Below are 144,179 nucleotides of genomic sequence, written 5' to 3'. Positions count from 1 at the left end.
TAGGCTAATGGGGTCTGAACTTTCTGAGACTGGGTAGTTCAATGAGCATGTCAATCCAGTGTACTGCAGCGGAATATTAGGAAAGAGACTGAGAATTAAACAGCGTGCATTGTAATACCCCTGTTTAGGTCTCTGGTGTGGCCTCATTTGGAATACTAAAGTAAAGAGGATCCATGGGGGTTGGATCATCTTCTCTATAAGGAAAGGCTGAAATGTCTTGGACAAGTAAAATAAAATGGTCAGTAATAGGCATGAGTAGGTCATGAACAGAGGAACACCAAATTAATGGCAGGGTGATTGCCACTGGCAAACAAGAAGTGAGCCAAACCAACAGAAGATCACACTCTTGAAAGCAGCTACATACTGGATGTACGAAACAGATCTAGATGGCCAGAGACATTCATGCATTCATGATGTCCACGTTTATCATCCAAACAGTGGAAAGATTATGTACAAAGGTCGCTACTAATCTTTCATACAACTGTTCTGCCTGTATAATTTCAAAATGGCTGGAACACTTGCCAGGCAAATTTGAGAATCTGGTTGCACAAAACCTTGGTTTCCATAAAGGCTTTATGCTAATGTGGTTGGCTGAACATTCAGAAGCCAACATAACATAGCACCCCAGCATTATCACTGATGCTTTGCTTCGGGGTGGAAGAGGTGCCCCTCTATTCTGCCAAGTCATTTGTTTTAGACTTGCTTGCTACATATATGTTGGCAAGTCCTTGAACATACGCAATCAAAGGAATGAATGGGGAAATAGTTTAATAATCAAGCTTGTCCCTAAGCAAATATTGAAAGCACAAAAGAATGGAAGTGTCATAGTTGGCTCTGTCACTTTCAATAAAGAAATGAAGCTGTGGCTATATTAGGGAGCAGACAGAAAACAGTTATTGCAATATATATATAGTGTCCATTGTGCAGACCAAACATCAGACCACAAGACAAAATCTGTTTGCTTCTATGCTTGGTCTCATTCTTTGTGTGAATGTTAGCCAAAATTGCTCAGGCATTACCACTGATGAATCTATATGGATGTTTAATGGTGGGAAGCATATGTGACTTGGCTCATGTTGCTAATGTCCTGCTGTGAAGGAGAGACTACTGACTCACCAGTAGAGAAAAAGTACCACTTTAAGTTGGGTCCCCCCACCCTCTACTCCAGCAGCTTGATAACATTTGCTTTGAAAGTTACTGTTTCAGTCAAATAAAAATGGATTTTAAACATAAATGTTTCCTGAATGAAAGACATTGATAATTTAGTTCAGCTGCCTCCAACAGATGATGATGATGATGATGTGCAAGGGCAGAGCAAGGTCCAACCAACTTGATTAAGCTTTAATTGAATGCTCAGGCCCTGACCTCATTAATGGCAGCAAAGAGACAAGATTCCAATTCAGACAGGTCCCCCTTCTAACAACCATGTAGACGAGAAGGCTGCCAAGGAAAACAAATTTATTTGGCTGCTGCCCTCCTTACCTAAGAGGAAAGAGGTCCTCCCAGTTACTACATTACTAGGAAAGAAAGGCATTTCTATAACTCTTAACAGAGGGTGAAAGGCCAAAATGATATAGTAAAAACTCTTAATCTCTGGTGATTTTGGCAAGAACTGCTCCCAGTCTGCTGAAAGACAATGATACTCCTTCATCCCTCCTTGGCTTAGTCAAATGCCTAAGTATCTAAAATACCTAAAAGATAACTATGGTCGTTTTTAAAAGTTTTATGAAGGAAGCTGAGGGGAAATAATCAGTTTTGACATTACTAATGCACACACAAATCTATTATCCTCAGTCTGAGAGAACCCCATGTTAAGTCCCATTACTCTGAACTAAAGCACGCAGTTAGGTTTAGGTGAGTAGCCATGTCAGTCTGAAGCAAGTGCTGTTGGTGCTAGCTGGACTAATCTCTCCTCACTGGAGGCAATGTAGCATCCAGTCATGCTTCACTATTTACCTTTAAGATTGCCAGTTGCACTGCCTCTTACTAGCTATCAATATTAAAACAAGAGAAGAGCTGTTTTTTTGAAGCCCACTTTTTACTACCAGAAGGAGTTTCAGTGCAGTTTACAATCACCTACCCTTTTCTCCTCATTACAGATACCCTGTGAGGTAAGTAGGGCTGAGACAGCTCTGAGAGAACTGTGACTGTCACAAGGTCACTCAGCTGATGGCATGTGGAAGAGGAGTGGGGAATCAAGCCAGTTCTCCAGATTAGAGGCTACCGCTCTTAACCACTACACCAAACTGGCTGTATAGTATCCAATGAATCGTTGACATGGCTGAACTGCCCAGTACCGCTGCTCCTGATCCATCTGGGAAAGCAGAAGATTAAAGTCCTTTGCCTGTTTCTCAAATAGTGCTGCTGGGTCTCCCCAGGGCACTGTCAGGGGATGGAAAGTGGGGGCAAGATTGCTAGCTCCAAGTTGATACGCTCCTGGAGATTTAGGGTTGGAATCTAGGAGGGCAGGGATCTCAGTGGTGTACAATGCTGTAGAATCCCTCCTTCAAAGAAGCCATTTTCTCCAGGATAATTGATCTCTGTAGTCTGAAGATGAGCTGGAATTTCAGAGAATCACCAGGTTCCCTTGTCTCCCTAGTCTCAAACCTGTCATCCCTAATCTCAAACCTAAACTGCACATTGAATGGCATTCTGTGGAATTTATTCCTTAATATTTTTAGAAAGACACAGTACATCCTGCGCAAGCTATGGACTGGAACAGAGGAAGAGCAGATATCTATGTAGGCCTAGATGGCAAATGCTGTGCTTAATCAGGTGCAACAATTAGCACCCTAGCTGCTCTAGAAACTTCAAAGGGTCCAGAATACATGGGTCTTCATGGGGCTCCAGTGGAGAACCTATATACAACTTGTGCTCTCCCAGCTGCACTGACTTCAGACTGAAGACTGGAAGAAATTCAAGGGTTTGGTCATCACCTTCAAAACCCTGAGTGGTTTGGAACTGATGTACCTACTGGACCGCCTCTCCCTGTATGGCCCCCAAAGAGGCTGAAGATCCTGTGAGCAAAATTTGCTCAGGATCCCCAGCCCCAAGGAGATTAAACTGGCTTCAAGAAGGGCCAGAGCTTTTTCTACCCTAGCTACCATATGGTAGAAAACTGCTAAATGAAACCAGAGACTTGCAAGTTGTTCCTCAGGACTTGTAAGATGGAGCTGTTCTGCCAGGCCTATGGGTGAGGCCTGAAACAGAAATCCACCATACTATCAAAGGGTTTTGTATGACCATACAATCAAAAGGTTTTGTATGACCATACTCCTTCCTTTTCCCCGTATGACAGAGAGAGCTGGGTAAATTTATTTTACTTTAAAAAATGTTTTAAACTTATTTAACATTGTTTAATTTTTGTATTCTATTTTTATATATGTAATTTTATCTTTGTTGTAATCTGCCCTGAGTCCCCAGAGAGAGGGCAAAAAATCCTTATCCATTGTTGTTCTTCTATATATTTCTGAAACAGCCTAGGGGGTGGGACATGTCCAGCTGTCCAAGTTGGAATAGGGCCTATCAGGGTGCAGCCAGCTTTGTCCTGATTGGCCCTGCCCCTGCGGCTCCTACCCTCTGACCCTGGACTCTAGCCTCTTTGCTCTCGAGATGCCTCAGTGCCTGGAGTAAGGTGACCAAATTGTCCCACTTTTGGAGGGACATCTGGGAGCACCTGGAGAATTATACTAATGTTGAAATTAAAAAAATATATATTACAATACTATTTTTACATTCTATGCATTCTATGAAACTTTTTGTTGCTCCATATAGACCACATGTTTAATCAAGAACACCCCCGGTCAATGGTGTCCCGTTTTACCAATGGTAAAATCTGGTAACCTTAGCCTGGAACCAGCAGCAGGTGAGAGGGCTCTGGGCAAAGGGTCATGGTGGAGGGCTTGCTAACGAGGGCCTCCTGGCCTGCTAGGCTGGACCTACTGATGAGGGCCTCCCGGCCCTGCTAACAAGCTGCCCACCCCCCACCTGCCCCACTTGATTTGGCTGCAAGCTGCAGCCCAAAGCCACCTTAAGCTACCTGGCCAGGAGCCAGAGGAGGGGACCCTTTCAGGGCCCATTCTTAGGAACGGGCTTTGAAGCTAGTAAAGTAATAATACTTGTTTCCTTTCTCATTTGGGTTGATTGTTAGCTGAACTCTCTCTCCCCAACTAGGGTAGTTCTGATTGTTGTTGTTCAGTATTACTGGTTCTCATAAAGTTGTTGGCTATTGGAGATGAATGTTTGTATCTTACTGAACCCATGGATTTAATATGGAGTTGGAGTAGGCAGGATACGGGGTGTAGAGGGACCTCAGAAGAGTATAATGCTATGGAGTCCACTCTCTGAAGGAGCCATTTTCTTCAGGGGAACTGATATCTGTCACCTGGAGATGAGTTATAATAACAGGGGATCCCCAGGTCCTAGAAGACGAAGGCGAAGGCGAAGGCGAAGACGACGAAGAAGAAGAAGAAGAAGAAGAAGAGTTGGTTCTTATATGCCGCTTTTCCCTACCTGAAGGAGGCTCAAAGTGGCTTACAGTTGCCTTCCCATTCCTCTCCCCATAACAGACACCCTGTGGGGTGGGTGAGGCTGAGAGAGCCCTGATATCACTGCTCGGTCAGAACAGTTTTATCAGTGCCGTGGCGAGCCCAAGGTCACTCAGCTGGTTGCATGTGGGGGAGTGCAGAATCGAACCTGGCATGCCAGATTAGAAGTCTGTACTCCTAACCACTACACCAAACTTTTCCATGCACAGATAGAATTGTTTGAAGTCCGCATATCTCCTGCATCTCTTTCCTACCTACCTCCGATGGAAACAGACTGAAGAAGGTTGCTTTGAGTGGGAAAATATCACGGAGAAAGATTAGAGTCCAGAAGCATCTTTAAGACCTTTAAGTCTTAAAGGTGCTACTGGACTCTGATTTTATTGTGCTACTTCAGATCAACATGGCTACTCATTTGAATCTATACTTAGAGATTAAACAGTTTATCTGTTTCCAGGAGAGGCTATTGGAGCTTTGAGGGAAGGAAAAGAGCAAAAGGTAGGGGAGGGTAAATCCAGAAAATCCTCAGGACTCCCTACTTGTATTATTTAAATATCATGTTATGCCTCAGAAGATTTGCCCCACAACTGTTGAATGCTGACAACTTGACAGCCCCTCTTACAGTCTTACCTTGTTAGAAAGGTCAGAATCGACATGACTAAATGTACTACCAAGCCCCAGACTACTGACTGGAGATTAGTGTGGTCCCTGAGTGAATATAAATTGGCCATTCCTACCCTAGATTGTTCCATATCATCAATTTGTTTAAAGGAGCAGGTTTACCAGAACATTATGAAATGAAGCATCAAATTGCTTAATTTCTCTTCTAGAGTTACAGAGGAAGAACAAACTATTTCTTCTCCACCCTTGAGTAATTCCCCCCTAGAACTGTGGTCACACTAATTGCTCTCAGTTGATACATCTGGCATTGTAAAAGAAATATTTCTGAAGTAATTCTTCTAGGTGATTGTTTAATCACCCTCTGAAGCAATCCACATAGACTTAATGACTGTTGCAGAGAAGACAATCAATCTGATTTCAATAGGAACCTGTATAATGGCTTACTGTGATTCACCATAGTTTTGCTTTACACTCTGCATGTGTATGTACATCACTCTGATATTTTGATGTCTGACAACAGTGTGGGAACTCAGTCCATTAAAAACCTATGTTTGCTTTTTAGACATTCAGTTGGTTTGCAATGAACGTGTATAATGGAGATGGGAGATCACAATGGCAAATTCTGTCACCAGCCCACTATGAGCACTGAATGGTCTAAGAGCATGTGGCTCCCACCACAGTCTTGGGAACTCTGCTTTTTTCAAGACTCCCATGCTCACAGAGAGATATCTACATATGGGCCTTCTATTGAAGGCTGGGGTGGACCTTGCAGCCATAATCCTTCTCACTGTTTATACTTATTCAGCTTGTCATGGGGCCTGAAAAGAGAGACACAACCAAATTCTGCCCAGCTTTGACTTTGGTCTTTTCATCAAGAGTCATTCCACTGGTTCTGGACCATTTTTTTTTGTAGTAAAAAGGAGAAAACCCTATGTACAATGCCAATTTTTGTTGGTCCTTGCAGCTGCCCTAGTCTCATGCTTAAAACTTAACCAAGCCAAAAAATATTTATAGATGCAAATTCCATGAACAGGATATCACCCAAGTTTCAAAGAAGTGTGTTCTGTCCTTATTGCCCACATTCATTCCCACACAACCAAAGGTCAGTTGCTACTTAGGGTTTTCCTCATCAGTTTTTAAAGTTGCTTAAGTTTGTTAAACTGGATTTATCTTGTGAGTAATACTATCTTTGTGTTCTATGCGTTCTATGAACATTTTTGTTGCTCCATATAGACCAAATTTTTAATCAAGAACCTCCCCCCCCCAGTCAATGGTGTCCCGCTTTACCAATGTTAAAATCTGGTCACCTTACCCAGGAGGTCCCTTCCAACTTTATGATTCTATGATTCTATGAGACAGAATTTGCTGTGGAAAGAGCCTCCTGTATGGAGTGACACAGAATGCCAAATATGAAGAGGTGCAGAACAGCCTCTTTAGCACTAGCATGCAGTACCACCTTGGTCCTTTTAAGCACTACAAATCTTCAGACACATGTTTTGTATTAAACTCATGTGATTGCCATCACTGCCAAATTTTGTAAAAATCCACACCCTATTATTTTAACCAGCGAAGTCCTCCCCCTCCCCAATTATTATGTCAGCGGCAAATCTCAGTGGTAAAGAAATTTCTTGCCATAGGGCTTAGACAAACAAAACAGAATATAAAATTAAATACATTGTAAGATTTTTTATGGATTACAGTTTTAATTTTAAAATAATAAAATTTTAAAAAGAAAGATCTGAACCAGTCAGGCATCAGAAGTCCTTCTTTGAGCTGAAGCCCCTAAATTCATTAGGATGTATCCCATTCAGTCATTAGCTGCAAATCAATCAGTTCAGGGCTCTTTCTTGCATAAGGAAGCCAACAGACATTTTCCAAGGAAACATTAGCAATGAAATTTGTTTTTCTTAGTAACTGATTTCCCTCCAAAAAGTCACCACAGGGGGAATTTCCTTTAGTCCTCTTTTGCTGATCAGATCAGCTTGTTTGAGTTTAAAAGGAGAAGCTTAAATACAGTTTGTTGTTGTTTTAAGAGCTGAATTTCAAATTCAAGAACAGATGCCTGCTTGGATGTTGACATTACAGCTCCCCCTGAAGGTGATTTAGTGAAGACTCGGTTGAAGCAAAATGTTATTCTGAAAACACGGTCCTGCTTTTCCTTCTGAGAAAAAAAAAACATAATTTTAATCTCAGTAATGTGCTAAACAGTTTAATACTTTATTTCAGGAGAATCTGCACAATCAGGGAATTATTAGGGACTAGGGACCAAGCCCATTGTAAATACAACGGGCACTAGGTGTGCTTTTGGGGCCGGGGGGACGGTTGGACAGGGCAATTCACATGGGGGGGGGGATTATTAGCCATTTTAGCTAAAACTGTTGGGAAATGCAAGATTTTATGTGCATAAATGCAGACAGACAACTGGAAAATCCTGCATGGGGACAGCTAGCTAGATTAGCAAGGTTAGGAACTCCAATATTTCAAATTGTTTCCTTCTTGTCTCTGATTGGTTTATTGAGGTTTTTTGTTCTTCTTCTGAGAAGAACAGTTATTTCTCTCCCTCTCTCCCAGCTAGTATAGATAGGCGTCTAGCTCTTCTCTTTCCTATAAAGTATGTTCTTTATAAATCTATGTTGTTCTTAAGCAGCATGTGTTCAGCTTTTCCGCATATTTACTCTGCCATATTTACACCCTTTCCCCAAAAAACACCTTCCTACCTCAGAAACTTTTCTTTTTCTACAATTCCAGACCTATCTTTGCAAGTTAAACATTGATTAGAACTATTGGTGGGTTCAGAAGTATATGTGAGACAATTTGAGCCAGGACTTACCGCAGTTCTCCATTGCTGCTGCAGAGGAGCGAGCCCGGCAGTGAAGAAACAGACGTGTCTCTGCTGACGCACCTGTAGGTGCAAGTGCCTCTGTTTGAGGCTTCGTTGAGGCGCGTCGCATCTCTTGGGCAGGGGGAGGAGTGGGTGTCCCCGACGCCTATTTAAGGGGCCAGGTGTGCATGCTCGGCCTCTTTCCTTCCTGTGTGGCTTTCACAGTGGCGTGTTGGCATGGGGAGAATCCTTTTGGGGGAAGCAGGTTTGCACATCGGTTTCCATCCGTCTTTGGGGGTCTCATTAAGAGATAGGTGCGTATGCGAGCGAAATGCCAACCCAGCTGTTGGAAGCTTCCCACCCACCCTCCCTCTCTTCCTCCCTCTTTTTTGGGTTTGTTGTGGTTGTGGTTGTATTAGAGGTTATTGTTAGGGTTTTTATTCTATTGTTGTCACAGTGGCGGGGTAGCATGGAGAGAATCCTTTTGGGGGAAACAGGTTTGCACATCTGTTTCCATCCGTCTTTGGGGGTCTCATTAAGAGATCGATGCGTATGCAAGCGAAATGCCAACCCAGCTGGGTAGGCAGGCTCGCATTGCCAGGTGGTTTGGGGAGACAGACAGAGGCTTATGCCCATTGGATCCCAGTAAAGCCACCTTCCCGGGGTGTTGTTTCAGATGGCAAGGAGTTTTTATGCTACAGGCTTACGCCTAGGCTGGTTCTCCAGGGTGCCATCTGAGACCTTGATTGTTCACGGCCTGCTGACCAGTTCTCTGATGGATTATTCCTCATGCCACGCCAACTTTCCTTGCTAGGAGATAATAAAGCTGTGGCCTTATTTTTCCAAAATATCTGGTGTGGTGTCTTCTTCCTGCGGGATACTTATCTGCTCTCTTGCTAAGCAAAGTTCAGGCTGCTCTTGATAAATATGCTCTTCTAAAGAAGAAGAAGAGTTGGTTCTTATAGGCCACTCTACCTGAAGGAGTTTCAAATTGGCTTACAATCGCCTCCCCTTTCCTCTCCCCACAACAGACACCCTGTGAGGTAGGTGAGGCTGAGAGAGCCCTGATATTACTGCTTGGTCGGAACAGCTTTATCAGTGCTGTGAAGAGCCCAAAGTCACTCAGCTGGTTGCATGTTGGGGAGCGCAGAATCAAACCCGGTTTACCAGATTAGAAGTCAGCACTCCTAACCACTACACCAAGTTAGCTCTCTCTCTTGTTCCCTCTTGAGCCAGCTTGGTGTAGTGGTTAGGAGTGTGGACTTCTAATCTGGCAAGCCGGGTTTGATGGCGCAGGTTCAAATCCCTGAGTTACCTTGATGGAAAGTTATTATAAAATCATCTCATATTAATATTTGACCTTCTGATTTATCCAGACAATGTATCAAATAATTGGTTTTCAGGATATATTAAATCAAATCTAATTTATATTTGAGAAAAATACAGCTAGGTGCATAATTACTGACATCAAATATTAAACATGTTCTAAAAATTACATTAATTATTATTCTTTTAGATCTTGTAGCTGTGATTTGGAAATACATAAAAGATTTAGCAATACAGAAGGAAGCTGAATTTGTATTTAATTAGAGCAGCAAAAAATCTGACAAGCACAATACTAGGATTAAGAAGTGTTTGTCAAGGAGTAAAAAGCAAAAAGTTGGTCTATCCTAACATGTATAAGGCTAATTTATATCTTATGAATTAAATTATAAAAGAACAATGCAATTTAAAGAAAATAAAATGACTTCAATAAATTCTTTCAGTCTTGAAATAAAAGTGAAATCAAATAAACTATTGGGAGACCCTTAAGGGGCTGTGTGGATGCAGAGCCTGATTGAAGGCTAGCATTTCTGGGGGGCAAGAGAACCCAACAGAGGCTGATGCCCAGAAGGGTCACTCCATGTTGCCTCCCCCTTTTTCAGCCTGCCATTATGTCCGGGATTCTGGGCTGGATAGCCAATGCACCCCATTGAGGGGCAGGCTGTGGTGGGCTGCATTGTGGTTGGCTGACCACAAGAGGGCCAGATCCCCTTCCCATGCTTGCCATGCTCAATGTTGAATAAAGGCTCTGGCCAAATATTTTATGTCAAATTATAGCTGTCAGTGTCCTCATTAGATGGTCAATATCCCTCTGCAAGGCAATAAAATATTATAGTCATGTCTTAATAACTTACATGTACTTCAATAATCATTATATCTAATTCTCCATACGCCAATCTCTGAATAAGAGCCATGGGGACAGAACAGGTTTTCCTGACAGCTGAGGGGATATAGGTTTAAATCCTTTGTCCAATAAGAATGTTGTTTGTGCAAGTGAAGACAACTTACCAAAGCTACTCTGTTGGCTTTTGGCACTACAAGTGGGTGGGGAAAAGGAGACAATAAGGGCCATTCCACACAAGGACCAACGTTGCCAATTGGTTTCACAAAGCGGAAACACTATTTTAAATAGTGGAATCTCGGCGTTCTGCATTCCTTCATTTGTAGTGGAATCCAGTAGCATTTCATTTGTTCCCCACAGGTTTCCGGTCTCGCAGGAATCTCAAGAAAGGATACGATTTTTTCCCGTGCTTGTTCCCACCCCTGGCTGTCAATCAAATGGAACAGCCAATGGGCGGTTGTTATCATGCTCCCAAAAGCCCCTTTCCCTTTAAGCACAGTTTAAAACACACACACACACACGTTTCAACGAATATGCCTTGATTCTTCGCAATGTAGACCCATCTAGCTGGCGTGTGAGCTGGCAAGTCATCGTTACCATGCTCTCCCGAGTGAAAAAAAAATCCCCCCTCCGCACGGGCACGATTTTTGGCCGAAATTAAAGGGAACTGGCAAACAGGGGGCTGTGTTGTTCTTGGGAAGCTTTAAAGCACTTCTGTGGAGGGACTGTAGCCGGAGAAGCCTCGCTGGGTGAATGAAGCCTCGCTGGTTCATTGCTTTCCCCACTCCGAGGGGGGAAAAATGGCAATCGCTTCGCCGGAAGTTTGGAGGAGAGAGCCAGGGGGAGGGACTTTGTTGCAACCACTACATTGAGAACACACAGGTCTTTTTCGCAAGTGTTGCATGTTGTTGGCAAGAGTGTAGCGATTTTCTGAGGGTGAATCCACTTTTCTGGATTCCCCGGAAATCGCTATAACGAAGCGATTTTGGCGCTAGTGTTACAGGAGTGTTGCAGATTGCTCACGACGTCATGCGGAATGTAGTTTTAGTGGAGAAAATAAAACGTAATACGTGCTATATTAAAGTTGTGTGGAATGGACCTAAGAATTGCCAATATTCTCCATATTGCAGAGTGGAGGAGGTGGAGGTGAAAGACAATATCTGCCAGTTCCCTCCTACTGCAATATTAACAGTGCCGTCCTAAGCACAGATATACATTTCTAATAGTGCAATTCTGAACAGTGTTACACTATTCTAAACCTGCTGACTTCAATGGATTTAGAAGGTATAAAGATTGCATGGTGCACCATTGAAGAAACTGTACATTCTGATGTCTATAGATTTTTATTAAAGATTACAGTCATATCTGTTTATTTAGCTAAGGAAAAATTACACTGACTTAAAGAACAGCTAAAAGTACTTTCTTTACATATTTTGTGCTGTAAAGCAGTGGTCCCCAACCTTCGGTCCTGAGACTGGTACCGGGCCGTAGATCAGTCGGTACTGGGCCGCGGCTCCTCCTTGTCCTCCTCCCTGGCTGCTGCCTCGGGGGCTGCCCTGAACTCCGCCGCCAGCTCATATTTGGTGCTCTTCAGTGGCCACCATGTCTGAGGCTCCCCCTTGGCGTGGCACTGTACAGCAGCTGCTGGCAGAGCCCCCCAGCAGGTGGCAGGAAGTCAGGATTGCCGGCGGGAAAGCAAGTGGAACAGGGGCTCAGGCAGCAGCGATGTTCCTCAGCGAAAGACTACACCACCCCCCGGGCCTCAGTAAAAGTGTCAAGCATTGACTGGCCCCCGGTGATGAAAAGGTTGGGGACCGCTGCTGTAAAGCAATCTGGACCAATTGTGAAAGGTCTCCTACATGTGTCTTTAAAACTATTGTGGTAGTTTACAGAGTGGAAAACCAGTTAAAATAAGAATCACAGAATATTTTTAAAACTTAAATGGTGGATGAGGGTCTCATCCTTACAATCCTTACAATGAGGGTCTCATCCTACCAGCACTTTCTTATTCATATTCCTAGTGCCTGGAGGAGGGGGAGTGTAGCTATGTTGGTCAGGTGAAGAACACATACTCAAAGGTGCTTTGTAGGCCGAATAAGAAGTTAACGTGATCAAAGAAATTATATGTTGTCACTTGCCCCTTTTAACTCTAATTGAACCAAGGGCAAATCCTGCTGAATATGCTAAATGAGCACATTAATTTTACTTTAGTTCATCTAATTTGGAATAATGGGAGGGGAATTAAAATTAATTTTATGGGCTTTGCTTGAGTGTTTAACTAATGAGCAAATCAGGGTGAGAATGCTTTATTCGCATACTTTATTTCTCCACATCTTTGTAGCTAATATATTTCAAAACTTTTCCTGCCCCCCCCCCCAGTATAATTCTCAAGGCAGGCAGGGAAAAGAAATACCTTGTAAGCACTTTTTGACTTTTTTGGTTGATTTTGCTAATATCACAGTCTGTAACAATATGTATTATAAATTAAAGAAAGTGACTATTTTGCAAGAGAATGTGGAAGAGAGCAATGTTACAGAACTGGAAAGGAGGTAAAATATGTTTTTATGTAAAATCTACTACTACATTGAGCATCTTGCAGATAAACAATGTGGAGCTATCAAAACTATCAAAATAGAAACGTTGCTAATCCAAACATAAAGAATAACCACTAATAGGCTAGTAAGTAGTTATGGTGCTCTAGCACGAACATTGTTGAATGTACACTTATGGTATTTGAAATACAGGTGAAACTGGAAATGTAACTAGGGCAAACTAAATATTCAAGCTATGGACAATACTTTCTTTTCCACATGCACTTGCCAACATTATGCCAGCCCTTGAAAATACAGCCAAAAGAAGGTCAACAAATTGGAATAACTGAAAACAACTCTACACACAGTTGCCAACTGCTAGACTAGAATACCGCAATAGCTCAGTATTTTAGTCATGTTCTGTCTATTTTGTGTTCACTTGCTGTTATGAAGATTGCGTATCATTAACAAGCTCTTTTCACTATCTTTTATATCTAAATGTCAGGTGATATCTGAGCCTGGCAGTGAGAGAAATGTGGCCTGTTTCCAGAGAGTATTTTACAATATGATTTGTACATGACTGAATTAAAAAACAAGCTTTATTCATATAATGAAATTCCAAGCAATAAATTATTCTAATTAAACTATTGGACTGGAAAAATACTGGGATCAGACATCTTAAAGATGACAGAGTCCAGATTTAGTCTTCATTTACCTCATTGTATGTGATAGCCCAAAGGGGAAATCAAACTTCCTTAGAAAACTGTATGAACTGGCAATGTGCCATCCACTCTACCCTCTTATTTGCCAATACCCAAGTGTCTGCCCTTGGCATTAAAGCAACTTGGAAATGAATACATCTCAAGACATTTAGAAGAACCCTCAAGTCAACTTTGCCTTGGAGTCTTATAAAAGTATGCTTGAATAAACAAGAGCTGGTTTTGCTTCAGAGAGATCACTGCAAACAAGGAAGGAGGCTCTCTGCTCATTAATATTTAACTCCAAAGTTCTTTGATATCTCCAATCATGCTATTAATTAGCAAATTCCTTTTAAGAGATGGAGGCAAAATATATGTATTCCAGCTTCTGACAGCATAAATTTATCACATATATAAACAGCCTTTCAGAGAGAAATACATAGGACATTTATAGAACTATAAGAGCAACACTTTTTCATGACTAGTCAAAATGGTAGGGAAGAGTAGGCACTGTGGCTCCATCATACTGGGATAAAGGGAGACGCATCTATTTTGTTTAAGGTAATAGACATACAAGTCAAATAAAAGTCAGTAAGTTCATAAAGAAAATGAAAATGAGCAACGCAAAATAGCAACATTAAGTGCTAATTTGTAATAGGGGAAAAAGCAACAAAAAAGCACTCCCCCCTGCCTGTGAAGTTTTGATGGCATGCAGTACAGTTAAGCAGAAGAAAACAATGGACAGTAAAATAAGAAAGAATATCAAGAGCTAGGTCAGCTGGGCTGCAGACTGGTCATTGCTCATTATGCTCTTAAGCTTCCACAGCAGTCCCTGTTAAAATAAAAAGCTTGCCTAATACGTTAAGAAGGAACTCCTGAAACAAGGCAATTTTGAATTGTTTGCACCTCAAAGTTTGCACCTTCCTGTGAGAGTTGTGATGCTTAACAAATTTAGAGTCCAGTGGCAAATTGAAGACCAACGAAGTTTTATTCAAGGTACAAGCTTTTGTGTGGATACACTAAAGTGATCAGATTGTTGGGGAGCTAAAGCGGGACACCGAGGGTGGTGGGGGGTGGGGTGGGGAGGCTCCTGCTCAGTGGTGGTGACGGCAGGGGGCGGCGGCTATTGCTCGGTGGCAGCAGTGGGGGGGGAAGTGGCCCCTTCTTGGTGACGGTGGTGGTGGCAGGAGCGGTGGCAGCTCCTGCTTGTGGCTCACCTTACCTGGGGTGCTGTTAACTAGCAGGCCGCAAGGCAAATGGTGCGGAGAGCCAAGAGAGCGATGCGCAGAGCCTTATATAGGCTGGCGCCCCACCCCCTCAGAGGGACGGCCGGCCGCAGTGGAGCGCCCCAGCCGAGCCGCCATTGCTCTCATCAGCCCCGCTGCCGCTTCATCAACGGTGGCCATGTTAAATCGCAGCCACTAATTGTTTTTGCTCCACAGTGGGAAAAGCACCTGCGGGTCCTGCTTGCTGCCGCCATCCAAAGCCGGGCTGTGAGGCTGCTCGTGGCATCCAGGCCAGATGGGACTTTTTAAAAAAGTCCCGGGATGCCGGACATTTCTTCTGAACCCACGATTCTCCCACGAGATGCGGGGTGGATGGGCATCATAGGATACACACTTCCTCAGATACAAAGTCACGGAATGGAAGTAATCAGTTCAAACTTATAGGTAGAGTGTGAGAGTAAATTAACATACAGCATAATGAAAATGGCTAACAGAAAAAAACAGCTATTTGGATTTGTTTGTGTTCACTTGTGATTGAATTGCATGGGAAACTTTTGGCATACAACACATATGTCCACATTAAGAGAATAATGGGCAAATGGGCAATTGCTGACAGCAGTTTGCTGAGACCTTGCCCTTTTGCCCCCTGTCTGTCCTCCAATAGTGAGAGTTTTGACCCATTTGCAAAACTAAAAGGCTAAGCTCTCCAAGCAGCACATTGGTAAGGAACATAAGATCTGTGAGTACAGAACAAATGACCAAAAGATCTCTGCTAGCTTTTGACAAAGAGAGCTCATCTGCACAAGAGGCATTCTTTCTCCCAATTGGCACTCCTTAATGCCAGTTTGGAAGGGGATTCTGATGAAAGCAAGTGTATTTTCTTCCTAAGACACCTTCATATTGATAGTGGAAATCTATTTAGTGGAGAATTGAGGGCCATCATTAATTCCATGATAATAAACATCAGCCATGTAGATTTATAACAAAGGGATTTAAGTGATCTGCAGATGAAACAGTCTGACTTGCATCCAAAGTTGCTTTTACACATGTTGACAACAATGACTACTTATATCTGACATACTATCTATACTCAGTCTCTTCCAAGAAAGATGGCTGGACTTCTAAAAAATACATTCCAATTGTTATATAGACATTTCCTAAAAATGATTGCTCCTATTTTGGGAATGCTTTATTGAAATTTCAGCCCTTCCCTGGATCTCTTTAAATCACTGAGTCAAAGAATGCACATGTCTTTTTCTGGTGCACATCTGCATGAATATTAAAGCACAATGCAGTGTACAACTGGGCATTTTGCACATGACAGCTGCTGAAATATATTTGAACATTTGATAACATATTGTAAGGCGATTATGATGTTATAGAATATCTTTTCCCTCCCTCTTGGCTCTTAAATGAATGGAAGACAGGGTGATGCATAATAAACTAATACAGCAGGACTTCCACAATGTCAAACTCTGGAGGAATGGGGATCATGAATTGATTCTTGGAAAGAAAATCAGAATGCTATAAGCATTTTTATGTTTTCATCCGGACAACATTAGAGGATACCTATTAAATTGCTTAAATTAAAGAGCCTCTTGTGGCGCAGAGTGGTAAGGCAGCCGTCTGAAAGCTTTGCCCATGAGGCTGGGAGTTCTATCCCAGCAGCCGGCTCAAGGTTGACTCAGCCTTCCATCCTTCCGAGGTCGGTAAAATGAGTACCCAGCTTGCTGGGGGGTAAACGGTAATGACTGGGGAAGGCACTGGCAAACCACCCCGTATTGAGTCTGCCATGAAAACGCTGGAGGGCGTCACCCCAAGGGTCAGACATGACTCGGTGCTTGCACAGGGGATACCTTTACCTTTATTAAATTGCTGCAAAATATACAAGGTCCCTAGTCCCGCAAGGGAGATCACTTGCTACATTGAAAGCTAGATGTGGAGACCCAGTAGATATAGAACCCAGTCCTAAAGGGAAACAATGAGTTCTCATGAGCAAATCAAGGCTCATGTGTATGCTCACACAACGGCATACACGGCAGAGACAACAGGGTCAGCTTTCTGTCTTTGTAGTACTCCTTCATTGCCATTAGAGGGAGATCTAAAGGCATTAGGAAGTTAAGAATGAATTTCTCAACTTGCTGCGCTGCATGAAAAAGGGAATCAAATATTAGTAAAGAAGCAATATATTTGACTGCAAAGACATATTACTATTATGCTGGAATAAAGGCCTTTCAAGTACCAATTGATTTGTCTAATTTTGGAGAGATGCAGCTGTTCATGACACACATTACGTTTGCTAGACTACTCATCCCACCATGATGTGGAACAGAATGAGGAGACAACGGGGACAGCAGAAACAGTGAAACATTTCAACATGTTTTATTATGTACTTGATTGAAATAGTCTTAATGCATATGTCGATTGCAATCCACCTTGAGCTCACTTGAGGAGAGGGGCAGACCAGAAATTATAAACAAACAAATGTTACTTTGGCATTTTACATCAAAAGGCTTGTGTGTTTTTTTTTTTTTTAATCAAGAGGCAAACAGATCTGCAGTGACTTCTCACTTCATATGCTTTTGAAATGGCACTTAAGAAATGATGCACTGAAGGGTAAAACCCAACATTTCAAACACTGGCTGCAGATTGTATTAGTATTAGCCACACTAGTTCAGTGAGGACAGTTGAGTCTGGAAATTGTCAGATGCTAGGAAACAATCAGCAGATGAGGAGCTGTCTGCTCTCCTAGCTTGTGGACTCCTAGCCTGTGGCACTGGACTAGCCAGTACTGGTGCTGCTTTAGATGGACTGTGAGCCCAATCCAGCATGGCTGCGCTTGCCCTATGTTCTTAGGAATAAGTCAGTGAAATAATTCACTCAACACATATGCACTAATAAGCAATAGATCTGCCACACTCCTAATTAATTCTTTCTGGGTGCTTATGGATTTGCCATCTATTAAGGGTTTGTTCACATGGATTTTCTTTACTGTTGGCCATTTGTAGGTTGGTTCTGCACTGGAGCAAATCAAAAGTGGTTGGAAGGGAACTATGTCATCAGAGGTACCAGCTGCATTTCTGCTAGTCCCTGGCCTGCTGTGTTTGCCTCCTTGCCAACTGTCCAGCTTTCCTGGCACGGGCCACAGAGCTGATTTATGGAAAGCGTATGCTTTATTTAATAAATCTTATTGACCAAATCTCTATTCTGTGTCAGGTGAACCTGACCTGGGCTGATTCTGCACTTACTTTGTTTATTCCATTGTGGATCTTGCTGAATTCAGATCGATTTGAACTCGGGTCTCCCTCTATTCCCCTCCCCACTGAAACAGAAAGTGTTCTGCATGTGATTAGAGAAGCTCAAAGTGGGGGGGGGGGGGGAGCCAAGTACAGCAGAAGCCTCTTTCTTTCTATTCTTGGGGGGGAGGGGGGAGAGGATTGTAGATAGCAGAGGGGGGGAATAAATCCAAAACTCTCTGCCAAGACAAGTTAGGGCTTCCCCTTTAAGGGAAGCCTTGCAACCTGGGAATGAGGAAGCCTTTGAACTGATGTCCTGGCCAATCAGGGCTTTTCTACAGTGTTGGAGGCTTGAGGCAGCAAGTTAGTTTGGGACAAGCAGAGAGTTGCACCTTTACTCATGCTGATTTTTCAAATATTGAGGGTTATATCCACTCCAAGATATCGCAGATAAAAAATTTAAATCACCAAAAATCAAAATGGAAATTGCATTCAGTATAGACGGCAAAGACTGAATTGACCTGGGATTGGAATAAAAGCTCAGTGCAGATTCAGCACCAGACTCAAAATTAAATGTATATGTCTTCTGCTTTCTGTAGGTCATGTCTGCAATTAATCAGAAAAATAGGGAAGCATAAATTGAAAGACATTTTGATGTTGCTTAGAGTGTCAGATTAGTATCTGAAAGACCTAGGTTCAAATTCTCCCTCTGCTGAGGAAGCTTGCTGGGTGATCTTAGGCCAGTCACACACTTTTCAGGCAAATCTACCTCTTGGGGTTGTTGTGAAAATAACATGGAATAGAAAGGTATGATGTAAGCTGCTCTGGGTTTCCAATAGAGAGAAAGGCATTGTATAGGTGAATTAAGTAAATAAGTATTATTGGAGTCATTAGCACTATGGTTGGCATATCTTTCTTATGACTACTGCTTGTGTTATCAGAACTCTTGGTCCTCTGGAAGTAGCCCTACTGTATGGCTTGTAAATTATGAAGAAATGTTACTACGGTTGCCAATTTCAAGTTGGAAAATTCATGGAAATCTGGGGGAAGGACTTGGGGAGGGGAGGGTTTGAGGAAGGGAGTAACCTTAGTGTGGTACAATGTGGTACAATGTGGTACAATGCATGGGGTCCTCCAAAATAACTATCCTCCTTGTAATTTCAGGAGATCTCCAAATGCCACCTGGATGTTGGCAACCCTAGATGTTTGATTTTGTTGCTGTCAGCCATTCAGTCATGTTCAGCTCTTGGCAGTCCTATGGCACAGCCACTGCCACAATCCCGCACTGCCTCCCACCGCCTCCCTCAGACATCCTTCAGATGCTTGACATTAAGAAGCAAAAGAAAAACTGAGGATGATTTCAAAGGATAAAATGTGGCTTTATTGGTCATTGTGAACTTTGTAGTTTCCTGGAGAATACGTTGAAAATGTTGAACATATTCAGAAAAAGCTGTTGTGTTTTTTAAACACCCAATTCAAAAGATTTTATCAAACACATGTGTATGAATGCACATAGGACATAACTATCCTTACCCAACAATTGCTTCTGTGTTGTGAAACAAATTAGGGACACCAAGGTGGAGCTGATGCCACATTTCTTGATTCTGATTATCAGTAGGGGAATTCATTGAGAGTGCATTTTATAGATAGATTTGAAGATGAGAAAATTCAACAGCCACCTATAACAGAATTGTTTTTTTATTGATCATGTCCATATATCATGAAACTGGAACCAGTGGTGCTTCTCCAGCATTACAAATTATCCTATGATCCCAGACAGGTGCTGATGTTACAATATGGTGAGCTATACATGCTCCTTTTTTCCAGTACTTAAGCCCACATCAGACCGTTTATGCACTGGAGATTTCATGCCGGGCTGCAGGCTGGAGTTTTACTCATGGCAGCTTGCCCCACTTCTTCCTGCATCCACATGGGGGAGCATTTGGCCTGGTGTGCCTCATCCACCCCCGATTTGTGCTCCTGCACAGGAGCTGGGGCAGTGAAGTTCCCAGTGCATAAACGGTCTATGTGAGTAAAACGCTGCCTCTTTCTCATGATTCCCCCGTGACCAAGCGACTGGCAATCTTCCAGAAGTTTAACTTTGTCAGCCTTTCAAATATGATTCAGCACAAGCTTCCACATCTTACCTGAATTGCTGGTTTGTATACAAGGCTTTAGTAGTCTCCAGGAAAAGGCATGGCCTTGAGAACAGCCATTTCTTATATTTTCCACTGTTCAGTCCAGTTCAGCAGCTGACTCTTGCAACTGCACATCTGGACAGTTTGGCAGCAACTCAATATAAGGGTATTCAGCACAGAAGGGCTTGATAAGCCAAGACCTTCAAAAAAGGTGCATTGTTCATATGAAGAACAATGCAGGACTTTGCTTTACTAGATTGCTATTATTTATTTATTTACAGCATGTCTATGCTGCCTCTTGAGTCCTAATCATTAGCCTTATTTGGCAATGTAGCCAACTTCCTAAAAACTTTAACTAGCCCCCCCCCCCACACACACACCAATCCAACTGGAAACAAAGGGATTCAACTGGAAGCACCTAAGGATCTGTCAGACTACACTCTAGCCAGCATCAGCATCAGACTTAAACAGAAATTTCTCCAGTATACAGCTAGAATATCAGCTCCCTCTCAGCTGCTGCTGGCCAGTCAGAGTGCTCAGAGTAGCCTGTTGCTCTGGCTGTCTCTCCCTAGTGAAGTTTTTTAACCTTTCCCTGACGTTACTATTACATCAATCCTTGGAACCATATTTTTAATAATGCTGTCCACCGCCGGTACAATGCCATAGAGTCCACTCTCTAAATCATCCACTTTCCTCAAGGGAACATCTCTGTAGCCTGGAGATGAGCTGTAATTCCATCTCTTATGTTCCACCTGGAGCTGCCATCCCTAATAGAGTTAGTCCTGACCCTACTTTGAAAGTAAGAACTAGCTTTTAAAGCTGATATATGATTTCAAAGCAGAACACAATACACCAGAATTTCAGAATTCAGTTTTTGATTTCAAGTATACTAAAATTTTACTTTTGAGGCTTGATTTTGAAGGACACTTTAAAAACCTTTGATTTAATTAACAGGAAGCAACAAGCAGTGGCCAGTGACATTTAAGAATTTGCTTGATTATGCGCCCCTTAATGCTCTGCTACTTGTTCTACCACTATAAAGCCACAAATGCACTGAGTGTTCCTTAAAAAGCTGCACATCCAAAATTAACCAATAACCATGTTAGCTGTTTGATCAGCAGCCCAGAATTTCACTCCATCTGCATCCTGAAGTCTCTTTGATACTTTATGCAGCTTCATAAGAACTATCAAGCTCTGTGAGGCACAAGTTTCATTATTGGGCAGCCTTGTATAACCTACCAGCAAGTGATGGTCAGTGAGGTAACCGGAAATTTGTGCCTGGTTGGACCTTGGAGGAAGACAGAATTGTTTTAGGTTTGTGTCTAAAAGCCAGAAATATGCGGAGGTCAAGAAGTCAAAGAACTTGTAGAAAAATCACTGTTTGTTTCAGTTCTTCCGTCAACAGAGAGCTGGAAGTGTTTAACAAGTAAGATTTATTATCATTCAGAAAATATTAAAATGTCTGGACCCCAGCAGCTGGAGATTTTAAACATTTTACATACTAAAGATGTTTAGCAGTGTCCCTGCGCTTTCTTCTTGACTCTGTTTCTTGGGCATTTCCTGTAGGTATGTGCTTGCTTCTCTGGTGGACATTTGGGAATATTTGTTTTCTTTTAAAAATGCTATCTATGCAAAGATACCATGTGACATATTTCTAATGTTGAGTAGTGAAGTAGAAAATAAAATAAATATAATAATGTACCTTTGCACATTTTGGCTAATACTAAAATACAATGTCAGGGACAGCCCTAATTCCTCATAGAAATTATTAGAAGTAGAACAAGACATTATGGACGGCAGATTATGACAAGAAGGGAAAAGAGATAAGCATGGTCAAGACGCCAAGAAGCATTTCTTGCTTATATTCACTGTTCAGCCTAAGCAAAGAATGCCTGGGGTAGTAACATTCACACAGACACACACAGAAAATTGGGGTACCACCCAGGAGAAATAGCCTGATAAAATATATTTGTGACATTTCCAGGCTTAAGCAAAAAATTCACCATTTTGGATAGTTTCTAAGAAAAAAGTCTTCAGCATTCCTGAGTCATATGGGCACAGACAGTTGCCTTTCTTTTAAAGAATGAGAAAAACAGAACAATGACATCCTGTGCTGATCCAGCCTCTATTACACTAGACAAGGATTTTACATTTTACAGAATGCATCATTAGAGAATTGTCATTCAAACAGTTTCACATCCCTATGATAAACTAAAAGGTAGAAACTATCTGAGAGCCAATTAGTGCTGCTCAAGCCAGTGATTTTCTATGGTCCCTGTGAGTGTTGCCACACTTAAGACTGACAATCCTGGGAGGGCAGGAAATGGTGAGGCATAGAAAACATTGACAAGAGATGCCACTTGGTAAAGGGTCAGGGCGGTGCACACCAATAAAAATATAGAAGAAGAATTGGTTCTTATATGCCACTTTTCTCTACCAGGAATCTCAAAGCAGCTTACAATCACCTTCCCTTTCCTCTCCCCACAACAGACAGCCTGTGGGGTGGGTGAGGCTGAGAGAGCCCTGATATTACTGCTCAGTCAGAACTGCCTTATCAGTGTTGTGGTGAGCCCAAGGTCACCCAGCAGGCTGCATGTGGACATGGAATCAAACCTGGATCACCAGATTGAAAGCTTCTGCTCTTAACTACTACACTAACATGGCTCCTCCATCAAGCTGCAATTCAGTTAAAAGCAAAATTGGGGAAGGTGAGCAAAGAATACTTATCTTTTTCTTATACACAAAGTAATCACAAGAAAGAGCTGGTTAAATGATTTGGCCTGTGTGATTCATCTGGGTCTTCTCTCACTACCAGCTTCCAGGACTGGCAGTTCCATGCTACTTCTAGCTCACTTGTATTGACAATCAGGTGAGCAGCCATGTTAGGTACCTTCAGGAGTCTGCTGTCCATTGTAGATAGAGTACTAGACATGACTCTTTCCCTAATGACCGTTCAGCCTTGAACTTATCTGCAGACAGTGAACTGCAGGCAATGATGTGGTCTGTTGAGTCAGTCGCCCCAACACACTAATGCGCAGTAATAAGACCAGGTGAGAAACTCCCATAAGCTGGATGTGGCTACAGTTCGTAGTTTGTCCAAGGTGTTCAAAAATGACCTGGAGGATTTTCTGATGCTTGGTATAATGATGATGATGATGATAGTAATAGTAATAACAGTACTATGTAGAAGAAGAAGAAGAGTTGGCTCTTATATGCCGCTTTTCTCTACCCGGAGGATTCTCAAAGCGGCTTACAGTTGCCTTCCCTTTCCTCTCCCCACAACAGACACCCTGTGAGGCTGAGAGAGCCCTGATATAAGAGCATACAACCAATTTATGGCTGAGAGTTAAACCACTCACTTCCCAGGTCACATTCTAAGCCACTATGTCCGCCCCCGGTCTTCCAATGCAGGCAGAGAACAAAAAGGTTTGCAAAGGGCCATTCCCCCCACTGTTGGCTGTACAACAGAGTGTGATTTTTTTTGTCATAGCTGGCATTGTAAGTAGCCAGCAAGTTCATTCCTCGTATTCAAAAGGCTGGAAGCATAAGGAAAACCTTTGAATGTCTCAGTGTCTTTGCAACAATCTGTTCTTTCATGCAGGTACAGTTAAGCACACACGACAGGGTAGCAAAGCAAGCACACAGGCAGGCTTTGCTAATCCTGAAGGGAAAAAAACACTGTGTTTGTGTTTGTGAGTCCTGCTTCAATTGCTGATCTTGTAGAATGAACCATAATTCTGTGAATCAATCAGAGAAATGTCTCTGACAAATCACCCCAGTTCCCTTTCCACAGGCAATTGTTCTACCAGTTGTTGTTATCATAGGTCCTAAGTAGATGATACACAAAAGCCATCACATCACAATCATACAATTTGCAATGCCAGTGAATTATTGATCAGGGTGTTGAACACCAATCATCATGCCAGCTTGGTCACTTAATTGCACATTGTCCAGAAACCATGGGATTTCTCTGACACTGAGAAAAATTCTTTGTAGAAGAACCATTTATTCAAATGCTTCATATAAAGTTCCCCTTTCCTACCACAGTGCAACCAGGCATTCATATCACCAGGCTCCTGTTTTTGTTTCAGGAGCTTAATTTTTGTATTGTAGTATTTTAAGATTGTTTCTGGCTACAGTGGTGCTGTCTGATATGATTCATACATAAGGCTTCAGGCAGTATGAAAATAAACACAGCATTAAAATTAAGGGTCACTCGTTTTTCCAGTTCCTGCACAAAATTCCACAGTCTGACTTCTGCTCCTCAGGCTAAGTCTCTCCTTTTGAACCTGCCTCCTAAAACTTCAAATGGAAAGGAAGTTTTGTGTGCCCTGAAGGTTATGCCCTGCAGGTTAGCACTTAGATAGAAATTCTAGATGTTACTGATCTGTCATACCCGACTTACTGGAAATATTATCCAATTGGGCAACCCAGGTGACTGCTTCTTCACAAGACACAAAGAACTAATTTTACAACGATCCTCAGATTGAGTATACAAGATGGAATGCTATACTGCTTTGCGGCTCTAATCCATTATTGGCTTTTGCCAATGCTGGGGATTTGTAATGTTGAAATTCACTAGTGCACTTCAATATTATCAGCACATGTTAGAATGTGGGGTGTTAGACCCACCAGACAGGAAGTCTTGCCTTCGCCTGAACATGATTTGTCTCCGTTTCAAATGTGCTCTTTGGAAATTTGAGGGATTTATCTGGCCTAGAGGCACATGGCATTTGGAACGCTTTTTACAATGACAGCTCTGTGCTTTTAAGTACGGGAAGGAGCTGTGATCATAAATAACTCTCCAAAGCAGCCAATAAATACAGAAATTCTGTTAATGTACATTTTAATAATTCTGTAAAAATCAGAGAAAATTTATTTCACACCATTCACTGCCAGCTTTTCATAAGAAGACCATCCAAATGAGCCAAAATAAATTGTATTATATAAACTGGACAGTAGCTCTTTTTTTTCTTGCATGGTTAGTAATCATTTAATTTCAGACAGTGTTAGTTTTATTTCTGATTTATTGATGATAATCCTGTAAAACAGCTCAACTACTGGTTGTTTTATTTATTCTCCCATAAATAAATATATTTCTTATTTAAAATATTGTCATCCTAACTTCCAAGTTAAAGGATTTATAAAAATAAAAAAAAAGTCACTATTACTACTATCTCTAAAAGGTAACAACACAAGCACACTGAAAGGCAGGTTGACTAAAGAGCAGAACTGAAAATGTCTTTGGTGAAATCCAGTGAAGCAGATGGAAGAAACATTTTTTGTCAGATGGTCTATTTTGATTGCCCTTGCTTCTATTTGCTTGCCTTTGCTTCAGTGTATGTGTTGGTCTTTTTTTAATCATATGGAACTATTTTCTTGGCAGAGCTATTGTGTGATGCACTTTATTTGGGTAGCTAAAAAAGAATGTGGAAACTGGATCTTGACAAGACGAAGATCACACTGGTTGAAGAGGCTGAAACCATGAAGGACTTCTCATATTTTATGGTGTCCAGCTGATGTTGCTGACTCTGTTAAGAGCAGGGTTACCAACCTCCAGGTAGGGCTTGGAGTTTCCCTAGAATTACAGCTGGCTTCCAGATTCCAGAGATTAGTTCCCTTGAAGGAAATGGCAACTTCAGGGGATAGACTGTATGACATCACATCTCCGCTGAGCTCTCTCCCCAGACACCATCTTCCCATGGCATTGTCCCCAAATCTCCAGAAATATCCTAACCCATAATTATAAACCTTAGTTAAGATCCCAGGAATTATGCTGTATAGCACGTATAACTGGATGCTCAATGTTGAGCCTGTAACGTTTGCCCTCTAGGCCAATATGATTGCTTTCATATAATATATTACCTTCCATTGTTTGAATCTGCTCTGGCAGACATCTAACGCTCCCTAAGTTTGCCAATTAAACAGGTAAAATTCATTTCTGATCATACCTGTTCTGCTCCTGCAGTTCTCAAAGGAGATATGATCCAAAGCTAAGCTTAATTACCTTTAAGGTTATTTTACTGTACAATTAATAATGTACCACTGAAGCCAATACAGTAGTAATCCTTCAGGAAATGAACTTTAATTGGACTAAGCATAAATCTGCATAATTGTTATGGCCTCTCTTTTTACTTAAAAAACACCTGGTATATTAGAATTAGAATTAGCAAAACTAGCACTTGTCTGTTTTATATATATTATAATTTCTCCTCCTGTTTGGAGAATTATAGTATTAACATTATTTATATCAGTTTTTAGTGTTTCAATAAATAATTTTATCTTTCAGCCTTGATGTATATTTGAGTAACTTGAAGATGAACCAAACCCAACGTGAATGCACCACAAAGGTATTAGAAAGACAATTCATTCAAGAGCATAGAAAGATTTGTCCTTGAATTGTTGGAGAACAGCTAAATCTGTAATTGAAAATGTATATGCAGGGTTTGATGGTTATATTACATTCCTGTCTTCACATTCTTTATTGCTAAGCATATTTGCATGAAAAAGGAACTTGGATTTTTAAATTCATTAGTTCCCACTGCTCCTTTTGTATAACCCCTTGTGAATATGATACCAATGTCATTCAGCATAAAAGGATTAGAGTAGCCTCAGGTGGGAAACACAGCAGCAATGAACTCCTGAGAGAACTCTCCCCTCCCACATTTGCTCTCATAACAGAGATGCAACAAAACAAGCAAACCCTCCCCCCCCCCCAAAAAAAAACAATTCACACGTCCAGGGACAAATAATTTGGCTCATCAGGAGGAATAGCTGTGGCACCAAAAAATAAAATAAGTGTTGCAAAGTTGTCCATGTGTGATAAAACTGGGGAATGGACACTGTGAAGGAAGGGACTGAAACTTTAGCAGCTAATATTATAATGCCTTTCCAAAGGCACTCCCCCCGCCCCACCAAGTATCCAGGAATTCAATGCTGTAGGGCAGTGGTCCCCAACCTTTTTATCACTGGGGACCACTCAATGCTTGACAATTTTACTGAGGCCCGGTGGGGGAGTAGTTTACTCCTCTACTCTCAACTACTGCCCTAACGCTCTCTGATCGCTATGGTAATGTTTAAACATCCCTTCAAAATAAGATACAGACACGCCACAACAATGAACATAAGGAACATTTTATTTTCATGGACATTTTAATTCATGACAATGACAAATCAATGGGCACCCTGAGCTTGTTTCTCTGCAACGAGATAGTCCCATCTGGGAATAATGGGAGACAATGACAACTGAAGTGTGTTGTAAAGGGCAGGGGGGGGGGAGAGAAGGCGTACTTCGCGGCCCACCTCCAATTAGTTGACGGACCACATGTGGTCCGCAGCCCACAGGTTGGGGATCGCTACTGTAGGGTATAGTGCTGGCCACAAGCAAAGATTGCTTTAAAAAGATGGGGAACAAGTGAAGGGACACAAATGATTTGGCAGTGAAGAAAGCAGGTGAGGTGAAACTAGGGTATGTTTGTAAGAACTATTTCTTGTAAATCCTTAAAACAACAATGTACCTTTATAGGTAACATCTAGGCAAAGCCACAACTTGTCAAATTGTCATTCAGGGGCCATCCAATCCCACTGGTGCTAACATAGTTCAAGTTGGAACAGATGCTGTGTGCGTGTGTGTATACTGCTACCACAGATGGTTGTTGGAACAGTTAGCAGCATAACCAGTAGTAAAAATGAAAGAACTGTCCATGACACAGAGAAAAATCATGTTCTTCCAGAGATGTATTGACATCTATGGCTTAAAATAGGATTAAATATGTTTAACAAGCCATAGACCTCAAACCTATTTATTCCATAACTCTGTTCTTGCTGTAAGAATAAAAAGCAAGTCAAATTGGCTCCTAATGTCCACTTTGAAAATTGGCTTTTACCATTCTCTTAGAATTGGTTCAGAGGATTCTCTCCCCCATCCTATATGTGGGGATTGTGAGGCAAAACCAAATACTAGGGAAGCAGACCATAGTAGTCATTGTGATTGCATTGGATGAAAAAAAATGAAGCCACAATTATAGAAATGGTACAGGTATATATAAAGAGGATATTTTGCAGGACTTTCATTTTTTGAACCCTGCAAAGGGCTTTTAAAAGGTATCTACACACTTATCTGTAAGACACTAATGAACCACATGCCTCACCTTACATACTATTTTAAACAACGCTAGAATACAAATAATTTTGGTTCTATTAAAGGTCAAGGGGGCTCGTTGAGTTCTCTAAATACCTTTTTACCAGTTTGTCGCAGTTCTTAAAGGTTATTGGGTTTCTCTTTGGGTACCTGTTAGTTTTTTTGTTTCTTATATTTTACTGAAATTTGTATTGTAAACCGCTTTGACTTCCCACTGAGGAGAAAAGTAGGATAAAAATATACTAACTAAATAAATTTAAGCAGCAAGTATGATACTATCAGACAAAGTGAGTTTTGATTCACAAGAACTTATGCCGTAGAAAACATTGATCTTAAAGGTAGGCCACAGAAATGTCAGTGGAAAGTGCTCTTGACTAGAGTTAGAAAAATGTCAAATGGATTGCTCTTGACATTCATGTGAAACATACACCTTCCCTTAAAGCTCTCCAGGAAATATATTTTGGGAGATATATTGTGGGATATATAATAACATTTAGAGCCCAGTAGCAAGTTGCCCCCCCCCCACGCCATGATTGAAGAGTGAGCTATGTAGCTTCTACTGGTCCATAGTTACAAGTCAGTGCTACTCAAGTATCTCAGCATAATGGCTTTGCTGGATGGTAGTTCACATTTTATAACAATCTGAAAGTGCTGGTTTAGGAAACAGTCCATGACTGGGATATTTTAAGAAGTACTTGCTCCCATAGCAGCCTCCCAAAATGTTAACCCCCCCCCGGCTTGGGCTTTTGAATATCATTTGGGTTGCTAGTAGTGATATGGTCTTCTTCATGCTGTCACCTCATTGGTACCTTTATCCATTTCCCTGGTAACCCTTTTAAATCATATACAAGAGTTGGGTTAGTTATCTATTTTTTAATGGTGTTTAAGTAGCTTAATCAAATCTGTTGTTTTTAATTTGCTGAAGGTTGTGTTTTGGTTTAGCACTAATGATTTTATCATTGTATCTAATTTTGAACAAGGGAGCCAAACTGCAGATGAGAATATCAACACAAAAGGGCCATGTAAAGAGAAAATGGACCTTTCACAGACCTGGGAGGGGACATTAAAAAGTCACCCACATTCAAACATTTTTGGGGAATGTGAGATCTTATGAGATCTCGGCCTGTGAGACTTTGAAGGTTGTCTAGCAACACCATCAAACAGGGGGAGGTGGTGCTGGTGGTGCTGCCAAGTCGGTGAACAAGGCAGCAGCAGCTATTAGTGAGCCAGGCACAGAGGCAGACAAGTGAGGCAGTAGAACAGAGAGGAGGCAACATGGGTGGCTGAGCAAAGCAGCACGGGAGATGGTAGCAAGGCTGTGGCAGGAAAGGAAAGGGACAGAAGGGAAAGTAGCAATAGGAAGCAGGGACTGGGAATGGAATGATGGGATGAAGGGCCTAAGATCATCAGGGAGCAGGAATGGTTGCAGGAACTTTACGCTAGATGCTCATTTGGCTGGGCCTTGCAGGGTTCTTGGATGTTACCCCAAGACTATGGGATTGTCTTCTCCAGAAAGGGAGTTTGTCTTTCTTTATATGCCTTCTGGGGAGGAAATACTCAAAAGACCTCTGAAAGCATTTAAGTTTATTTTGCTTTTGCCTGCATTTTTTAACTTGTGTTTTTGTGGTTTTATTAATATTATTTTGTTGCTTTTATTTGTGCATCATTTGACGGAAAAACATGAAATATGTCCTAGGGAAGCCTATAAGAAAGAAAGTGACTGGACTGGAGATTGTCCTGGATTTTTCATCAGCTCTTCATATAACAGTCTTATATCTACCACAGCACCTCCAGGCTACAGTCAAACTAAACTCTTGCTCTCTGATGGTACCAGATAGAAATAAATATTGTCAGAAGTAGGCCAGGCTTCATGAAAAGTAGGCCAGAAGTCTGCAATCAGCCACAGATGGTTGCTATGAGCCCAGCTAGGCAGACGATGCTCACATGATTTTAGTGGAAGTAATGACAACCATTTGCCTGCTACTGAGATTGTTCTTATCAGAAGCTGGAACTGTGAAGAACAGCACACGATCCATTTTATTGTATTAAGATATACGTTCTTTCTACTAAATGATCTAACCAGTAATTTGACAAATTACTTCCTTTTGCTTGTCATCGTCATTGAATTGTCACTTACATAACTGGCACTATTGTTAGATGCAAAAAATAAAATATGTGCAGTACACTTCTTTTAAATAGCATTATACACCAACATGAATATTTTCACTCTAAGGTCAATGACAATCCAGCTTTCTTGGACTTTATGTTTATATGTTTATAAAAAAAGAAGCACCCCATGGATGAGGAACTCCAAATTATGCCAGAGGCACAATGTGAACTCATTCTCAGAAAATACAGAGGCATTTTCTTGTGGCTTGTGAAGCATTAGTGGATTTAATAGTTAGTGAATAATGTTGGCTCAAAGTCTGATTGCTGATGATATCTCATAGTAGAAATGATTGCTTATTCCACCTTCAGAAGTTTTGTACTGGATTTTCCTTATATCTGAGAACTCATATGATCATGGTGCTTATATGTGAGGAGGAATGCACAGATTTACATATACAGGCAAGAGCTTCCCACCCACATTTTTGTTCCTGCCTGTAATATATAAAAATGCACTTACTTTGGTCAGTTCATAGATTTAGGTCTTTTTTGCCTCAATTTGTTTACTATTTGGATGGATTTATATTAACCGTCACTCTCAGTGAACTGGCTTTAAAGGTAAAGGTATCCCCTGTGCAAGCACTGAGTCATGTCTGCCCCTGGGGTGACGCCCTCCAGCGTTCTCATGGAAGACTCAATATGGGGTTGGTTTGCCATTCCCTTCCCCAGTCATTACCGTTTACTCCCCAGCAGCAAGCTGGGTACTCATTTTACTGACCTCGGAAGGATGGAAGGCTGAGTCAACCCTGAGTTGGCTGCTGGGATCGAACTCCCAACCTCATGGACAGAGCTTCAGACAGCATGTCGACTGCCTTATCACCCTGCACCACAAGAGGCTCATTGAACTGGCTTTACAGGTATGTAAAATACAGATCCAATCCATAAAATAATAATGTCAACAGTATAAAACAATACCCCATTAAAATATAACTATAAAACTCTACAATATTACAGATGGCAGTAATATTTAACAACCAAACTCATTCCCTGCATAGGGAACCATTGGGCCAGTCTAAAATACCAGTGTCAGCAAGGTGGTGGACCAATAACTCGTGGTCGACCACATCAAATGTGGCTGACAAATCTAATAATACAAGAATAGCCAACCCACCTAGGTCCAGTGACCAGCATGGTCTCTACCCCATGGCCAGGGTAGAAGCCAGAATGGGTCAAGTTACTTCCAAAAATGCTAGGAGCCGGTCCACAGTGGCCCTCTCAACCACCTTGCCCAGAAACGCAAGATGCAAAACTAGGTGATAACTGGTAGGGTCCAAAGGGCAAACCACTGCCTCCTGAGGGAGTGGCTGAGGGAATTCTCTTGATGAAAGGCAGAGATTGATAATATCCCTCAGGAGAACTCCTATCTGCCAGTCGTTTTAAGCAACCAAGACGGATAAGGGTCAACAAAGCAAGTGGTTGCCCTAGCAATTTGTCCACTTCAGGTAAAGAGAGCCACCTGAAGCCATCAAACCTAATCCCCCGCAACAGCCACAGAGCTTCTAGTTTGCAGTCTGTATCAATCATGGCAGTAAGGTCGTGGCAGAGCGACAAGATCTTGTCCGCAAAATAGCTCGTAAAGGCCTCACAGCCAAGTTCTAATTGGCGCCCTCCCTCGAAGGCAGTAAGTCTGAACTACCCTAAATAATTAGGCTGGGCAAGAGCTTGCAGATGCAATTTCCTCCACGAAGTAGTCACACTTTGCTGCTTTCACCACCATCTCATAAGCCCTCAAAAAGCTTATGAAGAGATGTTTTTGCAGCTTCGTCGCGAGTCTTCCATCACATTCGCTCTGGCCGTCTAAGCTCCCTCTTCCTCTCCCGAAGCTCTGTGGTAAACAATGGAGCCTGCTTGAGGCAAGGGTGGAGAGGGCACTTAGGAGCAATCTTGTCAATGGCAGCCAACATGTGGGAATGCCAGTCATCCACCAAGGCCTCCAATGAGTCACCGGAAGGCATCGGGTCCCATAGAGCATTTAGGAATCTGTCAGATTCCATAAGTCTCCAAGGGTGGAATAAAATACGTCCGTCACTCGAATAGGGGTGGTGGTGGTAGCATCCATAGCCTAGCCTTCAAGGTATGGTGGTTAGACCATGGAACAATGTTGTTAGCCACCAGATCGACCTCTACACCAGCACCAAAAATGTGTGACCAGAGTGTGGCCAGCCTGATGGGTGGGTCCGGCAACAAACTGCAAAAACCCTAGTGTCACCATGGCCAACACCAGGTCCGGGCCAAGTCCTGGGGCCAACGAGTATGCATGAACATTGAAGTTCCCCAGAATCAACAGTCTCACCGCCTCCAGCAGACTTGGCAGGGCATCGGGTGGGGTAGTTGGTGATTGGTACACCACCCAGATGGCCACATTCTCAACCGATTCCCACGTCAGGCTGACACATTCCACTCCCGGGATTGATGGCACTGGGAGAGCCCTGAAGGCATAGGTTTCCCAGACTAGGATCGCCACTCCTCCCCCCCTACCATTTGTTTGCATACATAGAAGAAGAAGAGTTGGTTCCTATATGCTCAAAGCGGCTTACAGTCGCCTTCCCTTTGCTCTTCTCACAATAAACACCCTGTGAGGTGGGTGAGGCTGAGAGAGCCCTGATATCACTGCTCGGTCAGAACAGCTTTATTAGTGCTGTGGCGAGCCCAAGGTCACCCAGCTGGCTGCATGTGGGGGAGCGCAGAATCGAACCCACAATGTCAGATTAGAAGTCTATACTCCTAGCCACTCCTAACTCTTGGCTCTTTGGTTCTTTCTTGGTGCATAGTTCTTCACCATGTACTTGAGCTGTTCATCTGAAAATGACCCAAATTTGTCTCTTGGAGCTATGATTTTTGTCTTTGCCCTTGCTCTGCTGCTTCAGACTGGGGGGGAAAAACAGTTCCCTTTCAATCTCTTCAGTTTTTCAGAAACTTTTCCTGTGCATGTGATTCAAGTAATCATAAATATTTAGTTCCAAATTGGTTAAAAGCGGGAAGAATGGGATTATGAGAACTGCTTGTGATTTGAAGACAATTACGCATCTTTCCATGTGTATGGTTGTTGGGTTCAGTTCTGGGAATTAGTATGTAAAATAATCTAAAATTGCAGGACAGGGAATGATTACTGCCATGTATTTTGAAAACCGATGTATGTTTGCACTGTTTCCCCAAGTCTATGGAAAGAGTTTTAAACACCTCATCACTAAACATTTGTCTCTACTTTTTATTTTAGTATTACAAAAGTTTGTGATGTCTTATTATTGAAACTGTCATTAAGCCTCAGTGTTCAGCATTGATTTCCTTGCACAGCAAGATCTACAGACTGGTTGTAAATGTTTAACAAGATTGCATTCCTGTAGCAAATTTTTCTTTGAATGAGGAAATGCTTTCCTCCCAAATTAGGTACTTTTACAAACTATAATTACAGACAAACATTTGAATGTAAGCCTGCTGAGATGATAGATTGAAATGCTCATGAGAAATCCAGGGCACAGTATCTGAGCACAGTATCTATCAGCTGGTTTATGAACAAGCTCTGTGAATTGAGAGTATGTTTAAATATTTCAACAAGGTCTTGGCACTGGAACAAGTGACAAAGCTAATCAGACCTTAATTTCACCTGGCATGTTATCTGCTGGGTACATTTTTTTAACTTATGCATCTCTTCCAGCACTTTTACTTTCTAATGCAAAGACAATGCACATCATGTTTATATAAACTGTATGTTTTGCCTAAGACACAAAATACATAGAAAATGCTTAATCAGGACATTTAACCAAAAGAGGGTAGAGCAATTAAGATGGGCTACAATACGGGAAGAGGAGGAGGAAGCAGGTTAATTCCCCCTCTTGACCAGTGTGGCCCAACACTGTGTTTTACTTGGTGGTGGCAGAAAGTGCCACAGCTGACTTATGCAATCCCATAGAGTTTCCAAGTCAAGAGTCATCCAAAAGTGGTTTGCCTTTGCCTGTCTCTTACAGGGGACATATGCAGGCCCTTATCAGTTTTAATGCAATAAATGACCAAGTGTCTTTGGATTTCTCTAGCAGAAGCAGATTACCAGAATAGGCAAAAAAGGGCTGGTCTAAGACGGCTTTCTTTATATATTGTAAGCTGATGCAAATTCAGAAAATAACTGAAATAGCACCATTGCTTCACTAATAGAAAATTTCCTACAATGTAAAAGCTCCAAAATTATGCAATTTCACCATTATTTAACGGAAATGATGATTTCTACATTGGGAAGGAACAGTATATATATATATGAAAAGAATGCAATTCAGTATGAACTAAAATCAGATGAGAGCTATTATAGGAACACCTTAAGAGAACCTCTCTTTTTAAACAAGAGTAGGCGATGTACCTAGTGCAAGATTTAAAATGGCTCAAAACATGTCTTTCCCTTCTCCAGGCAATCTTAGGAACTACAGCTTTGTAAAGGTTTCTAACAGGGTGTTTTGTTTTGTTTTGTTTTTTGGAAGGGTTGTCTATTGGATGGAAGATCACCAAGGAATTATAGGGGTGCTATGGCGAGGCAGGCAATGGCAAACTCTTGTCTTGAAAAACGTATGGTGTTGTCATTGTTGGTTGTGACAGCACTTTACATACGCACAGACACACACAATATTGAGAGTCTATAGAAGGCCACTGTGTGCTTAGAAATTTATAATCTGATCTAGAAATGTAAACAACAACACCCACACTTGCATGCAAGCAAGAACATTCTCCATCCTTAAAAACGGTGGGTTAGATACTAACTTTCCTTTTGTACCATAATTTTAAGATTAATCCACAAAGAATGAGTGTAACTGTATTCAAAGACAGATCCTTCTGTGCATTAACTAACAAATGCTAATGAAAGGATTATGTTTAACCTTTTAATGTGCACTTGTTTAAAGTATAGTTTATATTAACTAGTTTTGAATTTTCTGTTGTGGGGGACTACTCTAGAGACTAGATTATACCGAACCTCTTCTGAATTATTAGACTGAGTACATAACTTCTTCAGATGATGTGCAAAGTGTACTTTGGCTTACTCCTAGGTGACCACAGTTACCGTTACTTATTTATAATTAAGGAAACTTGGGCTCCAGTACATCTCTTGCTTTAGACATGTACCACTCTTGATTTCTGATAAGTAGGAAGTGCTTATGATAAAGAAATAGGTAAACCAGCAACTGAAATAAAACATTTATTGAATCAAAAGTCAATACTCTCCTTTTAATGTCTACAAGACAACACGGAACTTACATTATTTAAGAATGAACACAATGTACAAAAAAAAAGTATGTTTGTTATAAAAATATGCTTCTTTTCTGGCAACTGAGCTTGAAGACTTTTTTGACAAAAAAATTATCCCTAAAATTTATTTTCAGTCTGTGAGGGCAAAAGTGAAAATTATTTTAAAATGCAAGGACATTTTGAGAATGTACACATTTAAAATCCTGATCATAAAATCCTGATCATATTAGTCAGGGTAACCTGAGCCTCATGAATCAGCATGTGCAGTCAGAGCAGGTAGCTAAAAGAGATCCTCTACTCTGCTAATTTCCAATAATAGTCACATTATAGCATCAGTACTTTTTTGCTGCCTTTAGAAAGTCAACAGGCACAATGAACCACAAATTTATCCTGAAATCAGCTCATAGAAATGGATAAGAGTGGAATTGCAGGCTGCCCAGATACTCTCAGCCATGGTTTCTAATCATTTCACCTATCTACACAGGGATGATATCCTCAATGGATTTTGACCCAGTATTTTGTCTTGAGTAAGGATGTTTTCCTATTAAATTAAGAACAAGATAATGTTTTGGAAATTTTAAAAAGGGATGCATATGATTATCCCTCACTCTGGCCTTTGCTTCATGAGAATAATGAAAGGGAATACAGAAAATGCCAATAAGCTTTGCCTACAAAGCAATGCTACTGTGCAATTCTCAGTGATTTCATTGGAGCCTGAAGGAGGCTCCTGTTGAAATCAGTCAGGAAATTAGGTATGTATGTGCTTGGTACGTTACAAACTTTTAAAGTTAGACTCAGCTGTGTTATTTGCCAGGCAAGATGTTAAAAATGTTGTATGAGGAGGATTCTAAGTGTGATTTATTTTTTAAAAAACCAAAACTTTAGCTAGTGTTCATTCAACTGACTTCTGGTTCTTGCAACCAAAGGGTAATGAGCAGGGAAAGGGGGGGGTAAAGGAAGGGGAAAAGGACCTCTTACAGAATATTTCAAAAACAGTGCAATATTAAAACACAATCTTCACACCTTGTGAAAGAGGAACATGCTTTGGAACCTGAGCAAAAGGCTTATTTACCAATACAGCAAAAAGCCACCCTGTATGTTGTTTTTACTGGCATAGTCTCTGCCAGGTTACTATGCTGCTCTGAGCAACTTACATGGCCCCGAAATATTTAGTATGTGGAAACTGCCAACTACTTGGAGAGGTCAACTAAATTCCAGCTATAATATTGCAGGCAGTTCAACATGCTGCTACTGGAAATGCCGGTATGACCTAAAATTAAGCATTTTCTTTTTTAAAAAAGAAAAGAAATAAAAAAGCAGCCAACATAACAATGCCTCTAACCAGACAAAAGCGCCATCACAACATTTAGTATGTACATTACTACACTGGCTTACAATCTTGAGGTCAGCTCTTTCAAAATAAATATACTGAACATTTACAACAAATTGGCCTTATGAACACAAGCTCTTTCCTTTATTATTTCAAGACCAGTTAGATCAAAATCTAAGACAATATATTTCCAAAGCAGCTAAAAGTTACAAGTCTTTTTCCCAGACAGATTGGCATGATCTGGAACCTCCACAAAACTATTAAATCAGCAATAGTATCATCCATCTGCAAGATCAAGCATTTCTTAAAAAAAAAAAAGATTTGGCACCATATAGGCCACCATATCAAGCAGATTCACAAAGCATGCGGTCATAGATGCATGAAATGATGATCCTTGTGCTTGCAGGTCCCAGACTTCTAAAACAAATAAACAAATAAAGACCTGTACTAACAATGTCATATTTAATGAATCAAGAGCAACTTGCTTGCTTCTAACTTAAGAGAAGGAAATACTTTAAAAAAAAAAACCTTGCAGGTGAAAATGCTATAATCTAGGACTTTCAGCGGAAGTAAAAAATAAATCCAACCCAACACCAAACTATGTTTAGATTGCTTGAAATATTGTTTTTAAAAATTGAGAGAGACAGAAAAAAAAGTGGGGGGTATCAACCAATACGATGTCCACAGATGTTTTGGTGGCAGTGAGACGTAAGCATGCCACTGGGAAGGCACAACGACGAGACCAGTCTGATAAATGTCATCCTCACGGAAGAACAGGAATGTTTCACTGGCAGAATCACAAGGGGTGGATGATGAGCCATCACTTCTCTCGTCATGAGCACAGGAAGCAGTCACCAAGGCATAAAGAGAGGGACACAGGAAACAAGGTACAGGAGTTCACAAGGACCTGGAAAGAGCACAACAATAATTTAGTTAGTCACAAAACCACAACAGTGCAGAACTACATTTCAAAAGCTGCTTGTGAAAATGGCAGATCTAGGTGCTGACAGAACTCTCAAAAGTTCTATAGGGCCTATAAAATGGCACTCTTCTGCCAGGCCTTTGGTTGAGGCCAGGGAGGCTCACAACAATGTGTACCTTCTTCCTCTCCTCTGCTATATTTTTCCTGTGCTACGTTCTCCCCCCCCCCCTCTTTTGGGGATATATACCACCATTGCCATGGCCAAAATTGCCAGCTGGATAGTGGTAGCTGGTGGGAAATGGAGTACTTATTATAACTTTTATATTGTGTTTTCATGTTCTAAATGTTCAATCATTGTTGTAAACTGCCCTAAACCTGCTTGTGGCAAAGGGCAGCCTAAAATTATAAATAAATATAGAAAGAAAAAATAATGTCTGAAGTCATCATATGATAAAACAATCTCCTGTTTTCTGAATAAATTAATGCCTTATTAATGCTACTATGTGAAACTCTGCATTAAAAGTTTTTGCTACTGAACTCTTCCAGTTGTAAGACTGTTTAAAAATTCACATGCAAGTATTCCCAAACAAAGACAGGATAGCACCAGATGCCTAAAGCTAACTCTTAACAGAGCAGTGTGAAATCAGTTTAATGAAATTCTCTTTTGATCCTAATGGTGAACACACATTCAGCATATGGATTCTGCTGCAAATCTAGCACACAGCCTTGAGATCATAGTTGTAAAATGTTAGTTAATAAAGATAGTTTAAAATGGTACAGAGTAGCATGTAACCATATCCAATACCAGGGAGAGAGAGAGAGAACGGAAGTAGACCAAAGGATCTGTAAACATTATCAATACTCACTGAAAAAATGTCGCAGAGTTATCCCGCTTTTGTATCTACAAGCTGCATTTGAACATTTGCAGACATGCCTCCACCATAGCCTCCTTTGGACTGCATTTGGTTCTGAATTGAACTCACCTACACCATCAGAAGTAGGATAGAAAACCAAGGAGCACAGTCAGATATGAACTGGTGCTTTCTTTAAGCTGATTTGTTCATTTATATTTCATTGTTCTTTTCTATACAATATGCCCAAAGTGGCTTATGACATCAAACTTAAAAAATAAACTAAATTAACACAAACGAAAATAATCAACAACGCTGTAATAGCTTGCCCTGCTGACATGGGGAGACTGACTCAGCCTGTTGACTCTGGGTGGTATGCATGCCCCAGTGGGGATTAGGCATGTTCTGCAAGTTGGAATGGAAATGTGGAAGATACAGATAGACAAATTCATGGCCCTAAAAAACTGCAGGAAACCATATTCATTAGCTTTGTTGATCAAAAAGCAACATGGAAAGCTAGCAGAGTCCCACCCCCCTGAAACTATTGAATTAAGGCATGGGTAGGGATAAAGTTCTTGTCATTGTACTCTTCCTTTGAAACAGAAAAAAAACCACCTTCATTCCATTATGATAAAGAAAGCAGAATACCGTGATTAACATTCAGATAAAACATTCTTTCCTGGGAACAAAGCAATAAGCTCCTCAGATTTCAAGCTGAGGGGGACATGAGTTTTCTTTTGAGGAGACAAATAGGCAGGATGTAGATGACCATTCCAACATCTGCCGGGATGGAACAAGACAATATCCTGAATTGGCCCATAAATATTTTAGGATGTGCAAAACAATATATGTGGGGGTTCAAAATCCAGTTTTATGATTGATCTAAGTAAAGCCCACCCAGCTTTACAGGAAGTATGTAAGCCATGGGGGAAATGAGTAAAGTCCATCCTGACCAAGCATTGTTTTCCAGGAACTCCAGCTTGTCTCCATTTCATTAATAGGAATGCCAAAGTAATACCAGTGACTGAAAACTTTTAGTCTGAGGAAGAGTGCTTGCACTCAAAAGCTCACACCTTGAATAAATCTTTGTTGGTCTTAAAGGTGCTACTGGACTCTAGCTTTGTTGTACAACTTTGCCTCATGTTTTAATACTTTTCTTAGTTTTATCATTGTATCTAATGCTCTAATCTAGGGCACTGAAATTACATTTAATAAAGATCTCAAACTGTGGTCAAAGATATAACCCAGTGTGCCTGTCTGATCATTCTGCACACAAAACAGAAACTCCTGACAGGATCACAGACAGTTAGCTGGAAAGGGTGTGCTAGAAGCTGCAGGGAGGAAAGAGGGCTTAAAGAGGGCTATCATGTCCCCTTTCAACCTCCTTTTCTCTTGGGAATGTTCAGCCTGATAGCCCTCTTTAAGTATTTGAAAGGTTGCCACTTGGAGGAGGGCAGGATGCTGTTCCCATTGGCTGCAGAGGAAAGGACACCCAGTACTGGGTTTAAACTACAAGTACAACGATATAGGCTAGATATCAGGAAAAAAAATTTCAGTCTGAGTAATTCAGCAGTGGAATAGGCTGCCTAAGGAGGTGGTGAACTCCCCCTCACTGGCAGTTTTCAAGCAAAGGTTGGATACACACTTTAGGATGCTTTGGGCTGATCCTGCGTTGAGCTAGGGGTTGGACTAGATGGCCTGTATGGCCCCCTCCAACTCTATGATTCTATGATTCTAGGGGCAGTGTCCATTCCCAGAGAGGAGAAAGGAAGCTAGGAGAAAGTCAGAGTCCTCTCTCCCTGTCACCTCTTGGGAAAAGGCAGTGGGAAGAAAGAAGGGGAGAGAAAACTGCTTACATGTCCAACTGAAGATACAAAGTAAAGCCCACTCACAAGTTAATCCATGCCTCAATACAACACAATATGCAACTGAGAATTTCAGTTCCTTTGTCCAGTATGAATTGTGGTGTGCAATCTCTGCCAATTTTATCTCAGTTGAGTATATAATGAAAACAGAAGTTGTACTCAGAAATGTATTTCCCAATAAAGCAATGAAAATGTCTATCAGATTTGGTTTCTAACAGGATTTTAAAAATGGCAATCTCCCTTTTTTGCACTTCGCTTGCTGGGGGGTAAACGGTAATGACTGGGGAAGGCACTGGCAAACCACCCCGTATGCCATGAAAACGCGAAAGGGCGTCACCCAAAGGGTCAGACATGACTCGGTGCTTGCACAGGGGATACCTTTACCTTTTTACTAAGCAGATAGGGAAGACTGTATTCAGAAGAAATTATTCTGGCATTAGGTAGTTTGGAACAAAGATTTATTATTCTTTCAGCTGATTCAGCTTCTTCTCTAAGCATGTGATTTGGTTAAGTGGAATGCTAATGTATCGATTCACTTGGATTTATTTGCAAATACCTCTAGCATGAAATAAATAAGTCAGAAATGATTTTGCAACTGTTACCCGTAAAAGCCTAGCAAGAGTACATTCCTCATGGGCGCTCAGGCACTATGAATCAAAACCAGCCATTTCTCTAGCAAGTGCAGGGAGACCAACCGTGATATTAAAAGTAGCCTGAAAAGCTTTCAAGATACACAACAGAAATGCAGAAAATCTGAGGAATAAAGCTGTTTTGTTATGACAATGGTAATACTAAGAACAAACAAAATAAATAATGATAATGTATATGCATTACCTGATATTCCATGTCACATTCTATGAAATGTGCAATTTAAAAATGAATGCTCTGGTACTAATATACACCTCAGGAAAACACAAAGGTTAGCTTCTCAAAGCCAAAACGCACTTACACAGCCTCATTTATGTTACATAACATTGTTATTGTTGTTATGTGCGAAGTCGTGTCCGACCCATCGCGACCCCATGGACAATGATCCTCCAGGCCTTCCTGTCCTCTACCATTCCCTGGAGTCCTTTTAAGTTTGCACCTACTGCTTCAGTGACTCCATCCAGCCACCTCATTCTCTGTCGTCCCCTTCTTCTTTTGCCCTCGATCACTCCCAGCATTAGGCTCTTCTCCAGGGAGTCCTTCCTTCTCATGAGGTGGCCAAAGTATTTGAGTTTCATCTTCAGGATCTGGCCTTCTAAAGAGCAGTCAGGGCTGATCTCCTCTAGGACTGACCGGTTTGTTCGCCTTGCAGTCCAAGGGACTCGCAAGAGTCTTCTCCAGCACCAGAGTTCAAAAGCCTCAATTCTTTGACGCTCGGCCTTCCTTATGGTCCAACTTTCGCAGCCATACATTGCAACTGGGAATACCATAGCCTTGACTAAACGCACTTTTGTTGGTAGGGTGATGTCTCAGCTTTTTAGGATGCTGTCTAGATTTGCCATAGCTTTCCTCCCTAGAAGCAAGCGTCTTTTAATTTCTTTGCTGCAGTCCCCATCTGCAGTGATCTTGGAGCCGAGGAAAATAAAATCTGTCACTATCTCCATTTCTTCCCCATCTATTTGCCAGGAATTGAGAGGGCCGGCTGCCATGATCTTTGTTTTCTTGATGTTGAGTTTCAAGCCAACTTTTGCACTCTCCTCCTTCACCCGCATCAACAGGCTCTTTAGTTCCTCTTCACTTTCTGCCATTAGAGTGGTATCATCTGCATATCTGAGGTTGTTGATATTTCTCCCTGCAATCTTGATCCCAATTTGTGACTCCTCTAATCCCGCCTTTCTCATGATGTGCTCCGCATACAAGTTAAATAGGCAAGGCGACAGTATACAGCCTTGCCGAACACCTTTCTCAATTTTGAACCAATCCGTGATTCCATGTTCAGTTCTCACTGTTGCTTCTTGACCTGCATATAAATTTCTCAAGAGACAAATAAGATGCTCTGGTATTCCCATCTCTTTAAGAACTTGCCACAATTTGTTGTGTTCCACACAATCAAAAGCTTTAGCATAGTCAATGAAGCAGAAGTAGATGTTCTTCTGGAACTCCCTAGCTTTTTCCATGATCCAGCGTATGTTGGCAATTTGATCTCTAGTTCCTCTACGTCTTCGAAATCCTGCCTGTACTTCTGGAAGTTCTCGGTCCACATATTGCTGGAGCCTAGCTTGTAGGATTTTGAGCATAACTTTGCTAGCATGAGAAATGAGTGCAATGGTGCGGTAGTTTGAACATTCTTTGGCATTGCCCTTCTTTGGGATTGGAATGTAAACTGACCTTTTCCAATCCTGTGGCCATTGCTGAGTTTTCCAAATTTGCTGGCATATTGAGTGTAGCACTTTTACTGCATTGTCCTTTAAGATTTTGAATAGTTCAACTGGAATGCTGTCACCACCACTAGCTTTATTGTTGCTCAGACTTCCTAAGGCCCATTTGACTTCACATTCCAGGATGTCTGGCTCCAGGTCAGTAACTACCCCACTGTGGTCATCAGGGATGTTAAGCTCGCTCTTGTATAGTTGTTCTGTATAATTTTGCCACCGTTGCTTAATCTCTTCTGCTTCTGTGAGGTCCCTACCATTTTGGTCCCTTATCATACCCATCTTTGCATGAAACGTTCTCTTCATATCTCCAATTTTCTTGAAAAGATCTCTGGTCCTCCCCATTCTATTGTTTTCTTCTATTTGTTTGCACTGTTCATTTAAGAAGGCATTCTTATCTCTTCTAGCTTTTCTCTGGAATTCTGCATTCAATTGGGTGTATCTTTCTCTTTCTCCCTTGCCTTTCACTTCCCTTCTCTCCTTAGCTATTTGTAAAGCTTCCTCAGACAGCCATTTTGATTTCTTGCATTTCTTTTTCTTTGGGATGGCTTTAGTTGCTACCTCTTGTACAATGTCGCGAACCTCCGTCCATAGTTCTTCAGGCACTCTGTCTATCAGATCTAATTCCTTAAATCTATTTGTCACCTCTACTGTATATTCGTCGGGGATATGATTTAGTTCGTACCTGAGTGGCCTAGTGCTTTTCCCTACTTTCTTCAATTTAAGCCTAAATTTTGCAACAAGAAGCTCATGATCTGAACCACAATCAGCTCCTGGTCTTGTTTTTATTGCCTGTATAGAACTTTTCCATCTTTGGCTGCAGAGTACATAGTCAATCTGATTTCTGTGTTGACCGTCTGGTGATGTCCATGTGTAGAGTCGTCTCTTGGGTTGTTGGAAAAGAGTGTTTGCTATGACCATTGTATTCTCTTGACAAAATTCTACCAGCCTGTGCCCTGCTTCATTTTGTACTCCAAGGCCAAACTTGCCTGTTATCCCGGTTATTTTTTGGCTTCCTACTTTAGCATTCCAATCCCCCATGATGATAAGCACATCATTTTTTGGCGTTGCTTCTATAAGGTGTTGTAGGGCTTCATAGAACTGATCAACTTCATCCTCTTCAGCAGCAGTGGTTGGGGCATAGACCTGGATCACTGTGATGTTGAATGGTTTGCCTTGGATTCGAACTGAGATCGTTCTGTCATTTTGGGGATTGTATCCCAAGACTGCTTTTCCTACTCTCTTATTGATTATGAAGGCTACTCCATTTCTTCTGCGAGATTCTTGTCCACAGTAGTATACCTGATGGTCATCTGAATTAAATTCACCCATTCCTATCCATTTTAGTTCACTGATTCCTAAAATGTCGATGTTCAGTCTTCTCATTTCTTGTTTAACCACGTCCAGCTTGCCTTGATTCATGGATCTGACGTTCCAGGTTCCTATGGAATAAAAATCTTTACAGCATCGGACTGTCTTTTCGCCACCAGTTACTTCCACAACTGAGCGTCCTTTCGGCTTTGGCCCAGCCGCTTCATTCATTCTGGCGCTACTCGTACTAGCCGTCTGCTCATCCCCAGTAGCATATTGGACACCTTCCGACCTGAGGGGCTCATCTTCCGGCGTCATATCGTTATGCCTATTGGAACTGTCCATAGAGTTTTCATGGCAAAGATACTGGAGTGGTTTGCCATTGCCTTCTCCAGTGGATCACCTTTTGTCAGAGCTCTCAGCTATGACCTGTCCGTCTTGGGTGGCCCTGCACGGCATAGCTCATAGCTTCACTGAGCTACGCAAGCCCCCTTGCCACAACAAGGCAGCGATCCTTGAAGGGGGTTACATAACATACATTTATATTATAAACATATCAGTTTCTTTGTATAATAAAAAGGACAAGAAACTATTCTGGAAAAGGTTAGCAGGGCTTACTCTGATGTACAAATTCCAAAGTGCTTCCTGTTCCATCCAGGCAGCATAAAACCACTGGCCCAATAATGGGTACTACTGATTTTAGTAGTGGTGTAGTGATCAGACCTTCAGACTAAGAATCTGGGAGATCCAAGTTCATATCCCCACTGTGATAGAGGTTCACTGGGTGACCTGGGGCCAGTCATACATGTTCAGGTTAGCCTACCTCACAGGGCTGTTATGAAGATAAAAATAAAAATAAATAAGATAAAATGGAGAAGAATCATGCAAGCTGCTTTGGATCCCCATTGTGGAGAAAGGTGGAATGCGAATGAACTAATAAATATAGCTAAAGGGGGGCACATAAAAGGTAGGAGGAAGGACAAATTAAAATATGAAGGCTGCCAAGAGAAGGAAAATAGAAAATAATGTAATGAGGGATATAGAAGAAGAAGAAGAAGAAGAAGAAGAGTTGGTTCTTATATGCCGCTTTTCCCTACCTGAAGGAGGCTCAAAGCGGATTACAGTCGCCTTCCCATTCCTCTCCAAGGAGGAATATACAAGAAAAAATGCAACTAAGCCTGATCTAGCAGCTGGATTTGTACAACAGGGCTACAGTTTTCCTGTGGAAGGTTCCAAGGGGAGGAAAGGAGGGAAACATTGAAAACTGGGGGCCAATAAATATATGTTGGCTGGTGGGAAGGAGTGAGGGAAGGATTCAGGAAGGAGAGGCTGAGCACTTAGGGAAAGGAAGCAGGAAACAGTGGGGATGGGGAAATTAGATCCTCCTGCAAGTCCTTGTGGATCTCCCACTTGTCTAACCTATTGTAGTTTCAACTATGATAAACTTCTCAATGATTTACAACATCTTTAAACTGCCCATGGCGCCGCAGGCGGCGCCACGGACTAAATAAAACGCTAAGGGCTGGTGGGGAGGAGTTAGGGCGGGCTCTGTCCAGGATAAAAACTCGGAGGAGCGATTCAGGAGCCGCAAAGCGGCTCCTGATTCGCTCCTCTGAGTGGCAATCCAGGGCCAAGTGACCAATTGGGAGGCGCGCAAAGCACGCCTCCCTGTTGGACACTTGGCCCGTCTCCCGGACCCCGCACCACACACTCCACTTCTCCCGAGCCGCCATCCTGCACGGATGGCCGCCAGGGAGGAGGCTCGCCCCACGCCGCTGGCCTCGGGGAAAATTATTTTCCCTCCGCCCAGTGACTGCCCTTGCCTGCCTTCTACGCCTCCCTGGCCGCCGCCACCCGCGCCCTTCCCACCCCCACCACGAATGTCTGTCCCCGCCCGCGCCTTCCTTACAACCTTGCCGCTCACCGCTTCTCTCCGGCCTTTACTGCCACCGCCGCGGCCAGCCCTCGCGCTCCGACGCCCTTCAAGCGGTCCGCAACCAACGGCCACAACCGCCCCGCCCAGTCCTCGCTGGCCAGCACCAAAATGGCCGCTGGCACCCAGAGAACCCCCTGGAGCTGCTCATACACCCGCCGCGAGCCCAGCCGTCCCCACCCGGCCCGAAAATCGCCGCCGCCACTCGCCGACCCCCCTGGAGCTGCTCAGACGCCCGCCGCAAGCCGAGCCGTCGCCGCCCACGCACCCAGCTCTCGCAGCCCACCCCGAGAATGGCTGCCGCCACCCGGACACCGCCGTGCAGCCACTCACACGGCCGCCACAAACCCAGCTGTTTCCGCCCGCTACGAGCCGCATCGCCGCACACTACCCACCTCACCTTCTGAATGCATGCGAAGACCAGGAGACTGATGGTGAGCTGATCTGCCGCCAGCGGCCCACCGAACCCTCACCGCCCGGCCCCAACATGGCCGCTGCCACCCACAGACCACCGCGGAGCCGCTGACACCAGCACAGACAGCCGGGCCGTCGCTGCCCGCTAACACACGTTGCCCAGACGTCCGACGGTGAGTCTTGCCGACCGTGGGGGGCCCAGAGTGACACGTGGCGCCCCCGGACAAATGCCCACCCGCCCAGCCCCCCCCACCATACCCACCTGCACCTAGCGCCCGCTGTATTTTACCCACAGTGGGCTTAATTCCTAGTCATTGAATAATTTCTTTTTTTTTTTTTTAAAGAAAGCTGTAAACACTGTCTTAAGCCTTTGGGACAGAGGAGGATACACATCTCCATTTATAGCTATTATTATCTCAAGGAGCACTACCTCCTGTGAGCAGCTAGACAAAGCCTGATCCCTGTGCAGAGGCCTTCAGAGACGAGGCAGATGCAGACAGGGCTTTTCCAGGGATGGCACTTTACCCATGGAACATTTACACCAGTCTCCTTTATACATCAGTCCACTAAATTTCTTTTTTAAATTAAGGGTTGATTTTTACAGCATTTTTATGGCCTGCTTTGAGCTTCTTAACTGTCCTATGCCTTTCTAATGCCTATATCTTTAAGAGGTTATTAATTTTAAAAAATGTTTACGGTGTTTTGTGATTTATGTTAGCCACAGGTTGTTTGGAGATGCAGCATAGACATTTTCTGAATGAATTTCAGTGCATTGTCTTGGGAACTGTGGTTCTTTGGCATGCCAGCTATGGCTCTTCTGAGCACTGCTCCCCAATGTGTCACCTTTTCCATGTCCCCAGCCCCAAGAAAGTGGGCAATAGGCAGTAGGGCTTGAAGATGACAGGTGGTTTTCACTTTTAAATAGCTGCTGCTGGAGGGACTTGATGGTGGGTAAAAACAGCAGATTTCATGCCAGGGATGGAAGTAAAATACATTTTCTTCAACAACTCTGTGGCCTCTGTGCCCTCATTCCAGCACCCAGGTGGCTGAAAAGAAGAGACCCAGAAAGAGTAAAATTATTACCACCATCACAGCAGCCATCCAGGGGGGTAAAATCAAATTGGCCACAGTGATGGTTTTACTTTTTCCTCTGTGGCCAGCTAGTCCTCCTCCAGGTGCCTTGACAATCCCACTATCATCCGACCTGCTGAGCTTTATGCTGGGAAGGGGGAGAAGTAAGCCCTTCTCTTCACTATAGACATGCAAAAGCCATGAAAGCTAGGGTTGCCAACCTCCAGTGGAGGGGCTGAAGATCTGGAGTTCTAACTGAACTTCAGACTCCAGACTCCAGACTCGGTTCTCCTGGAGAAAATGGCTGCTTTGGAGTCTGGATTCTACCAAGTCTTACCTCTTCCATCCCTGAAATCTCCAGAAATTTCCCAAACCAGAGTTTGGAATACTAGGTTCGACAGTGGTGAAGACAATCCTACATATGCAGATATTATATGGGAATTTAAAAAGGCTATAGTTATTGATCTACTATTAATATTTACTGTATGTGCATTTTTGGTGGGAAAGTGCACAGCGTGTACAATAGTCATGGTTATTTTGGTTAATGGTAACTGTGAATGTGACTCTCCAGTTTAGCACCACTGGATCTGTTATAAAATACATGTCTAAGGTGCTATAGGATTTCTAACTAGAACACTTACCGAATTCATTCCACTAAAGAGGTCTCCTGAACCTACATGAGCTGTATGCACAAAGTTCGTTGGTTCCCCAATCATACTTCGATCAATTCGCCGCCGCCGTTTCTGAAAGAACAGAAACAAGAAATATGGATGAGATCCGAAAAACTCACTGGAAATATTAATTTTACTTTTTAAAAAGGAACTTAATTTTAATTCAATTTCTCAGTTAAAAAAACATAATCCCTATGCTACACATAATGCCTGTTTAAAACATCAGCAAGATTCATCAGTATAATGCACCTGAGAGTGAACAAAGGAGCCTTTGCTGCTGCGGGGCCGGAATGCTGGAAAAGGATGCTAAAAGGGAAATGGGACTACATGTCCCAGCATCCCTAGCGACCGGTGAAGATGCATTGGCAGCAAAGGGAGGGGCTGTGGTCAGGCTCATTTATTAGGAGCTGTGTCAACGAGCCCAGTCAAAACAAAATCCCTATGCTACACATGATGCCTGTTTAAAACATCAGCAAGATTCATCGGTATAAGCAAGAATCTAAAAATACCAGTGCTGGTGAATGAATTTCTCAGTTCTGGCTGGGACAACTGACCTCTTTCTAGTCCAGAGCCTGGAGTTTTTAGAAGTACTTTCGTGGATGTAAGAATGAATAAAAGATGGGTATAAAGGACATACCCCCTCTTGGATGCACACCTTATCATGGTTGGTTGGGCATTGTGTGTGTCAGCAAAGCCAAGAGCAACACCATAAAGGAGTTTAGACTCTATCAAGAGACTGAACTCCTAGCAGAGTCACTCAGAGGGGAATGGTCACAGCAGAGACACCAGGGCTGATTCTTTACTTTTTTCCCCATTGTGGATCCTGCTGAATTCAGATTGATCTGAACTTGGGTCTTCCTCTATCCCCCCTCCCTTGGAACAGAAAGTGTTCTGCACTTGACTGGGGAAGCTTATAGAGGAGAGGGGAGCCAAGCGCAGCAGGAGTCTTTCTTTTCTTGAATGAGGGGAGTAGGGAGAGAGGATTGGAGACAGCAGAAGAAGGGGAAATACTTCCAAGAGGCAGATCACTACTGAGAGAAGTGCAGTCACTTCAAGAAAAGCCTTGCAACTGGAAACTTGGAAGTCTTTGAACTGATGCCCTGGCCAATCAGGGAAGACTGCTTGGCTACGAGGCATGGAGAAAGAAGTTAATTCACAAAAAACAGAAATATGTTTTTTGGCGATTTTTCAAATATCAAGCCTTATACCACTTCTGGATATCACGGGGAAAGGTAGGGTCACTCCGGTTCAATTGTACATGTTGCAGATAGAAAATTTAAAGTGTCCAAAATAAAAATGGAAATGTAGCCCCATGCAGACTACACCCTGATTCCTCTTTCAAGAATCAATGGCCATATTAGCAGACGAGGACATTTCCAATGATGATGGAGGTGGAGGAATTCCTGAAGGGAATATTAGACAGCAGCAGTAGTAGAAGGTGATATTGGTGGAGGATCTATCACAGACAAGGCAGTGGCTGTGCAGCTAACCCTGGCTAGTATTAGGCAGCTGTACTGATCACTTTATGCCTTGAGACAATCCAGATGAAAAAAGATATATTCATGGAAGACAAGACCCTCATGCCAGATAGCATGCAGGCCATTTCCGCAGTGTATCAAATCCCCACTAATTATTTGAGTAATGCCAAAAGTTTTACACAAAATTTTGCATCCTCAGATGTAGATCTGAATTGCACCCCTACTTACATCATGTTTTGTTTTTTGTTACTTTCAGATCTTGATTTATAGTTTCCAAGTGAAGAATTTATAGATCTGAAGTAGTTTTCTCGCTCTGCCTCCATTTTGTGCTGTCGTTTTGGTATCATTTTCCTATGTTCACTCCTCCTCCTACCCTGAGACATCCTCTCCTACTCCTGATTCTGTGTGTGTGTGTGTATCAGGCTTCCCCTAAGGCATTTTTGCCCCAAATAAAGTGCATTGCTCTATTAGAAAAACACACACAAGCAAATCCTGTTCATGCAGTTAGCTAGCAAAAGGCATTGTTTTCTTTTGAAGGTCCTAATTGCTGTTTTTCTGCAGCCTTTCAACAATAGTTCCAGACATATCAAACATTAGAGCACTTTGTGAAAGTGTGCCGGTGTAAGCGAGATTGCCTTTTGAGTAAGGAACTAAGAAGTCGCTCTGATTAAGGAGAGAGGGAAGAAGTGGGTGTCAATCAATCAAACTTTATTACAGTTATTCAGACCAAGTTATATGAAGTCATTACATAAGAGACCAAGAGAATATGGTCATTTAATGTAATACAATTTAAAATAGAACTATGCTACTTTAGAGCATTGGATTTTTATGGCGGCAGCACAAAACTTGGCCAGCTGAGTTGTCACCTGGGGGGACTCATCACTTAGCAGCCTCTTTGCTCGATCTACATCATGATGTTTTACCAACTTTTTAAGCAGTGGTTCAATCAAGTTGCTACGAATGTCTATATAAGCAGGGCAGTGGAACAATGTATGCTCTCTTGTATCCATTTCACTACTCCATCAAAAACATTGTCTCAGTGTAAGGGGAATGTTCTTACTGGAGCCTGGAGGAAGCCCGTCTCACTTGCACACATGCCTGCAGCACAGGGAAAGGCACGGAAAGGAGAGCAGAGCATGGGCTGCCTGTCCAGGTGAAGGAAGAAGAGCGAGGTGTGGTTTTAACATTTTAAAAGTGTGATTACACATTAATACTACCATGCATGTGCAAAAAGAAAAAACTGGCAAAAAGAACGAAGGGAGGCTGCCCCCATTTCGAAGCAAATGTAGAAAGCATTCTGCAGGTTGCAGCCTTAGGGGAAAAAATGTAATGCAGAATGACTTAGGCAGATTCAAAGAATTCCTGGGATATCTCCATGTTGTTATTAAAAAGATATAAGTGTGCACTGTGGAAATGGTCTCAGTGAGCTACTGGGGAAGAACAAATAATAACTATGTATAATACTTTAAAAAAATGACACAACAGGATTAAAGCCAAAAGGCTATTCAGTTGTTAATGTGAATGGATGGAAGGCTTTAAAAGAAATGGGCATGCCACAATATCCATTTTTTTTGATGGCCAAACTATACCCTGGACAAGAAGCTATTGTTAGGGCAGAATGTCAAGAAACAGAATTGTTTCCAGTTGGGTGAGCTGTCAGACAAGAATGTATTTTATCTCCCTGGCTCTTCAATCCGTATACAGAACATATAGTGAGAACTGGGTTCAATTTAGATAAAAGTAGAGTGAAAAATAGTGGAAGGAACATTAACAATTTGAGATATGCAAATGACACCGCATGACTGGCAGAAAATAGTGAAGACTGAAATGACTACTGATGATGGTTAAAGCAGAAACTGTAAAAACAGGGTTACAGCTAAATATCAAGATCACAAAAATAATGATTACTGAGGAATTACACAACTTAGCTGATGATTAACAAATTGGCATTGTTAAAGATTTTCTATTCCTTGTCCCAATCATTAACAAAGAAGGAGAACGAAACTAATAAATCAGAAGGAAACTGATACAAGGAAGAGCAGCCATGAAGGAGATTGAAAAGATTCTAGAGTATAAGGATGTATCAGTGGCAACCCACATCAAGTTAATTCATACTACATTATTCTCTATTAGAGTAGGGTTTTTAGCAGGAACAATGGTGTGTTTATCAACAACAAAACAGTAGGAACTGAAGAGGAAGAGGGAGGCCCTAGGGGGCTGATGATCCCAAGTATCCAAGGGTATGGTGGATATGGTTGTAGAAGGAGATCTAATGACAGAAGGGGTAGGAGATATAATCATCCAGACAATGTACATGCCTGGGACTCCCAGACATGCCCAAAATACAGACAGGCTTGCCTGCCTTCTAATTTCTGCCGCATCTCAAGAAATGCAGGGGATGAGGCTACAGGTGTAAACCTGACTCCAATATTGATGCTGTACAACACCAGATCCATCAACTACAAATCCTGCAGACTCATTTTGCAGAGCATGAGATGGATCCAGTGTGTGGGACCAAAACCTATGTGAGGGGGGGCTGAAATGGTTGCCCCAAAAGTGCTAGCCCCCCCTCTCACGGTCCTCCATCAAACCTGGAGCTTAGGGTAGGGAAAGGGTGGATATCCTGGTACGGGAGGCATTCTCCTTTGGAGAACTCCCCCCCACCCAATGATCCCAGGATTTCAAAGTGTTGGCATCAGGTGGAACACAGTCAAGAGCTTCCCATCTGGGTGATGTGCCACACACGAAATGCACCAGCAGATACCCTGTTGAGTCTGCTAGAGGCAGCTGCTGGGTGGGCACTACAGTACCCAAGACTCATAATCTTGGGGAACTTCAATGTCCACATGAAGGCCTCCCACCTGTCATCTAGACCCCTGCCCCTCATGGCTTCTTAAAATGGGTGGCAAGAAGTTAGGATAACTGCTCTGAGAAATAATAAATCTATCCCTTTTCATTGGGACCTTCCAAGATAGTCTGAAGGAGGAGGTGGTTCATCTCTTGTGGAATAAATCATTGTTAGATCCACGGAACCCAGCCAGTTACCACTCAGTTTTGCATCTTGTGTTCCTGGGAAAGGTGGTTGAGTAGGGTGTTGTGGATCAATTTCTTGCATACCTAGATGATGCATCGGTACTGGATCTATTCCAGTCCAGCTTCTGCTCTGGCCAGGACGTAGAAATGGCTCTGGTGACCTTGACATATAATTTCTAGTGACAGTTGGGCCGAGGCGTGTCAGTGCTGTTGTTGTGTTGTTCCATCTCACTGCAGCATTTGATGTGATAAATCATGAGCTTCTTCCTCATTGACATGGGGGACAGCCCTTCAGTGGCTAACCTTTCTCAACAATTGAGGGCAGAGGATTGCTATTGTGGAGAATCAGCTGCATCATTGTGCATGCAGGGTTTCCACAAGGTTCAATTCTCTCCCTGATGTTATTTAACATTGTTATGCACCCCCTCACCCAACTGGTCTGGAGTTTTGGGCTTGGGTGTCATCAATCTGTTAACAAGACCCAGCGCTATCTCCTAATGGATGATTGACCAGATGTCCCTCATTGGCAAACTGTCTGGAGACCATGGCAGAGTGGCTCAGAGCAACTTCTAAAGCTGAACCCCTTGAAGTCTAAGGTCCTGTGGCTGGGTAGGAAAGGACTAGATCAGGAAGTGTGCTTACTCAAGCTGGATAGAGTTCAGATATCAACTGCACAGACAGCCAGGAACTTTGGTATAATATTTGATGCTTCCTTATTGATAGAGACTCGTGTTATTTCAGTAGCACTGCTGGCATTTTCTCATCTTCACCAAGCTAAGCAACCAGCGCCCTATCTAGCCCCGGAACACCTGGCCACAGTGATCCATTCAACGGTAATCTCCAAGCTGATTACTGCAACTCACTCCACACAGGCCTCCCCTTGTCCCTGCTTTGGAAATTACAACTGGTCCAAAAAGCAGCTACGTGGATTCTCATCCAAATACCCTGGATGGCTCATATAAGTCCAGCCTTCTGGCAGCTGCACTGGCTCTCAGTTAAATTCCAGATCCAGTTCAAGGTTTTAGTCTTAACCTTCAAGGGACCATCTATCTGAATATGTCCCTTGCAAATGCAAATCAGTTGGTGGCCCCCGACTACAGGGCCTTTTTTTGGCATTTTGGCCCTGGCACCAACTTAGTGGAATGAACTCCCTGGAAAGATCATGGCCCTGACAGAACTCAGAGAGTTCCTCAGGGCCTGCAAGATGGAGCTTTCCCATCAAGCCCACAGCTGAGGCCAGCAGAAGCAACTGCTAACTTCAGATTGGGCCTCCCTCATCCTATCATATTCTCCCCCTTTCTCCCTATGAGGTTAGCAGTTTTAAATTATTTTAATCTATACTATTTTATATTTTATGAATGCTTCTCATATTTATGTATTTTGACCTTATATTGTTTACAAAATCTGTTGTTACTACCCCAAGGTTAATAATCACAAAAGAGGTAGTATAGAAGCAGCATAATAAATATATATAGGTGTGAAGGTTGGACAACAAAGAAAGCTGACAGGAAGAAAGTGGATTCATTTGAAACACGGTGTTGAAGGATAGTATGACAGATACCATAGACCAAAAAGGGAAAAAGTGGATTACAGATCAAATTAAATCTGAGCTCTCCCTAGAAGACAATAACATTTGGATGCCACTCCATCTCAGTACTTTATTCTATCACCCTCTCCTTGGAGGGAACATGTTGAGTCTCTAAGGTTTTTAAAACAGATCAATTTTAATAATAATATTTTAATATTTAATATTTTAATGTTTTGTTTTACTGGATTAATGTTGTAAGCCACTCTGAGCCCTCAGGGAAAGGCAGCATGGAAATGAAAGGAAATAAATAAATAGAAGCTAAAAGTTTCTAGCTCATCCTATCATACTTTGATCACATTATGAGAAGACAAGAATCCCTGGAAAAGGCCATAGTGCTAGGAAAAACTGAAGGCAGTAGGAACAGGGGAAGAGGCAACATGAGGTAGATTGCCTCAATAAAGGAGTCATGGCTTTCAGTTTGCAAAACCTGATCAAGGCTGCTAACAGCGGGTTGTTTTGGAGGACATTAATTTGTAGGGTCATCATAAATACTTAACACACATAGGCAGGGCAGGATAAGCAGTGGCCTAGAAGCAATCATCCTCCATCATTTGTCAGTAAACTATCTTTCAAAGCAATGAAAAAAATCCTCAGTCATCTCATAGAGTAACGTATCATAGATCCTATGAGACTTGCAAGTATATATCTCATGAAGGCTGTTGTGTGTGCACTTCCCATTACTTCTGCTATATTTAGTGCTAGTTTCCTGCCAAAATGTCTTCTTAATTGCTATAGATCCAGTTATCACTTAACATAAATAGGTAAGGGTTTCCCCTGCTATCAGCAAATTGGAGCTAACCCTCTTAGACAGGAACTTGCAGCTTAATGTTATGTTCATGTTAAGGAGTCAGTGCTGAAATATAATCCAATATATTTCTGCATCTGAAAATCCAAATCATTTTATGCTACTATGAACAACATGGAACAAACATAACATATTATGCTGTGGATACAGGCTTCAAAACAGATGGGAGATAAACACTGGAGGCACAGCAACATGAAATTATATATTTCACAATTGCCCTGATAAGGTTACTTGACCCCAATAAATTCTAGCCCTATAAAATCTCTCTGTTGCATTTTTCAAAAGGGTCAGCATCTTCCTACTCATGATATCTAACAAGATGGTTAAGACCACCTAAAGTTCTGAGTGGGAGTTTATGCATCTCATCAGCAGGACTTCTGCTCTGCAAACATTGCCCCAGTTGAGTCACTGTAAATCAAAGTTGCAGCTGAGAATACATCATGGGCCACAGCACATAAAAACAAGATATGTTTGGAATGAACTGAAGCCCACAAGAAGACAGCCTTTTACACAGACTCTAATTTTTCCTGCATAACTAGTATGCTAGGATTACTGAACCTTTTAACAAAACCTTTTAACCTTTTAACAACCTGAACCTTTTAACAAAAATATTAAGCATCCAAAAGCATACCCAACCTCTGAAGAAAGAAAGAAAGAAAGAAAGAAAGAAAGAAAGAAAGAAAGAAAGAAAGAAAGAAAGAAAGAAAGAAAGAAAGAAAGAAAGAAAGAAAGAAAGAAAGGCTGGAATAGTAAATGCATATACACAAATTTATTTCTTAAGAGTAATTTACAACCCAGGCCTGTCATCCATTTAAGCCCTTGCTTCGACTGCATGTGTAAACATAAATCAGAAATATATATCAATCAGTCCTAAGTTCTTAAATAGTGTGGTGAGTCATGTGATTTATTGTTTAGACTAGCATGTGGGAAACTCGGGTTCAAATATTCACTCCATGTCGTAGAACAGGGGTAGTCAAACTGCGGCCCTCCAGATGTCCATGGACTACAATTCCCAGGAGCCCCCTGCCAGCGAATGCTGGCAGGGGCTTCTGGGAATTGTAGTCCATGGACATCTGGAGGGCCGCAGTTTGACTACCCCTGGCGTAGAAGCTAGTTGGGGGACTATGGGCCAATCAAATACTTTCACAGGATTGCTGTAAGTATATAGTTGAGAAAACGGGAGTGATTTCTCCCACGTGAAGTATAAATGAAATAAATACATGAGGGGTATCAATGAAGTAAATACATAAATAATGAACAAAACTTCATTTGCAGATGGCACATAAAGATACTATAAACCAGTGGTTCTCAACCTTCCTAATGCTGCGATCCTTTAATACAGTTCCTCATGTTGTGGTGACCCCCCAACCATAAAATTATGCAAGTGTTCTTTCACAGAAATTAAACCGAAACTGACCAATGGCATGAAGATCCATTGTTCATGACTGTATATAAAAATTGTTTTTTCCCCAGGGTTTCTCAGTTCAGCTCTGCCTCTTGTCCCACCATGCCGACCTCACTCTTTCCCACTGTTCTAGACCGATGAACGCTCTATCTCGATTTTCCCTGCAAGGCTGTTGTGTGGATGGCACCCTCCCCCCGCCAAGCCACTTGCCCTGCCGCGGCCCCTGTAAAAGGGTTGTTCGACCTCCAAAGGGGTCCTGACCCCCAGGTTGAGAACCACTGCTATAAACCAATTAGGTCAGACCTTTATTGAAATAAATAAATGTAATTTTGATAGCTCCAGACCACAATTAACACAATTCTCCAGTTTTGTAACGAGCACTGCAGTAACCATGGGAATTAAGTGCTAATTGAAATTGTTCCTGTTTTACAGCTGCTAAGCACAAGCTTCACACCCACACAGAATACTATTTGAGTGTATGCATTTTCAAGTGTGTATGTCAGTCTGTGAGGAGAAAGGAGCTAGTATATTGTGGTATCCCCTCGGTGGAGAAATACTTTTACATAGGTCAGCTAAAATGTAGAGGTCTCTCATTATACAAATACATTCTTATGAAGCAGGATTCAGGATTCAAATCCTCACTGCCATGGAAACTCATAACTTTGTGCCAGTCATAAATTCAGCATAACCTCTTTCACAGGATTGTTCTGAAGATAAAGTGGAGGAGAGGAGGAGGAGGATATAATTAATCTATTTTCCTACTGGCAAGAATAGTAGGGGATGAATATATAAACAAACAAAATTCAAAAATTTCTAGGCCCTGCCTTGTCAAATATTCACTACAATGAAATTGTCTTTGGAGGTGTCACAGGTTTCTTATTTTATTGATATTTAAGTAATTTATTTATAGACTAGGGGCAAAGCCCGTTGTATCCAAGAATACAACGGGCGCTAGAGCTTGGCAGTGGGAAGAGGAAGGGGAGGAGTTGTCCAGTCTGTAAGGGCATGGTGTTGAATGTGTGTGTTGTGTGGGAGGTTGTGGTGGTGTGGTGGCAAATGAGGGTATGGGTGTGGAAATATGGGTGTGAAGAACCTGTGGTTTGGAATATTTGTTGAGTGTGGGAGAGGACTGACCTTTGGGAATTTCGGCATAGTGGTTACAGAGGAGCTTTCCAGAGCCATGTCCTCAGATATGTGAAGGGAAAACCAGACTGGAGATTCTTCTTCGGGGAAGATTACACCTCAACCAATTCCTCCCAGTTCTGCGTCATTTACCTTCTTGTGTGAATTAGGCCACATTCACCGAAATGCCCCTCTGCCCTAATACACATGGGGTTGTCACAGTACACAGGTGTCCACCCTGTTCCTTCTGTCTCCCATGTTTTCACTGTTGGTAAAATGTTATGTGCCCACATGCTTCTTTCATGGTTGCTCCTTAGAACAGATTTTTGTACCCTATTGCTTACTACCCAAAGGAGTCTCAAAGCGGTTTACAAACACCTTTTCCATTTGTCTCTCCACAATAGTCAACCTGTGAGGTATGTGGGGTTGTGAGAGATCTGAGAGAACTGGGAATGGGCCGCAGTGACCCAGCAGGCCTCAGGTGTCTCAAAGCATTTTCCAATCGTCTTCCCCTTCTCTCCCCATAGCAGACTCCCCATGAGGGAGGTGAGGTAGCGAGCCTCACAGGGAAGCTGGCAACCGTAAGAGGAAGACTGTCTGTGCACAGCAGTCTTGACCTTAGTAAGGTTTTTAATACTCTTTTTTTATTTGCCAGGCCAAGGTTATTTGCCAGGCCAATATGTGTCTCCAGACATTTACTTGTTCTCTATTTACAGTATCAGGTTGTAAATGTTTATTTAGATCTTCCTGCACTTTCCAGACTCACAGGACTGATGCTGGTCTGCCTGTCTGCGTCCCAGCATACAAACAGTTGCTGGTAAGGGCTGGCCATAGCCCATATGCCAGGAGGGACACTCCTGCACCACTCCCTACCAACTGCAGGCAAAAATGGCTTATTTGAAGGCTGGACTCTGAGGCATTGTATGATTTTTAAGTCCCACCTCCAAGAATATTTCCAACCCAGGGGTAGCCAACTTACAGGTATGGCCTGGAGAGCTCCTGGAATTACAGCTCACCTGCAGAGTATAAAGATCAGCTCCCCAGGCAGAAAGGGCTACTTTGGACAGGGTTGTGGTAGAGAAGTAACATTTAAGGCTTCCCACACAGGTTGTTGTTGAATTGAAAGACTTGAGGCCTACTGCACAGGGTTGTTGTGCAGATGAAACAGGAGACAAAAGAGCAGAATAATGCTGTGCAGTGGCCTCAAATCTGCAGAGAGTTGCAAAGAAGAAAGACACATGGCTTGGCTGTGTCTAACCTCTGGGCAGAGCAGTATTTTAAGTGAGAAGGGGCTTTTCTGTGGCCTCCCTGTCAGCCAACTGTTTGGCAGAAGGGGAAGGTCCCCCCCCTCTCAAAAGGAAGGCCCTCAGGCTCCCCTGCGTTGCTCTTGGAAAGGCCTCCTCCCCTCAGTCAAGGCCTGTCAGAGGCTCCTTCGGAGCAGGCCTGAAGGGGGGAGGGGGAGCACTCTGCAGCCTCCTGCCAGCTCTGTCAGGGTTCTGAGGCAATTTACAGTTGTACATGGCAGTTAGGACAGCCTTGGGGCGAAAAGGGCTGGCACAGCCTCTGTTCTCATCCCCCTTGGCAGCCCTACTGACCTCCTCTCCCTACGGTGGTCAGGAGCAGACTGGCAGCCAGAATGGGCTGGGTGAATGGAATTTTGGTCTGTCCTGGCTCCTGAGTTTTTATCCTGGACAGGGCTCGCCCTAACTCCTCCCCAGGTGGCCTTACTCTTTTATTTAATACCACAGGAGCGGTTAGATGCTCAATTTCTATCTGGTACTGTTTTAGAGAGGCACATGAGCATGCCTTGTAATGGATAGTCCCTGAAGCTAGGCTTCTATGAAAATTATCAAGAATTGTCAGGGAAATTCCTATTGTAAACATGATTATCAGTATAAGAAGGTGTCATAGGTGTCTGTGTATACAAGATCTCAGATTTTGTCTCCTGCAGTTCCCCACCTCTGAGCCCCTGGATAGTTGTTATTATAGTTGTTATTATTAATAATGAGCTGAGGTCAAAATCCCTGACCCAATAATCATCCCAACTAAAGGCCAAATTTGAGATAATGATGATAAATCATTAAATGGAGTCCACTCCATTTCTACTTTAAATTTGGCCACACAGAGCCCTCATTCAAATCAGGGACATGGCATGGGGAAAGGGGTTTAAATTTGCCTTTCTGTATATCATTTTCATAACAGTAAACTGGTTTCAAGCTGCTATTTGCCCCAGTCAATAACATAGAAGGTAGCCATATGTTTTCCCTCATGATGATGTTACATCACACATCACTTCTGAGGAAAATCTAGAAAACACATCCCACCACTACAGGAATTACATGAAATATTATGGTAAAACCATAGTTTCCCATTGATTCCTAGAGTAGAGGGATATTAGTTCTGGAAGTGATGAAATGTTGTCATGCCAGTGCCAATTTTTGAATTTATTTTTTTCCTGCCAACTGTCACAGGCAACTGTGGTGTCCAGCAGGAGATCTCCTACTATAGTAGGAGACCTGGCAACTCTACATGTGTCATTTCGGTTTCTAACAAATTTATAATGTGGACTGTGTGAAGGCGTTTATGTTGCTATTTTTATAGAACTGCTTAGCCATGAAGACTATAGGCCTATTCTATTGTTACTGAATTTTGTCTTCTTGCATTGGCCACACCTTTGTAAGGTCTGATGCAGCCCTCGATTAACACACTTTTTATTATTAAGTATTTAAATATTTTTGTTGAAAACACAGATTACAAATGGCCATAAATAACCCTATTTCACTAATAGAACAAAAGTGCCCCCACCAGCAAAAAAAAAAAAAAAACATCTTAAAGGGTTGCTAAGAAACAAACCTGTGATCGAAAAAGAAGAGGCCAAGGCCAACGTACAGAAAGAGATGAAATGATGAAAGATAAAAATGAGGTACTTAGTACTAGAAGGGAAAAGAGGGCAGTGGTCAAGGTACCGGAAGAGGTGAAAGATGAGAATGAGATAGTACATCACTTCTTAAATAGCATGAAAAATCACTTTGCTTGAGCTCAAAGACCAAACTGTGTCACAGACCCAATTGTTCAGTGAGGAAAAGGTATCAGATTACCCTCTTCCAAAAATGTCCAATTGCTAACTGAAATCTAACCTTTTACTTTTTAGGTATTTTTGTTGTTTATAAAATTAACTTATTTTGGACCAGCCAATGTATTTTGTAAGTGAAGACCTCCTACATTGTCTCTGTACTACTAGGTCCTAAAGGTTTTTTTTTTCTTTCTCACTAGCTCAGCATATTATCACTGAAGAGAACATTTAAAATATGCAGCCTCAAAATTGTTTATACAGTATGCCTTTATATTATGCTGAGTTACTCATCACATGATGAAACTAGTAATTTCAGGCCATGCTTCTTAAATAAACAGGAACACTTGTCAGATGATTCCTGAAAATAATAGATCTTTCAAGAAGCATGTTTGGACTAGATGGCAGGGGGAGTGGGGGAACCTTACTCATTCTCCAAACTTTGTACGAAAGCTCTCTTCAAAATGTTTAGTTGATTAAATGGGAGTCTTATTTTATTTAAATATTTTATTATACCACTTTTACACTTATGAATCCGATTCTTAAACAGAAGAAAAATACGTTCAGAAATAAATCTACTTGAACACACCCCAAGCTTAGTAATATAGGACCTTTCATTGCTTCAAGTAACAGGAGTATCTGGCTACACAGACTCTAACTTCAGGCCTACTCACTCGCAGGTTATTACTGAATTCCTGAAGAAACTACAACTCATCAACTTTCTTCAAGATAATACCATTTCGGCTACTATGGATGTTGATGATCAATATACCAACAATCCTCATGAGGACAGAATAAAAGTTTAGGAACATTATCCCTAATATTGTAACAGGAAATGAAGATAAGAGGTGAGGAAATCTTGCTCCAATACCTCTCTATACAGCAGACCCTGTATAGGGATCCATTCACTGCAAGGGAAAAATCCGTGAACAAAAATAGAGCAATATAACAATGTACCCAAGTTTCCTGCAAAATGTAAGGATATAATGACAACACTGATGGCATGATGGAGGTAAAAACAGGCTGCACATCATGTCACATGATGCAAACCCCCCAAAATAAGAGGTTCTTTTTGCAGAGATGCACACAACAGGATTTCAAATACTCAGGAGAGGAACAAGAAATATTTGCTGGCTGAGGATTCTGCCAATATGACCAGCCAGCCATAACTGATTAAATAAGTTACCTTTTTTGACCAAGTAACAGGCTTGCTGGATCGTGGAAATTCGGTTGATATTGTTTACTTGGATTTTAGTAAAGCTTTTGATAAGTTTCCCCATGATGTTCTGATGGATAAATTGAAGGACTGCAATCTGGATTTTCAGATAGTTAGGTGGATAGGGAATTGGTTAGAGAACCGCACTCAAAGAGTTGTTGTCAATAGTGTTTCATCTGACTGGAGGGAGGTGAGTAGCGGGGTAGCTCAGGGATGGTGCGGTACTTTTTAACATATTTATTAATGATCTAGATGAGGGGGTGGAGGGACTACTCATCAAGTTTGCAGATGACACCAAATTTGGAGGACTGGCAGAAGATAGAGACAGAGTTCAACGAGATCTCAACACAATGGAAAAATGGGCAAATGAGAACAAGATGCAATTTAATAAAGATAAGTGTAAAGTTCTGCATCTGGGTCAGAAAAATGAAAAGCATACCTACTGGATGGGGGATACACTTCTAGGTAACACTGTGGGCCATTTCGCACGGCTTCAAAATAGCACAATGGTTGCTAATTGAAAACGCTACTAATTTGGAATAACCCACGACGTCGTAGACAATCTGCAACACTCCTGAAACCGACCCGCAAAAAGCGCTTCGTTGTAGCGCTTTCAGGGGAATCCCAAAAAGTGGATTCACCCTCCAGAAAGCGATACACTCCTGCAACCAATCTGCAACAATAGCGATAAAGACCTGTGCGTTAACATTGTTGCGGTTTCTTCAGAGTCCCTCCTCCTGAGCCTGTCCTCCAAACTTCCGGCGAAGCGATCGCCATTTTTTTTTCCCCGAGCGAGTGGAGATCAACGCACCGGCGAGCCTCCATTTAGCCAGTGAGGCTTCCCAGGCTGCAGTCCCTCCTCAGAGCTGTTTACAGTCACTAAGCACAAGAAGCCCGCAGAAGCCCGTTTGCTGATGTATTTTCCCTTTATTTTTCACACTGTTTCGGCTGAAAATCGAGCCCGTGAGGGGGCGGGGGAGGGGGGGATTTTTTTTCCCACTCGGAGGCAGCGTGGCCACGATCAAATGACAGCTCAAACAGAGGCTTCCCGGCTTCAGTCCCTCCCCTTCAGTCACTAAGCACACACATTTCACACATTCCATTCAGCCGAAAATCGGGCCCGTGAGAGGGGGGGGGGATTTTTTTTTTCACTCGGAGGCAGCGTGTTAACGATCAAACGATCAAACGACAGCTCAAACACCCCAGGCAGCTGGATGGGTCTCTCCGTTGCAACGAATCTACCCAGATTCGTTACAATGGGTCTGTTTTTTTTTTTTTTTTTAAAAACCTTCCTTAAAGGGAAAGGGGCTGTTTGGGAGCATGCTAACGGCTGCCCATTGGCTGCTTGACGGCCAGGGGCGGGACGAGCTTGGCAATAGCGCTTCCTTTCTAGCGATTTCTGCCGAGACCGGAAGCCTGTGGGAAACGCTAAAAAATGCAACTGATTCCACTACAAAGGCAGGTATGTATAACGACGAATTCCACTATTTTAAATGGCGATTTTTCATTCAGTGACCAATTTGCAACAAAGATCCCCGTGCAAAAAGGCCCTGTGTGTGAACGAGACCTTGGGATACTTGTGGATTGTAAACTAAACATGAGCAGGCAGTGTGATGCAGCGGTAAAAAAGGTAAATGCCATTTTGGGCTGTATCAACAGAGGCATCACATCAAAACCACAAGATGTCATAGTCCCATTGTAGACGGCACTGGTCAGACCACACCTGGAGTACTGTGTGCAGTTCTGGAGGCCTCACTTCAAGAAGGATGTAGATAAAATTGAAAGGGTACACAGGAGAGCGACAAGGATGATCTGGGGCCAAGGGACCAAGCCCTATGAAGATAGGTTGAGGGACTTGGGAATGTTCAGCCTGGAGAAAAGGAGGTTGAGAGGGGACATGATAGCCCTCTTTAAGTATTTGAAAGGTTGTCATTTGGAGGAGGGCAGGATGCTGTTCCCATTGGCTGCAGAGGAAATGATGCACAGTAATAGGTTTAAACTACAAGTACAATGATATAGGTTAGATATCAGGAAAAAAAATTTCGCAGAGTAGTTCAGCAGAGTAGTTCACCACCTAAGGAGGTGGTGAGCTTCCCCTCACTGGCAGTCTTCAAGCAAAGGTTGGATGCACACTTTTCTTGGATGCTTTAGGATGCTTTGGGCTGATCCTGCGATGAGCAGGGGATTGGACTAGATGGCCTGTCTGGCCCCTTCCAACTCTATGATTCTATGATTCTAAGTTTTTACCTTTTGAAAATTGAAAAAAAAAGGTTATATACAACTATGTATTTTTGTATACTAACCTCTGAGAAAGATCAGTATGATTGAAAAATGATAGATCTAAACTTGCTGGTATTTGTGGTGTACACACTGAGATGTTTTGTGTGCCCAATAGATAAAATAGGTAAAATATTCTGTTATGTTTTTAAACATTTTTGAGCTCTAATAATAAATTGTTTTTATTTTTCCATAGATGGTTTTATCCCTAACCTTTGTGGTTCTCTTTGTTTCCCTTTATGTTATTTATAGATTTTAAGGTACTACAAGACTCCTGATTCAGTTTCAGCATATTTTCTACAGTTTGTCGATACTACAAGAAGCTCTAATGGATATTATGCAGTTTAAAGAGTTGGAAAATGCGTCTCTGCAACTTGTATCAGGCAGTTAACCTGGGCTGCCAGGCCTTCCATTATGGCAGAAGACCTCCTGCCAGGAGTCATCCTTGTTCTCTGCCTTTCCAAGTGGCAGTGGAAGAAAAATCATTTTCAAAAAATCAGTGTCATATGAAGAAGAGTTGGTTCTTATATGCCACTTTTCTCTACCAGAAGGAGTCTCAAAGCGACATACAATGCGGGAGTGTGGAATCAGATCCGGATCACCAGATTAGAAGTCCATTCTCCTAACCATGACACCAAGATGGCTACTATTTCACTTCTGAAGAGAAAACAACAACCAGAAGTGTCATATAGAACAGTGGTCCCCAACCTTTTTTAGGCTGGGGACCGGCAGGGCAACTGCCCCACCCGCGCATCGCGGAGATTGGGCCCCCGACCCTGGAGCATGGCCCTGGAGCATGGCCGGTCGCCTTCTCTGGCTTGTGCCGGGCCCAGGCATTCCCTCGCGGCTGCGAAGGAGCGCCTGGGCCCGGCACAAGCCAGAGAAGGTGGGGGTCGGGTGGTGGAGGCTTGTGCCAGGCCCAGGCGCTCCCTCTCGGGCGCTAAGGAGTGCCTTGGCCCGGCACAAGCCGGAGAAGGCAGGCGGTGGGCGGCGGAGCATGGGTGGGGCTTCTCTCGGCCGCAGGAGCGGCCGGGAAAAGCCGGAGAGTCCCCCACCCCACCCGGAGCATGGCTGTGGCTTCTCACGGCCGCTCCTGGGGCCGGGGAAAGCAGGAGGAGGACCGCGGTCGGAGGACTCACCGCACGGGCTGGCAGTCCAGTCTGAGCGTTGAGTCCCTGGCCGGGCGAAGCAGCCAATGGGGAGCCTGGATGGACACTCAGAGGGGCCAATCAGGAGATGCTTCGTGGCTCCTGATTGGCCCCTCCGAGTTTTTATCCCGGACAGGGCCCGCCCTAACTCCTCCCCAACAGCCCTTACTGGATTATTAAGTCTGCGGCGCACTGCGCCGCGGGCGGGGCTGTTTAAAGATGGAGCAGAGTTGTTTTCTGTTGCCCCAGAGGGATCAGATCAGAACTAATTTTATTTTATTTTTATTTATTTATCATACTTCAATACCGCCCTCCCCGGAGGCTCAGGGTGGTTTACATTATAACAGAGAACCATACATAAAAAAATATCCTATAATGTGTTGAAATTCATTCAAAATAATTCTTGGCTTAACATCCGGAAGAAGTTCCTGACAGAGAAGTTCCTCGGTGGAACAGGCCTCCTCGGGAGTTGGTGGGTTCTCCCTCTTTGTACGTTTTTAAGCAGAGGCTAGATAGCCATCTGACAGAAAGGCTGATTTTATGAACTTAGGCAGATTGTAAGTGGGTGGGCCGGAAGGGATATACCAGTCTTTGTCTCTTGTGGCCTCCGTTGCATACTCAAGGAATTGCTGATTACCACTGTGGAATAATAGGTGATTTTCATCCAGGCCAGGATAGATTCTGCAGGTTTTTGGTGGGGAGATCATTTGAGAATGAAATTGGGTCACTGTGGGTAGGTAGGTAGTTGTGAGTTTCTGCATTGTGCAGGGGGGTTTGAAGATATCCTGGAGGTATCTTCAAACTCAATGATTCCAGGGTAGTTCTAGGCATTGCTGGAAATTTTATTGTAAAACCATAGCATTCCCAATGTTTCCTAGAATTCATCACTTCTGTCTTTCCTCACACTGGAAATCATGGATTCCCCCATCCCCAAACTTCCCATGGTTGCCAGACATAGACAGCATTTTAAAAAATGGGCTCATGACTGCAGCCCCATGGAGATAGTTGGAAATCACCACCCATATTTTAAGAAAATAAGTGTACTATGTGTGTGGTTGAGTACAGGCTATCTAATATATCCTATAAATTATGTGTTATTGTTGCTGCCATAATATATAAGCATCATATTCCTAAGTAGCAATCACTAGATGTGATTAGAAGCTGTCTCAGTGAGGCAGTGTTCAGAAGACATTCCACAATCTCAATTTATCTGGAAATCCCAGGTTCCAGAACCTAAGCAATATTAACTCAATCCTTCTGCAAACCATGTCAACTGAACCAACATTTAGTTATTTATTGGGTTTCTAGGCCTCCCCTCTACAAAATGGGGCAGCTTACAACCATCTCAGAAGTAAAAAAACACCTTGGTGGGGGGGAAGCGGGGAGGCAAGAGAACACTAAATGAAGAGTGGGTGGGAAAGGGACGCGGGGTATATAGAAGAGGAGACTGCTAAGGCACCTTTCCCATGGGAGAAAGAAAGGGAGTAGAGAGGGAGGATGGTGACAAAAAAAGGGGCATGCCCAAATGCTCAAAATTGTGGTGTTGTAAAAAACCAAATGCATGCATTTCCGAACTGAACAGCCCTGAAATAGATCCTGTTACTCCTCACTTCAAAAAGTGAACACTGGATCTCTGAGGATTCCCTTGTTGCAGAGCAAGTGAGGGGGCAATTTGGGTCTGTACCCGAAAGGGCGGTTTTTAGTGAGGAAATGGATGAAAAACTTGACCCTATGCAAATTCGAGCTAAACACTAGTAAGGAAACAGTCTTGGAGAGCTACGTTTATGTAACTCTCCTTGCCCTTGCAAAATAGATGTCACTTAGAAGAAAATCTGGAGGACCAAATCTTAACTTTAAAAGCCTACAGACTATTGTTCTTAGAAAAATATTTCATATTCCTGCTACTGAAAACTATTTTAAAAAACCTTACAAGAAACAGCAGTATGTAAAAAATGCTTATAGTTTACGTGATACCTCCTTATGAACAACAACTGACTATTAAAGTAAGTGGGAAAAAATGACTATGTTAATTTGCTGAGACCCTGAAAATCAACACCGGAAGTATTTGTAGAGAGGTCAACCAATATTATGACAAAGTACATTTCCATGACAGGATATGTGTAAGTAGTTACAAAATGAAACTCTTCCTCTTAAGAAAAATGTTATTCATCTGTGGAGGGGACAAAACATTAGCCTCAGGGCAGCTCATAAAGGAAAAACATCTTGGGTGATACCCACATTCTACCACAGAGAACTATGAAAGATTTATTTTTGTTTAGTTTAGTGACTGTATTTCAACCTGAAAGTCTCCAAGGCATTTACAATGTTTTTCTGGGAAAGGTGGAAAAGAAATCATATAATAAATAAAATAAATACCAATAAATCAAAAGCAGTTTATATCAACTTTTAACAGTGCCAGTCATGAATTATTCCCAGCTTCAATGCTACTTAACTTTTGCCCAGCAGGGCTTCTGACTGAAATGTTGAAGAGTTACTAGTAAAGTTATGGGTAACCTCCCTTCCTGACATTACTCTTCATCCTTTGGAACTAAAATTGCCAGGCCTCCCACTATGGTGGAGCATGGGTTTCACCAGAACAAGTCATGTAAGACCAATCTTATCTCTTTTTTCATGAAAGGGACTACCTTGCTGGATCAAGAGAATGCTGTGGCCATAGTTTATCTGGATTTCAGTATAGCGTTTGATAAGGTTCCACGTGATATTCTTGTTGACAAGTTGGTAAAATATGGTATGGATCCTAATTCTGTCAGATGGATCGATAAACTGGTTGACAAATCATACCCAAAGGGTGCTTTGTTAATGTTTCAGCATCTTCTTGGAGAAGAGTGACAAGTGGAGTGCCCCAGAGATCTGTCCTGGGACCTGTGTTGTTCAACATATTTATAAATGATTTGAATGAGCGATTATTAAATCTGCAGGTGCTACTAAACTGGGCAGTAAACACAACAGAAGACAGAATTAGAATACAGGATGATCTTGATAGGCTCGAGAAGTGGGCAAAACTAAATAAAATGAAATTCAATAGGGACAAATGTAAAGTTCTGCATTAGGTAGAAAAAACCATAATCACCAATATAGGATGGGGGAGACTTGTCTTGGCGGTAGCATGTGCGAAAAGGATCTAGGAGTCTTAGTAGACCATACATTGAACATGTGTCAGCAGTGTGACTCGGTGGTTAAAAAGGCAAATGGGATTTGGGGCTATATCAAACAAAGTATTGTGTCCAGATCACAGGAAGTGCTCTGGTTTGGCCTAACTTGGAGTACTGTGTTCAGTTTTGAGCACCACAGTTAAAGAGGAATGTAGACGAACTGGAACATGTCCAGAGGAGGGCAACAAAGCATTTGGAAACCAAGACGTATGAGGAAAGATTGGAGGAGCTTGGTCTATTTTGCTTGGAAAAGAGACAACTGAGAGGGGATTTGATAATCATCTTCAAGTATTTAAAAGGTTGCCATATAGTGGATGGAACAGAGTTATTCTCTCTTGCCCTGGAGGGATGGACCAGAACCAAAAGGATGAAATTAATTCAAAAGAAATTCTGTCTAAACATCTGGAAGAAGTTCCTTACAATTAGAGCGGTTGCTCAGTGGAATAGGCTTCCTCAGGAGGTGGTTGGTTCATTTTAAACAGAGGCTGGATAGCCATCTGATGGATTCTGTGAAGGTTCAAGGGGGTGGTAGGTTACAGTGAATGAGCAATAAGGTTGTGAGTGTCCTGCATTGTGTAGGGGGTAGGACTAGATGACCCAGGAGGTTCCTTCCAACTCTTTTATTCTATGACTAGGAATTAAGCCCGCTGTGGTTGAAATACAGCAGGCGCTAGCTGGGGTATAATGTGGCTGCGGGAGGGTGTTGGACGGGCCCTGGCTTGGAGGGGTGGTGGCTGTTGGTCTGGGCCCCCCTCCTCACCCTGGAGACTCACTGGGTCCCGGGCACGCGGCAGCATGCAGGAGCATAGGTGGGCAGTCGGAGGGCAGGCAGGTCAGGGCAGGCTCCGAAGGGTTCACGTGTCGGTCCAGCAGCAGCGGCTCCGCAGTGGCATTGGCTGAGTCATAGCCGTCATCTTGTCCCCTTCAAGTTGGCGTGGGCGGCGGTCCAGTGGCATTGGCTCCACGGCCGCGGGAGGTGTCAGCGAGATGCTGGGCGAGGAGCGGCTCCACAGCGTTGGGTGAGTCATGGCCGCCATCTTGTCTTCGTTGCATTGTCGTGGTCGGCGGCGGCGGCGAAGTTTTGTCGAAGCGGCAAAGCGTGTTGTAGGAGTGGTGGCGGCAGCGGGGAATTCCGGGCCCAGGCAGGGAATTGGGAGTGTGTAAGTGAGGGGTTTGGGGATGGGAAGGATGCGGGTGACTGGTAGGGACGCTGGGGGTGGGGGTGAGAAGGGCTCGGGTGGCAGGTGGGGGGTAGTACGTCTGCGAGGTGCACTGGTGGGGAAGGGCAGTTGCTGGGCGGAGGGGAAGAAGTTCCCCTGGAGCCCAGCAGCATGGGGCAAAGCTCCAGGCCGGCAGCCATCCGGCAAGGATGCCTGCTCGGGAGGAGTGCAGACTTAGCGGTGGGCCGTTCGGGAGACGGGCCAAGTGGCCAACAGGGAGGCGTGCTTCGCGCCCCTCCCAATTGGCCACTTGGCCCTGGATTGCCACTCTGAGGAGCGAATCAGGAGCCTGCCCTAACTCCTCCCCAACAGCCCTTACTCTTTTATTTAATCCGCTCCGCAGGAGCAGATTAAAGATTCTATTCCATGATTCTATCTTTGCCCATGTGGTGGCAGGCAAAAGTTTGAGTTTACTATTGAATTTCTGGTGATTCCTAGAACTACCTTATGTCACTTTTGGGTAACCACAAAAGCCTACTATAGGTTGCCAGACACACCGCAAGCTCTGAAGACAAACTTAACTGGTCAATTCACAGTTCAAGTGAAATCAACCTGATTGGCTTCTTTTCCCACAAACAGTTCTTTACAAAAAATCCTTTTAGAAGAATGCCCACAGATCTGCAAGATTTCCACCACCCTATAGGTGGGAATACAGGCTGTGTCACAAAAATATGTGCAATGGTTATAGTTATTTCAAATGAAGGTATTATCCAGAACAATTAAGGTCAATTGGGGTTTACTATTAACAATAGGAAATGCTCTGCACCTTTATGATGTGATTGTAAGTTAACAGTACTATATACAGAACTAAGTTTTATCATCAGCTGTGTGGCATTCTTGTTTTTCTAAAAGTGTTATAAGCACTTAAAAAAGACAGGCTTATATTAGAAGGATCACATTTTGCTGCTGAGAAAGTGTTTTTAAATGCTGTGAATCTTGAGTATGTGTTCAATCAATCAGGTGCTGATTCTCCAGAAACCTGAAGAGGTACAATCCAAAGATCACTTTTTGTGTACATTCAATTTCCACATATGCCTAGTTGGATACAGGGCACTATTTTTATTCCTCTTTGCAGAATAATCAAAGTCACATTATTTTACAGTAACATTAGTGTAAGAGAGCTTTCAGGAAGTATCCTAAATCTAGCTGCCTAGACATGCCATCATACTTTCCAGTATCCACTTTAAATATTTTTTTGCAGTTCTAGTCCTAATTTTGCCTTCTATATCCTTTCCCCAAAGTGTGCTGTAAGTACCGAAAAGCTTCCAGTGTTCCATCTGGTTTGAACACTGAATTGAACCGATAACAATTCCTCCTTTTTTGCATTGAACAGATTAGTAATGGTATTTGATGTGGCATTCTAAATCTACATACTGTCAAGTATTTTTCAGACTATGTAATCTGTAGTCATACAAATCTATCTTCCCCATCTACCCCTGTTGCTATGACAGATGGGGTGTACAGCTACTGTCAGCTTGCAATTAAGCAGATTCATTTGGCTGTACAACATGCTCTATACACAGTTAACACTCTTAATTAGATGTCCCATCTTGTTGATTATCTTTGATTTACAGTATGTAATCTGCCTTGGGTTTGATGGTACTTCTGTACTTTCCTGAAAACCTCAAGGCCACTACTGTCACAACAGACTACTGGAATCCTAGAATGCATTAAAAGCTACAAGTTCTGTGGCACTAAGGTGGTTTTATGTTTAACCATGATTAATGGTCTAGAACAGTGATTCTCAACAAGGGTTCTAGGGAACACTGGGGTTACGCAAGAGCTCCCTAGGGGTTATGCGGCCTTTCCTAGAAGTTGAGATGGTTGCTGACATCCCAAGATGTCACTGGAGCCCATTTCCCCTGCTGCTCTACAAGCCTAGTCTCTTTCTCCACAATGGAAATGGTAAATTGGTTGAGGCTGGGCTGAAGTCCCAGGGTATTCGATTGGGTCTTCCCTCCCCCTGGTTTCCTGGGCTTGGTGTTAGACTAGATCCAGATGATAACTATCTATCCCTGATTTCCATCAAGAACATTGTTATGACAATGCTATAAGCCACAGTTATGAGTCACTGATGAAGGGGTTTTATATTGTATTATCGCCAACTTAACTGTATTTTTCTAGGGAATTAATGATTGTATTATGGGGTGTTTTAAATTGGTGTTTTATTCTGAACCGCTGCAAGCCGGCTTGTTGGAAGTGGCGGTATATAAATCTAATCTACCTAATATAAATAAAATAAAATAGATAAATGATTGGCTGGCTCCAATATTTTACTTCTGCACCCACTTCTCTGAAGGAGCATGCCACCACTTCTGGGCTCCCATGAAGCTTGAAAAATATTTCAGGGGTTCTTCCATGGTCAGAAGGTTGACAAAGGCTGGTCTAATACACTGAGGACAGTGTTGTGTCCAGTGGTCTGACTACTTCCAGCTTCCTCAAGTTAACACAAATTATTCAGGAAAAAAAATCTGTTAAAATCAATTAATTGCACTGAATATAATGAACTCAATTAATTAGAGAACAATGCTAAGATTTATACTTACAGGCTGAGGCTGTTCTGCAATACAGCAGTTGAAACACAACCAGAACTCACTCATGGTTAACAGTTCAAAGTGCAAACCTCAGCGCAAAGCTCCAAATCTGTGTGACGGTAGCAATTCCAAGCACTTAGATCAAATGTACTGTGGTCCAACTGAAGGCAGAATTTCTTCTGTTCTGCTTTTCCTTCCACAACACAATATAGATGGGTGCAAAAGAAGTAGTCTTGACTCAAGGTATTGTCCACAGCATCATAAAAATGTGAGGTTTGTCCAGTTCTTGGACTGTACACAGTAACCTGGACAAAAAGAAAAAGGCAAAAAATCTGTCAGATTAGTTAAAATCCTGTTGCTAAAAGTTAATAAAGCAGTTTCCAAGGAGTAACTCCATGTACAGAATAATTTGTTTGACGCTATTCTACATAGAAGAACTGAAAGTGAACCCCTCCTTTTTTTCCTGTTGCAAAGCCAGCAAACAAATAATAATTTAAAAAGCTCAGCACAAAACCATCCAGATGCCACCTTCCTGCTCTCTTTTCCTATAAACATTAGGAATTTAGAAATGCTTATAAGAAGACCTTCTATATGAATGTTTTCTACCTGGCAATGCAAAATAAAATGCTTGGTACAAAGCCCCTTAAAAGTAGGTCTTGTTTCTTAATGTCATCATTCCTGCAGGGTACCCGCTCCACATCTCTACTGTCTGTAAACCTCAAGCCAGTTAAAGTGACCCAGTCTCATTTAATAGCCTCATTCCACAGACATGGTAGTTTTCTGACTGATGTGCTACCAGCACAGTTTGCTTCTGTTATCCTGCTGTTTTAAGTAACATTATTTTCAGAAAAGAAAAGAAATGCCTTAAGTACATCTGATTACCTTAAAAGGTTTTAAGCTCCTGCAGTGGAAAAACTGACACACAAGACTCTTTCATGAAACTGAAGGATTAGTTAAATCTCTAACCTGAACGGTTATATTTTGAAAGGGTGATGCAGCAATGCTTGAATGCTTTCACTTTCTTCATCTGGCATACTAACTGCTATTTCAGTACTACCTTGTAAACCACGGTCAAACTATATTACAAAGACAGGTGGATAAAGAACGCTAACATGCAAAATTAGGATCCATTTGTGACATTTATATAACATTATTAATCTAACTAAAGAATTCTCAAGTGGAAGGGGTTTCTCCACAAGGAGGTTACAAACTGTTATTACTAACATTATAAGGAGGTTTTTTTTAACCACATGAATTAGGGCAAAAATGAAGGAAGTTGAGGGAGGAGGGAAGGGAGGAGGGAGAATACAAACTTTCTACTCAGCCTCCTAGAATCATAGAATAATAGAGTTGGAGGGGACCTCATGGGTCATCTAGCCCAACCCCCTGCACTATGCAGGACACTCACATCCCTATCGCTCATCCACTGTAACCCCCCCCCTTGAACCTTCACAGAATCAGCCTCTCCGTCAGATGGCTATCTAGCCTCTGTTTAAAAATTTCCAAAGTTGGAGAACCCACCACCTCCCAAGGAAGCCTGTTCCACTGAGAAACCACTATGTCTTCCGGATGTTTAGACGGAGTTTCTTTTGAATTAATTTCATCCCATTGGTTCTGGTCCATCCCTCTGGGGCAAGAGAGAACAACTCTGCTCCAGCCTTTTAAATATTTGAAGATGGTTATCAGATCCCCTCTCAGTTGTCTCCTCTCCAGGCTAAACAGACCAAGCTCCCCCAACCTTTCTTCATACGTCTTGGTCTCCAAACCCCTCACCATCTTTGTTGCCCTCCTCTGGACACGCTCCAGTTTGTCTACATCCCTCTTCAACTGGGGTGCCCAAAACTGAACACAGTACTCCAAGTGAGGCCAGACCAGAGCAGAGTAAAGCGGTACCATCACCTCCTGTGATCTGGATACAATACTCTGTTTGATACAGCCCCCAATCCCATTTGCCTTTTTAGCCACCGAGTCACACTGTTGACTCATGTTCAATGTATGGTCTACTAAGACCTATTTGAAGAGTGGGGATCATTTGCATTTTTAAAAATTAACTTTTATTGTTTATGAAATTCAATATATTAAGAAGCTTATATGCAGGAAGCTGCAACTTGAAAATTCAGGTTTTAGGACAACAAAAGTGCTAGTAGATATTAGAATCAGGGAAAGGGAAGGATAATAAAACAATATAAGCAAACTTTTTAAAATGTACCACAAATATCTATAGGTCTATAGGCAAAGGTAAAGGTATCCCCTGTGCAAGCACCGAGTCATGTCTTACCCTTGGGGTGATGCCCTCCAGAGACTCAACACCGGGTGGTTTGCCATTCCCTTCCCCAGTCATTACCGTTTTACCCCCCAGCAGCAGGCTGGGTACTCATTTTACCAACCTCGGAAGGATGGAACGCTGAGTCGACCTTGAGCCGAATGCTGGGATCAAACTCCCAGCCTCATGGTCAGAGCTTCAGACAGCATGTCGGGTGCCTTACCACCCTGTGCCACAAGAGGCTCTAGTTTAATAAGTCTATATAAAGTTCAAAACCAGGAGATTGCACAATTCACTGGAATTCCTTTTTATTCAATGTTAAATTCTAAAGGGTCCTAATTAAGGGTGCCATTCTGGTCTCAGAAATACCTGGAGATTTGGCGGTGTACTGGGAGAGTGGGATTAAGGGATGTGAGGGACCTGAGTCGGGTAGAATGCCATGCAGTCCACCATCCAAAGCAACCATTTTTCTCCAGATGAGGTGAAAAATGTTTTAAGTAAATAAGTAATTTTAAAAGTGATTTATAGACTCTGGGAGTTTTCTAGGTCCCTACCTGGGGGTTAGCAGCCCTAGCTAGTTTTTCTGTTTTCTGTTTTCTGTTAAGCTGCTATTAAGTTTAATATCTGAGTTGCAATTTTTTAAAAGAAATTCATGATTTTTCAAGGTATGCATAAATAAATATTATTTTAGCATTGACTCAAAAGTGAAAGAATACTCATCAGATTTGGTCAGTTATACAATTTATGCCCAATTCAAGGTCACAGGGTTCCTGCTTCTCATCCATGATGCTGACTGGACAGCCCTTGGGTTCATCACAAAGTTAATTCTTTCTGCAGCTTGAAGCAATTTGTCAAGTGTCTAAACAACTCTTAATGACTATTTAAAACCCCAGGAAAATAAGGAGTGCAGAGCTTATGTTTGACCAGTTAACCATGCAAGAAGCCCCCAAAGAATATAGCATATGGAGAGAGAAAGAAGGTGCCCGGATTAATAGCTCCACTTAAACCAGGGAACACATAGAATTAATACTTTATTTTCCTTAAATTTGCACACTGTCATCCCACATCTTTTTTGTAATAGAACTCATTGCAAAATTTGCACTCATTTTACTCAAAAGATTGTGTAATTGCTTACTTAAATGCTTCCTTAGAAAAGGGCTTCATGACCAAATCAGATTAGTTCAAGTCTGAGTTCTCTCACATCACCACAGAGAATGAGTGTTTCAGTCTTTCAGTGTGGCTCATTTTTTGATCCAGGATCAATCATCCCACTGATAGAAGAGGGACTTCCACCACAATTAAGAGAGATTCCATGTTAAGATACAGTGTGGGTTTGGACCACATAAATATAGTCCATGGCAGTTAAAATGTAGAGAAATATCCTTAAATTTCATTGTTTTTCTTCCGGCTGGGCTGTACTTTTGGGATGTATCCAAGATACATGGGGATATTGGTCCTTATACAGTTTTCTTACTCTATCTCTATTTTTATTAATTCATTAAAACACTGATATCTCATCTTTTCTCTTTGTTCAAGACAGTTATGTTCTCCCCTCGATAAAGAAGCATTTTGGTCACTGTATCAGTAGCTACCAATCTTTTAGCAAAACGTGCTATAGGTCCAGCATCTCTGCTGCCTGTGCAGTTACAGCCAGTCCAATACAATAATAGGCTTCCAGTCTAGGATCTGGCAAATCCCTACACTGCCATGGAAGTAGGGTTGCCAGCCTCCAGGTGAGTCCTGGAGATCACCCAAAATTACAGCTGATCTCCAGCAAACATAGATGAGTTCTCTTTGAGAAAATGGCTGCTATGGAAGGTGGGAGGCCTCTGCGGCATTGTATTCTCCTGAACTCTCAGCTTAACCTAACTTACAGATTTGTTATGAGAATAAAATGGGGAAGGAGGAATGTATGCAACTCTGAGCTCCTTGGAAGAAGAGTAAGAGAATAATATACTAATCAAAATACCGATAGATCTAACCTCTGTTTAATTTTGTGGACCCCACCCTCAGCATTTTGCTCCTAGTGATTATAAACCCTAACAACAGTCATATCATAAGAGGAAGCTCAAGAAAGCCATACGCAAGGCAGTGTTCCTTCCTAAGAAAATTCTGATTACATACCAATTGTGAAAGATTGCCTGTTTTATTGGACGGATTACAAACAAGCTGAAACTTTGTGTCTGAGATAAAACCAAACAGCAACTGAATATCACAGTCAAGAGACCAAGTTCTAAAATGCCTCTCTTTGAAGAACTCAGCATGAAAGTTAGAAAAAACTCTCCTCCTCCTTGTTCTTTGCCTGCCACATACATCCCTGCTTTAAATTTTAAAATATGGTACCAAGCTGCCAACATTTTGCTGTTTATCTGTTCCTACAAAAGTCTCCCTATCCGCTTCATAGCGCTTTTCTCTGACGGAGGCTCTAAGCCTTTAATAACTAGAACTCAAAGTACTGTCTGTCTGCTTGAAATTCTGCACCACAAAAGTAATGGAGAAGTCTGAACTTGTAGCTTTTGAATGATTACAGGGCTGCCTTCCCCTTTCTACTGGCTATGCTTCTTTCTCTTTGGCATTAGCTGGATTCCCAGAAATGTAGCAGTTGAAGCTAGCATGCAGAGACAGCAGAAAGAAGAATGTTGAGATCTCAGGTTGCTTTCAAAAGATAGAAAACCAGTATTCTAAGAAGTGTAAACCTGAACTACAGGACACAATTCTAATTTAGGGGAACAACAAAAGGAGGGATGTGCTCTAAGGCAGAGGAGGGGGGCAGTGTATATTCTTTAAAGAAAATCTTCTGACAAGCTGGTACATTCCAGTGTCAGCATCCATGTCTGAATTCTCCATCATTTTCTTTTAAAGGACTAACATGAGTGATCTTTCAGCAAACCATATTAGTTCTTATCCCAGGAAGTTAAAAAAAAAAAGTCCAAAGCAATCTTTTTACAGTCCCAAATGGCACAATCATTAATAGCCGGGTGGGCTATGTCAGAGAATTTCACTTTATTGGAAAATATGATCACTGCGCAAATGCAGGATTGCCAAGTGCCTTTGTAACTAAGGAGCTACATGTGCAATGAGGCCTTTCAAAAATGGAAAATCTGCTAAAGTCCTAAAACTAGTTTTAAAAAGCAGCTACCAAATTAAATTAAACAAATTTGTTTTTGCCTGCATGGAACTATATAAAAAGACATCTATACACATCCATCCTAATATGGGGGACAGAACATGGTAAGCCAGAAGTGTTAAGAACAAGAAGCGTTTAATGCAGCACTTTGAGACATACTATTTTATGCACATGGCAGTACTTGCCTTGTCTAGACTTCAGACTGATGAACGTCCACTTGACTAGATTACTGTCTTCAATAAGCATAGTTGCAGACAGCTGTTTTTTAATTGGATTTGTTTACTGTTATATGATATCACAATGGAATTACAAGTAAAGAAAAGAATCTTACATATGATTTATGGTCACCACAAAAGGGAGAAATGTCCTTATCTTCGTCATTCCCATTGCTATGCAAATGGTGAGGAAGGGATTATTATCCCGATTTTATAGAGCATAGAAGCCCTCTGGCACCTTCCTCTAGTCTGCTTTTAAAAACTGGCCTTCAATTTTGCCTGGCTCCTGTGGCTTGTAACTGAGAATGGATTTATTATCAAAGAAGAGAAAAGGGTAGAGAAATTTGCAAATGTTTTGCAATGGTGGACAATAAAAAATAGTTTAATTCTAGGCTTATTCATTTCCTCTGGTATTTCAGCTAAGTGCAGAACTGAAGACTTTATGAGACCTTTTCTGGCCTTACTTGGAAACAGTTTCCATACATGTTTAAAAGGATCTCAAAGGTCAGCTGGCAGGCTCACATTTGAGCAGAGGTCACATGGAAACTCTGTATGCAAATTGGCAACTCCACACAGTGCTTGCATATCACATTTTTATCCTTCCCTTTCTCCAAAACTCTGAGGTTTTGTAGCCCTGACCTGGGTCAAATATGCAGGGGGCTTTTTATCCAATTCCAGCCCAAATAAATCTCTCCCATCTACAGTGAATTCGATTTCCATTTTGATTTTGGATGCTTTAAATTTCCCCCCTGCAATATGCATGATGGATTCACAGTGACGGTACCTCCCCCCCCCCATAATATCCAGGAGTGGATATAAGTTGCGATATTTGAAAAGCTGCCATCAGTAAGTGCTTTTTGCTTTTTGCAAATTAAGTTCCTGCTCCAAAGCAGTCTTCCCTGATTGGCCAGGGTATCAGTTCAAAGACTTCCTGGTTCCAGGTTGCAAGGTTTTCCTCCCTGTTTTAAAGTGACTGCACTCCAGAAGTCCACACTTCTCTCAGCAGAGATTTGCCTCGTTCCCTGAGAGGCTGCTGCTGTCTTGGGAGTCAAAAGTGAAGGAATAAAGCAATAATGCCAGCTGGACTTCACCCCATCCGTACCCCTCGACAGTTCAGGAAAGATAGTTCAGCTTCATGACCAGCGCTTCCCTCCCCTCCCTGAGCTTCCCCAATCAAGTGCAAAAAGCTTTCTGTTTCAATGGGGGGGGGGAGAGAGAGATCCAGGTTCAAATAGATCTGAATTCAGCAGGATCGACAGCGGGGGGAGGGGAAGTAAATGCAGAATCAGTCCTGGATAGCCCAGGTACACTCGATCTCATCATACCTTGGAAGTCAAGCAGGGTCGGTCTTGGTTCATATTTGGATGGGCACTTGAGGCCACTATGCCTGGAAGAACTGAAATATCATATGGGCCTCCCCTGCTGAGATTGGGCACTCCTATTTTCTACTATTATATGCTGCACAAAATCCTACAAGCTAGGCTCCAGCAATATGTGGACCGATAACTTCCAGAAGTACAGGCAGGATTTCGAAGAGGCAGAGGAACTAGAGATCAAATTGCCAACATACGCTGGATCATGGAGAAAGCTAGGGAGTTCCAGAAGAACATCTACTTCTGCTTCATTAACTATGCTAAAGCCTTTGATTGTGTGGAGCACAACAAATTGTAGCAAGTTCTTAAAGATGGGAATACAAGAGCATCTTATTTGTCTCTTGAGAAACCTATATGCAGGTCAAGAAGTAACATGGAGAACCGGGCATGGAATCACTGACTGGTTCAAAATTGAGAAAGGAGTTCGGTAAGGCTGTATACTGTCGCCTTGCCTATTTAACTTGTATGCGGAGCACATCATGAGAAAGGCAGGGTTAGATGAGTCACAAATTGGGATCAAGATTGCAGGGAGAAATATCAACAACCTCAGATATGCAGATGATACCACTCTAATGGCAGAAAGCGAAGAGGAACTAAAGCGCCTCTTGATGCGGGTGAAGGAGGAGAGTGCAAAAGTTGGCTTGAAACTCAACATCAAGAAAACGAAGATCATGGCATCCGGCTCTCTCAAATCCTGGCAAATAGATGGGGAAGAAATGGAGGCAGTGACATATTTTATTTTCCTGGGCTCCAAGATCACTGCAGATGGGGACTGCAGCAAAGAAATTAAAAGTCACTTGCTCCTGGGGAGGAAAGCTATGGCAAGTCTAGACAGCATCCTAAAAAGCAGAGATATCACCCTGCCAACAAAAGTACTTCTAGTCAAGGCTATGTTATTCCCAGTTGCAATGTATGGCTGTGAAAGTAGGACCATAAGGAAGGCCAAGCGTCAAAGAATTGAGGCTTTTGAACTCTGGTGTTGGAGAAGACTCTTGCAAGTCCCTTGGACGGCACGGCAAACAAACCAGTCAGTCCTAGAGGAGATCAGCCCGGACTGCTCCTTAGAAGGCCAGATCCTGAAGATGAAACTCAAATACTTTGGCCACTTCATGAGAAAGAAGGACTCCCTGGAGAAGAGCCTAATACTGGGAGCGATTGAGGGCAAAAGAAGAAGGGGACGACAGAGAATGAGGTGGCTGGATGGAGTCACTGAAGCAGTAGGTGCAAACTTAAATGGACTCCGGGGAATGGTAGAGGACAGGAAGGCCTGGAGGATCATTGTCCATCGGGTCACGATGGGTCGGACACGACTTCGCACCTAACAACAACAACAACAACAACAACAACAACAACAACAACAACAACAACAACAACAACACTTCTACTGGTTTTTATTGTATTTTAATATATTCAGTGTTTTATTGGAATTATGTATTAATACTGTTTTATTATACGCTATTGAAAGCCTCCCCAAGATGCCTGGTGCCATAAGGGCAGCCATTAATACAAATGCATACATACAAGACCTCCAAGGAAAACTAGTCAAGATATGGAGGCAGGCAATGGCAAACCCCCTACGTCTCTTGTCTGACTGCCATACAATCCTACAATCATAGGATCTGCTGGCTACACTATCCCAACACCATGCGATAGATCTGAAGTTTTATGGTATCTCACATTTATGCTTTCCAATTTAGACCACATTTGCTTTAAACAAAGATAATATTAACAAATATGTTGTATCTCAACTTCACCACACCACCTAAATCAAAACCCTTTAATAAATTATCACAAAGCAGAAAGAAAAATTACTGTTGGAAATCATCATCATCATCATCCATAAATCTGAAGCAGGGAAAAGTGAATGCAGTGATGGAGAATTGATTCCCTACTCCTTCATAAGAAGCTTGCTGAGTAATCTTGGGTCAGTCGCAATTCTCCTAGAGCTCCTACCTCACAGACTGTCTGCTGTGGGCGGAGGAGGGGAAGATGAGTGTAAACTGCTTTGAGATTCCTTTGGCTAAAGCAGACTTTCTCAACTTTTTTATCACTGAGAAACTCCTGAAACATTCTTCAGACTTCGAAAAATCCCAGAAGTGGCATGATCAGGCAGAATATGGTTGAGAAGCATAGCTTTGTATAAGCCCACCTGGGACTCATTCCCTTCCCACCCCCTCCTGGCCCATAAATGGCCATTTTGGGTTGGGGGGGGTAGGCAGACATGACCATATATGGTCATATCACCTGATCAAAGTTTAACACACACAAACAAATATATAAATTAATTAACACCCACACATTCAGAAAACTCTTCCAGAGCCGTTAAAAAACCCCAGAGTTTCACAAACTCCTGGTTGAAAAAGCCTGGGTTAATGAAAAGCGGGATTAAAAAAACAACTCTTCTTCAAAATAATCTTAAAGCAGCAGGAGGCCTGTGTTATGAACATAACCACAAATAAGAAATGTAGGGGGAAACAAGCTTTTTGGCTCTAAGGCTCTTGTTGGTCTCTGAATATAAAGACAGCTGAACCATACGTTTGTATAAAATAGTTGCTTTGTAATTAATGACTAAGGGCAGAATCTCCCCTTTTAAGATACTTAACAGACTCACTTCAGGGTCACTTATTTCTTGTCTTCTGGCTGCCTCATTTCTTTGCTGCAAATGCAGACAGGAAATGTGGTAACAGGGCTGCTTGACTATTTTGAGTGGCAGATAAAAGGCACAGAAAACCACAGGAAGAAGAATGGCTGCAGGTGCTAATGCATCATATGAACTTCACTGTGGTAACCTCCCAAGTCTCTTGCCTGTGCTGTTTTTATTTTCCCTATAAGAGGGTGTGCCATGGGGGAAGAGGAAACAGTACATGCAAAACTGTCACCTGGCTTGTGAGAACTATTTCACATAAAAATGACTTTCTGACTGGAAGTAATTTTATTGCAAGCTTTATGCTTATATATTCAGATTAAAAAAGTGATGCAAAGATATAAGCTAGTTTCATCACAAGTAATCGTGGACTGATAGTAGGATCTGGAAGACAAATATATTTCTAGCAAGCACTGCAAACCCACTTTAAAAGTGCCAGCATACCAAATGACACTTTCAGCTAGTGCTGCACCTCTATTTCAGTTGGAAGTGGCCAGATACAAAACTTCTCAAAACAACAGAGAAAGTTCCCTTCGAGCATGCCTCATTGTGAGACAACAAAATACTGAGTTCACTATATTTGGTGACAGTTTACATTTTTGCATCCCTGAATGTATGTAGACTGAAAATTCATATAGACTGCAACAGTTTATTATAAACTAACAGTAAAGCCCATTGTACAAAAAATAAAATAGGCTCTAGGCTACTCGGACTCCCTTTCAATGCTTCCCCCAGCCTGCCAAGGAAGGGAGGGGTATTGAAAAGGACTGTGGGCTGCCTTACAGGTGATCATGACGACTGGCTTTCATACCAATGTTATTTTCATTGCAGGTCAAGAAATGTGGGAAGGATTCTGCTCAGACACGTGGTCCCTCTGCTTAGATGGAAAACTTCTATAAAACTTCTAAAGCTTCCTCCATTCTTTCTACTGAAGCCAAGCAACAATCAAGTCCCCTATGACATTGTAAGTTGAGCATAACAGCTCTCCTAGTATTATGAACTATCATTCTACTTCAGGATGGAGAGGAGAAGAGATGACTGGAGAAGGGCTCATGCAAAAAACACCACCAAATACAGTCAATCTTCAGCTGAAATACTGCCTTAATAGTGATCAGAAACAGCTCTATTTACAACTGGATACCTCTGGCCCTTCCATACATAATGAATTCTTTTCCACCTTAATTGTCAAAAAGAATCTGAACATATATATTTCTCACAAAGTACATTATGCTCCTGTTACTCCCATACCACTTCCTTTTGTGGCTAACAGGGCATATGACTATTTAAGGTCTTGCCAGTAACGCAGTTATTTTTGGCTTTTTGTTGCATTGTGAGCATTATAGCACTAGCTGAAGCTGAAGCCTGACTAAAAGGGGAGCTGCACAACCTAAAACAGATTTTACTTTTTCCTGTTTTTTAACCCCAGCATAGCTCAAAAATGATGCAGCCCAATGTGTGCCCAAACAATGTACATGGTATCCACACCATAATTAAAAGACAGTATTTCATATATAAGCATTTCTAATAAAATTAATACTTCAGAGAGAAGCATCCATTAATTCAGACTTGGAGTCAGATTCCATCTTTCTTCTTCTCTATGCTCTCTAAACTTCTTAAAAGTTCCCTTCACTAGTTATTGTGCCTAGTTTACTAGGATTAAATGTCATAGAAACCATCCTTGCCTCTGCATATATGTCCCCATCCCCACACCTGACTTTGGGGTTTTCTAAATAACTGAACAGCACAGTATTTCTTTGTTCGAAAATGTTGTTGGTTTGGGTAAGGTATAGCATGTTAGTGAGAAGATATACTTTCTATTAGGGGTGAAAGACTATGGAAGGCACTGTTTCATACTTCTGGTATTAAACTCATCCTAGACACAAAAGTTCATGCTAGTGTGTTGCATATGAAAGTCCATAGACCCCCGAATATAATTTGTGGTATGAAACTGCCAGTTTGTTTGGGGCTTTTTAAAACTGCAGATGAATGCTGACAAAGTAGCAGCATAAAAATGGGAGCTATTATCTGTTTTTCATGGAAACAGTAAATACAGAATACAAGGCATGCATGACACTCCTCTCTACAACTAAACTGATCTCTGGAAAAGCCTCTACATTGGTGCAATTTGCATAGACGGTAAAAATATGTTGGGCGATTCTGCACCCAATTTAAAAAGTGAGAGTCTTACCGTTTGCAAACACCATATTTTTGGCGTTTTGCATGATGTTGTAAACATCCAGTGTTACAGCAACAACCCGGCAGCTACAGCCTTCATTTTAAAATGCTTGTAGGGTAATTCACAAAACTGGATTCCCCCTAGTAGAATGCGAGCAGCCAGCAAGACACTTGCACAAAACACGTGTGTTACCAAAGTGGCTGAAGTAGCTCCAGTGCCTGCCCTTGAGCCTGCCTCCCTCTCTCTTCACCCAGAATGGGGCTTCTTTTTTTAAAAAAAAACTGCCTGGAGCATTGAATAGACACGCAATCGCCCAGAGTAAAAAATAAACTTTCCCCACCAGTTTGCCCATAAGGCATGCCTCTTCCCCCCCCACAAAAAAATGCCCCCCCGAATTTTTTTTAAAGCTTCAAGGTTCCAGATTGCAAAAGGGATTGCAGTGAAAGGAGCCCTATGTATCCATGAATAAACGCATATGCATTTAAACAAATGTCTCATTAAAAAAAAACAACGGGCATTGTGGTCCCTTTAAAAGTGCGATAAAGGTGATTGGCTGCCTGTCTTGATTGACAGGTGGAAGAGAGGAGCGTATCTAGCGCGTTCCCCTCTTCTGCCATTTCAAGCAGGCACGCAAAATGGCAGGAAGTGCTAGATGGCAGCAGAGGAGCCAGCAGCTGAGGAATTCCGGGAGGCTGATTTTTTTTTAGTGTTACGCCATTAAAAAGCTCAAGGCTTTCTTTTTCCTGTGCGGAATGGCCCTCCCTTTTCACTCTCTGAAACAAGTCAACTGAACCACAATTTCCCACTCGTTCTAGATGTTTTAAATTGTTTTTTTTTTGCTTTGTCAGTTGCTTTGTCGTTTGCTTGTTTGTAACATTTTATGTAGAGTTCAGCTCAGAGCATCAATACAATACCTTTCTTACCAAGAGCCAAGGTGGATTTCAAAAATTACAGTCAATGCAGTAGGAATAATAACACACCATAAGCAACAAAAAAGATAGGTTACAAGATTAGAAAATAATACAATAAGAAAGTCTAATAAAAACTGGATTACGGAAATAAAGTATTAAAGTATCTAGCTTTAATGTCCACCAGACAGTTGTATGAGACTGACAAAACCCAAATAACACCCACAGGTCCCCCTCAGACATCCTTTCCATGGCTTGAACCAGTCTGATCTCTCTGGGGGCCTTAGCTAAGTTACCATTCATGTGATATTGTTGTTATTTAAGACCACTGAAATTGTGTTATTCAGAACCATTGTTAGATTTTTGTTGATGTAGTGACTATGTTATATGTTAGGTCGTTCCATGTATCCCCTCTGAGCCATATGGAAGGGCGGTATATATATAAAAAACTAATAAATAAAGAAACAAGCAAACAAATAAATAAAAATGTTAAGCCACACACAAGTATCAGATGTTCACTAGCTATCTATTAATTCACTGCACCTTTTGTCAGAGTTAAATTTAATATTTAATAAATTCCATAGTAGTCAAAACAACTGTTAAAGCATGCTGCTAGACAACTTTTTGTTAGAAGACACTGGTTTTAAGAAGGAATGAATAATTTGTCCCCCTCTTCCCATTCAGGATTCTCTAAACTCTCCCAGTCACTGGTAGAATTATTTTAGCCCCCTCCGCCATTTTCCTCTTATCAGACACTATGTATTCCAGTGTTACCAGGGTCCAGAATACTGTCATACAGGTTTCTGAAGACAGCAAGAAACATGTAACCCCATCTCCCATGTCTACTGTTATACACAGAACTTTCACACTTTCTTAGACATTGGTATGAATTCTTAGCCACTCCCTGGAGAAAGGACATCTAAGTCAGGGAACAAGATTTCCGGGTAAGCCCTTCTTCAAAGTATAAATAGGCTTGTAGCAGTTTTACACACTTTTTGGCCACAGGCCCATGGTAGTCCAAATTCCCTGAAAAGCCTTCTAACTTAGAAGAGATCATTATATACCCATCCATCACCTCCTCCTTCCAGTGGTTCCTAGAAATTTTGGCTGGGACTCAAGTTTGTATCCCTGACAGGCTGTGTTTGATATTTAAAAAGCCATAATCAAATTTCAGCAAGCTATAGCTGCAATCAACTGAATAATTGCATGCACAGGACATTACACTAGAATTTTCAGTCAACATCAATAGACATGAAGATTTTTTCACAGCATTTGACCTCAATCTGCGACCAATTTCTTAGAAAGGCTACCCGGTTTAATAAAAAGTGCCAACAAGTAAGAGCGGCAGACCCATTCTAGGAGCTCTTATCTAATCTATCTATTTCTAATGAGATAAATAAAACATGATTCCTATTTCCCTGTCTTGAACAGTGTTCAGTCTCAGTCAAACATATTCATGACAGATATATCTTTTCTATGAACACTGCCAGTGTCCTATGGTTACATAAGCCCACTTTAAATCTCTTTCTTAAGACATACTGGCAGCCCAGCATACTAAAAAAAGAAAAGAAAAAAAGGCTGGTCTTCTACAAGTAATATTCAAATCTTTAGACATTGGAACTCTTGCCTGCTTGGCATTGCTACAGAACATAAGCACCATCTTGAGGGGTCTTTGTTCTATATGATCTATGCATTACTGAAACTATTTCTGTAGAAGAGAAATAGTGGAAAAAATATAAGCATTATAAAAATAAAACAGAAAACCAAATCTGCATTAATGCATTAATTATGGCAAATAAAAATACACGTACCATTTTATTTACCTTCTCTACAGCATCTTGCCTATAACTAATGAAGGATACAGTAAAATCTAAGCTTTTACTTTAAGAGCTATCAGTGTGTTTCATCTCCTCACCTCATTTAGCATACTTCTGTTATTCTCCAGTTTGAGAGCACATGAACTCACCAGCAGATAAAAGCAGCTTTGAGAATTGGCTGGTGTTTTATAAGAATTCAGCACCATTCACCACGAGCTGTTCTCCAGAGAGGTAGGGCCATAGCAGTACTGTAAATCTACTGTCTGTACATATGAGGTCAGTAAATAAGATTTAAATGTGACATTTTTACTGTTCTTGCCGTTAACACCACAAACTACAATGTTCTTGTTATCCAAAGAACTTGCATTCCTTTTCTTTTTTTTCCCTGGCACCCTGAACAGGTTTAACTCAGACATGTTGTGCTAATAGTACTGTGAATTTGTTTATTTAAAATAAATATCTTTCTATTAACCAAATATTCAAGGATGGATGTTTACCTTATGGTAGGGTTGCCAACTCAGGGCTAAGGAATTCCATTGGATCTGGGGGTGGAGACAGCTTGCAGCCCCTTCCCTTCTGGCAGCATGCCTCCATCTTGGATCAAATTTGACCCTCTGGCTCTTTTAGTGTCTCCTGAGGTTGACACTACGAGGGTGTGTTTTATTAGTGTGACCAGGTGGCGAATAAGGAAATGTGTAGACTCTCTCATTACTAGAAGGAACAAACTAAGGAGAGCTACATGACAGATTCTAGGCACAGCTAATGAAAATAAATAAGGGAAAGTTACTGACTAGTTCAAGGGTCCCCAATATGGTGTCCATGAACTCCATGGTGTTTGCTGACACCTTTTCAGGTGCCTCCCAACTGTTTTTAGAAAGTGGATACAACCAGGTGGGACTCCAGCAAGACTTTTGATTGGCTGCACAGATTTTTAAAAGGTTGCTTTGGCTACTAGTTCATGAGGATATACTCACTATGTGACTGAAGGTAAGCTGTGGCAGCCATTTTGTGGCTGGCTTCGCCCCTGCCACCAGTCATTTTCTGTCTCAAAATTCCAAAGGTGTCCATAGGCTGAAAAAAGTTGGGAATCCCTGGGCTAGTTTCTTACAATCTTTGGAGCATTTGCTCCTTGCTGATTTCATGGTTCTTCCACTTCATGCACATGAAATTCCTCCCCTTTTCAGACTCTTCTCTACATGGACTCCTAGGACCTTAGCTTGCCACAACATGGACTCAACTTGCCACAACATGGACCTTCAAATTAATTGGTGTGAACAACTAAAGAGCTAACATATTTTCTCTTTAAACTGTAAAATGACCCTTTATCAGAAAAGTACAGCTTTCCTACAGTCTGCCCATCACAGAAACAACATTACATCCTACCATAACTATAATGACCACAGCATATCATGTCCATCTGCTGCTAATCCCATAACAACAAGCATGCATTTGTAGCAGAAAGGTGAAGCTCAGTCTGCCTTCCTAATCTATTCCGGAATTTCATGCTCATAACATGGATTAAGTGGCATGGAAACCCTATCCCTTCCCTCGTTCTTGGGCTCAGAATACCACGCAGAATCATCCAAGATGGAAAGAGATGCCTGCACCCCAAACCCCGATCACCTCCAAACAAGTGCAGGAAAGGAAAACAAGGTGCCCTCTTCTTCAGCTAAACTGACAAGCTAGGCTATAAGTAGGACCAGGTGGTACGGCTTTAATACATGCCTTGTAAAACCAAAAAATGAACAGAAACCCAACCTGGATAAATTCTGGAACTCAAAAGTTACAAATATTTATTAAAGTGCACCAATAATATATTAAAAACAAAGTAAATAAAATACATACCTAACTGTACATGAACTACAGACCAAGTGCATTTCGACCCACAGGGGTCTTCCTCAGTGTTCCATATATACTTTACAATACTCTCTTGTCTAAAAACAAATTCTAAAGTTTTGCTGGGTGGTCAAGAGAAATCTGTTTGGTGTAGCCCCAACCAATGTTTCTAAAGTGTTTCTTTTTGGAGCCCACCTTCTAAGATATATATTGTCTAGGACAGTGTTCCACAACCTTTTTTAGGCTGCGGACCGGTGGGGTGGAAGGGCGATCTGGGCGCCGTGCATGCGCGTTTGCGCCATGCGTGGTCGCTAACATGCATGCATGGCACTGCCACACATGCGCACATGTGCGAACTGCCACGCATGGCGCAAATGCACATGTGTGGACCTGCTGCACATGTGCGCTTGTGCCGTCAGCCGTGCTTCTCTCCCCCCTTCCCGCAAAAAAAAGCTTGCCGGCCCGCAAGCTAATCTGTCGCTTTGGCGGCTGATTTGCTTGCGGCCTGGGAAATTTCTCACTGCGGGGGGGGGGGGGAGGGAGCCACGGCCTGGTGCTGGGGCCTTTGCGGGCTGGCACCGGGCTGCAGCCCAGTGGTTGGGGACCACTGGTCTAGGACCACCACTCTCAGCTATAGTCTTATTCTCTATCAAGATTGCATTTCATGTGTGTCAGACAATATATATCTTAGAAGGTAGGTTTTAGAAACATGGGTTGAGTCTACACCAAACAGACTTATCTTGACCACCCAGTAAAACTTTAAAATTTGTTTTTAGACAAGAGAGCATAGTATAGTATATATTATACATTCATATCACTGCATTATTACAGGACCCAGAGCTACTAATTTTCTGCCAGCAACCTATATACCAGCTCATTACTGACCCTGTTTCACAGCACTCTAGTTTGCTGTTAGAGCAAACAGTGTTTGCAAGATGCCATTCAAAATGCTATTTCAGTTTACAAAAAATTCCTGTAGTTTTCAAATCACAGCAAGTCATTGGTCACAAGCTAGAAAGTATAATTAATTATTTAGACTTTTATCCAAGTGGGGATTATGAAAAAAAAAGTAATGAATTCCTTTTAGGCCAGACAGAGAAATAGCACCAACTAACGAGAGTATGGACAGGTTTTTACCAACAAGCAAAGAAGCTGAATAGTAACCATTTGATATTACCTAATGACCATTGAAAGAAACTCCTACAACTATTGGGAGATTGGTGAATGCTCCTGCGTTCTCCACTAGCAACTTTTCCACTTCAAATACAGCACTGAGTGAGTGAACACTTTTACCATACTGCAAGGCAAGGGGCTGCACCTAGAAGCTGAAAGACCAGAAAAATTCATCGGCGTCACTCTTGCTTTAAGGTCTCAGAGTTACTATGACAAGGGCCAGAATGGTTCCTAGATTTGATGCAGCTTAATTACAGAGGAGCAACATATAGAAAGTAATACCTCTACACTAATGGCCTGTTAGCTTCAGCATATAACATTTCAACACTCCAAAAACTGTAAAACAGTTGATAAGTCCTTGACATTACATTACACTTTGAAGATATGGGAAACAAATTAAGAATCTAGTTGGCATTTTGCCACCTTTCTTGTAATCATATTGTCATGACTTTCTCGTATGTGCTATGCAAATATTTGAACTAATAATCAGCCAATTCTTTGCCTCCTGTCTTCTAGTACAGTGATCCCCAACCACTGGGCCGAAGGCCTCGGCACCAGCCCGCAGCTCCCTCTCCCCGCCCCCCCGCCCGCAGTGAGAAACTTCCCAGGCCACAAGGAAATCAGCTGCCAAAGCGGCCTGGCAAGCTTCTTTCTGCAGGAGGGGGTGAGAGGGAAGCGCGGCCGCTGGCGCAAATGTGCATGCACGGCAGGTCCGTGCACGCGCATTTGTGCTATTTGCGGCAATTTCACACATGCACGCATGCACAAAAGTGCCACACATGTGCGCTTGTGGCCCCACCAGGAGTGCAACATGCATGTGTGGCAGTTTCGTGCATGCGCAAAATTGCCACGCATGCGCTTTTGCAGATGCACATGGCGCAAGTGCGCATGCACAGACCTGCTGCACATGCATGTTTGCGCATGGGCTTCCACGCATGCGTGGGCACCCGGATACCACCTCCCCCACCCTCCCCCCCACCCCACTGAAAAAGGTTGTGGACCACTGTTCTAGTATAATTTGGGGAAGGGACTACTCAGGTAAAACAATTTCAGGCTGCAGGCCCATGAAGAACCTCTACCCTTGGACAGTCCTGGCTTGTCAGAGAAGAAAATACTAGGCAAGATATATCAGTAATCAAACTCATTATAAGGCAGTCTCATATGGTCATAGATTCCTTTTTATTTCCTTTGCGTGGCTGAACACTAATATCAGAGGACCACAAAACATTATATTACTACATAAATATTTCTGAGAGAACTGATTTCAAATCACAGATGCTTGCTGGGTGACCTTGGGTCATTCTAGGGTCACTGACCTTCACAAAATTATAACTGATCTCCAGGAAACAAATATCAGTTCCCCTAGAGCAGGGGTAGTCAAACTGCGGCCCTCCAAATGTCCATAAAGACCCTTGGGGTGATGCCCTCCAGCATTTTCTTGGCAGACTCAATGCGGGGTGGTTTGCCAGTGCCTTCCCCAGTCATTACCGTTTATCCCCCAGCAGCAAGCTGGGTGTTCATTTTACTGACCTCGGAAGGATGGAAGGCTGAGTCAACCTTGAGCCGGCTGCTGGGACTGAAATCCCAGCCTCATGGGCAGAGCGTTCAGACTGCATTTCTGCTGCCTTACCACTCTGCGCCATAAGAGGCTCACTAGGTGGTTAGGTGAACCAATTCAGGTTTTTAAACCCTCATTATAGCTAAAAATACAGCAAGAAATAATGCTGGGAATATATAGACTCATTTTCTGCTTGCTTGTTGGAAGAAAGGGCATTGTGACATCTTATATTCGAAAGAACTTTTATCTGTCATGCACATTAAGCAGCTACTATACCAAAATCTCCATTTCTGTGTAATTTAATCATAATTCATTTGGCATAAAACATTATTCAATCCTTGCTCACAAAAAACTGCATCCAATCCCCTCTACCAAGCTCACAGTAGCATTTTTCTTATTGAATCACATTAAACAGCTGGATAATTAACAAAGCCTATTGTAGTCACATCAGCAGTACTATCCTTATTAAATCCTTGCTTGTAGAAACAACAAATCACATGGCTGAAGACACACATCTTGTACCTAGTATAACATTTTGGGTTAAATGCTAATTTACCCTACAATCTCTACTACTCACCACAAAAAATATAACATGTTAAAGAAATGTTTACATCAGATAAAAGGAATCAGAGCTCATTAAAGTCATTATAAATATAATCTGAACAATATAGAACAATCAGTAATGCATATGCTTTTTCAATATATACACAACACAAAAGTGCATGTATGTTATCTAGTGGCACGGAAAACACATGGAAAATAAATAAGAAAGTGGTTAATAGTCATTTTTTTGTAAGTATGCAGATATATTTCACTATGCAACCAGAGGGCTCTTGGTCTTCAGCTCATAATTTCTTGCAAGGAAATTAGTACTGGTGGGACTTATTTTGTTTAAACGTAGCTATGATAATGGTAGAGTTTCTATTTAGGATTAAAACAATAAATAACGAAGTAAGAAAGCAAAATCTACCCTTCAGCCTTAGAAGGTGGTGCTCTTGCTTATCCTAGAAACTTGGTATTTCACTCCTCTCTAATGTGACCTAGTCCCTGCCTTGCATTTTGGAAGTCTGCCCTAATTCTTTTCTGCTATGTCTTGTTGCCAGGGTTGCAGCTGCATAGCCAATTCTTGTTGAAATGCAGGTCTTTGGAGGGGGTACAAAAGGTTTCATTATCTTTTCTCAGTGCACACAAACAGAGAGAATAGAGCTCTTACTGCCCCCTCCCACGTGAACAACCCCAACCACTCAATCATGACTATTTACATATGAAGAGTCATGCAGGGAATCCTGCCCAAGCTTTACAAGTCACATGTGCCTGCCAGAAGTTGTACAATCAAGCAAACTGCTCAGGCCCATTAACCTACAACCTAGTAACTTTAACACAGTAAACTTTAAAGTGAATTTTGGGGTTTTTAAAATTGTTTTACATTAAAAAAAAACTCAGTCCTATCATTACAACTTTGGGTTCTGAAAGTTATTGACAGCTTCTGTAGATGAGTGAGAGCCAGATGTTACAATGTTCCTAATCCATACAAGGAGGTTCTTAGAAGAGTTACCAAAATTGTACCCATCTAAAACCATTTCATCAGATGAAGTCATCCATGGAACTTATTGGTAAACAATTAATGAACTGGAATGATTTAGGAATTCAGTCTCAAGTGAAAGGCAGATGAAATTTCCCACAAAGGTAGGTTGATCTGCAAACACTCCAGTGAAAAACTGATCCAAGAGAGAAGACAGAAATATTCTATGCATTTAACACCTGAACTGACATACAACCCCTATAAACTTCCAAGCCATTTCAGTATAATGAAACGATGGAAACTGGGTATAAACATGCGTGCAATCTGCTGTGATATACAAATGCACACTTCCTAGTAAACAGATGTTTATGATTCTTCAGAAACTGTGATCCCAGTTTCATCCAGTTTTGAATCCTGTCTTAAATCCAATTTGCAGAGAAACCGGAACTGGTAGTCACAATGAACTGAATCTTTATCAATCTACGAAGTCTGTAATCTCACTCTGCATGTGAAAGGAGGAAGGATGTATAAGAAGCAAGGAGAACACACAAGTCATGTTTCTGCTTGATCTCATTTAACTGGCAGCTACAGTCACTGGCATCGACTATGCGAAGGCGAGACTTCTGAAGGGGAAGTGCACATGAAGAGAATGGAGAAGGATGCCCTGGTAGTACAATATTCTGACAGCATAACTGTCAAATTAATTAATTCAACACTATGCAACTGTAGTTCATTGTTCTGGTGATACAGTCCTGGTTGAAGTATCTTTCTTCAGTGGTTCAACTTGCTGCATCTTGAAAAATTAGTAACCTAGATATGCAACAAACAGTATCCCCTCTCGGCTTCAACTGTTTTAAAGCAAGAATCTCCTTGTTTGTGGCAATTTCTGATATTTTATTAATGGTATTGCAGACTAATATAAATTTAGGAAATGACCCTTATAAAGCACACAGTCTTTTGTTACAGAAAAATGTTGGCTTGGATTCCCCAGTAAACTCCCACTATTGGAAGGCAGAAGCATTTCCCCACAATTCTTCTTTCACTGCCGCCCTCCAGTTTTCTCTTCATACTACTGGGGAGGGTCTCCTAGCCTACAGCATTAGCATTGGGGCTGGAGTGGGAGAAGAAAAACGTCTTCTGGAATCCAAGCTAGGGGTGGGTTTTAAATAGGTTTCAGTCTAGACTGAATGAAATATTTCTTCAGCAGCAACTCCAGTCAAAAAATCTATCAATCTTAAAGGTGACTTAATATTAAAACATGGATCATGCAAGCAAGAATCCCATTCACATGCTCAGAATGGACAAGCTGAAAGATATACCATATGCCTGGACAAATTAGCACCCAGGACTATCCAGTTTTGTAGAATCTAAGTTGTAACAGATCCAAGATATTTTGTCAGCAAACTGCTTAGAAAAATTATCTCACTGGGCTACAGAGGAGACCACCTCCTGTTGGCTACAACCTAATAAGCCTCAACCACCTTGAAGCATGTTATAGGTCTACAGAGAAACAGTTCTTTGCTGCTATCACCACCACAGAGTAGGCTTTAAAATAAGCTCCAACCTGTGTCTTTTCAGATTCATTCCTAGTCTTTCTTCACTGTCACTCCAGCCATCTCCCTTTATTTTCATCACAGCGATATAAACAGCTTGGGGATATGCTCAACCAAAGGACATTCAGAGTAAATTCTTCTAAAGATGAACTCCATAAGAGCTACTATTTTTGCATATCAAATTAGCCAAACACTTTGAAGGAATGAGAAAACTCTTATAGATAGACCATACATGAACCTTTAAAATTATAACATATAACTTCTGTTTTGTCTATTGTAAATATTTAATTTTTTCCAAGAAAGGTGTTTTTTTGGCAGACGGAGATAACCTGACCTTCAGTCACATGTTAATGAATATTCACAACGCAGAAAGCAAAAGGCATTAAAATGGAAGACAGTATGTATGAACAATACATTTAAAAATTAAATGTAAACAGGGTACCCCAAATACCATGGTTGGCACAAACAAGAGGAGAATTAATTACTGTCAAAAACAATCGATTCAATTAGCAGAGGGTCATGAAGCACCTGGACCTTCTGTCAGAATTAGTTTAAATTATAGATGAATATTAATAAGTCTGTTTTATTGTAGAAACAAAAGATGTTTGCATACCATAATTCCAATGTACTACTCTTCAGGGACTCATTATTAGAGAGATACTTCAAATGCTGCTTAGAAATTCATAAAAGACTGCCCATAAAACCAGATCCAATCTGTTTAAGGTTAAATTCCTTGTCGTGCTTTGATGAGCACAGTACCATGATGAATTTTCTCCCCCATCTGCTCTTACTAGCTACCCTAATGATCTGCTGGATAAAACCAAATAAATTTGTGATTATCTTGCTTCATAATCAGATATACCCCTTTCCATAACATACATCCCAATGCTCAAACAGAGCAAAGATTCCTTGGTAATGGGGAAGATTCCTTGTTTCCTTTATTGAAAAGGTTACTTTGAGAAACTACTAAAGCATTTGAAAAAGAGTTGGTTTTTATACCCTGCTTTTCACTACCTGAAGGACTGAGTCTTAAAGCAGTGGTCCCCAACCTGCGGTCGGCGGCCCGGTGCCAGGCCGTGAAGGTCTTGGCGCCGGGCCGCAGCTTCTTCCCTCCCCCACCCGAAGCGAGAAGCTCACCAGGCCGCGAGCAAATCGGCCGTCGAAGCGGCCGATTAGCTTGCGGCCCGGCAAGATTCTTGTTTCAGGCTGCGGAGGGGAAAGAGAAGCTTGCTGAGCCGCAAGCTAATCGGCCGCTTTGGCGGCCGATTTACTGGCGGCCCGGAGGGGCCGGGAGGTGAAGCCGCGGCCGCCGGCATGGCGGCGGCGCAAACGCGGACTGCCGTGCACGCGTGTTTGCGCCCCTGCCAGGCGCAAACGCACATGTGCAGCAGTCCGCACACGCACGTTTGCACTGGGGCTGCCGCGCATGCGCGGGCCCCCGGGCCGCCCTCTCCCCACTCTCCAGAGCAGCAGTCCATGGCAGCCGAAAGGTTGCGGACCGCTGTCTTAAAGCATGATTTGATGTAACTGATATCCCAGAAATCACCTGGTCTAACATTTAAAACTGAAGTCTAAAACAGACTGCCAGGATCCACATGGGTGACACAAGGCCAGTGACTAAAAACTCACAGATGGTGTGTTGGTGTGATGGTGTATTTTCACCAAAGCAGTTGTCTGAAAAAGGCTTGGGGTATTTCGGTAAAGTTCTGCTAGTAAAAAAGTAAAGTTGATTTTCCCGCCCTGAACTAGTGTAGTAGAGTTTCAAAGACACCAGTTTCTGCAATTTGAACTAAGGATGCTTAAATTTCCACCAGTTCACCTTATGTTTTGTAAAGCTGTTGCACTCAGGGAACTGATCTTCTAATGACTGGCAGGTTGCTTTAACTGATTCTTCTCACCAAGCAGTAAGCCCAATCCACCTTTTAGGCATCTGTGTTCTGACACAGCCCGATTGAGTTCTACTACTTCCCATCCTTGCTTCTGCTTTCAACTGGCGATTGTTTACAAAGACACTTTAATCAGTCACAAATCACATAAATTAGAAATAAATATTGTGTATTAAAGCCTTTGGTGTTTGTCTAAGTAGTCTCTAGTTTCAGTAACTGCTACCTGGTTTCACTAAGACCGTTTATGCACTGGAGGTTTCATGCCGGGCTGCAGGCTGGAGTTTTAGTCATCGCAGGTTGCCCCACATCTTCCTGCACCCACATGGGGAAGCATTTGCCCTGGTGCACCACATCTGTTCCCAATTTGTGTTCCTGCATAGAAGCTGGGGAAGTGAAGTTCCCAGTGCATAAACGGTCTAACAGTCCCTAGTTTCACTAACTTTTTAAAAAATCAGCTTTATCTTTGTACATGCAGCAGGCTCCATTCATGACTGTTGAGTGTGTGGTGAAATTAACAGCATCCCTACTTGGAATACTCAACAGAATATTGCAAACACCACTATTCAGTTCTTAGTAGCTTTTTCACATCAATAAATCAGGTCCTTGTTTGCAAACAGGGCAGACTGGATATTTAATCTAAGACTTGAACCTTGAGGCACATGTAATTTGCCTTAATCAATTAACCTTGGTACCACTGAATACTAGTCTAAGCACCATATGTTCAATATTGTGCTTGAATTGCAATCAAGCCCATAGGCAAAAACAGGACAAGACATGGGGAAATATATATATATGTGTGTGTGTGTGTGTGTGTGTGTGTGTGTGTGAAAGGAACTCTTGCTTACCTTTAGGAAAATGTGGCATTCATGGAACTAAAAAGAGAAACACTCTATTTTCTATGTCCATGACTGTCCTGCAGTCATCTGTACCTCACAGTTGCTGTTAGAACAAGATTTCTTTTTTAGTATCTGCGATCATTCTAAGATCCACATTCCATTAAAAGAGTGTACTTGGAATTGTGCAGCATAGTCCAGATGCTTATATTGTCTCATTCAACACTCATTCAGAATCTTTTCAGTTCACTGATGAGTAAGCATCAACCTCATCACAGATCGATGATTCTGCAGCAAAATAAGGTCAAACCACAGTACCTAAACATTTCATTTACAGTTAACCATTTCATAATGATGGAGTTAAAAGGGTGTGATTTCACTGAAAATCTTGTTTCAAGAAACTCTTCACACAGCTCCATATTTTCTTTTTATATCACTGAAGAACTAAGTAGCAACAATAATTTCTGACACACTGCTGTGATCACAGCTACTGATCACAGTGCAACACTTTTTGAATGGCTTCTGTCAAATGTGTTTGTGAGATTGTTCCACATGCAAAGGTCACCTTGGAACTAAAGCACTTTAAAAGCATGGTGTTATTTGTGTGTGTGTTGCCAGAACTAAGTTTTCATGAGTTCATGGAACAGGGCCAGAGCCCAAACAACCAGGCTTTGTGGGAGTGTAGGCTACTTAGTAAGCCCAGGAGCCTGATCCAAGCTGAAGGACCATTAATAGGATGCAGTTAATCGCTGGAGACATGAAGGCCAGTAGCAATCATTGCTACAGGAAGGAATCACCAGGCAGCACTTTTAAAGCACTCAGCGTACATACTGAAACACACAGGTGATTAGAAGTCCTATTTACCACTGGTGTTTCAGACAACATTCCCCATTCCATTTTAAGGTGCCTCTGAACTCATGTTAAAGAAGTCATTGGGACAGATGATGATTTACCATTGGGAGGTTCAAACATTCACTGTTATAGCTCACATACTGTTTGCCAGCTGCAAACAGGAGGTGATTTTTCATGGACAGTTTGTCTGTTCATCAGCCTGTTCATGGGTGTTAATTCAGCCAGTTGCTTTCATTGCATTCCTTTCTAATGGGACAGTACAACATGATTAGCTTGTCATGCACGCACATTCTCAAACATTCCAATTTATTATTCCTCTGTCCTATCTGGGTGCTACCATTCTTTCCAGGAAAGTTTTTAAACTGACAGTTAAATCAAGTATGAATTGTTTAGGGCAGTCAAACCCTGTATTTAAAATAAATTATAATAGTCAGCATTCATCGAAAAAGAGTAAGCTTGGTATAGTGGTTAATAGCGACAGCTTCTAATCTGGAGAACTGAGTTTGATTCCCCACTCTTCCACATGCAGCCAGCTGGGTGACCTTGGGCCAGTCACAGTTCTCTCAGCCTCACCTACCTCACAGGGTGTCTGGTAGGAAGAGGAAGCATAGGTGATTATAAGCTGCTTTGAGATTCCTTTGGGTAGTAAAAAGCAGGGTACAACAACAGCTCTTATTCTTAAAAATCATTAGCAATATTAATGGCTACTGATCTGTTTGGATTCGCAGTATTTTCAGGCATGTACATCTTTGAAACAACCAGAGGCAAACCTATTTGGCACGCATTCAAATTTTAAGAGTTGATCTGAACAGACTTAGTGACTAGTTTGTTCTGATCATCACAGCTGCACACAGTAAATGCACCTGCTGTACTCAATTGCCGTGAAATTCACAATGAGGTCTGTATTTCTCAGGTTTATTCCTTGATTTCCACATATATCCTGGGCTTCCAGTTCTCAAAACACGCATGAAATTGCCTTTCATTGAATGTGATCATTGGCCCATCATAATCAGTATTGCCTACTCAGACTGGCAGCAGGACTCCAGGTCTCAGATGGACTTTCACATCACTACTGACAGATTTAAACCACAGCAGTGAAGAAGATTTGGGAGCTCATCCTTAGCTTCACTAGAATAAAAACAGTTGGGATGATCTTTCCACCTATTCCATTAGGAGGTCAGAATACTAACAAAGTGAATTTTCCCATTCTCATTAATTCCCTGCTTGGTCATGAATTTCTCTATGTGACCATGCACAAAGTTTTAACCTCTATCAAAGGACTGATGGAAGTGGGGAGATCGAGAGAACAATGGACACGGAGACAGAGGAGGCAGGCAGGCAGAAACACCCTTAAAAGAATAAGTATCTAACAACCATGGCTATGGGGTGATAGGCAAACAACATTTTATGTGATGGTCAGGCAGCCGTGCACACTATCAACATGAGGGCTAGGGTGTCCTATTATTGTTGGCCAAAGGATTCACCATCAGAAATAGTGGTCACTCTACCACAAGTAGAGAGGACTCATTTAATGTATCTGACGTAATAAAAAATGAAGTTTCTCTTTATAAAAGTGACAGAAATAGAAATAGACACTGTTATGAAACCACCATTGTTCAAGTGATGTTATTCTGAATTATAATGTATATATGTTTTCTTTTGTTCTATGTAAATCGCCCTAAGCCGCAAGGGAGGGCAGTATATATTGCCCTCCTTTAGAGGTTGTAGCAATATGGCACTTAACAATAGACTGCAAGAACAGAAGGTTGGGTTTTGGTTTTGTTAGAGAAGCAGAAAAGGGAACTTGGAGGTGATGCACAGTAGCCTAAGATTAGTAAGAAATGTGTCTTGTGACAAGCAAAGGAGCTATTTCAGTAAACTGAGGGACAGAGAATATTTACCACTTGAAGAGTTATTAGAAACGCTTCCTAAATACAAAACCAAAACCCTTATAATTTAGGACAAAATGCTTAATGGACTAAGAAGTTGACTTCCACAAAATATTAACTGTGACTTCTACACCTTTCCTGTTGATTCTGACCCCATATTGTTTTGATTTATCCCATTTTCTGCTTACATTTTTGTGTCTCTAGTTTTCACATTCCACCCCCCCAGGGGTTCCATTTCTTTTCCGACTACTTTTACCCTCATCTTCTAGAAGCTGATTTTGAGTTGACTTTTTGTGTGTGTCATGTTTCCTGCCTATTCCCATGCATCTCCAGCCTACTTCCTGATGATTGCTCTGTCAGCATTGTCAAACTACTTCTTCTTCCACCACACACTGAAGATGAGTGGTTTTACTTTTTAATTTTAAAAATAAATAGCAACAAAAGATCTACTGTCATAATAGGTTGAACAGGTTCTCTGAATTCCCATTTTTGAAGGAACAATGTTTGTGGAAGAACTGATTCCAATGCTTATGGATTGACTACCTAGAAAATCAGGAGTAAGACGAGCATGTGGAAAAACTCTGAAGTACAAAGGACTGACAATTACTTTCCCTTTTAGGGATGCTCTTCTCCAATAACTCCAGCAAATAACAGACGCACATAGGACTGGGAGTGAAAAATCATTTGTGTCTTACATCCTTATCCATGGTTCCTCTTTTTATTTGTGAAACTGGCCTAGGGGTGGAACGGTCTGGGGTGTCCGAGGTGGAATAGGGCCAATAAGGGTGATTGGCCCAGCCTTGACACGGCCCTCCCTCCCTAGCTGCCTGCAGCCTGGATGCGCCCAAGCCTACCTTCAGTCCCTCCAGAGTGTGCTGTGCCCACGCAACCGCCAGGACACGACAGCCACTCCGAGCCCATGGAAATGCCACCCACGGATGAAGAAGAAGAAGAAGAGTTGGTTCTTATATGCCGCTTTTCCCTACCCGAAGGAGGCTCAAAGCGGCTTACAGTCGCCTTCCCATTCATCTCCCCACAACAGACACCCTCCTGTGGGGTGGGTGAGGCTGAGAGAGCCCTGATATCACTGCCCGGTCAGAACAGTTTTATCAGCGCCGTGGCGAGCCCAAGGTCACCCAGCTGGTTGCATGTGGGGGAGCGCAGAATCGAACCTGGCATGCCAGATTACAAGTCCGCACTCCTAACCACTACACCAAACTGGCTCTCCTAACCACTACACCAAACTGGATGCCAGGACAACGCGCCCACACCTGCAAGTACAAAACTGGTTCCCTCCGCCTTCTCTGCCCCAGATTCGCTCACGCCCACCAGCAGGGGTGCCACCTGCAGTGCGCTGGATGATTGGCCATGACAATGCACAGGCTGCGTTGCTGATGCACAGCAGCACCTGCCTCCCTCCACGGCTCCATCAAAGCCCACACGATGCCTCTGCCCCCTGTTCGTTCTGCTCTGAGCCCACCGCTTCCATCCCGCACCCTTTAACTTGCCTCTCTGACTCCCATGACGACATGGAGGCTGTGCAGCCATACCCGGCCTGCCCCACCATTACGATGCAGCCTGCACGATGCCTCGCTCCCCCTCAGGGATGCGCCAAGACTGCTGCTTGCATCCCACACCCTCTCACTTGCCTCCCTGATGACTGCCCCCTCCTTCTTGGTAAGCCCCTATGCACCCTTCCACAATGCTACCTCTCCCCCAATCCCCCTTCCTGCTAGATCCTGTGGCTATTTTTCTTGGCGTGGGCTTTCGTCTAGTTAACAATAGCAGTGCATAAGAGAGGGGCATTCAGCCTTTTTCACCCATCCACTCTTTCCCTCTCCTCAGACAAAAAGTACTATTCTGCCTTTTCAGCTCTATCTGGAACAATTGTCTGAGAAAGGTATGTGTGTTTGTGGGGGGGGGGGGGTCAGAATCTCTCTTCCATGTATTCTGCTTATGTACATACTTAAAACCCACCTTAAATTCTGTCCTAAATATCACCTCCCATTGTCTAGAAAGGGGGTATCTGCTGAAATTAGATTTGTATTAGATTTTGTACCCTAAAAGAAGTATATATTCAACAATAGGTTATCAGAACTTGATGAACTCCTGACTTCTGTTGTCGTTTACAAGGCTTAAAATGGCCTATAAATGCCTAATAAGACAATCAATATTTCAGTGATTTATTGGGGGTTATGGCTGATCCTTGAGGTGAAACAACACTTCTTGAATGGTAAATGTTCAGAGTAAGCTAAAACTAACTTTCCAGGCAGACAAAAGGATGCAGATAAAGTTTTTATCTAGATTCAGTCTACTTGGCCAGCAGAATGCCTGTTCACATATGTTGATGGGGTAGCCAAGAAAACATTTTCTATGACTCCAGAACCTATAACAAATTTTAAAAACCTCAGGTAATCTCCTAGAAGCTAGGGATTTTCTATTAGATAGAATGGAAAAAGTCTGACAATCTTTCTAAGAAGAACTATGCCTTCTGCATTGTTTCTGAAATACTAAATTTTGAGATATTTTATTCTGGAATATATGGAGTGAGAAGATAACTTCAGTAGAACAGACCAGGGCAGAGTCTGCACTTACTTTAATTATTCCGTTGTGGATCCTGATAAATCCTGATTGATTTGAACTCGGGTCTTCCTCTCCCCCTCCTCCCCATTGAAACAGAAAAGTGTTCTGCACATGGTTAGGGAAGCTCAGAAGGGGAGGGGGGAACCAAGCACAGTAGAAGCCTCTTTCTTGCTTTTCTTGACCGGGGGTGGGGGTGGGGGGAGGATAGGAGACAGCAGAGGAGGGAGAAAAAAACCAAGAGGCAAATCTCTACTGAGAGAAGTTTAGGTTTCTGGAGCCTCTGCTGAGAAAAGTTAGGGCTTTACCTTTAAGGCAAATTAGGGCTTCCTCTTTAAGCCCTGGAAACCAGGAACTGACACCCTGGCTAATCAGAGCTTCTCTACCATGGAGTTCAGGAACAAATTTGAAACAGGCAGAGTTCCACATGCTTTCTCAATCCAATTATTCAAATATTGAGGGTTATATCCACTCCAGAATATTGCCGGATAAAGGTAGGGTCACTCTGGATCAATCATGCTTGTTGCAGAGGGAAAATTTAAATCGGACAAAATCAAAATGGAAATCGCATTCAGTGGAGATGGCAGGGACTGAATCGACTTGGGATTGGAATAAAAGCTCCATGCAGACTACACCCAGGAATGGCTGGGAAAAAGAAAATTAAACAGGGCCTGAAAAAGAAACCTGTAAACCTTTAAATTATTCTGCTTACATCTAAAATAACCATGATAAGGGGGAAAGTTTAAATGGAGAAAAAAATGATCAGTATTTTTCTTGGCAGTAAAGGACAGATCATATTTGTTCACTATATGTTTTTCTTTTTATGACCAATTACGGTATATAGAAGAAGAAGAAGAGTTGGTTCTTATATGCCGCTTTTCCCTACCCGAAGGAGGCTCAAAGCAGCTTACAGTCGCCTTCCCTTTCCTCTCCCCACAACAGACACCCTGTGGGGTGGGTGAGGCCGAGAGAGCGCTGATATCACTGCTCGGTCAGAACAGTTTTATCAGAGCCGTGGCGAGCCCAAGGTCACCCAGCTGGCTGCATGTGGGGGAGCACAGAATCGAACCCAGCATGCCAGATTAGAAGTCCGCACTCCTAACCACTACACCAAACTGGCTCTCTATACTAGCTGTAAAGCTCGCTGCATACCAAAATGCAGCTCGCTGCATACCAAAGCTCGCTGCATACCAAAATGCAGCGGGCACTAGCAGAAGGAAGGTTGGGGGGGAAGGCAGGGCTGTAGAGGCATGGAGAGGCCTCCCGGCCACTTGACCACCTCCCCCCCACCGACCACAGGGAAGGCCGGGGGGGTGGGTAGGGAGAAAGGCAGAAAGGCTGGCAGACAGACAGAAAGACAGACAGACAGACAGAAATAGAGAAAGACAGACAGAAAGAGAGACAGAGACCACAGAATCTGTACATGTTCAGACCAGAAGATGGTAGTTTTATTACAGCAAACATTTTCTACATTGTCTTCTCTACCTAGCAGAGTCCTATATTCAAAGATGATTCCATAAATACTAATATTTTAATTGGCTTTTGACAAACATTTCAGATATTAGCTGAACAATCATATCATTCAGCAGGTGCATTGTATATTTAATATATCAGCAGCTTACAAATATCTCCGTTGCCTGGACAGATCGCAATTTCCAGACACTGAAATCTGTTTGTATGAGATAAACCCATCCAGAGCAGTTTCCTATCAAATTTATTCTCAGGAAAGCAAAAATAATAGCCAAACTAATAGATCTTTTCACAAAGAGCAGAGAGGAACATGTATTAACAAAGGCAATGTACTCCACATAAGAACACAAGGATATTTCCATCAAAACTCTATGGTCATGAAAGCTTTTAAGACAGTGGGCAGCACAAATCTTGAGGTAAAAGGCTGTCAGAATTTAGTACCCTGTACTTTTTAGACATGGAAGGAAATTCATTGTCTGCATCTCCCCCAGACTTATCCTATCCCATCCCATTATTATTTTAGCAAGTGGAAGAACGAGAGTGCTGTGGCCAAGCTCCCCCTTGTCTTAGGGCTGTGTGACTGGGATCAGTGCATGGCTAACTTGACATCATATTGTAGGGCCTTCATCACTTCAAGAGCTGCATTCCTTTCTATGAAAGTGTTGCATTCCTTTCCACGAGACATTTTCTAACCTTCTAAGAGCATGCCACAACAGTGAACTAGCTCTGTAATACTGTACTTTGATAAATTCTACCTTAATGACAGTACATCTATCCTCAGCCTCACTTTCTATGCTAAGAATCAGAAATAAATGGAAGATCTCAACATAATATAATATAAATGTATCATGCTTACTCTATGTCTAGAAAGGAACAGTCATTTTGTCAATTCCATCTATATGTACACCCAAAAGCTCAGCTGTACCCCAGGAAGGCTGCTTGAGACACGTAAAAGATCTCTCTATATTAGATTAAGTTTTTTTTCTTGTTAATTTATATGTTAATTTATAACTTAGGACTTTTAAAATATCTCTCACTACATTGAAAACTTATTTTACTTTCAAAAGCAGATTATAAATTCTCAAGTAAATAAAAGAAATATAAAGTATGACCTTAAAATGGCTCTAGAACAGACCTTATGATTCACAGCTGTGCTCATTATTTTCCAGAGGCCAAGTAAGCATAACGTAGAAGTCAGCCACATTTTAACTATCTTTGCTCACCAGCACTTCTGGTTAAAGAAGTGCTATGACACTTGGATATTTCTTCATTAAGTGAAGAACACTTGGATAAGGAAGTGCTGATAGGGGGGGGGGGAATGGGGACAGATTACCAGCATTACATTTTTATCTGAATAAAAATGACCTGTACAATCCATTATTCAGACTAGAGGTCAGCACTGTAAAAAGATAACCCTGAACATTATGAAACCCCTTAAAAATATAACCAAAGCAGAGTCCAGTAGCACCTTTAAGACCAACAAAGATTTATTCAAGGTGTGAGCTTTCGAGTGCAAGCACTCTTCCTCATATATATCTTCCCACACTCAGAGGAGTCATATCATCAGTTCAATGTATAATTGGGCTGCAGATCCAGGATATAAATGCAATCTATATGTAACAGATGTTGTTCCAAGTTTGGTAAAGATCTCCCCCTCCCCTCCAAAAAGCCAGTTTTGTCAGATGTCTGAGGCCTTGCTTTCATAAGGTATATGAAACAATACTCACAAAGGATCATGCAGAAAACTATTTGTCAACTTAACAATCTTCTTATTAAGGACAGGCTGTCTTCTCTAGCAGAAAATGAGGTGCCTCATTTTGGAAAATTAGTTGCTTAAAAGTAATCAGCTTAACCATGGTACTGAAATATTAAGCTATCCATATCACTAATCAGAGAAATAAATGATTACAATAATTTTCCTGAATGTACTTTCAACTACAGGTTGAATACAGTCTATTCTACAAACCCCCTAACCTGGATACCCCAGGCAAGCCTGATCACATCAATCCTCAGAAACTGAGCAGGGTCAATATTTGGCAAACCAACTCTGAACTTTTCTTGCCTTGAGAACCCTTAAAAAAGGTAAAGGTATCCCCTGTGCAAGCACCGAGTCATGTCTGACCCTTGGGGTGACGCCCTCTAGCGTTTTCATGGCAGACTCAATACAGGGTGGTTTGCCAGTGCCTTCCCCAGTCATTACTGTTTACCCCCCAGCAAGCTGGGTACTCATTTTACCAACCTCGGAAGGATGGAAGGCTGAGTCAACCTTGAGCCGGCTGCTGGGATTGAACTCCCAGCCTCATGGGCAGAGCTTTCAGACTGCATGTCTGCTGCATTACAACTCTGCGCCACAAGAGGCTCTTTGAAAACCCTATAGATTGCCATAATCCAGCTGTGACTTTTCACCAGCACTGTTCTACAATCACACTGTTCAAGGAATTCAAAGAAGAAACTCTCAAAACCCCATATTATGTGGCATGCATCCTGACTTACCCTTAGGAAATACTTAGCAAATAGAAAAGGATGAAAAGAAAACGTTACTAGAGGTCATTGTATCAAAAAAACAGTTCATAATTAAAAGTTCAATTAGACTACATAATTGCAGTAGAAATCAAGAGATGGAGATAGAGTAGATATGTAATAACCTGGTTTCTAACATTGTCAAATCTCCTCTGAGGTGAAAAAGAGGACAACCTCTGGGTGATTTCCACAGTTCCATCAGGGAGGCAGGACTTATTCAAATTTCTCCCTCCTGTTAGTTTCCGGTGGGAGTCACCCAAGCTCAGTTCAGGAACTCCAACAGCTTCTGTTACTTAACTATTAAACTGTTAACCAATCACACAACTAACAAGAAGAATATAGTCAGAAATAAATGAAAAACAAACAACTGAAAAACTATGACAGCTATAGAAGACCCCACTGTAAATTTTGTTTTCTTCTTCTCTGCAATTATCTCTCTTCTCTATACTGCTTCGCTCCGAAATGATGATGAGGTTGGGTTGAGGATGTCATCTTTTTCCTCTCAGAGGAGAAGGACTCTTCACTGTATCTTATTGTTGTTTCCCTCTGAGGGGGTAAGGACATTAACTGGGAACTCCCTAAGCTGTGTCCCCACTTCTTTGGGTGGGATGTTTGTTCTGCTTGTATTCTATTTGTACTCTCCTTCCAAAAGCTGCCTGTGCTGCACTGTAGGCATCTATCTTGCAATGCCTAATGAATGTTGATATGGATGACCATGTGGCCACCTTCTTCTACAGAAGCTCTGTTGATTAATGCGGTATTAGTCACCGTGATTCTCACTGAATGTGCTCTCCTATTGGTGGTTGCATCATTTGACATTTATAGGCTTCTCTTATACATTTCCTTAACCCTCTACTTATGGCTGTTGCAGACATCTTTGAGCCTTTGTTAGGCTGTGAAATACCCTCAAACAATGCCTGTTCCTTTATAAACTGGCCTGTGTGCTTCAGGAAAATCTTCAATGCTCTTCTCACATCTAGAGAATGCCATGTTTTCTCCATCTCCATCTTTGGCCTGTGATAAAAGGTAGGTAGCACCACCTCGTGCTCTAGATGGAATTTCTATGATACCTTTGGTTGAAATGAAGGATCCAGTCAGAGCATCACTCTGTCCTTGTTTATTAGGCAGAAATTCTTATGCACTGACATAGCCGCTAATTCCGATACTCTTCGGGTTGATGTAAAGGCTAAGAAAAACGTTACTGACATCTTTCATAATGGTTCAAAGGGATATTTGGGGAAGCCCTGCAAAACCACATTTAGATTCTACACGGGAAAGCAATGTACCAACCGGGGGTCCTGTCATCACCACACCCTTCAGGAATCTGATGATCTGTGGATGTCTTCATAAGCCCTTTTCATTTACTAATGGTTGAACTGATGTTAGTGCAGCCACCTGTCTCCTTAAGGTTGCCACTCTCAATTTCTGCTTACCCCAGCTTGGAGGAAATCTAGTACCTCTTCGACTTTTGGCCTCAAGTATTCTACTTTCTTTCTCCTACACCAATGCACAAAATCTTTCAAGGTATGATTGTAAATCTTATTGGTGGATTGTTGTCTGGACATTAATATATTAATGATAACCTCTTCACTGTTACCTAACTCCACTAAACCTTCCTGTTCAACCTCCATGTGGTTAAATTTAACCAACTCGGGTCTGGGTGCCATACCAGTCATGAAGACACTGGAAATCTGAGTGGCTGTTTTGTTGCCAGTTGTTTCAGTGTTGAAAACCATGGTCTTCTTGGCCAGAAAGGAACTATCACTATTTTTTCTGCTCCCAGCAGTATTATTCTTTTTAACAGTTGAGGTATGACTGGTAATGGTGGGAATGCATAAAGTAGTGTCCTTGCCCAATCTGCTGTTAGGACATCCATTGCTTCAGCCTCTGGATGATAATACCTGGCCATGAATATCTGCATCTGTCTGTTCACGCAGGACATGAACGGATCTATCTGTGATATTCCTAATTTGCTTGTAATCCACTGAAACATTTATGTCCTTAAGTTGCCACTCTGGTTCTAAGTTGGTTGTTCTACCCAGACAATCTGCTGTCATGTTTTCTTTTCTTTGTATGTGTTCCGCTCTTATGGACCTGAGATTCTTCTCAGGACTTCAGGACTCTCCAGGATGCCTTGTGCAGGTTCACTGACTTTGATCCCCCTTGATTGTTTATGTAGGCTTTGACAGCCATGTTGTCTGTCTGTATTAACATGCCCTTCTGTTGAAGGAGCTTTGCAAAGTGTGTCAGAGCCAAGAAGACTGCTCTCATCTCCAAGGTATTTACTAGCAATATGCGTTCCATTTGGGACCATGTCATTTGTCTGGATTGTCTCTCGATTGTTGCTCCCCAGCCTGTCAGACTGGTATCTGTAATACCTGTACCACTTCTCACATCTCGAACATCTTTCCTTGGTTCAGATTTATTCTCTTCGTTCACCACTGTAAACTCAATTTTACCATTGCTGGAAATTTACTTTTCTCACCTCCTTGTTCATAATTTCTCCCTAGAAGCTGTGATAAATTTTAGGTAAGGACCTGGAGTATAATCTGCTGCACACTACTGTGTCCAGAGTTGAAATCATGAGACTCATTAGAGCACCCAGCTCCATTAGTAAGGGCATCTTTCTGCGTACTACTATTGAAGCTGCTTTTGGGATTTTTTCCAACTTTTTATGTGCCATGAACAACTTTGCCTTCTCCATGTCTATTAACATGCCTAGATGTTCCATCTTCTAAGTTGGTGCTAATGAACTCTTTTCAGCATTTACCACAAAACCAAACTCCTGAAATATTTTCATTGTTAGATTTGTGTCTTTCCAAGACCTGTCTACAGAGGGTGTTCTTATTGCCAAATCATCCAAATAGGCATACAGATGTATTCCCATTTCTCTTAGTACTGTTACTGGAACCACTACCAGTTTTGAGAAAGTTCTTGGGGCAGTTGAGAGTCTGAATGGAAGAGCTCTGTATTGAAAATGCTCCTCTTGCACACAGACCCCCAGATATTTCCTGTGTCTGTCCAATACTAGTACATGGAGACACACTTACTTTAAATCTAAGGGCATTAGAAGGTTTCCTTTTTGAATTGTCTCTGTTATTGATCTTAAGGTTTCCATCTTGAACCTTCTTGTCGTTATGAATTTGTTCAAATAATTCAAATCTAACGCTGCCCTCCAATCTCCTTTTGGTTTTAGTACTATGAATAGTACTACAATACACTCCTTGTTTTCTTTCTGCCTGTGACATTCTTTCTATGGTTTGAATCTAAATTAAATATTACATAACCTTTGTGGGCTACTTCCTGTGACTATCTGTCCAACTCTACTCCTGCCCACCAATCTCTGACTAAGGTTAGTCTGCCTCCCACCGGCGCAGCCATGCATTCATTGTTTTGACTGCTTCTGCTCTCTGTTCTGTTTGTCTCCCTTGTTGAAGTTATAGCTGGGTTTTCTATTATTGTAATCCCCTCAAAAAACCTGTCTTTTGCTGCCAATAAGGCCTTTTATTTTCCTGGTGAAACCTAGGTATGACCTTTTGCCTTCTAAAAGTAGAAGATGAACCAGTTTGATACCTCTTGTCAGACCTTCTCAAGGTTCTGGGCATCACCTTTATCTCTTGTTTCCACTAAAACCTAAAGCCTCTCCAAATAACTTCTCACCATAGAATGGGTACACCGATTTGGCTTTCAGATCCGCTTGTCACGCTCTCAGCCAAAGTGTTCTTCTGGCAGCTGAACTTGTTGCCATAACTCTAGCTGTAAAAACAGAAGTGTCTAGAGATGCATCAGCCAACAATGACACTGCTTTCAGTACCTTCTGCACACCTTCTGACAATATCTTGTCTTCTGGAATTAACTAGGCCACTTTATGCTTCCATACTATACAAGTCCTTGCTACAATAGAGCTAAGGAAGGCTGCTTTCGTTGCCATAGCCACTGCTTCAAAGGTCTTCTTTAAGGCATACTCTACCTTCCTTTCTAAATGGTCTTTAACAGACCCTTCACCCTCTTCTGATAATAACCCATATGTCTGCAAAGTGATAACAGATGCATCAGTAACTGGTGTCTGAAATAACTCCTTAGTGTATTTAGGCATGGAGTATAATTTATTTGCTGTTTGAGGAAACTGTCTTTTTGCCATTGATTTTACCCATGCAGTTCTAGATAACCTCTCAAAATGTTGAGGCAAAGGAAATAATGTTGGAATTTGGTCCTTAGGTGGAAAAAATTCTGCATTAGCTTCAGTAATTTTTTATTTTAATTTAGGATTTACTTCTTCTTCCACTGCAGACTGCTTAATATCAAATGCACCCATACATCTGCCCAGTAAGTTATGTATAGTCATCCGGGCTGAAAAAAAAAACAATTCTTTTGGTCTGGTAATTCCATTTTCTCTACAATTTCTTCATCTGATAAAAATTCAGTATTGCCTTTTGATGATCCCTCCCCATCTGAGTGTGTACTATCTCTTGAAGGGCTATAATATATTCTTTTTTGAGCTGCTTTAGTTCTCCAGGATCTCTCCTGATGTGCTCCTCAGTGTCTTGGCTTGAAGCCTAAAGACAGGGATCTACTGTGCACCCCCCAAAAAAAACTTCTTTATGTGGCTTAGGCCTCCTTTTTTCTTTCAGTTCAGCTCTTACCATTTGCATTATTTTTTGCATAAAATCCACAAAAATATCATTTTTCCCAGAGGCGCTTACTGTGTCTTCCTCTCCCAATTCCGCTTCGGTAGGGACATTTCCTGCAATTTCAAAATGGTCACTGTCTTTTTTGTTTCACTTTTTGGATGCTTCCCAGGTTGCCCTCCCTCTCCTCCTGCATTTTACTGCCAACTGGGAAGCCTCCTTGATGGTTGGGGAAGGGATGGGCCTAGAGGATGTGCCTGGCGACTTTGTAGCCTCCCCTGGTACCACTGGGGCTTCCAGGTCTGTCTCTGATAGGAGCACGTTCTCTGAGTCCCAGGTATGCATGCCTCTGGCCCTCTTTGCCTCTGCAAGGCTTGAAATAGCTGCCTTTATTTCTATTGTGGAGAATGTGCTTCTACAGCTTTTCTCTCTGTTTCTTTCTCCTGGTGTGTCGGATCACAGAGAATAGACTCCAGACAGATCTTTAAACCATAGAAATAGGAATAGAATAGGAAAAGCAGTATGAGAAATAGAAATCTTTTAAAGGAAGGGCTGCCCGCTGCCTGACTAGCTGTCTCCCTATGTGAGCCAGGAAACGAACTGAGCTTGGGTGACTCCCACCGGAAGCTAACAGGAAGGAGAAATTTGAATAAGCCCTGCCTCCCTGATGGAACAGTAGAAATCACCCAGACTCCCAGAGGATATCCTCACCCCCTCAGAGGTGAAGTTGTGCCTCATCAAAACATTTTTCCATCTCACTCTCTTGAATTTACCTACAAAGGATACCACATCTTGAGCAGTGGATTTAATAAGCTACTTACCAGAGGAATTGTGCTCCCACAATTCATAGTACAAGGTATCACGTACAGGTTGCCTTTTAGAGAGCTGTCAGTCACAGCTGTACTATGAGAGCACAATCAAACCATATACACATACACATACACATACACATACACACACACACACACACACACACATATATATATATACTAGTTTCAAAGCCCCTTTATAAAAAGGGGTTTTGAAAGGGGAGAAGGCGTCAGACCGGCAGGGAGGGAACCCCCAGCAGCTGCGCTTCGCGCGACTGCTGGGAGTTCCCTCGGGCGGCGGTCTGACGCTGCGAGAGGCGCGAAGCGCCTCTCGCCGCGTCAGTCCGAGAGCAACTGCGAGCCGCGCTGCGCGCGGCTCGCAGTTGCTCAGGCTGGGAATTGGAGGGACCAATCGGCAGGCGCAAAGCGCCTGCCGATTGGTCCCTCCGATTGTCTGTCGTGAGGAAGGGTCCAACCCGGACCCTTCCTCATCACGGACAAAGCCCACCTCTAGGGGGCTTAACGAATTATATAGTCCGTGGCGCCCGTGGCGCCACGGGCTGTTTAAAGATATACAAGTCCATGGTAGAGATTACTCAGTCTTGTGTCTGTCTCTTATGTTCAAGACTCTTATGTCCAAATCTAGTTACCTATTCCGATAAACCAACTAAGCCGTCACCCTCCACAGTGGCAGAAGTGGAAAAACACACAACTGAAAACATATAAGACTTCTCTCCAGCAGAAAGCATACAGATTTAACCTGTATTATGGTGGAAGGAAGCATCAACAGAAATAAGCTAGCCACTCATTACAAACAGCACACAATATATAGTTTGAAACACCACAGCCTGCTGACACAGAACAAAAGCAATTGAAGAGTCCTAGCTACACAAGAAGTCAGAGCAGACAATTCTTGTTAATATTGCTGGAGTCACTGACCTACAATCTGTAATGTTCCAGTCTGTATAGTAACTGGGGGAAGGACATAATAATCTATCTGCACAAATAATCTGCATTACTAGATACAGATCATAAAGTAATAAATGCTTGGAATCCCACATAACTAGCAATTTCCCACAAACATCAAAGCTACATGAAATTCAAATGAATTACAGGCAACTTTATTATTTAATAATACTATTCAGGTCTCCCAAATTAATCTGAAATGTTGTTGTGAGAATAATGGAGAAGAGGAGGATGTTGTAAACCACTTTGGATTCCCATTGGAGAAAAAAATAGGGTATAAATGAAGTAAATAATCATGTCTCTATTAAGGCAAGTTAAACATTAACAGTTTGTCTGCATTTCCTTCCCACCCTCTCCGGTCAAATTCATGCACATATTTTGTGCATACTATCCCTGAAAATCAGAATGATCTATCAATTTAAATATCATATCAAAGCATCATTACAATTTATAAAGCTTCTTCAAACTATGGTTTTCTATTCTAGACTTTTGCTCAGTCACATGTTATGATTTGTCAGTTCAGACACCACACCCAACTCAAGTTAGAGGTTGTAACTATGGTTTAGCATGATGGCTGAATTAAGCTCCAATCTTCTATCATTACACCACAATAGTTTCAACAGAGCTGTATGAAAGCTGTAACAAATTATTCTCCAAGCCCCCACCCACACTAGGGCATTCGATATGGCTTATACACATCCAAATCAGCATGAATCATAAATGCCTCTTGTAGACTAATTGACTATTGTCTGTACTGCAAGAGAGTTTCAAAATGGTATAAATGACCAATTTAAACTACATAGGTTGATAGTGGATTTGTATGTAGACATTTCTACCACATCAGTGGGCAGTACAAGAACAAAGGCCATTCTGTCTTCTTCCCTGAGTCTTCTCCAGAATCCTTAACCAGATGCCTGGAAGTAGTGACAAAATGGATCTAGCAGAGTCGCAAACATGGCATTCCCGTGGTTGGGTAGGAAGGGATCATGGCAAGCACGCCTGTCCACACTGGACAGTGTGCAGCTCCTAGCGACTCACTCTGCCAGGGACCTGGGGGTGATCCTGGATGCTTCCCTTACAATGGAAGCCCAGGTCACAAAGGTAGCACTGTTGGCATTTTACTACTTATGCCAAACTAAACAACTAGCGCCCTACCTGGACCCAGAGCACCTAGCCACAGTGATCCATGTGATGGTCACCTCTAGACTGGACTTCTGCAACTTACTCTACATAGGCCTACCCTTATCCTTGATCCGGAAACTACAATGGGTGCAGAACAACCAGGATTCTCACTAAGACATCATGGAGATCCCACATCTGGCTGGTACTCCAACAACTCAGCTGGCTCCCAGCTGAATTCTGGATTAAGCTTAAGGTTTTGGTAATCACCTTTAAGGCCATACACAGTCTGGGCCCAGTGTATGTGAGAGACTGCCTCCCTACCTATACCCCCAAAAGAGCTTTACACTCCACCACCTCCAACTCGCTGCGAATCCCTGGCCCCAAAGAAGCATGTCGGATCTCAACAAGGGCCAGAGCCTTTTCAGTCCTGGCCCCCACCTGGTAGAACGAGCTCCCTGAAGAAATCAGGGCCCTGCCCAAACTTCCACAATTCCACAGGGCCTGCAAAAGGGAGCTCCCCCACCAGGCATTTGTTTGAGGTCGACCGACTCAAAACATCTACAGGTTACCTCCCCCCCCCCCAGACTGAGTGGTCGAACCTACCCAGGGATTGTCAGTGTTATTGTTCTGTTGAAATGCTGTTCTGGTTGGCATGTTATATCATGATTGTTATCTGTTATGTTGTTATATGTTCTATGTAAATGTTCTACAATGTTTTATGTAAACAGCCCCGAGCTGTATGGAAGGGCAGTATAAAAATATAAATAAATAAACATACAAACAAATAAATTATATAAATAAAATAATTTCTATAGCAATAATAAAATGTTAACATCAGAATTATTAGTTCATCTGATTAAAACAACTATAGCACTGACTAAAACAACAATAGCACTATGCTTAATAAATTTTTTTGAAAGAAGTATGCAGAATTCAACGTTCCCAACACATGACCAGTTTTGCAAACCATTTTTATTTCATCTGTGGTATGCACATACCATGACAGGATTCTGTAGGGTGCAACAGAATACAATTCACTCATGGGTGTGTGCACAACCATCGTTCCCCCCTCCCCCCTTGAAGGATTCTGAACCTCCAGATTTGCATCACCCGTGAAATTGAATGTGGCATTAAAAGCAAAGAAGACAGAAATTCATCCCCAAACAGAGATTATATAATAATCGTAACCTTGTAATGGTTTTGTATGTCTATGAGCCACGTGCTGCCTCGAGTTATTCAGCAAACAAATGGGTTGCTGTCTTTGGATCCTGTTTTATACATGTAGGACAAATAGTTCATTGTTCTGCTCCAGAACAGTTTCAGAGAACTAAATATTTTATCCCTACTTGTGTCTTAAAGTACCACTATAAATACTGAACTGTAAAGATATGCAAAGTAAGATTTAGAAGAAGTGATAATCATCTTGAGATCTAAGGAACCTTTCAAGCTACCTGTTCCAAATTATCAAACGATTATAAAAAATGCTGATACACATGGTTCATTTGTAGCTTGCACTTTTTCATTCTAATAGCTTATTTCATGAAGCATGAGGAGAAGGTGATGTGTATATGCAAACTCATGAGTAGACTGAGACAAATCAAACCAAGCTGACCAAGCATTAATATGGCAAAGAGGAAATATATATATTGAGAAGGGAAATTGGCAAACTGTCCATAATCTTTATTCAGGCCCTAAAAATTAGAATCAAATCTGTTCATTCAGATTTTAAACTTCTCAGGCTCATCTGAGCCTTAATAATTATTATGATTCTGCACAAACTCATTTGAAAGTCTGTCCACATGGGTCAGAGATACAGCCACTGACATTTTTAGTCACTTCTATCACTTCTGGACAGCAATTCATGTGAGCATGGCAGCTTATTTTTCAGCTGCCATACAATGCACAAATCATCACCAGGAAGCATAAAGGCTACAAGCATATGGCTACAGCTGTACCTATCATGTTGAATGAGGTCATAAATGGAGGAAGTGTTATAATGTTGGTTACAATGTGGCAGTAATGAGGAGTGAGCATCAGACTCATGCACCCTCCCAACTTCACATACAGTCTTTAATAAGAACTGTGGCACAGATACAAACTCAGATACAAATAAGTTCCTCTTATATGACCCATCCTCCATGGCAAGGGCTGAACAGATTGTGCAAGGACGTACATACTTAAACATATTTTTTTCTTCAGTTCTTACTAAAAAAAAAAGTTACATAGCGCACATGGCAGAAAACATGGTTGAATAAACCTTTCAGAACAGAATGTGCAAATGGAAGCCTTACATAAAGAGAACAATAACTGCACACTGTGGAGATCTCTACATGCGTCTCTTACAGTATACTGAAGTCCTAACTGTTTATTTGATAAATTCCACAAGAACTCAATTACATATTCAATTCAATCCAATTTGAGTTATGGAGAGAATTCCTAGGTATATTTTTGTATTAGCAGATTGGTCGGAAATTTATTTAGGTACACTAAAGAAGATTAGCACAATAAAATATTCTGGTCTCTGAAAAGGGTCATGTTCTCTATTAGATTGGATCCATTATGTTACTTAAAGACTCACCATATAGTGACCCAGTAGATGTATCAGCTTAGGTTTCCTTATTCTGTTAAGAGTTGGGTTTTTTTTTTTAATAAGCTGATTTTTACTACCAGGAGGAGTCTCAAAGTGACTTACAATTGACTTCCCTTCCCCATCCCACAACAGGTACCCTGTGTGGTAGGTGGGGTTGAGAGAGCTCTGATATTACAGCAGAACAGCACTATCAGGGCTGTGATGAGCTCAAGATCACTCAGCTGGCTACATGTAGAGGAGTGGGGAATCAAACCCAGCTTGCCAGATTAGAAGCTGCTGCTCTTAACCTCTACCCCAAGCTGTGTGTTAGGACTGCTCCAGGTTGTCCACTGAAACTAACAGTCTAATTCCCGTGTATCTGAAAAGAATAACTTGCACTCAGTACTGTTGCACCAACCATGTATTAAGCTGTCTTCTGGAAGCTTGCTGGGATTTTTAGATTTCAGGACTTGTGGAGGTGACCTGGGCTGCAGCATTACAATTAGAGGAAGAAAATGGCTCTTAGAAGCAGGATCAATCCCTGGTACTGCCATAGCTATGTCAGCAATCTTGTTCTTATTCCTTGTTGGTAGTTGCCCCATGTTTCTGCTGCTTCTAGGAAATAAGTCTTTAACATGATGGGAAAACAGCACAAGTAGGTAGCCTATGATTTGCTGTCTTCAGCAACTGGCTGAGGAAGGCAGAATGGATGAGTTTTTTGACCTTCCTCAGTTGAGCAGAAGTGCTCGCTATCCTTCCCCTCTCATATCCCCTAAATGAAAGGCATTTTAAAATAACTGCGTGCCGTTTCCTCTCCTTTCTCTTTTACGCTTGCACCCTCTCAGCCATAGAACAGGAGATTGCTTCAGGTGCAAGCATCTCTTAAACTTTATGTAGCAGATCTCAGCTGTGATGAATTAAAAAACAAAAACAGTAGGTGCCTGGCAGACCTTCCAAGATGTGGCAGAAATACTGTGTTTACTTCGTAGGGGGAAGGGAAGGGTAGATACAGTACTATTTACTATAGTGGTACTCAGTGGTTTGGAGGCCACCTGTGGCTCTTCAGAGCACTATCTCCAATGCGGCATCCACCCCATATTCCAGGAAACTGGGCTAAGCCATTGCCCAGAAAGGCTTGTGAGTGGCAAGTAGTCTATATGTTTTAAAACTTTACTTTAATAAGCAGAACATCTTGGGAACGAGGAGGGGATTCCCCAATAAGAACTTTGAAAGGAAGACAGGCAGGGAAAAGAAAGAACAGGCACTATGACTTCTCAGGTCAGAAATGCTAGAGGTCCCACAGCCCAAAAAACAGCAAGCAAGATTATACCCTTTTACACTATGTTATTTCACTGCTTCCAAAAAACAGGCACTCACTTATTTTTTTCATTTTGCTCCCATAACTTTCACAGGGCAGAGAAAGAATACTTTTAATCAGAGCTCTTCTCCCCATTTCTCCTAGAAAAACTGCTTACTAAAGTACTTTCTGCAACTTTCCCTACAGACAGAGGTGTTTTTATATTCACTGGAACATAACTATAAGGAAGACAAAGCACTCACATCTGAATGGTAGCTTAGTCTGAAAAATGGACAAGTTCACATTCATTTTTCCACATGCAAAGGTATTTTTAAGTTAACAGTGTGCTCAGTGATTTGTGTTCATGTGATGTTTGGGTCTAGGGAGTGTGACTTATGAGACGGGCCTATAGGAAGACTTCCATTTGTTGATATTGTGATCTTGTTATGATTCACCTTTTGGATTTTCCTATGAGTCTAGGGACCCATAACTGCTCTCAGTAGCCCTGATGCTACAAAGAAATTAACACCAGATTACTATATAGAAAATGAGCCTCTTGTGGTGCAGAGTGGTAAGGCAGCAGTCATGCAGTCTGAAAGCTCTGCCCATGAGGCTGGGAGTTCAAACCCAGCAGCCGGCTCAAGGTTGACTCAGCCTTCCATCCTTCTGAGGTACCCAGCTTGCTGGGGGGTAAATGGTAATGACTGGGGAAGGCACTGGCAAACCACCCCGTATTGAGTCTGCCATGAAAACGCTAGAGGGAGTCACCCCAAGGGTCAGACGTGACTCGGTGCTTGCACAGGGGATACCTTTACCTTTACTATATAGAAAATAGTCAAAAGACACGTTCAGATGTTTAATAAGTTCCCCATGCCCAATACATCTTAAAACACTTACTAGCCATCATCTATCAAGTTGCCAATCCATCTGTCAATTTACAGTGGCATGTGCTGTTCCCCTCCAACTACTATTCCTCCCCCAAAGTATGGGGGCATTATGATATTGACTGATTTGTTTTCAATTCCCTTCCTAATTACCCCCAACACAGCATTTGCCTTTTTTAAGTGCACTGAGCAAATATCTTCACTGAGTTATCTATCACAACTTCTTTGCTCGGTGTTTATTTTGGGATAATTTGCATAGGATAGAAAGGTAGGCTGAGTGCATGTCAGAAAATGACTTGCTAGAACAGCAAGCTGAAAAAGTAGACAAGAGAATCATACCTGCTCAAAACAGTCATTTTAGCTTCTCAGAGGCAGATCACTGGAACTACTTTAACATACCCTACTGCAGTTCAACTGCATAATATTGTTCTATGCTTATAAATGACCACAGGTCAAGGTCCAATTGCTAGGTTTCGTTTTTGAGCAAGTCTTTGACTGCATTTTATAACATGGGTATAGTCATATTTGTATTCCCTCCATGCCATCTTAGAAGTATTGGGAAATGAATGCAGAAAGCACCATCTTGATGGTTACACCAGATGAAAAAGCACATATTTAATGATTTCACATTATTATAAACTGCTTCTCAGAGAAGTACTGTTTTATGATAATCATTTTAAGATTTAAAAAGTTCAGTGTTTTGTGCAGTTTTTATGCTGTGGGTAGAAGTTTAACATTGGGTTTTTAATGCCAGGTTTTTGTTAACAACGTATAAGGTGTTTTGTTTTGTGTGCTACCCTGAGAATGTTCTCTGTTCAAAATTTTCTAAATAACCTTTAAACCTTTTAAAGTAGTGTGAATCCATATATGCAAAAGCTTCATAGTTATTCAAGTTTACTATGCAATGGTGTCTCTTTAAAAAATACTACTTAAACCTGTCTAGCTCAACACTATCCGTGTTACTGCTTGCTAATTTTAAACAGGTAGCCCCTAACATTCCTTCAAGATTTTTCAGTGCTGCAGTATATAAAAATGGATAACTCTGTATCATCTGGTAAGGAGAACAATTTGTTTCTAAATCATATTCACATCAAAAGACCACACCTCCTGAGCCAGACATACAAATTGCAGCCTAAAGAAATCAACAGACAGAATTTTCCATACAGAATTAACCTAAAGCCAGATTTTAAAGTGAGCAAGAAGGTTGATGGTCTAAAATCAACTGAGAAAAAGCACCGCAGTTCTAAACGTATCTTAATAACTTCATATACAAAATACAAGAATCAGATACAGCCTAACTCATACATGAATGTTACAGTGACAATTACACCATACTAGGCAGTTTCCCTATTTGTAATGCATTTCTCCTACAAGCATAGTGTTTTGACAATTGTACGTTTCAAAAAATAAGACCAATTTTTAAGTATCTTGCATGGGTTTGGAGGTATGGGAGAGAAGAGGGACTGAAATATCATACCACACATGTACAGGGGAAAGCACCCTGCCAATATGTACTGTTGCCAGTGCTGCATTACAGACTCCTTACCACACCCTCTCTTCCAGAGGGGAAAAAAAGTAAAGAAGCCTCCATTTGCCCTTGAGCCCAGGAAATACTGACTTGGAACAACCTGTTCAAGGAACCACCTGCCTCCATCTCATTCGCACTCAACCATGTAAAGGCAACATTATTTTTAATTATTTACAACTGTTAATGTCTTATCCTTCCAACAAGAGGAAGAACCTCACTCATTGCTAAAGGTTTATTCTTTCAATTTTCCAAACAGCTATTCTTATGAGAGCACCCACATCCTCCTGTGGAAAACTTGTCCTCTAGCCAGAATGAAGCAAACCTGGCATCTGAAGCTATTGGAAAGGAGAGAGGGAGAAATAAAATAAAAGGCAGTGATGATGATTCACTTGCCCTGTTTTTTTAGTCTTTAGGCTGGGCTATAAAAATAACGTTATTTATTTATTGTTGTTACTATTATTATTAGAATGTTGCCGAGACATTTTGAGGAAGGGATGAAATCAGCCAAAGTGTAGGATTTAGAATTTTATTTAAAAAATAAGAAATTACAAAAGGAGGCTTGTGCGCTGAATGACTGTTGCCTTCGGAAGAAGATGGCAGAGGTTCAGCCACCGCTCCTCATCCACCCGTTTCAACTCCCGACACCGCGCGCGACCGGTCAAAGCACCCCCATTTCCCCACCCCCGGCTTTCCCTCTTGCGGCGGCGAGGCTTGCTCGCGACTTTAGGTTGTCGCCAGGTTATTTCCCACCTCGCACCGCTCCTTGCGCACGGAAGGCAGGGCACTGCCATGTACCGCGGAACACATTCCCTGCACCGACTGGCCGCGGCCGCCACAACGCTGTGGCCGCCCTCCCCTGGCCGAGCTTCATTTTTATATTAAGTGATTTATTTCCTTGTGACTACAAGGAACCCCCCTCCCCCCTCCCTTTGTTGAGCTGCCTTCAGCTGGAAGGAGGCAGAGCGCCGTGTGACCAGCAGTCCTGGGTGAGGGAATCAGGCCGGGGGGGGGGGGGTGATCAGGGAAGAGCGCTGAGCCCCAGACTTCCACCGCCCCTGAGCCTCTGCCCGCCCGCCACTCACCTTCCCCGGCGGCCGCGTCCCTGCCCTTTGTTCGGCTTTTTGCGGTGCCCTCTTGTCGGCTGGCGTTTCGGCGAGTCGCCTCCTCGCAGCCCCGGGGATGGCGAAGCAGAGGCTGCTCCGAGCCGCCGCCGCCCTCCCTTGCTTCCTCGCCCTCAGCTCTGCGGCTACTAGCTAGCTCTGCCTTCCGCTGCGGCGCGCTTTGAGTGTCACAGAAGCCTTCCGCGCGGAGCGAGCAGCCCGGGTGGCAGATGGAAGCGGCGGCGGCTCCCGTCCCTGTCGGAGCGCCCCGGGAGGAGGGCAGGGGCGGAACCTAACCCAGGCCCTGACACGGGGAGGGGGGGGGGGAGAGACAGAGCGAGGGAGAATGCCCCTGCAGAAGGGCTGCGAATGCCAGCGCGCTTCGGAGGAATGAAAGAGGGCCGCGCGTAAGCGGCGTGGGACCGGAGAGGCAGAAGGAGCAGCAAGCCGGCGCCAATCAACTGCACCGGGGCGGGGATGCTGTCAAATGGCAATGGCCCCAAAGGATGGGGACGAGCAACGGACTATGGCACGTCTTCACGACCAACATTAAACAGGTTTAATTTGGCATCGCTTCCCCGACAGGATTCTGGGACTTGTAGTTTTAGACACGGACTCAGGAAACCTTCGTGCCCCCCCCCCCCCCCATACCGCTTCCAAAGCTTGTCGGCGGAAGCGAGACTTGCTGCTATCGTGTGCTGATTTGGTCGATATGCCAAATAGTTTTCTTGTGGTAAAGCGTTGGCTTAATGATTCCAATATACGCCTTCTTCCGCTGCATTTTAGTCATTTACTGAAAGGCGCAGCTGGCGGAATTGGCCAGTGAAAAATGGTTGCCAACCTCCAGGTGAGGGCTGGAAATCTCCCAGAATTACAACTGAATTACAGAAGCCAGACCTATTAGAGAAAATGGAGGGTAGACCCTCTTGCATTATTCTTTTCTGGGGTCACTTCCCTCTCGAAACCTCAACCCTTGCAGACTCTCTGCATGAAATTTCAGGAATTTCCCAAACTAGAACTGGCAATTGTAGCTGTGAGTATCGATCTAGCATCGATCACTTCCTTCAGCAGGTCTGTCTCTTGACAAACCTTCCTTGTGCTGCAGTCTTGAGAATCAGCTTGGTGTAGTGGGTAAGAGTGGTGGTCTTTAATCTGGAGAACCAGGTTTGATTCCTCCACATGCAGCCAGCTGGGTGACCTTGAGCTAGGCACAGTTCTCTCAGTGCCACCTAACTCACAGAAAATCAAACCTGGGGGGAAGAGGAAGGGGAGCCACTTGGAAACTCCTTTGGATAGTGAAATGTAGAGTACAAAAAATTATCTTCCTTAGTCACAGCTTGCCCCCTTCTTAAGCTCTCCAAGACTGCCATTTCACTTCTTTTCCTCTATCAATTTTTACAACCCCTTCTTGTACCTTCAGGTTCTTCTGTTCACCGTTCTGCACCCTTCCTTCAGTGTTCTTACCTGAGGTTTCCCTATATGCTAGGACTTTCACCTAGTCTCAGATTTCCTCTTTTTTATGTACAAATCTCAACAAAATGAAAACATTACCTTCTCTGAGGAAAGCTGTACTTCCTATTGTTTACTTCTCTAAGCAACTGATTTATACCCACCTTACAACAGGGGGTATTGGGAGTCAAATATAAATATATCAAAGGAATATTCCAGGTTTCTTGAAAATGCCTGGGAATATCAGAGAAGCAAGTGAACTGAAAACTGCAGTTTGAACATGAAGAAGCCTCAATCAAACTGCCTATACCTGTTCTACTTTGTTAATAGTGTATACATAGTTATTCTGTATTAACAGAAATGTTCATACATCCATTTTGGAAAAATGATTGCTGCTGTCTTGTATCTCACAGCAAGTAATACTGGATAGATACTGGCTGGACAGATTCTTTTCATGGATGCTTTAAACTGATCCTGCATTGGGCAGGGAGTTGGACTAGATGGCCTGCATGGACCCTTCCATCTCTATGATTCTATAAATACTGTTGTCAAATACCCTAGAAACCTTGGATGGTTTCACGCCTCTCTGATTCCTTCCTCTCACTTTCCTTCCAATCTCATCATTGTCTAATTGGCCTCCATGTTGCCGTTACCATACAGTCCTATGCAGAGCCAATTCTAAACCCATCAAAATAAACATATTTAGACTGAGGTAATACTGAGACCGAGTCTGCATGGAGGCATAAAACTCATGCCTCCTCCTGCTTGCAAATATGTAGTTGGAAGCCATGCATTGCAAGCTTCTTGACGGGAGATCCCTCCTGCATTTTCCCATAGCCTTATTGTGGCAACGGAAAACAACATGTTCTTCTCCCCCCGTTCCTCGGCTTGTCAATCACCGCAAGCCACCAATCCCTGCACACCAGTTATATCGGGGGCTTAAAACTTCCTTCATCCCCCTGAGCCCTGAAATTAATTTAAAAAACAAAGTGCACTTCCGCATTGCTACAGAGCAGTGGTTCTCAACCACTCAGTCTTGGCGACCCCTACTGTAATGGTGGAAGGGTTGCTACCTGCACACATGTGGGTAGTGTGCGTGTGCAAGCATGCGCATGATTTCACACGCGCATGCAGGCACACAACAGTCAGACGCGGCATGGAGGCAGCCATGGCTTATCCACTGCTGCTGCCTGCCACCTGCTGCCGCCCGCCACCACTTTCCGGGCACTTCAGAGTAACGGGGTAACCAGCAGGTGGGTGGCGAGAGTGGGGCGGGCGAGGAGGGGCCACAGTGCCTGGAAGAGCCTCTGGAGAGGCAGGCCTGATGGGAGGCTTGGCGGCGGCATGGGCAGACAGGACGCATCGTGCTGGGCCAGCAGCACCACTTCCTGCAGCCTCCTGCTGCCTCCAGCTACTGCTGCCTCTGTCCAGCACCATCAGCCGCCGCTGCAGTGGCCACCAATCCGGTGACCCCTGGGAAGGGACCAGGCGACCCCAGTTGGGGTCAGGACCCCAAGGTTGGGAACCACTGCTATAGAAAAATGCCACAACACTGAAACATTTCCTCTTTTTGGGATTCTTCCTGTAATAGTCTTTGTTTTTGTTTAGGTAGATTTCTGGTTGGCTGGCCATGGTAACTGAACACCAATGAGTGATTGTGTGTTCACAGTAAGGTTTAAAAACAAAGACCATGGACACCTAGCTGATAGGGAGAGGGCTGCTTCATCGCACGCAACCCCCACTTCCCTGTTTTTACCCCACTACCAGAAAACACAAACGGGAATGTGTTTTCACAGCCCAATCCCAAAATGACCATGGACAGTGTGGATAACATTTTATTTTTACATGGAGAACAAAGCTTTGCAGTCCTGCAGTAATGTGGACTGTGACATTTTTTTAAAAATCACGATTAGGAAATGGAGAGGGGTGGGTGGGTGTGAGGGCTGGCAAAATGCTGCCTAGAATGTCACACATTTTTCCTTCCACACAGGCTTGCCCCCTGTTTGCTCCCCAGATTGTCATGTGGCAAGAGGTGGCAAATCAAGTTTTAGTGATTTCCCTCATTGCAAAACAAATTTGACTCGTGCCAGACACTTGAGAGGTCTGGGTTGCTGCTGATGTTATGTGGAAGCAGCACTAAAACCCGAGAGCAATGAAAGGCTGTCCTCGGGGCAAATTCCCTGTGCGGAATCTGTCTGAAAACTGTACTGTTAATATTGAGGGGCTTTTCGCACGCCTTCAAAATCGCACAATGGTTGCCAATTGAAAACGCTATTGATTTGCCGTTATGCACAACGTCGTTGACAATCTGCCACACACCTGAAACCGATCCGCAAAAAGTGCTTCCTTGTAGCGCTTTCAGGGAAATCCCCAAAAGTGGATTCACCCTCCGGAAAGCGATACACTCCTGCAACCAATCTGCAACACTAGCGAAAAAGACCTGTGCGTTAACATTGTTGCGGTTTCTACAAAGTCCCTCCCCCTGGCTCTCTCCTCTGATCTTCCGGCGAAGCGATCGCCATTTTTTTTTTTCTCCGAGCGAGCGGGGATAAACGCACCAGCGAGCCTCTTTCTGTTTAGAGGCTTCCCCAGCTTCAGTCCCTCCCCAGAGTCACTAAGCACAAACAACACTTTGGACACAAACAACAGAGAAGCCCGTTTGCTGATGTATTTTCCCTTTATTTTTTACACGAAAATCAGGCCCGTGAGAGGGGGGGGGATTTTTTTTTTCACTCGGAGGCAGCGTGGCAACGATCAAACGACAGCTCAAACACACCGGGCAGCTGGATGGGTCTCTCCGTTGCAACGAATCAACACAGATTCGTTGCAATGGGTGTGTTTTTTATTTAAAAAACCCTTTCTTAAAGGGAAAGGGGCTGTTTGGGAGCATGCTAACGGCTGCCCATTGGCTGCTTGACGGCCAGGGGCGGGACGAGCTTGGCAAGAGCGCTTCCTTTCTAGCGATTTTTGCCGAGACCAGAAGCCTGTGGGAAACGCTACAAAGCGCAACTGGATTCCACTACAAAGGCAGGTATGCATAACGACGAATTCCACTATTTTAAATGGCGATTTTTCATTCAGCAACCAATTTGCTACAAAGATCCCGGTGCGGAAAGCCCCTCAGTAATCTGCTCTGATGTCACAAAGTAGTAACATAGCCACTGAATGGTTTCCAATATTTTCAAGGGAAAACCACTGTCAGATCACATTTGCTGTTTATGGTACATAGTTTCTCTGAAATCGCTAACATCATATGGTTACTAAGTTACAACACTTCCTTGTGTTCATACCAGAGGGGTAGGCTTGTTAGTATTTTACAGAAAAACAAAAGTGAATCTATACAGAAGGGGGGGGGGGAATGAATGCAGCAAAATGGTTTTGCATGTGCATTACAGATCGACTTACAGAAAAGACATATACGTAAGCTTAATGCTTAATGCTCAACATCAAGAAAACAAAGATCATGGCATCCGACCCTCTCAATTCCTGGCTAATAGATGGGGAAGAAATGGAGATAGTGACAGATTTTATTTTCCTGGGCTCCAAGATCACTGCAAATGGGGACTGCAGCAAAGAAATTAAAAGACGCTTGCTCCTGGGGAGGAAAGCTATGGCAAGTCTAGGAAACATCCTAAAAAGCAGAGACATCACCCTGCCAACAAAAGTGCGTTTAGTCAAGGCTATGGTCTTCCCATTTGCAATGTATGGGTGCGAAAGTTGGACCATAAGGAAGGCCAAGCGTCAAAGAATTGAGGCTTTTGAACTCTGGTGCTGGAGAAGACTCTTGCGAGTCCCTTGGACTGCAAGGCGAACAAACCGGTCAGTCCTAGAGGAGATCAGCCCTGACTGCTCCTTAGAAGGCCAGATCCTGAAGATGAAACTCAAATACTTTGGCCACCTCATGAGAAGGAAGGACTCCCTGGAGAAGAGCCTAATGCTGGGAGTGATCGAGGGCAAAAGAAGAAGGGGATGACAGAGAATGAGGTGGCTGGATGGAGTCACTGAAGCAGTCGGTGCAAACTTAAATGGACTCCGGGGAATGGTAGAGGACAGGAAGGCCTGGAGGATCATTGTCCATGGGGTTGCGATGGGTCGGACACGACTTCGCACGTAACAATAACAACAACAAATGCTTAACCCAACCTGAGCCGTATTGGGAGAGTGGCATAGAAATTTAATTAATAATACTAATATCAACAACAATAATATTCTTGCATCTGTTTATCTATTCAAAGAATTTATACCTTGTTTTTGCAAGTGTCTTTCCCCCCACACATGACAATAAAAGCAGAGGAGAACTATTAGAAATTGATATATCGGTTATAGACTCAGTATGCTAGATGATCATGGCTCATTCATTATCTGTCTGGCTAATTTACTCCATATGACTGTTATGGAGTGTGTGTGTGTATGTGAGAGAGAGAGAAAGAGAGAGAGAGAGGTATATATAATCCAGTGCACAATAGTGTCTGTATAAACCAAAATATTTCTGTAACATGGATGCAAACTCCTTTAAAGCCGCTAACCACATACTGATGTGAGGATTGTCCAAAGCACTTCCAGTGCCCTTCTCCTTTCCTCTCATTTTAGCAATAGGGAGGGCCAAGGGGAGGGAGTCCCTTACTTTGTTTATTGAGCTACAGGGCCAGCCTGAGAGATGCCAAGCTCCACAGTTATTACAGGAAGCTAGATGACAGGGATTCTCCCTCAAGCTTGTGAGTGTCAAATGCACTGGCAATTTTGAGGGAACATAAACCAATCAGCAACATAATAAACCACTGAAGCCACTCAAGTCCCACTTGCCCCCTTGGCTGCTAGAGCATTTGGATGCAACAGGCAGAGAGAGTAACGAAGCGCTTTCTGGCACAGGACTTCTGAACAATGGGAAATCCAACCAGATGGAGGTAGTTGTATTTATTACCCAGTTATTTATGCATCTTGACTCTAACTAGCCCCTCCTGACAACTCCCCCCTCACAAGCCTATATGTAAAGTTTGAGGAAATCCATGTATCTTAAGGAGTGTCCAGCTATCCATGCTAAATCTCTCCATTCCACTTATACCCAGAATCGAATTTTTGTCGGACTTGGACTCAAACTCAGGGCATTTCCGCACCCGTTAAATGTAGCATCATGCCAGTCAATTGCAAGCTGAATGTTCTGGCCCCTGCACATGATATCGGCCACATCCAGTTGACAGCTCGCTACATCCTCCATTTTAAAGTGCTTCTTTGGGAATAACTATCCCAAAAACTGCTAGCTATCAGAGAACAACCAGCAGAAGGAAGGCACGGAGGCTCAAGCATGCTAAAGTTACCTGCTTCTTCCTGCCCTTGCACACACCTCCCTCTCCCTTGTTCCCAGGGACATGAATTTATTTTTTTAAATGTCTATGTGCCTGGAGCAATGAATAGGCAGACACACATCTAGACAATACCAAAAATGAAAGAATCTTTTATTCAACACAGTGTGCCTCTTGAAAGCCCCCCCCCCCCAAATCAGGAACAATATTAATTTTTTAATTTATCAAAGGACTTGTGATCCCATAATGGGTGGTGTCCAAAAAGTACTATTCACCTATGATTCCATGCATAGGCATTGCAACAGAGAAGTATGAATTACAAAAAGATAAATTAAAAAAAATTAGCGGATATCTCAAGAACTTCAAACTACATCAAAATATGGAGAAAGGGAAATGGGTGCCTGAATTGATTTAGAGGCGGAAGCGCGATTCATATAAGGCAAGTTGCTGTCTTCCACCAGCAGATGAGGAGGGCAAGATGCGCAAAAAGAAGGCAAAGGAGAGACAGCAAAAAGGTGAGGAGGGCCTGGGAGGCGCGATAAAATTTAGCGCTTTGCCATTCTGCATGCGTGACGGTATTTTTACTAATGTGGGGATATTCCCTCAGTTCTCACATCTGTTTATTAACTCTTGTATTTATATGCTGATTTACTGCTGTTCACAGATTTTACCAACAGCCTTAACCCAATTTCAGCTATAATTATAATTATAAGGGTCTTTGCAAAGCTGAATGGGGCATTTTCACCCCCACTGATGGTTGATAACTCTACTTGTTTTAGAAAAAAGAATCTCCAGCCTACTGTTTAAGGCAGACAATGACTAAGACAGCCTTTCTCAACCTTTTTACCATTGAGAACCCCCTGAAATATTCTTCAGCTTTCAAGAACCCCCTGAAGTGGTGTGATCATGCTGAATACAGTTGGCACGCATAGCTCTGTACATAACCACATGGGGCTCTTCCCCTTATAACCCCTCTCTAGGCCCATCATTGGCCATTTTGGGAGGGGTGGGTGAGTCGGCATGAGCCTATATGGTCACATCAGCCAATAAATGTTTAACAAATTTAAAATATATTTTAAAAATTAATTAACTTCCATCTGTGAAACCCTTCCAGGGCCTGTTTCACGAAATCGTGGTTGAGAAAGCCTGATCTAAGAACATGTTCCTCAGAGTAAGTCCATTGGATGGAGCTGAGTAGGATTCCGAACAGCTCCCCTTAAGAATCCTCTGGTTTTAATTTTACGTCAAGTTTTAAATTAAGTTTTATTTTGATTGTGTTGACTATATTAGATTGTAAACCTCTTTTGTTATGCACTTTGTATATAAGGCCTAGGAATTTTAAAGTTCCAGAACATAGTAAATAATATTAAGGCAAATATATTCAACTCTCTCAACTTTTTAACATTATTGATGTCCTTCTAAAAATTAAATGCTCAAATCTTGGCATATATAAATGTTCTTAGATTTTTCTAAGAGGTCTTGCTCAGCTCATAATTGACTTGCACATGCACATTATTGATTGCTTCCTGGAAAATTTGGTCCCCAAGATTAGTAAGGTTGCAGAGCTGTATGGAAACTCAACTATACCAAAACTCCCCCAGAAAACACAATCTGGAACTAGACTGCAGGTAATATCACACAATAATTTGCAAGAAACAAGAGATCTAACTTCCAAGTGGAGATTGTTCACCAAACTAAAATCACATTGTTCACTGCAATCAACAGGCTTTTTCTGTGGCAGTCCCACTTCTATGGAATCAGTTGCCCTTTGCATCTTTGCCACTCTTCAGGTAACGATAGATATTTTTATGAGTGCAGTTTTAGGCTTGCATAACTTTTAATCTTTTAAACTTATGTATATAATTGTTTTTGTTGGGAAACAATTCAGGGAAAACAGTATACAGGTATCTTAAATACATAAACAAAGGACAAAACTGATTTGCAACCCAGTTTCAGAGGGGAAATTATTTATTAACTTTCCGCTGTAATCTATGGACACTTTTCCAGGAGCAATTCCAACTAGAACTGCTCCTTTGGTGACATAATTAACCAAAATCATCTGTAGAACCTGTACCTGTAGCAGGGTTTTCAAAGACAATAAAACTATTATTTCCTATGAGCTTACTAGGTATAAACAGTGACAAAACTTAAACTCAAACGAAAACCCTTTTTGTGTAAATGCTTTTCAATATAGCTATTGTAGGTGAGCTTTGCAACTCTGATTCTGAACTTAGATACTTTATAAAATGTTCTTCAAATCACTACTTTTTAATACACCATCCATTATGCAGGTCACTGACCATAACAATAAATAAATAAATGCTTCATCCTTCCTTTTTAACCAAGTTAATTTACTTAATTGGACCAGAAACCTTCTTGCAGATGTAGTTTGGCCTTCATGCAAGTTTCTTAATCATTTGGCTGCCAATAGCATTCACTGCATTCAATGACTCAAAAATTGTTGGAATTTTTATGTGCAGCTCTTGTTCTGTCCATTTTGGATGATTTTACTTCCAGCTACAAAATGGAGAGATTCTCTTCTTGGGGATAGGGAGAATCAGTGTCAGCCAAGGCCAGTGTTCTCCAAATGTCATGCTGGGTAGCTCTGGCCCTACCTCTTTGTCTCGGGAACCTCACAAGGGTGGCTGAAAATTGCCTGTGAGCTATTATTTAGTAAGGAGAGCCAAACAATCTCAGTTTTTAAACGAATAAACCATAGTGCTACAGTTTAGTGAATCATTTCAGCCTACATAGACAAACACATTTTATTCAGCATCTGACTTGTCACAGAGCAAAGTTCATTCTTGGGTGTAACTCTGTAATCTACCATGATATTCATGAGTAAACAGTAGGTTTTTCCTGAAAGAGTATATTACAACCATGAGACACATTTCCAAAACACCCATGATGTTTAAACTGAAAACAGAATGGACTTCAAGCGGGCGGGCTGGAGGTTGAGGAAAAGCTTCCTAACGCCTTCCTGCCCACTCAGTACTTTTCTCTGAAGTTCAGGATCCCTTTCATTCCACTCCTTTATTCTAAGTCCTACAATGCAGATACAAACTTTAAGTACAGTGGCACCTTTAAGACCACAAAAAGCTTATACCCAGAAGAAAACTTTGTTGGTCTTTAAGGTGCTACTAGACTCAAATGTTGATTCCCTATTTTAGACCAACACAGCTACCCAACTGAATGCAGATACAGTTTGTCATGCAGGCATGAGAAATACAGTGTACCCCTAAATATAGTTGCACCAACTGAAAATAATGGTTTAGAAATATACTTATGGGTGTATTGTATGTCTGCTATAATACCCAGGCCAATCTGCAAATTCTCTACCATATATTTATGTCATTTCAGAATTTAAAAATAAATAAATCCATTATGTCTCATGAAACGGTAGAAATAAGTTGTGTATATATGAAGTGGGACCAAAAAAGGAGGATCATTGCTGCCATGCTGTAGTCCAGAGTATTCTGGGTAGTGGCCAGGGGTACATATTTGGTTCATACAGGGCACTGGCCAAGTTTCTCGTGTAAAACAAGAGCATGTCCGGAAAAAAATCCAATGCTGTCTTCAACTAAACACTGGAGGGAAACATTGGTAAGTATTTCTCATTGAGGAATTCCTGATCAGCCTCAGGGGAGTTCCTTGGAACAAAGCTTAACATTAGTCACCCCTCCATTGCAACTGATCACCTGTAGCATTTCACCGATACGAAACATATCAGAGTCCTGACCATAGTTAGGTTCAAGCACACCTAGGAAGTTTGTAATTACTGAACATGAACCTACACCTATCAGACAACTTTACCTCCTCACCGCAATGTTTTCTTGACCTGAAAGAGGCAGAGAGCATTATGTGGCTGGTTGGGTGGCTATGGGGGCATCGTTCCCTTTTGAGGCCCCACTTTTAAACCTCAAGGCATATTTCCAGCCCAGAGGTAGCCAACCTTCAGGTGGGGCCTGGGGATCTTCTGGAATTACTGCTCATCTCCAGACTATAAAGATCAGCTCCCTAAGCAGAAATGGCTGCTTTGTAGGTTGGATTCTGAGGCATTGTACTCCTTGGAAGCCCCACAGTCTGTTGCTTGGCTGGTGATGTCTGCCCTTCTGAAGCCTGCTGCTGTCAACTGCAGTTCCTGTTGTTGTCTGCAAAACCAAATTGTTGCTAATAAAACTGGAAAACCTAGTTGCTGGTAAGGACTAGTCAGAGCCCACAGCCCAGGTGGGTAACACCTGCACCACTCCACCCCAGACTCAGCCTGCAAGTCTCTGCCATTGTCTCTACTATCGCTGCTCATCTCTAGACTGGAAAGATCAGCTCTGCAAGCAAGAAGATGGACTCTGAGGCATTGTACTGCTTTGGAAGATGGACTCTGAGGCATTGTTCTGTTTGTGGTCTTTTGGCACCCATTGTACCCTGCTAAGTTCCTTCCCTTCCCCAAACCCTGTCCTTCCCCAAATCTCCAAGAATATTTCAACTGGGAGTCAGCTACCCTAGTGGCAGAATTTCAAAGCCACTAAATTAGAAGTTAATTTCAACTAGCTATGTCACATCACTGCTGGGTGACAGGGCAGGGCAGCCAGGCCAACTGACATCACTTCCTGGGCTCCTCGAAGGTTGAAAAATTATTTCTGGGGCTCCTCCATGGTCAAAAGGTTGAACAAGACTGCCTTAATCATATGATGTTCAATTTTGCTGACTTTCTAATTGGCTTTGTATTTCAATGTGACTGGATTTGGTGTACATATGGTAGAAAGTTAATATTCGACTAGGCAGCTATAAAATGTTAAATTACTGTACATTCCACACCTTCCACATCATGGGTGAATAGCAGCAAATTTAATTTTAAAAATCCTCCTTGGTTGTTACCATAGTCCCTTTATTGTATCAGTAAACCTGCTGCAAATTGTCCATATATTTGATTTACTAGCTATGTTGCCGTCAGGAGAGAAATAACTGAATGGGCGTAAGAGAGATTATTGTCTTTTAAGGCCATAAGCTGTTAATGGTTTCAGGGTGTACTTAAAAAAAAACAGCTTTCATTTCAGGCTTCCTTTGCCTAGAAAAAAGTGAGGTACAAAATAGTATGTGACATTGTGCTGTAAGAAGTCAGTACTACTATCTGTCACAGACTTTTTCTTTCTGGTATCTACCTGCAGCTGGCATCCATATGCAACAAATAGACATCCTGGACAGTTTGTCAAGATTTTTCAAACAGATGAAGTCTGCATTTGAATTGGCTAAATGATAGTTTTGTAGGCATGCCATACTTATGTGAGAATTAAGTTTCAGTTTCAGCTTCCATCTCCCAAGTACTGGAGTCGGTGAGTATTTGCCTCCTTCCTTATCAGTTCTAGCATCAAGGGCCCATTCCGCACACATTGGATAATGCACTTTCAATGTGCTTTTGCAACTGGATTTTCCTGTGTGGAACAGAAAAATCAATGTCTAAAGTGCACTGAAAGTCCATTATCCTACATGTGCAGAAAGGGCCAAAGAAACAAAGTAAAAATTGGAACAAGGAGCTTGGGCTAGCAATTTAAGATTAAAAAATAGCCCTGCTGGATCAAATCAATGGTCTATCTAGTCCAGTATTCTGTCTCACACTGTAGCCAATCAGTTCCTTTGGACAGCCAACAACAGGGCATGGAGGCTGAGGCCTTCCCCTGAAGTTGTCTCATGGGGCAAATCTACATTCACAGTTTAATTTCGATTCTCACAGAATTGAAACCAGTATTTCTTTAATCCACATGGCCTCACCCAGTACCTGCTACCCAAAATTAATGGATTGAATTTGGAATATTTTGTATGAAAAACACATGCTTTATTGCTGAGCCATAACTCTGAACTATTTTTAAGCATATACAGTTGCTGAAGTTGTGGTCTTTTGCTGTGAGAGACCCAGGATCTTTCCCCTAGAATTTCCAAGTTTTTCTTTCCAGACAATAGTAACTTTATTTATTTATTTATGTTTATATTTATATACCACCGCTCTCAAATGTCTAACAGCAGTTTACAGAATTCAGCTCTGTCTCATCATTCTTGTCCAATGACCCTGGGGCTTTACCACTCCCCTTAGTGTAATACTGGAGAACACTATATGGCCACGAATTCATATGGGTTGCTTTCAGCTATCATGTGCAACTAATCAGCAATACAGGCACTTTGTTTTCTCCATCACAATAGAAATACAGGAATGCAGTATTACCAGCATAGAGTTTGCTTGCACAATGGTCTTCCAGATGTGTTTCAGCAACAAGGAAGCAAACAAAGCTCAAATACTGGATTTTCCCAAGAACATTTTGAACCACCCAGGTGACAAAGTAGAAAAGCACCCTGACTTACATTGCGTACCTATTCAAGTACAGAAGAGCCCTCTTCTGCCTTGCTCCAAGAGTATATAGGTGTGCATGAACTTAATACAATTCAGTACCCCTCCCAGGACAGCTATCAAAATAATTAAAATCACAATAATAGAAAATAAATCATTCATCTGTAAATACACTAAGGCTTATTTCTAGGAAAGTGGGAGACTTGCTGGGAAATTGTATAGTAGGTGGAGTAGACATTAAGATATGAGCCGTCTTACTTTTGGGGCCATGAGGAAGTGGAGCTGCCCCGATATTATTATTTATTTTTTTAAAATATTTACATCCAATACAATCCAGAAATTATTCAATTGATTTCAAGCTGAGAAAGAGCATACTAGACAAGCCAAGTATTTAAGTGCTAATTTAGCTGTTATCTTGGAATGTGTGGTCCTAACATGTCTTGATAAAAAAGGGATTGCATAACGGGGAGGCCCTTCAGAAGAACATGCCCATTATACACCTGTGAGTTCTCCACTGCAACTTCCTGGCCCTCCTGTCATTTCAGGTTTCAGAGGCCAGCTGCAAGGAAAAATTAAAAGCTGATGGGATGTGCCTTTTCAGGGTAACAGCCAACAGATTGGGAGAATAATTATGCATTCCTTACAGATTGTTCCCTACCACCCCGGAACGGTGTATAAAGAAGGTGGTATAAAGAAGGCCCCCACATTTTCCTCATAATGCTTAGTCTAGTCCTTTTATTCATAAAGCTAAAGTTGCCAGAGGACTCACATCACAACCAAAAAGTCCCACGTACAAGCCCCTTGATGAACTGGAACAGTCAGACCAAAGAAAATGAATCAGAAGAGAATAAGTTCTCCTTTGAATGCATTACATCTCATTACTTGCCAGAATTTTTTTATTGGGCAAGAAAACCTTCTGTACCACATATAATTTGAAAAGATTTAATAAAAGGCTAGCAAAGCTATTTTTAATGTCACATTCATAAGGTTTAATACTATGGATGCATTCTGGACTGCCTTTGGCAAAGCAAATCCAAATCTGGAAATCCAGCAGCTAGTCATTTGTGCCAGTTGCTGACTGAGCAAGTTGGAGAAGTCAAACTAATCAGCTAATCGCATATATGTGCCTAGAGCTTGCCAGTGTTTGCTTTTTAGTACTGCAGCTTATATTCTCCTTTACTTTGTCATTATGCTAAAGGATAATGATTAATAGTGGCAGTACTCTTTGAGAAATCCTTTTTTTGTTCTAATGTAAAAACTTGTCCCTAATATTGGATTTCAGCATTTGCTATACCAGTGGATTATTGTGTGGCCTTGGACAAGCCATGTAATCCTCCTATGCCTGTGTCCTGCTAATCAGGCATAAGGGAGAAAGGATAAAGTGCACTCTTTAGGTTCTTTAAAGAAATAGGTTATTCAAGTGTTAGTTTTTTTCTGCCACTCATTGCAGTAGAAGGCCTGACTCCTGCCTTCTGTTATAAAGTAATAGAATGGCTGTCCTTATATACTACAGATAATGATATTTATATATGTACTGCATTTTTATCCAACGTTCACAAGACTCAAGTTAGTATATAGAAGGTCTCTAGGTGGAGTCCCAAGACGGTATGACTAGGCCCAGGACTGCTTAACTTGAGCAAAGTTGAGCAACTATATATATAACTATATATATAATCCCTCCCTGCTTGTCATATATGCCACTTTAAGGTAGGTCAAGTCATTAACCAGCCATGAATTCCTAGTCAGCAGCTTTTTGCTCACCCATGGCAACTCAAAAAAATAACATCCTCCAAAGAATACTATTATTAATAGCCTTGTTCAGGTCTTGCAAATTGAGGGCTGGGGCTTCCTTGATCAAGTCATCAAATCATAGAGTTGGGCCCTCCAGGGTCATCTAGTCCAACCCCTTGGCACAATGCAGGAACTCACAACTATCTGCCTACCCACAGTGATCCCAATTTCATGGCCAAGTGATCTCCACCACCAAAAATCTCCAGAATACAGCCTGGCCTGGAGGAAATTCACCTATCATCCCACACTGGCGATCAGCAATTCCTTGGGCATGTAAGGAAGGACCACAAGAGACAAACACTGGTGTGTCCCTTCCTGCCCACCCATTCACAATAATAAAATCAGCATTTTTGTCAGATGACTATCTAGCCTCTGCTTTAAAACATCCAAAGAAGGAGAACCCACCGCCTCCTGAGGAAGCCTGTTCCACTGAGGAACTGCTCTGTCAGGAACTTTTTCCAGATATTTAGCTGAAAATTCTTTTGAATTAATTTCAACTGACCCTCTGGGGCAACAGAAAACAACTCTGCTCCATCTTAGTCTTATATGACTTGCATAAATCCATCTTATGTTGACTCTTCTTTTCATGCTGCCTTTAATTTTTCTTAGCATCAGTGTCTTTTCCAGTGAGTCATGGCCAAATTATGATAGCCTCAGTGTTATGAAGGTAGATGCAACCCCAAGGGATGCACAAAGCAAGCCAAGGCATCTCATAAAGAAAAGTCCAATAGCTATTTATTCAAGGCCACAGAGACCATCAATAGGCATCGTCTCGATAGACAGGCATTATTGAAAGCAGGGGTCTTAGGTACATATAAGATTCATATAGGCAATCCTCCATTCCCCCTTCACACAAAAGTTGTACTCCAAAATCTGTTCCCACCATGACAAGGCTTTTATCATCAAAGAGAGAACCAAGCAAAGCATTTGCACTCAGGTTCCAAGACGTTAGCTAGGCCACTTGGTGCTTTAGACACAACACAGGAAGGACACAGAGTACACCTCAGAGAATAGAGTGGTAGATGACCTGGGAGTCAAATGGTGTAAGGGGGAGGGGTAAGGGCTAGGCAGCCTTGGAGAACCAGGAAAACTAGAATAAACATCCTGGAACGATCAGGCATGTAGCACACCAAAATTCAGTGCAAGCAATTGGAGGGGGGGGGGCTATATGACACTCAGTTAAGTAACTTTAGCTTCTAGGTAGAATTCTGGCTTGATATGATCTAGAACCCACATGTTTGTCTTTTTGGCAGTTCATGGTTACCATAAAACTCTCCTCCAATACAATTTTCAAAGCAATCAACTGACTTCATTGTCCAGCTTTCACACCCAATACATAATAATGAGGAATACTATAGTATGAATTATCTTGAACTTAGTCACCAGTGACTTCCACCAGTTTTCACTCCACCTTCATCGTAATCTAATCCAGTTTTCCTTGTGATACGTTCTGCATATAGATTGAACACATACATAAAATACATTGTCTGATTCCTTTGCCATTTGGAATCCATTCTGTTTCTCATATTCTGGCCTAATAGTGACTTCTTGTCCAGAGTAGAACAGATATTCCCCATCTGATCCCCAAATCAATACGCTATGTGGGGTTTTTCCCTCTAAATATATTCTAGTGGCTGCTCCTGCCACCTCAGACTGTCACCACAAATAGCAAAAAAGAGGATATAATGCACTAATCAAATATTGAGACCATGTAACAAAATGCAAAATGTATTTAAAGACACTCACAGAATAATTATCCTACATGTACCTTAATAGTGACATCGAAGTAGAGCAAATTTCAGTCTCAAACATTTATTATTGAAGAATTCCAAGAATGCAAGATGATGATGATGATAAAACAGTGCAAAGATGCTATCGGGTGCCAGCTAAATGCTCCGTTTTGCCCCCTCTTCTTCAGAGTGAATTTTCTCAAGTTCTATTTTCCAGATTATCTTCAACATGATAATGCACTCTTTTTCTTACCTCTTTTCAGATATTTTTCCTATTAATTTCTAAAATAGTAGGTCTCATTACTCCCTTCCACTAATTGTTTTATGTTGAACAGTTGGGGGGTTTGTTTGCATGTTTCTACAGTTTCCTGATGGTATTATTATTGTGACTACACAGAAGCAAGCCAATGTAGGAGATCATTTTGAAAATATTTCACTCCTGATGTTAGGCAAGGTAGGAAAAATAATGGTCCAATGGATTTTGCATCTTATTGCATTAAGAATATGTTAGGTTTGGTGTAGAGAGCCAGTTTGGTGTAGTGGTTAGGAGTGAGGACTTCTAATCTGGCATGCCAGGTTCAATTCTGCACTCCCCCACATGCTGGGTGACTTTGGGCCAGCTGGGTGACTTTGGGCTCACCACGGCACTGATAAAACTGCTCTGACCGGGCAGTGATATCAGGGCTCTCTCAGCCTCACCCACCTCACAGGGTGTCTGTTGTGGGGAGAGGAAAGGGAAGGCGACTGTAAGCTGCTTTGAGCTTCCTTCGGGTAGGGAAAAGTGGCATATAAGAACCAACTCTTCTTCTTCTTCTGGGTTATGCTTTTTATAGATTTGAAGGAAATCCTTAGGGACATGTTGAATTTCAACCTTGCAGGGGTGATAGGTGTTTGGAAACATTCAAATTGTTACTCTCAATTATGTAGTAAAATAGTACACCTGATGTATTAGTTAGATGGGATATATACATTTTAAAAGGGTGATTAGTGGATGGGCATAGTTCTATAAAATTGGTTATGTTTAGCAATTATTATTGATGAAAATCTATTTTAATAATTATCATTGATATATTGCTGCATTTTAGAATGTGTAGCATTTTTGGCTTGTGATCTCAGACTGTCACAGTCCTAATATATTGTTTTCCTCCTTAAAAAAAATACCAAGGCTTATTAAATCTGTGCCCACACTTCCTTTCAGTCAAGGATGCCTTCCTTGCAATATTGATTATGACTCATTTTTATTATGAGCATAACTCAGAAGATGGACTTTATGTGCTCATGAAGCAGTTTTCTCTGGGTGTGTGGGTGAGTATTTCATGTAAACAGAAAAGCTGTAACGTGCAAAATGTGTGTTTTTACCGACTTGGCTGTTGAGAGAGAGAGAGAGAGAGAGAGAGAGAGAGAGAGAGGACTGCACAGTAGGGCATTCAGGAGTCATTCTCTTTGCCTGATTTGCTGGTAGAGGCAGTTCTGGGCTCTCTCAGGCTAAGCAAAGGGTAGCAGTTTGCTTTTGGTTCATTTTAAGATGCTGGTAGCCCTTCACAATTTATATCTGTGAGACCTTCTCTCATACATGCGTCCCCACCAAGGCAACTGCAATTATCAGACTAGGCATTGTCACTGCTTCCCCCGCCTACTAAGGTCACTTAGAATTGTCATAGCTTGGTTTTGTGATGTTTCTGTGGATATACCTGTGCTCTAGAATGGACTTCCAGGGAATGTGAAGAAGGCACTATGTTGCTTTTTGAAAAATATTCTGTAAAGCAAAGCTTTCCCCTTTGCTCTCAGAGTCTGTGAACTAAGGTTTCTTCCTTTGTGTTTTTTTTACTGATGTAATATTATATTTGTTTTTAAATATATAAAAGCTGATTTGAGTCCCATTGATGGGGGGGGGAAAGTATGATATAAATATTTCAAGTAGTAGTTGTCTTTGTTGCCACGTATCTTGACACAACCTTTGTTGCTTTTACAAAGGGCAGATTCATGGGAATGTGTCCTGTGTATTTGCTGGGCAAGAGTTTGATTTCTAACATGCCTCAGTGAGCAGGACTGTGGGCAAATGCATACCTAGATCTGTAGATGTTATTCACATTCGATGATTGCTTCAGCTCTCACACCACTGGCAGTTAAAACTCATTGAGAGTGGCTGAGCCAGCACAAGTGTTTTTAATCTTTAGGATGCTTAGGGCTGATCCTGCGTTGAGCAGGGGGTTGGACTAGATGGCCTGTGTGGCCCCTTCCAACTCTATGATTCTATGATTCTATTCCCCATGTCCTGGGTAAATTAACATATCCTGGTTGTCACAATGTATGTTAAACAGCCATAACATAGTAAATTACCAAAGGCAGAGTAAGATACTGCTTTTCATGTTCATTTTCATTATCTTTGCTAACACTCTCCCATGCTTTACTTTATTTAACCTAGACTAAAATATTACCTGTAGGTTCCTGGGCACTAAACTCCACTTTTTATAGAACCAAACTCTGGAAAATGGGTAATTAAAAAAAAGTGCATTTATGGGATGTGTGTATGACTTCTCTCCCCCCACCCAAGATTAAATGACCAAGGAAGGTGCCCTTTTAGGCTGCTGCCTAATTTGTCTCTATGCTTTGATTGGCAGCAATACTTTTGCATCTCTCATTAATTTTTAACTGGATTTGGGTCAGAATGCATCAAAATGTCCTTACAAAACAGCACAACCACATTATATACATATCAGTTACCAAGTATCAGACAACTATCGTCTATTGTTAGTATATTTTGATGGTACACTAGAAGGTTTTTGACAGGAGGTATACTACTTGTTCCCCCTCAAAGGATCACTGTCATGGCAAAGGGGCGTGCGTAGCTCAGTGAAGCTATGAGCTATGCCATGCAGGGCCACCCAAGACAGACAGATCATAGCAGAGAGCTCTGACAAAAGGTGATGCACTGGAGAAGAAAATCACAAACCACTCCAGTATCTTTGCCATGAAAACCCAATGGACAGTTCCAAAATGATATGACGCCAGAATATGAGCCCCTCAGGTTGGAAGGTGTCCAATATGCTACTAGGGATGAGCAGACGGCTAGTATGAGTAGCTCCAGAATGAATGAAGCGACTGGGCCAAAGCTGAAAGGACGCTCAATTGTGGAGGTAACTGGAGGTGAAAAGACAGTGCAATGCTGTAAAGACTTTTATTCCATAAGAACCTGGAATGTCAGATCCATGAATCAAGGCAAGCTGGACGTGGTTAAACAAGAGATGACAACACTGAACATCGACATTTTAGGAATCAGTGAACTAAAATGGACAGGAATGGGTGAATTTAATTCAGATGACCATCAGGTAATCTACTGTGGACAAGAATCTCCCAGAAGAAATGGAGTAGCCTTCCTAATCAATAAGAGAGTAGGAAAAGCAGTCTTGGGATACAATCCCCAAAATGACAGAATGATCTCAGTTCGAATTCAAGGCAAACCATTCAACATCACAGTAATCCAGGTCTATGCCCCAACCACTGCTGCTGAAGAGGATGAAGTTGACCAGTTCTATGAAGCCCTACAACACCTTCTAGAAGCAACGCCAAAAAATGCTGTGCTTATCATCATGGGGGATTGGAATGCTAAAGTAGGAAGCCAAAAGATAACCGGGATAACAGGCACGTTTGGCCTTGGAATACAAAATGAAGCAGGGCACAGGCTGGTAGAATTTTGTCAAGAGAATACAATGGTCATAGCAAACACTTTTTTCCAACAACCCAAGAGACGACTCTACACATGGACATCCCCAGACGGTCAACACAGTAATCAGATTGACTATGTGCTCTGCAGCCAAAGATGGATAAGTTCTATAAAGTCAGTAAAAACAAGACCAGGAGCTGATTGTGGTTCAGATCATCAACTTCTTGTTGCAAAATTTAGGCTTAAATTGAAGAAAGTAGGGGAAAGCATGAACTAAATCATATCCCCACAAATACACAGTAGAGGTGGCAGTAGAGGTGGCAAATAGATTTAAGGAATTAGATCTGATAGACAGAGTGCCTGAAGAACTATGGATGGAGGTTTGCAACATTGTACAAGAGGTAGCAACTAAAACCATCCCAAAGAAAAGGAAATGCAAGAAATCAAAATGGCTGTCTGAGGAAGCGTTACAAATAGCGAAGGAGAGAAGGGAAGTGAAATGCAAGGGAGAAAGAGAAAGATACACCCAATTGAATGCAGAATTCCAGAGAAAAGCTAGAAGATATAAGAATGCCTTCTTAAATGAACAGTGCAAACAAATAGAAGAAAACAATAGAATGGGGAGAACCAGAGATCTTTTCAAGAAAATTGGAAATATGAAGAGAACATTTCATACAAAGATGGGTATGATAAAGGACCAAAATGGTAGGGACCTCACAGAAGCAGAAGAGATTTTTAAAAGGTGGCAAAATTATACAGAGGAACTATACAAGAGCAAGCTTAACATCCCTGATAACCACGATGGGGTAATCACTGACCTGGAGCAAGACATCCTGGGATGTGAAGTTAAATGGGCCTTAGGAAGTTGGAACAACAGTAAAGCTAGTGGTGGTGACAGCATTCCAGTTGAACTATTCAAAATCTTAAAAGACGTTGCAGTAAAAGTGCTACACTCAATATGCCAGCAAATTTGGAAAGCTCAACAATGGCCACAGGATTGGAAAAAAGTCAGTTTACATTCCAATCCCAAACAAGGGCAATGCTAAAGAATATTCAAGCTACTGCACCATTGCACTCATATCTCATGCTAGCAAAGTTATGCTCAAAATCCTACAAGTTAGGCTTCAGCAATATGTGGATCGAAAACTTCCAGAAGTATAGGCAGGATTTCAAAGAGGCAGAGGAACTAGAGATCAAATTGCCAACATACGCTGGATCATGGAGAAAGCTAGGGAATTACAGAAGAACGTCTACTTCTGCTTCATTGACTATGCTAAAGCCTTTGATTGTGTGGAGCACAACAAATTGTGGCCAGTTCTTAAAGAGATGGGAGTACCAGAGCATCTTATTTGTCTCTTGAGAAACCTATATACAGGTCAAGAAGCAACAGTGAGAATCAGACATGGAATCACTGATTGGTTCAAAATTGAGAAAGGAGTTCGGCAAGGCTGTATACTGTTGCCTTGCCTATTTAACTTGTATACTGAGCACATCATGAGAAAGGCAGGGTTAGATGAGTCACAAATTGGGATCAAGATTGTAGGGAGAAATATCAACAACCTCAGATATGCAGATGATACCACTCTAATGGCAGAAAGTGAAGAGGAACTAAAGAGCCTGTTGATGCAGGTGAAGGAGGAGAGTGCAAAAGTTGGCTTGAAACTCAACATCAAGAAAACAAAGATCATGGCATCCGGCCCTCTCAATTCCTGGCAAATAGATGGGGAAGAAATGGAGGTAGTTACAGATTTTATTTTCCTGGGCTCCAAGATCACTGCAGATGGGGACTGCAGCAAAGAAACTAAAAGACGCTTGATCCTGGGGAGGAAAGCTATGGCAAATCTAGACAGCATCCTAAAAAGCAGAGACATCACCCTGCCCACAAAACTGCATTGGTCTTCCCAGTTGCTATGGTCTTCCCAGTTGCAATGTATGGCTGTGAAAGTTGGACCATAAGGAAGGCCGAGCATCAAAGAATTGAGGCTTTTGAACTCTGGTGCTGGAGAAGACTCTTGCGAGTCCCTTGGACTGCAAGGCAAATAAACCGGTCAGTCCTAGAGAAGATCAGCCCTGACTGCTCCTTAGAAGGCCAGATCCTGAAGATGAAACTCAAATACTTTGGCTACCTCATGAGAAGTTAGGACTCCCTGGAGAAGAGCCTAATGCTGGTAGCCATTGAGGGCAAAAGAAGAAGGGGACGACAGAGAATGAGGTGGCTGGATGGAGTCACTGAAGCAGTCGGTGCGAACTTAAATGGACTCCGGGGAATGGTAGAAGACAGGAAGGCCTGGAGGATCACTGACCATGTGGTTGTGATGGGTTGGACATGACTTTGCACCGAACAACAACAACAGCAATATTGCTTGTTTGTCAACAGATTAATTGGTAACCTAAGACATATTTTGGTTATTCTCCGATTTATCATGATTCTGCAGTCTGTCCCATTGCTGGTGTTTTAGCAAGCAATTTATGTATCAAGAATGTCTGCTGTGGACTGCAAAA

At 42.2% G+C, this 144,179-nt stretch overlaps 1 protein-coding gene across 1 annotated transcript; it reads right to left on the bottom strand.

Annotated features, from left to right (window-relative positions):
• Positions 1–35,448: 35,448 nt before the first annotated feature.
• Positions 35,449–121,919, bottom strand: CDC42SE2 (CDC42 small effector 2). Its single transcript, XM_077344479.1, has 5 exons — positions 121,389–121,919; positions 72,321–72,613; positions 48,210–48,311; positions 38,630–38,746; positions 35,449–37,748 (listed from the first exon to the last, which is right to left on the bottom strand). Exons 2-4 carry the CDS (start codon positions 72,372–72,374, stop codon positions 38,648–38,650), a joined length of 255 nt encoding a protein of 84 aa, XP_077200594.1. The 5' UTR covers positions 72,375–72,613; positions 121,389–121,919; the 3' UTR covers positions 35,449–37,748; positions 38,630–38,647.
• Positions 121,920–144,179: the final 22,260 nt, after the last annotated feature.

This window comes from Paroedura picta, chromosome 7 (genome assembly GCF_049243985.1).
Source record: "Paroedura picta isolate Pp20150507F chromosome 7, Ppicta_v3.0, whole genome shotgun sequence".
Lineage (NCBI taxonomy): Eukaryota > Metazoa > Chordata > Lepidosauria > Squamata > Gekkonidae > Paroedura > Paroedura picta.
This window is presented reverse-complemented; position numbering and strand designations above follow the sequence as displayed.

Excerpts from the sequence above, each read along its gene's own strand:
- CDC42SE2 (XM_077344479.1), bottom strand. The coding sequence starts at position 72,374 with ATGAGTGAGTTCTGGTTGTGTTTCAACTGCTGTATTGCAGAACAGCCT. Across the intron at positions 48,312-72,320 it reads TTGCAGAACAGCCTCAGCCT|AAACGGCGGCGGCGAATTGA; the intron begins GTAAGTATAAAT and ends CTGTTCTTTCAG. Across the intron at positions 38,747-48,209 it reads TCTTTAGTGGAATGAATTCG|GTGAGTTCAATTCAGAACCA; the intron begins GTAAGTGTTCTA and ends CTGATGGTGTAG.